Here is a 121,896-nt window from a genome sequence, read left to right on the forward strand (position 1 = left end):
CAAAATTTCTTCTACACATTAGGATTAAAAATAATTAAATGTAAGACATAAATAATTATGTGAACAAACACAAAAATTAGATGAATTTTATTGATCTCGTTGTTGAAAATAATGATGAAAGAAGACGGCAACGATACATAACATAAAACCTTTGTATAAAGAAGCAACCAATTGGATGACAAAAATGAAAGAGAGGGTCAAGGAATTTAATTAGATTTTCCTATCTAAAATATTAGTTATCACAACAACAACGATAAGATTTTCTCTATCCCTCGTTCTTTCTCTTTATATTTTAGAGAAAAGAAATGAAGGGTTAAGAGTTGAGATTTAAAAAAATATTATTAATGATAATCACGATCAATAAAACAAACATTTTACTTATGTTTCTTTATTTCTCTATATTTTCTAATGAGAAAAAAATGGTTAAAATATTTTTTTCAAGAAAAGAATAATTATGGTATTAAAATATTTTGTATAAAATAAATTGATTTTTTTTAAAATGATAGATATACTCATTAATGGTTTTTATTTTTCCTTTTTATAAAAGATTAAAAATAACAATTATTATAAAATTTTATATTATTATTAAATTTTTACTCTTTAAAATATAAAAATCTTAGCCGTTATTACTATTACTCCATCAATTTACAACAAATACTACTCTCTAAGAAACAATACTCTAAGACACGTTCAGAGGTACAAGAAATGTCCTTTGCGTACAGTTGTTGCTAGAATCTCCGTGTCACCAATTGGTTTATTTATTTTGATGGTTTATTTAGTTATTCGTCCAGCCCATACCATAATCTAATTTTTCCAATCATACTGTGTTTTATATAAATTGTCTATAATAATCATTTGATATATGCATGTGTCCTAAATTCTAAATAATACAATACCTAAGTGAACAAAATTATATATAAGTATAAGGTTATTCCATTCCACTAATTGAAGAAAATTTAGAAATATAAATTATTTTGTAGAAAACAAATACAAGCTAAGAATATTTATATTATTGAAATAAAAATAGAGGAAGAATGAAAACAATCATGATTAGAATAGAATGGAATGGAAATTTAAAAACAGAAATATGAAATTAAAAAATTAAACAACAACACATAAACATTCAGAGTTAAAAATGGAAATTTCTTCCTTGATATATTCTTCACTAATTTCCTAATTTTCTCGACCCATCTCCCAATTTTCCCTTTATTTTTTTTTTCCATCCAAAGACAATTTTTCTATCATATCGACAAACATTGTATTTTTCACTTTACAGTTGAAATTCCAATTAAAAATAAACTTATCTCAAAATTGTAATTAATAAAAACAATAAAACATATTAATGACCATAAAACTTGATCTCTTTAACAATATATCAAACACTGCAGACAAAGATGGAACAAACATATGTGACAAAAGAAACTCACAACTTGAATAATAATGTGATATTGTCGCAAAATTTCTTCTACACATTAAGAATTAAAAATAATGTGATAATGTCGCAAAATTTCTTCTACACATTAAGATTAAAAATAATTAAATGTAAGACATAAATAATTATGTGAAAAACCACAAAAATTAGATGAATTTTATCGATCTCATTGTTGAAAATAATGATGAAAGAAGACCGCAACGATACATAACATAAAACCTTTGTATCAGGAAGCAACCAATTGGATGACAAAAATGAAAGAGAGGGTCAAGGAATTTAGATTTTCCACTCTTAAATGTTAATTATCCAAATAATTTATACTTGATCCGACTATTTTCCACGTCCCAACTTTAATTTCATGGTCAATTACGAATGCCTAGTTTGTCGCTGATTTTATCTGCAAAACAGACGAATAAAAAATCAAGTTAATACACGCACAAAAAGAAAAAGATCAATAAGTTGGGAGAAATAAACAACTAAATTTTCCTTAAATTTTGACATGAGTTCTCATTCTAAATTTTCAATTGCCTCATATCCCTTCAAATTCTAGCATCAAAACTATATTAAAGTATGGAACACGTACCGACCTTACCTTACTAAAACTCACTAATTTCCATAATAAAAGTGAAGTTTGCCTCGCAACTAAAATTGACCGCACACAAAAAATTATTTATCGTCTTGGTTTAAAAAAAAAAACATATCTCCAAAGATTGAAGACAATACCAACAACTTCCTTTTTCATGCAATCTTTATCACATGTAGAATGACACGATGTCTTGGCACTGTCTTTTCCGATGCATGCTTTCTCGCAGGCTTCTACACATGATTTGAATTTAGGCATTACGCTGGATATTTCGCTCTACAACATCTTAGATCTAATCTAAATCTCAGTGTCCCTGTCAGTAGTCATGTCTGCCTTAGAGAATTGCAGTGATCCCACCACAACAATAATGCACATAAAGAAAACAACCGTACTGGTTTTTTGCCATTTTTTAGTTTTAGCTTTTAGTAAGCCTATTTTTTTTCCTTATTGCTTGATCGTATGAGGAAAGCGAGAGAACACCATTTTATAGCAATTTCAGTTTTTAAATTTCGATCATTGAGCGAAAAGTACGGGTTTCTCTCTCTATACATATTTGTAACAAGTGTTGAGTATTTGTTTGTCCTCTAAATACAAGTTTGGGAAGAATGGGCCATGATTGCAAATAAAATGGGTGTGTTGACTAAAAATGATGTCTCGAAGGAGAATATGTAGAAAATGAAAACATATACAGCTTAGCGTGTGTAACTCAAAGGGAAAGTTGTCAATATTAATTTTATGATTTCAAGAACAAATAAGTGATGAAAACATTCCTTTTATGAACTCCTATATATTTAAAAGAAGTCCCTGTGCCTTTTCCATAATGTGGTTAATAAGTGATGGAAAATTGAAATTAAAAAATTAAACAAAAACACATAAATATTAGAGTTAAGGATGGAAATTTCTCCCTTCGTATATCCTTTACCAATTTCCTAATTTTCTCGACCCATCTCCCAATTTTCTCTTTATTTTTTTTCCATCCAAAGACAATTATTCTATCATCTCGACGAACATTGTTTTTTTCACTTCATAGTACACTACAAGAAATATCAGTTACGATAGAATCAAAAAAACGTTATTGTTGATTTTCGATAGCGTTTTCGAAATGCTGTCGTAGCCGATGTTATTAAAAGTCCATGACTTTTCATAGCGTTTTTTTATCGCTATGCAAAACGCTATAATATGTCCCCAGCGATAGCACAAATATGATGTTATAAATGTTTTTTATAACGTAAGAATCGAAACATCTTGATAGCATTTTTTATTACGTTGAAAAATCGCTATAAAATGTTTCAATAGTGTTTTTAATAACATCGAAAAAATGCTAGCTATAAACAATTTTTTGTAGTATTTTATGAATGTTGTCGTTGCAAAAATCATTGACTTTTAATAGCGGTTTTTGTAGAGCTACTAATAACAATATTAAAGGTAGGTATGTATTAAAACCATTTGGCCTCATTAACATTTCATAATCACATTATTAAAAGAAGAATTACCATAGAACTATACATATAATATCTCATTGAACAATAAATGTTATCTTCGAATTACCATAGAACTATACATATAATATCTCATTGAATAATATATGTTATCTTCTCTGCATTACAATTTTGTTTATAAAGGAAAAAAAATCCTTTGAGAACAAACCTAAACAAAAAACTACCCTGTTTTAGAAAACTCAATACATCACAACAAAATCGATAAACTGAAGAAGAGAAGAACCGCAGTGAATAAATTCGATCAGGGCGGCTTTCGGTAAGTTTGGTCGATCATTAGATTCGTAAAGCTTCAAAAATCCACCACAATTGCCAAGATTACGCAAGAACTCATCAAAAGTCACACAACTTCCTGTCTAGTTATTAATTCCCTCTAACGATCTTAATCTTTATATGTTTCAGAAATCTCAACTTATGTTTATCTTCCCCTTCTCTTCTTCCTTTCCCTATTGAATGTTAAAAAATCACAAGAAAATGTAAAAAAAAAAAAAGTCAATATCTTTTTTATTCTCTAAACAACCAAGTAAGCTAAAAAAAAAAATAAAAAGAAAAAATGCAAATGTTGCATACACATTGATTCATTACTAACATACTCCAAAAACTCAGAAAAATATACTAAAAGAGAAACATATTTTCTAACTCATCAGGATCTTATATTTGAAGTGTTGGTTCATAAAAACTATTTGTGTTTGAAACATACCTGTTGCACCCAGTGGATGTACAATGGTGATTGCTCCTCCATTGACATTAATCTTTTCTGGATGTAGCCCCAACTTATTACAGCAATACACAAATTGGGATGCAAATGCCTTGTAGGTTAAAGGTTGTGCATTAGAGTAAGCCAACATGTACTGAATAGGTTCGAACTTTAAGCCTTACTAGTGATGAAAACATAAGGTTACTTCTTTTATCTCAAAAAGATAAATATCATTCGATTCATGTCCAGCAGCCTTGATAGCAGCTAGAATTGCAACATTCAGGCCAACAACCATGATAGTAGGATCCATACCTACAGCAGAAAAGGTCCTGCAAAACCAACAGCAGCAAATGCTGAGAAAAGAAAGTACTTTATGCTCAAGAAATCCCGAATTCAAATGATGGTCATTGTTATCACCCTCAAATAGTCCAATGATCTTTATTTTTTAGAAGCCCGGAACCAGTACCCAAAAGAAAGCATTTATTTTGCCAAACTATGCTTAATCTTCCTCAATGTTTCATGAAGGAGTGCGTTTCAAGAGAAATTATGGATAATGGAAAGCATGTTGCACTACTATAATATTTCAACCAAAAACTTCAATATTCAAGGAATCCATCTGCAACAAAATGAGATATGCAATGCATTATGATATGATATGTATGGTGTCAAGAAAGTTTTGCACTTGTCCAAAAAAGAAAGAAACTCACAACTTGAATAATAATGTGATATTGTCGCAAAATTTCTTCTACACATTAGGATTAAAAATAATGTGATATTGTAGCAAAATTTCTTCTACACATTAGGATTAAAAATAATTAAATGTAAGACATAAATAATTATGTGAACAAACACAAAAATTAGATGAATTTTATTGATCTCGTTGTTGAAAATAATGATGAAAGAAGACCGGTCCGATACATAACATAAAACCTTTATATAAAGAAGCAACCAATTGGATGACAAAAATGAAAGAGAGGGTCAAGGAATTTAGATTTTCCTCTCTGAAATGTTAATTATCCAGATAATTTATACTTGATCCGACCATTTTCCACGTCCTAACTTTAATTTCATGGTCAATTACGAATGCCTAGTTTGTCGCTGATTTTATATGCAAAACAAACAAATAAAAAATCAAGTTAATACACACACAAAAAGAAAAAGATCAATAAGTTGGGAGAATTAAACAACTAAATTTTCCTTAAATTTTGACATGAGTTCTCTGTAACGACCCAACTTTTCCGGACTAAGCTGAGGTCACTACCAAATACCAACACTCGACCATTCAACATAAAATTTTAAAACGGACCAGATACGATTCATTAAAACAGTATAAACCTTACAAAAGACAGTTTCGGGCCCTATTTTAAATAATTCAAGAAAAACCACAAAATAAAATGCCAAGTCACCAGTCCAAAATCACAGTCAAATTATTCTGACAAAATACATAGCGGAAGCGAAAAGAAAACCGGACGCGTCCATATGGCCTTCACGCATCCTTCCTGCCTCTCGTCGGTCTGCCCCTCGCTGTACCCCTACCTGAAAAGTTAAAGAAGAGAAAGGGTGAGTATAAACATACCCAGTAAGGGACCCACTACTGGGCCCGTTAGGGGACAACAGTTAACTTCCTATTCGGGGGTACCCTACATGTCAGTCTAGTGCTCCCGAAGGATGCACATATCAATCTAGTGCTCCCGAAGGATGCACATATCAGTCTAGTGCCCCCGAAGGATGCACATATCAGTCTAGTGCTCCCGAAGGACGCACATATCAGTCTAGTGCTCCCGAAGGACGCACATATCAGTCTAGTGCTCCCGAAGAATGCACATATCAGTCTTGTGCTCCCGAAGGATGCACATATCAGTCTAGTGCTCCCGAAGGATGCACATATCCGTAAGGCACACTACCCCATAGATGAAGCTAACCGTTACCCCTCAGTCCAAACTAAACTGTCTACATCAATCACATCCCAACGGCATTCATATCACAGTCCCGCCATAGGCTTTATCGGTCAGATAGTATAAGTTTAAACATCTACACCCTCAGTTGTTATATGCATTTCCGATTCACACACCAATAGGGAAGACCCTAGGTCCAATCGACTAACCAACCAAAACCGGACTCACGGTCCATCCCCGTCCAAATTCCATGAACCATATCCAAACCGGTGTTTACTACATACTGAACCATAACTTCAAGGTCCATCAACATAAAATCTCAATCCACAATTATCAGTCACAGTATATTCACATCAGACAGCATATAATATCAGTATTTAACAGCCAACACGCATACAGTTATTCAGTACAGTCACTAACGTGTAATTCCCTGTGAATTACTACGTTTTCAGCCTGGACTCGGGGTCCAGTAGTAGGAAAACCCTTACCTGAAACTCGGTTATGCTCCTCGATCGAAATCCACGCTCGACAGATCTACCCAAGGAAAGGAAGCTATCTCCAATCAGGTCTGCCGCGGAACCCGAGAACTTAAGCGTCAACTCTGTACTACCTTCAAGGGAGAAAAGTAAGGCCACATCTTAATCCAACATTCAAACTCGAATCGGACGAGGTAACTTTAGGGAATTCATCAAAACAACCCTTACCGAAGACTCACCGTGAACCGAAGTGGAGGAAGGAAGGCTTAGGTGGCTCGGCTCACTCGGCTCAGCTCGGCTCGGCTCGGCTCGGCTCGGCTCGTCTCGGCTCGGCTCGGCTCGGCTCGGCTCGGCTCGGCTCGGCTCGGCTTGGTTCGGCTCGCGGCTCGGCTCACTCGGCTCGCGGCTCGACTTGGTTCGGCTGGCGGCTCGGCTTACTCGGCTCACGGCTCGGCTTGGTTCGGCTCGCGGCTCGGCTCACTCGGCTCGCGGCTCGGCTTGGTTCGGCTGGCGGCTCGGCTCACTCGGCTCGCGGCTCGGCTTGGTTCGGCTCGCGGCTCGGCTCGCGGCTCGGCTCACTCGGCTCGCGGCTCGGCTTGGTTCGGCTCGCGGCTCGGCTCGCGGCTCGGCTCGCGGCTCGCTCGGCTTAGGGCTCGGCTCGGACAAGGATGGCGGCTCGGGTACGGCTCGGACTGGAAACGGGTTCGGGTCGGGTCAGCTTGGAACCGGGTCGGGTTGGACGAAAACGGCAGCCACGGTTTTATTTCTCTCTTCCGGCGACGGCGGCGTTCGATGGGGGCGTGCCGCGGCTGGGTAGAGTCCGTCGACCGGTTCCGTTTTTACCCGACAGCGGACGACGGCTTGACGGCAGAAGTTGGGACGATCTGAAGCCGAGGGGAGATCCGAAAATAGGGGCCGCGGCGGTCGGACAATGAAGCTGGAGAGTTGACGGTGTAGACGGAGGCGAACGACCACCACGGAGACGGAGATGGAGATGTGCGCGAACGGAAGGGAAAAGAGAAAAGGAAAACGACGGCGGCGGCGATGTCGAAAGAAGAAGAAGGAGGAGGAGGAGCGGCGGCGCGGGGGAGAGAAACGAAAATGGATTGAGGGGTAGCCGCGCGTTTTTAGGGTTTGGTTTTCTTTTTAAAAAAAAAAGTTTATTATATATATATATATAATTCTTAATAATTATATAACATTAATAATTTAAATTATATAATAATATATATATTAAATATAAATAATAATAATAATAATAAAGTAATAATAATAATATATTAATAATATTAATATTAAATAAATAACAATTTATTATATTTCTATAATATTAATTAATAATAATAATTATAATATTAATATTATAACAAATAAAATAAATATTAATAATAATAATATAATTAATGTTATATTATTATTATATCACTTGCACTTTACATAAAACGAGAAAAATTTTACCTTAAATTTTCGGAGCGTTACATTCTTCCCTCCTTAGGAAACTTTCGTCCTCGAAAGTTTTATTTCTCGAACAGTTCGGGATAACGGGATCTCATGTCGTCTTCACGCTCCCATGTAGCCTCTTCTACCCGGTGATTTCGCCATAAGACTTTAACTAGGGGAATTTGTTTATTTCTCAACGTCTTCACCTCTCTAGCAAGCACCTCAACAGGTTGTTCAACATAGCTCAAGTTTTCATCAATCTCTAGTGGCTCGTAATCCACTACATGGGATGGATCTGGCACGTACTTCCTCAACATAGAAACGTGAAACACATCATGGACTGTCGAGAGTGATGGAGGCAACGCCAAGCGATAAGCTACAGGGCCAATCCGCTCCAGAATCTCAAACGGCCCAACAAAACGGGGACTCAGCTTTCCCCTCCTTTCAAAACGCACGACACCTCTCATAGGTGCTACCTTTAAGAACACCTTATCCCCTATCTCAAACTCAAGGTCCTTCCGCCTCACATCTGCAAAACTCTTCTGCCTACTCTGAGCGGTATGCATGCGTGATCTAATCTTCTGTATCGCTTCGTTAGTAGACTGAACTAACTCAGGACCCATCAACCTCTGCTCACCTACCTCATCCCAGCAAACCGGGGATCTACAACATTTGCCGTACAGGGCCTCAAACGGTGCCATGCCAATAGTAGCCTGATAGCTGTTATTATAAGCAAATTCCATCAAATGTAAGTGGGAGTCCCAGCTACCTGGAAATTCCAATGCACACGCTCGCAACATATCCTCTAAAACCTGGTTCAGACGCTCAGTCTGACCGTCAGTCTGTGGATGGAAAGCCGTACTAAAGTCCAATCTCGTGCCCATAGCAGTCTGCAAACCCTTCCAAAATTTGGAAGTGAAACGGGCATCTCTGTCAGAAACAATCGACACTGGCACTCCGTGCAATCTCACTATCTCAGACATGTACAACTGTGCCCACTTACTAGCAGTATAGGTGGATTTACCTGGAACAAAGTGCGCTGATTTAGTAAGTCTGTCCACCACAACCCAGATCACTGTAAATCCCCTCAGAGTTCTCGGTAGCCCTGTAATGAAATCCATGGACACGTTTTCCCACTTCCATTCCGGTATGCTCAAGGGTTGTAATAAACCCGCTGGTTTCTGCCTTGGTGCCTTAACCTGCTGACACACCAAGCATTTACTGACAAATTCTGCTACTTCCCTCTTCATGTTACGCCACCAATAAACCCGCTTTAGGTCCTGATACATCTTCGTACTACCTGGGTGCATAGAAAATGGGGAACTGTGAGCCTCAGCTAATAATTCTGTCTTAACCGCACTATCTGACGGGACACAGAGGCGCCTCTCAAACAACAGTCCACCATCAGAGGATAACGAGAACTCAGCCGTTTGCCCTGCCTCTGCTAGGCCACGTTTCTCAACCAGATAAGGATCGTTACTCTGAGCATCAATGATCTTCTGCCTCAAAGTCGGCTGTACCGTCAACTGGGCTAACTGCATAGTAACTGCACCCACTGACACTGCAATCTCAGCCCGCTCAAGATCCCGATGCAATGGGGCCTGTCGGGTAATAAGTGCTGCCGAATGTGATACCTTTCTACTAAGAGCATCAGCTACCACATTTGCCTTGCCTGGATGATACAGTATCTCACAATCGTAATCCTTCACTAACTCAAGCCATCTCCGCTGTCTCATATTCAATTCTTTCTGAGTAAAGAAGTACTTCAGGCTCTTATGATCTGTGAATATCTGTATCTTTTCACCGTATAAATAATGCCTCCATATTTTCAAAGCAAAAACCACTGCTGCCAACTCTAGATCATGTGTAGGGTAGTTCTGCTCATGACTCTTCAACTGACGAGACGCATAAGCGACCACCTTACCCTGCTGCATCAAAACACAACCCAGACCCTTCTTGGAAGCATCACTATAAATCACGAAACTGCCAGAACCATCAGGTACAGTAAGAACCGGCGCGGTAACTAGCTTCTGTTTAAGGGTCTGGAAACTGTCCTCACACGCCTTGCTCCAAACAAAAGGAGCTCCCTTTCTGGTCAACTGAGTAAGAGGAGTAGCTATACGGGAAAAGTTCTCCACAAACCGTCGATAATAGCCTGCTAAACCCAGAAAGTTACGAACCTCACTGACTGTGGAAGGTCGGGTCCAACCGGTGACTGCCTCTATCTTAGCTGGATCCACAGAGACTCCATCCTTAGAAACCACGTGGCCCAGAAAGGACACCTGCTTCAGCCAAAACTCGCATTTCGAGAACTTTGCATACAACTTATTATCCCGAAGTGTTTGCAAAACCATACGTAAATGCTCCTCATGTTCGGCCTCCGTCTTGGAGTATATCAAAATATCGTCGATAAACACGATCACAAAAGTATCTAGGAACTCCCTAAACACTCTGTTCATCAAGTCCATAAACACTGCCGGAGCATTCGTCAAACCAAAAGACATCACAATAAACTCGTAGTGTCCATATCTGGAACGAAATGCTGTCTTCGGTACATCCTCATCCTTAATTCTCAGCTGATGGTATCCCGACCGAAGATCAATCTTAGAGAACACTGTGGCTCCCTGTAACTGGTCAAATAGATCGTCAATCCTGAGCAAGGGATATCTGTTCTTTACGGTTACCTTATTCAACTCCCTATAGTCAATGCATAGACGCATCGATCCATCTTTCTTCTTAACAAATAAAACTGGCGCACCCCAAGGTGACACGCTCGGTCGAATGAATCCCTTATCAAGCAATTCCTGTAACTGTACCTTCAGTTCTTTCAATTCTGCGGGGGCCATTCTGTAAGGGGCTCTGGATATAGGAACCGTGCCCGGCTCCAACTCTATGGCAAACTCAACCTCCCTGTGCGGAGGCAACCCTGGAAGTTCCTCAGGAAAGACATCCGGATAGTCCCTCACTACTGGTTCTGATGACAGGGATACATCGGCCTCTCTAGTATCCACCACGCTCGCTAAGATACCCCAAGTACCCTGACTGAGCAGTTTACTGGCCCTGATGGCTGAGATTACCTGAGGCAACGACTTTGACCCTCCTCCCTTAAATTTAAAACTGGCCATCGAGGGAGGGTTAAACGTTACCTCCTTACGTGAACAATCTATACTGGCGTGGTTAACGGCCAACCAGTCCATACCCAGGATTACATCAAAGTCTAGCATATCCAGAACTATCAGCGTTACTTCAATCACATGACCTGTTATCTCAATCTGACATGCCTTCACCTTTTCCTTCGACAACATACATTCCCCGGAAGGAGTAGATACTGACAGAACATGGTGTAAGGGCTCTACCTCTAAGCGGGCATGCGACACAAACGCGGAAGAGATAAAAGAATGCGACGAACCCGAATCAAACAAAACTAAGGCGTAATGCCCCAACACTGGGAGCGTACCTGTTACTACTGTGCCTGCCTTCTCAGCCTCGGTCCTGTTGGTAGCAAAGACTCTACCCTGATGTGGAGCACCTGCTCCCTGATTCTGCGCGATCCCCGTGACTCTCAACGGGCATCTATCAGCTGTATGACCCTCTTGCCTGCACTTAAAGCAGGTCCTGGTCCCGAATAAGCAACGGCCCAGATGGTGCTTCCCACAAGTGGTACACAACGGCTTTCCTCTGGCCGCCTCTCCTGTCTCAAAAGGTTTCTGCTGGAAGCTGCGAAACTCACCACCGGGTCTGAAATTCCGCTGTGGCACTGGAACAGGCTGCTGCTCAGCCTTCCTCTTCTGTCCAGACGTCGAACCTCTACCAGCGGTCTTAGACGAGTTGGCCCTCTCCTGTAAACTGAGATCCACTGCCAGGCGCAGTGCATCGGCATGAGTAGCAGGTCTGAAAGCTCGGACCAAACCCTGAATGTCCAGTCTGAGGCCTCTAACAAACTTGTCAGCTCTGGCCGCCTCGGTCGCTATCATCTCGGGAGCGAAGCGGGATAACATGTCAAACTCCGCATCGTACTGCTCCACGGTCATGTCACCCTGCTCTAAGTTCAGAAACTCCTGCCGCTTGGCATCTCTCAAACTGGCGGAGAAGAATTTCGCATAGAAACTCTCCTTGAACTGCTGCCACGTGATCTGACCCACATCACCACCTAGCATCCTCTCTGTAGTCTCCCACCATGCAGTACCTCTGTCGGTCAACATAAAAACAGCACACTGAACCTTCTGATCCTCAGGGCATTTAATGTAACGGAATATGGTTTCCAAGGACGATAACCACATCTGAGCCCTGGTGGGGTCCTCTAAAGACCCATCGAACGTCGTGGGATTATACTTCCTGAAATCCCTCAGATGCTTAGCCTCTGCCGACAACTGATCCGGCACAAACTGGGGCGCAACTGGTACTGGGGCCGGAGCTGGAGCAGGAACTCGTGCTGGAGCTGGCGCTGGAGCTGGCGCCGGAGTTGGCGAGGCAGGCTTCTGCTGCTCCCGCATCTGCATAATCATATCTCTAAACCTCTGCTCCATGGCGGCTAGGTCCGCATGAGTAACTGGCGCAGCCGGGTCAGGGGCTTGGGCTACAGGCTGCACCTCAGGCTGAACGCGTCCTGCTCCCCTTCCTCGGCCTCCTCGGCCACCCCTACGTGCACCTCTCCTTGGTGGCATTTTCCTAACAACCACCAAACGATTCCTTTAGTCATAAATGGTAATTGAATTTGCAGTTTAACTTAGGTAAGGTAATGCATGTAGAGTTATACATATACTTTCATGAGAGCGTACCTGACGAGCGGCAAGGATCGTTTCAGCCATAAGGACACAAAACACAGACTCACATTATAAGTCAGTCTACAGAACCTAAAACTTAGGCTCTGATACCAACTGTAACGACCCAACTTTTCCGGACTAAGCTGAGGTCACTACCAAATACCAACACTCGACCATTCAACATAAAATTTTAAAACGGACCAGATACGATTCATTAAAACAGTATAAACCTTACAAAAGACAGTTTCGGGCCCTATTTTAAATAATTCAAGAAAAACCACAAAATAAAATGCCAAGTCACCAGTCCAAAATCACAGTCAAATTATTCTGACAAAATACATAGCGGAAGCGAAAAGAAAACCGGACGCGTCCATATGGCCTTCACGCATCCTTCCTGCCTCTCGTCGGTCTGCCCCTCGCTGTACCCCTACCTGAAAAGTTAAAGAAGAGAAAGGGTGAGTATAAACATACCCAGTAAGGGACCCACTACTGGGCCCGTTAGGGGACAACAGTTAACTTCCTATTCGGGGGTACCCTACATGTCAGTCTAGTGCTCCCGAAGGATGCACATATCAGTCTAGTGCTCCCGAAGGATGCACATATCAGTCTAGTGCCCCCGAAGGATGCACATATCAGTCTAGTGCTCCCGAAGGACGCACATATCAGTCTAGTGCTCCCGAAGGACGCACATATCAGTCTAGTGCTCCCGAAGGATGCACATATCAGTCTTGTGCTCCCGAAGGATGCACATATCAGTCTAGTGCTCCCGAAGGATGCACATATCCGTAAGGCACACTACCCCATAGATGAAGCTAACCGTTACCCCTCAGTCCAAACTAAACTGTCTACATCAATCACATCCCAACGGCATTCATATCACAGTCCCGCCATAGGCTTTATCGGTCAGATAGTATAAGTTTAAACATCTACACCCTCAGTTGTTATATGCATTTCCGATTCACACACCAATAGGGAAGACCCTAGGTCCAATCGACTAACCAACCAAAACCGGACTCACGGTCCATCCCCGTCCAAATTCCATGAACCATATCCAAACCGGTGTTTACTACATACTGAACCATAACTTCAAGGTCCATCAACATAAAATCTCAATCCACAATTATCAGTCACAGTATATTCACATCAGACAGCATATAATATCAGTATTTAACAGCCAACACGCATACAGTTATTCAGTACAGTCACTAACGTGTAATTCCCTGTGAATTACTACGTTTTCAGCCTGGACTCGGGGTCCAGTAGTAGGAAAACCCTTACCTGAAACTCGGTTATGCTCCTCGATCGAAATCCACGCTCGACAGATCTACCCAAGGAAAGGAAGCTATCTCCAATCAGGTCTGCCGCGGAACCCGAGAACTTAAGCGTCAACTCTGTACTACCTTCAAGGGAGAAAAGTAAGGCCACATCTTAATCCAACATTCAAACTCGAATCGGACGAGGTAACTTTAGGGAATTCATCAAAACAACCCTTACCGAAGACTCACCGTGAACCGAAGTGGAGGAAGGAAGGCTTAGGTGGCTCGGCTCACTCGGCTCAGCTCGGCTCGGCTCGGCTCGGCTCGGCTCGGCTCGGCTCGGCTTGGTTCGGCTCGCGGCTCGGCTCACTCGGCTCGCGGCTCGACTTGGTTCGGCTGGCGGCTCGGCTTACTCGGCTCACGGCTCGGCTTGGTTCGGCTCGCGGCTCGGCTCACTCGGCTCGCGGCTCGGCTTGGTTCGGCTGGCGGCTCGGCTCACTCGGCTCGCGGCTCGGCTTGGTTCGGCTCGCGGCTCGGCTCGCGGCTCGGCTCACTCGGCTCGCGGCTCGGCTTGGTTCGGCTCGCGGCTCGGCTCGCGGCTCGCTCGGCTTAGGGCTCGGCTCGGACAAGGATGGCGGCTCGGGTACGGCTCGGACTGGAAACGGGTTCGGGTCGGGTCAGCTTGGAACCGGGTCGGGTTGGACGAAAACGGCAGCCACGGTTTTATTTCTCTCTTCCGGCGACGGCGGCGTTCGATGGGGGCGTGCCGCGGCTGGGTAGAGTCCGTCGACCGGTTCCGTTTTTACCCGACAGCGGACGACGGCTTGACGGCAGAAGTTGGGACGATCTGAAGCCGAGGGGAGATCCGAAAATAGGGGCCGCGGCGGTCGGACAATGAAGCTGGAGAGTTGACGGTGTAGACGGAGGCGAACGACCACCACGGAGACGGAGATGGAGATGTGCGCGAACGGAAGGGAAAAGAGAAAAGGAAAACGACGGCGGCGGCGATGTCGGAAGAAGAAGAAGGAGGAGGAGGAGCGGCGGCGCGGGGGAGAGAAACGAAAATGGATTGAGGGGTAGCCGCGCGTTTTTAGGGTTTGGTTTTCTTTTAAAAAAAAGTTTATTATATATATATATATAATTCTTAATAATTATATAACATTAATAATTTAAATTATATAATAATGTATATTTTAAATATAAATAATAATAATAATAATAAAGTAATAATAATAATATATTAATAATATTAATATTAAATAAATAACAATTTATTATATTTCTATAATATTAATTAATAATAATAATTATAATATTAATATTATAACAAATAAAATAAATATTAATAATAATAATATAATTAATGTTATATTATTATTATATCACTTGCACTTTACATAAAACGAGAAAAATTTTACCTTAAATTTTCGGAGCGTTACATTCTCATTCTAAATTTTCAATTATCTCATATCCCTTCAAATTCTAGCAGCAAAACTATATTAAAGTATGGAACACGTACCGACCTTAGCTAAAAATGAGATCATCAACTCACCATCATAATGAATTTTTTGCTTTCCAAATAACTAGTAAGACACAATTTTCCTTCCAATAAATGGGGTTCTTGAGCTAACCTAGACGCTTAATGACACATAGCAAATGTCCGAACAGAATTGAGAAAGTTGGTGCGCTCGCTCAGCCAGCCAAGATGGAAATCCGACTAAGTAGACTCATCAACACGACAATCCAGTTAGAAAGTGTCAAAACTATGGAGTTCAATTTGTCAACCCTAGATTATTGAACAAAATTTCTTCTCCAAAATACAAACAAGAACAAAATCAGTACAACGAATCATTATAAAATTAAAGTTCTAGATGTTAATTAAGGGAATCAAATTAATATCAAAAGCTGGAGAAGTCAACATCTAATTGTAACATTAAAAAAAAAACAACGAATTAAAACAACAAAGGAAAACGCAAACGAAATCATACAACAATTAATAAAGGAAAAGAAACAGGGGGGAAATGAAGAGAGAGTGAAGTGGGATTCATCGCCGATGGAGTAGATCTCCTTACTGGCCTTCTGGTTGAACCAATAATAATCAACTTTGTTTATAATCTGATCCATTTGGAGCTTTCAACTTAACGAAAAAAGCAGTAGAAAGCTTAGAGAGAGATGAAGTTGTATCGTCTTCCTCTCCACGCGTTCTTCTGTACAAATTTTCTAAAATAAAAAATTGAAATAGGGAAATCGAATTAGGAAGGATCTGCGAGAAAAGGGAGATTGGGGAAATTTGAAACCAATGAAAAAAAGGGATTTGGGGTTGAGAAAGGTAACGCGAAAAACCTAAAAATAAGGAGGGGCTTTTTCGCGCTACCGATATTTCATCTTCCGCCTTTTTTTTCCTTTTATTTTTATAGCCTAAATATTAAAAAGTTATGGTTAGATGCTATTAAAAGTCACATTTGTTGTAGTGGTATGAAATTCCAACTAAAAATAAACTTATCTCAAAATTGTAATTAATAAAAAAAAAAACATATTAATGACCATAAAACTTGATCTCTTTAATAATATGGACCAAACATATGTGACAAAAGAAACTCACAACTTGAATAATAATGTGATATTGTCGCAAAATTTCTTCTACACATTAGGATTAAAAATAATGTGATATTGTAGCAAAATTTCTTCTACACACTAGGATTAAAAATAATTAAATGTAAGACATAAATAATTATGTGAACAAACACAAAAATTAGATGAATTTTATTGATCTCGTTGTTGAAAATAATGATGAAAGAAGACCGGTCCGATACATAACATAAAACCTTTATATAAAGAAGCAACCAATTGGATGACAAAAATGAAAGAGACGAGGGTCAAGGAATTTAGATTTTCCTCTCTGAAATGTTAATTATCCAGATAATTTATACTTGATCCGACCATTTTCCACGTCCTAACTTTAATTTCATGGTCAATTACGAATGCCTAGTTTGTCGCTGATTTTATCTGCAAAACAGACAAATAAAAAATCAAGTTAATACACACATAAAAAGAAAAAGATCAATAAGTTGGGAGAATTAAACAACTAAATTTTCCTTAAATTTTGACATGAGTTCTCATTCTAAATTTTCAATTATCTCATATCCCTTCAAATTCTAGCAGCAAAACTATATTAAAGTATGGAACACGTACCGACCTTACCTTACAAAACTCACTAATTTCCATAATAAAAGTGAAGTTTGCCTCGCAACTAAAATTGACCGCACACAAAAAAAATTATTTATCGTCTTGGTTAAAAAAAAACATTTCTCCAAAGATTCAAGACAATACCAACAACTTCCTTTTTCATGCAATCTTTATCACATGTAGAATGACACGATGTGTTGGCACTGTCTTTTGCAATGCATGCTTTCGCGCAGGTTTCTACACATGATTTGAATTGAGGCATTACGTTGGATATTTCGCTCTGCAACAACTTAGATCTCATCTCAATCTCAGTGTCCCTTTCAGCTGTCATGTCTGCCCTAGAGAATTGCAGTGATCCCACCACAACAACAATGCACATAAAGAAAACAACCGTACTAGTTTTTTCCATTTTTTAGTTTTAGCTTTTAGTAAGCCTATTTTTTTCCTTATGGGTTGATCGTATGAGGAAAGCGAGAGAACACCATTTTATAGCAATTTTAGTTGTTAAATTTAGATCATTGAGCGAAAACTAGGGTTTTCTCTCTCTATACATATTTGTAACAAGTGGTGAATATTTGTTTGTCCTCTAAATACAAGTTTGGGAAGAATGGGTCTTGATTGCAAATAAAATGGTTGTGTTGACTAAAAATGATGTCTCAAAGGAGAATATGTAGAAAACAAAATTAAAACATATAACTCAAAGTTCTTGATATTAATTTTATGATTTCAAGAACAAATAAGTGATGAAAACATTCCTTTTGCCTTTTCCATAATGTGGTTAATAAGTGATGGAAAATTAATTTACTTATAAATATTTACTTTTCACCTTCTTAACATCATTTTCATATTTTGAATTATTTTTTATTTACTAATTTAATTTGATATGCATTTACTCTTGGATGTCTCAAATTGATTCCTTCCTTTTATTAGATTTTATTTAGGGAAAATGATCATTTTGATCTCAAGTTCTGAAAAATATGTATGTTTGGTTACTGAATTTTGAAAGTGTACTTTTTTAGTCTCTAGGTTTATAAGAATGAGTTTATTTGAGTGAGATAATGATTATGGTTGCAACCAAGTGATGGCAAAGAATAATAATGCAATATCCTAGTAGGAAGAAAATGAGAGAGAAGCCAAAGTATGAGAGTTATAGGGTATTTATTCATAATTATAAATTGCAAGGGGAGAGGGGGCTTTCGTTAAAAAGGAGAGAGAGAAACCCCGATTTCGGGTATGTATCTTTAAATTTGAAACCTAATTAAACAACATACGTCAAATAATAAATCTTAATACCAAGAATTAGCATAAAACAAAAGCAAGAAAGAGATGATTATAATATTTGATTAACTATTTTTGGTATAGATCATCTCTCAATGAATTACTTTTAAAACAAAAATATGAAAATCAATCTAAAATACAGGCAGACCTCTGGTCGTCCTATGTCTTGCAATAACCCATCTTCTTGTATTCCCCTCTTAGCTTTTGATCCTAATATATTATTGAAGAGATGTCTTCGATAATGATACATTTTTTTTAATTATTATTTCATAAAGTTATTAATTCTTGAAGGCAGTGACTTCGGAGGGGAGAAAAAGAAAGCCAATTATTTTTGTTAGAGATCATAGGGGGAAAATTATTGTTGTTTTATTTATTTATTTATTTTATAAAACCTCCAGCCCCATCCTAATCTAATTTTTTTCCAATCATATTGTGTTTTATTTAAATTGTCTATAATAACCATTTGATATATATATATATATATATATATATATATATATATATATATATATATATATATATATAGAATATTTAGCAGTATAATATTTATGCTGTATAAAAGAAAAAAAAAAGAAAAGAAAAAAAGAGAAAAGAAAGAAAGAAGAGAATGTTAAGAGAGAGTACATGAGTCAATTATATTAAAAGTAGCATAGCTTAAACCCCCTAATTAATTATCGAGGGCATTAATATGATATAACTTTGACAGAAAATAAAATTCAATGAAGCATCTCAGTCATCTTCATCACAAACACTCAGGAAATTCAACATATAACAACATGAAAACCCACACATTATTTTATTTAAATAGATTAACTTGGTTTCCAAAGCTTAGTTGATCTTGCAATTCTCATCAATAATCCCAATTTCTTTTGCTGTGAAGCCCATCAGATTCAGATATTCTGGCCAACACTCATGTTCTGTATTCTTAATTGCATGGCAGCAGTTCAAACTTATTTTCCATTTATGCCGATTTCGAAATATAGCTCGAATATCATCGATACATTTACCCAGTTGAGGCAGAGATCTCAAACAATCGAAGGCACCATCCAACTTAATTCGTGCTGCAGGGCTCACTTCCGCATCACCTCGGCTTGCTTCTACCGTGGATGAGAAAACCATTGCTAAAAGAAAAAGAACACAGAATTTTGTAAGAAGAGTCATGGTGGGAAAGAAATTCGAGAAGGAAACAATTAAAGCTTATGTCTATGTATTGTGTCATTGGGGGTTTATATAGGGGAGTATTTGGTTTAGATTCTATATATATTTACCAAACAAAAGAGAGGGAAGAGTAGTAATTTTGCAAAGATTGAAAGAAAGAAATGGACGTGGACATGGACGAAATAACATCCCTCGTGAGTATTCTTCCACTAACTTCCCATATGCGTGATGGGGAGAGATATGTTAGGCAAGAAATTGAAAAAAAAAAAATAAGAGAAATTCATCTTCAGCAGTTCACATCATCCCCTTCCACCAAACAGAAAAACTAAAGAAGAAAAAGAACAGAGAACCCCTGTGTTTATTTATTTTATTTTATTTACCTTTTACAGGACCAAGAATAGAGGAAGGGCATGGCCTTGCCGCTGAGAATAGCGAGCCGATCCAAAACATCTGAGACCCAAAACGACATGCCGTTGGAAATAGTAGAAGAAGCGTACCTTTGAGACGAGGAGGGTGGTTGGGGAAGGGAAGGATTTCGAGGAAATGGGGTTGTTCCAGACGGCCGTTTCTGGAGATGGAGAGTCACGGCGATGGTGGTCTCTGTCTTTCTCTTCCATGGTTATGGCTGAGAGCGGCAGTTGTTCAGTAGAAGAAGAATAAGAAGAAGAACAGTCATTTACGGGGAAGAGTTGAGATTTTTGGGGAATTGAAAGAATCTTAGAAATTTGACTTTTTAGAAAAGGGTAAAGGAGGAAAAATGACTTTTAATTAATGATTTTGGATTAACGTGATAGGAATAAGATTTTACATGCTTATATTATTATATCTTTACAAAACAAAGTAATTTGTGCAAATTTTTTTTTTGTTCATCCAATTTTTTGAATTGTAAGTTTTTCTCAAACAATTAGTGGAGTTTATAGGACTCGAGAAGATAACTTAGTAAAGAAAACAACGACGACAACCACAACAACAACGATAAGATTTTCTCTATCCCTCGTTCTTTCTCTCTCTATTTTAGAGAAAAGAAAAGAAGGGTTAAGAGTTAGAGATTTAAAAAATAATAATGATGATAATCACGATCAATAGCACAAACATTTTACTTATGTTTCTTTATTTCTCTCTATTTTCTAATGAGAAGAAAATGGTTCAAATGTTTTTTTTAAGAAAAGAATAATTAAATAAAAGGAAAGTGGCAAAAGAAAATAGTAAGTTTTTCCTTACACATTTTTGTTTTAAAAAAATGAGAATAAGAAACTTTATAAAAAAAGGAACAAAAAATAAGAATTCAAATTCCGAAAGAAATTATTTGTTATATGCGGTGCCAATCCTTGGGAGTAGGTTGTTGAGGATAAAGAAAAAAAAAGACACGTTCAGAGGTACAAGAAATGTCCTTTGCGTATAGTTGTTGCTAGAATCTCCGTGTCAACAATTGGTTTATTTATTTTGATGGTTTATTTAGTTATTCGTCCAGCCCCATACCCTAATCTAATTTTTCCAATCATACTGTGTTTTATATAAATTGTCTATAATAATCATTTGATATATGCATGTGTCCTAAATTCTAAATAATACAATACCTAAGTGAACAAAATTATATATAAGTATAAGGTTATTCCATTCCACTAATCGAAGAAAATTTATAAATATAATATTATTTTGTAGAAAACAAATACAAGCTAAGAATATTTATATTATTGAAATAAAAATGAGGAAGAATGAAAACAATCATGATTAGAATAGAATGGAAATTTAAAAACAAAAATATGAAATTAAAAAATTAAACAAAAACACATAAATATTCAGAGTTAAAAATGGAAATTTCTCCCTTGATATATTCTTCACCAATTTCCTAATTTTCTCGACCCATCTCCCAGTTTTCTCTTTATTTTTTTCCATCCAAACACAATTTTTCTATCATCTCGACAAACATTGTTTTTTTCACTTTACAGTATCAAATTCCAATTAAAAATAAACTTATCTCAAAATTGTAATTAATAAAAACAATAAAACATATTAATGACCATAAAACTTGATCTCTTTAATGATATATCAAACACTGCAGACAAAGATGGAACAAACATATGTGACAAAATAAACTCACAACTTGAATAATAATGTGATATTGTCGCAAAATTTCTTCTACACATTAGGATTAAAAATAATTAAATGTAAGACATAAATAAATATGTGAACAAACACAAAGTTAGATGACTTTTATTGATCCGTTGTTGAAAATAATGATGAAAAAGACCACAACGATACATAACATAAAACCTTTGTATAAAGAAGCAACCAATTGGATGACAAAAACGAAAGACAGGGTCAAGGAATTTAATTGGATTTTCCTATCTGAAATATTAATTATCCAAATAATTTATACTTGATCTGACCATTTTCCACGTCCCAACTTTAATTTCATGGTCAATTACGAATGCCTAGTTTGTCGCTGATTTTATCTGCAAAACAGACGAATAAAAAATCGAAGTTAACACACAAATAAAAAGAAAACGATCAATAAGTTGGGAGAAATAAACAACTAAATTTTCGTTAAATTTTGACATGAGTTTTCATTCTAAAATTTCAATTGTGTCATATCCCTTCAAATTCTAGCGTCAAAACTATATTAAAGTATGGAACACCTACCGACCTTACCTTACTAAAACTCACTAATTTCCATAACAAAAGTGAAGTTTGCCTCGCAACTAAAATTGACCGCACACAAAAAAACTATTTATCGTCTTGATTAAAAAAAAAACATATCTTCAAAGATTCAAGACGATACCAACAACTTCCTTTTTCATGCAATCTTTATCACATGTAGAATGACACGATGTGTTGGCACCGTCTTTTGCGATGCATGCTTTCTCACAGGTTTCCACACATGATTTGAATTGAGGCATTACGCTGGATATTTCGCTCTGCAACAACTTAGATCTCATCTCAATCTCAGTGTCCCTGTCAGCAGTCATGTCTGCCCTAGAGAATTGCAGTGATCCCACCACAACAACAATGCACATAAAGAAAACTACCGTACTGGTTTTTGCCATTTTTTAGTTTTAGCTTTTAGTAAGCCTATTTTTTTCCTTATGGGTTGATCGTATGAGCTGGAAAGCGAGAGAACACCATTTTATAGCAAATTTAGTTGTTAAATTTAGATCATTGAGCGAAAACTAGGGTTTTCTCTCTCTATACATATTTGTAACAAGTGGTGAATATTTGTTTGTCCTTTAAACACAAGTTTGGGAAGAATGGGCCTTGATTGCAAATAAAATGGTTGGGTTGACTAAAAATTATGTCTCAAAGGAGAATATGTAGAAAATGAAAACATATACAGCTTAGCGTGTGTAACTCAAAGTTCTCGATGTTAATTTTATGATTTCAAGAATAAATAAGTGATGAAAACATTCCTTTTATGAACGCCTATATAGTTAAAAGAAGTCCTTGTGCCTTTTCCATAATGTGATTAATAAGTGATGGAAAATTAATTTACTTATAAATATTTACTTTTCACCTTCTTAACATCATTTTCATTTTTTGAATTTTATTTTTATTATTTACTAATTTAATTTGATGTTCATTTACTCTTGGATGCCTCAAATTGATTCCTTCCTTTTATTAGATTTTGTTTAAGGAAAATGATCATTTTGATCTCAAGTTCTGAAAAATATGTGTGTTTGGTTACTGAATTTTGAAAGTGTACTTTTTTAGTCTCTAGGTTTATAAGAATGAGTTTATTTGATCCCGAGTTTTCAAAATGTACCTTTTCGATCCCATGTTTTTTAAAATATGTTTAAAAGGTCCCTCAAATAACTATATAATTTTATTTTAATTAATTATATAACATTTTCAATTAAATAAATTATTTCTAAAAATCATATCATCTCTAAAACTATTTTTTTCTAATTTTATATATCATATAATTTTTTTTTTAAAAAAAAGTACTTCTTTGACCTTTTAAACTTATTTTTAAGATCAGATGGAAAAGATATACATTTTGAAAATCTAGGGACCAAATTGGTCTATTTTTATAAACTTAAGAATAAAAAATGTACATTTTTTAAACTTTTGGACTAAAAGCATAAATTTATCAAAATAAAATGGTTGTGTTGACTAAAAATGATATATCAAAGGAGAATATATAGAAAATGAAAACATCAATAGCTTAGCGTGTGTAACTCACAACTATGAAGTTCTCGATATTAATTTTATGATTTGAAGAAGAAATAAGTGATGGAAACATTCCTTTTATGAACTCATATATATTTAAAAGAAGTCCCCGAGTCTTTTCCATAATGTGGTTAATTAGCCTTACCAAACAATAAAATTATACTAAGTATTTTGAAATAGTCTTATGCTGTAAAAAAGTAAAGTAAAGAAAAGAATGAATGAATGAAGGTGTGAATAGAGAGCGCATGAGTCAATTCTAGAATTTAAACGGCCATGACAAATATAATCATAAACATAGCTCAAAACCATCTTAGTATTGAGGGCATTAATATAATTTAAATTTGACCGAAATAAAATACAATCAAGTTACTGTTTTGTTTTAGGTAATTAACCAGAATTCATTATGAAGGATGTTAATGACAAACGCGGGGTTGAGTGAGATAATGATTATGGTTGCAACCAAGTGATGGCAAAGAATAATAATGCAGTAGCCAGTAGGAAGAAAATGAGAGAGAAGCCAAAGTATGAGAGTTATAGGGTATTTACTCATAATTATAAATTGCAAGGGAGAGGGGGATTTCGTTAAAAAGGAGAGCGAGAAACCCCGATTTCGAGTATGTATCTTTAAATTTGAAACCTAACTAAACAACATGCTTCAAATAATAATATATCAAACACTGCAGACAAAGATTGAACAAACATATGTGACAAAATAAACTCACAACTTGAATAATAATGTGACATTGTCGCAAAATTTCTTCTACACATTAGGATTAAAAATAATTAAATGTAAGACATAAATAATTATGTGAACAAACACAAAAATTAGATGAATTTTATTGATCTCGTTGTTGAAAATAATGATGAAAGAAGACGGCAACGATACATAACATAAAACCTTTGTATAAAGAAGCAACCAATTGGATGACAAAAATGAAAGAGAGGGTCAAGGAATTTAATTAGATTTTCCTATCTAAAATATTAGTTATCACAACAACAACGATAAGATTTTCTCTATCCCTCGTTCTTTCTCTTTATATTTTAGAGAAAAGAAATGAAGGGTTAAGAGTTGAGATTTAAAAAAATATTATTAATGATAATCACGATCAATAAAACAAACATTTTACTTATGTTTCTTTATTTCTCTATATTTTCTAATGAGAAAAAAATGGTTAAAATATTTTTTTCAAGAAAAGAATAATTATGGTATTAAAATATTTTGTATAAAATAAATTGATTTTTTTTAAAATGATAGATATACTCATTAATGGTTTTTATTTTTCCTTTTTATAAAAGATTAAAAATAACAATTATTATAAAATTTTATATTATTATTAAATTTTTACTCTTTAAAATATAAAAATCTTAGCCGTTATTACTATTACTCCATCAATTTACAACAAATACTACTCTCTAAGAAACAATACTCTAAGACACGTTCAGAGGTACAAGAAATGTCCTTTGCGTACAGTTGTTGCTAGAATCTCCGTGTCACCAATTGGTTTATTTATTTTGATGGTTTATTTAGTTATTCGTCCAGCCCATACCATAATCTAATTTTTCCAATCATACTGTGTTTTATATAAATTGTCTATAATAATCATTTGATATATGCATGTGTCCTAAATTCTAAATAATACAATACCTAAGTGAACAAAATTATATATAAGTATAAGGTTATTCCATTCCACTAATTGAAGAAAATTTAGAAATATAAATTATTTTGTAGAAAACAAATACAAGCTAAGAATATTTATATTATTGAAATAAAAATAGAGGAAGAATGAAAACAATCATGATTAGAATAGAATGGAATGGAAATTTAAAAACAGAAATATGAAATTAAAAAATTAAACAACAACACATAAACATTCAGAGTTAAAAATGGAAATTTCTTCCTTGATATATTCTTCACTAATTTCCTAATTTTCTCGACCCATCTCCCAATTTTCCCTTTATTTTTTTTTTTTCCATCCAAAGACAATTTTTCTATCATATCGACAAACATTGTATTTTTCACTTTACAGTTGAAATTCCAATTAAAAATAAACTTATCTCAAAATTGTAATTAATAAAAACAATAAAACATATTAATGACCATAAAACTTGATCTCTTTAACAATATATCAAACACTGCAGACAAAGATGGAACAAACATATGTGACAAAAGAAACTCACAACTTGAATAATAATGTGATATTGTCGCAAAATTTCTTCTACACATTAAGAATTAAAAATAATGTGATAATGTCGCAAAATTTCTTCTACACATTAAGATTAAAAATAATTAAATGTAAGACATAAATAATTATGTGAAAAACCACAAAAATTAGATGAATTTTATCGATCTCATTGTTGAAAATAATGATGAAAGAAGACCGCAACGATACATAACATAAAACCTTTGTATCAGGAAGCAACCAATTGGATGACAAAAATGAAAGAGAGGGTCAAGGAATTTAGATTTTCCACTCTTAAATGTTAATTATCCAAATAATTTATACTTGATCCGACTATTTTCCACGTCCCAACTTTAATTTCATGGTCAATTACGAATGCCTAGTTTGTCGCTGATTTTATCTGCAAAACAGACGAATAAAAAATCAAGTTAATACACGCACAAAAAGAAAAAGATCAATAAGTTGGGAGAAATAAACAACTAAATTTTCCTTAAATTTTGACATGAGTTCTCATTCTAAATTTTCAATTGCCTCATATCCCTTCAAATTCTAGCATCAAAACTATATTAAAGTATGGAACACGTACCGACCTTACCTTACTAAAACTCACTAATTTCCATAATAAAAGTGAAGTTTGCCTCGCAACTAAAATTGACCGCACACAAAAAAATTATTTATCGTCTTGGTTAAAAAAAAAAACATTTCTCCAAAGATTCAAGACAATACCAACAACTTCCTTTTTCATGCAATCTTTATCACATGTGTAGAATGACACGATGTCTTGGCACTGTCTTTTCCGATGCATGCTTTCTCGCAGGCTTCTACACATGATTTGAATTTAGGCATTACGCTGGATATTTCGCTCTGCAACATCTTAGATCTAATCTAAATCTCAGTGTCCCTGTCAGCAGTCATGTCTGCCTTAGAGAATTGCAGTGATCCCACCACAACAATAATGCACATAAAGAAAACAACCGTACTGGTTTTTTGCCATTTTTTAGTTTTAGCTTTTAGTAAGCCTATTTTTTTTCCTTATTGCTTGATCGTATGAGGAAAGCGAGAGAACACCATTTTATAGCAATTTCAGTTTTTAAATTTCGATCATTGAGCGAAAAGTACGGGTTTCTCTCTCTATACATATTTGTAACAATTGTTGAGTATTTGTTTGTCCTCTAAATACAAGTTTGGGAAGAATGGGCCATGATTGCAAATAAAATGGGTGTGTTGACTAAAAATGATGTCTCGAAGGAGAATATGTAGAAAATGAAAACATATACAGCTTAGCGTGTGTAACTCAAAGGGAAAGTTGTCAATATTAATTTTATGATTTCAAGAACAAATAAGTGATGAAAACATTCCTTTTATGAACTCCTATATATTTAAAAGAAGTCCCTGTGCCTTTTCCATAATGTGGTTAATAAGTGATGGAAAATTGAAATTAAAAAATTAAACAAAAACACATAAATATTAGAGTTAAGGATGGAAATTTCTCCCTTCATATATCCTTCACCAATTTCCTAATTTTCTCGACCCATCTCCCAATTTTCTCTTTATTTTTTTTCCATCCAAAGACAATTATTCTATCATCTCGACGAACATTGTTTTTTTCACTTCATAGTACACTACAAGAAATATCAGTTACGATAGAATCAAAAAAACGTTATTGTTGATTTTCGATAGCGTTTTCGAAATGCTGTCGTAGCCGATGTTATTAAAAGTCCATGACTTTTCATAGCGTTTTTTTATCGCTATGCAAAACGCTATAATATGTCCCCAGCGATAGCACAAATACGATGTTATAAATGTTTTTTATAACGTAAGAATCGAAACATCTTGATAGCATTTTTTATTACGTTGAAAAATCGCTATAAAATGTTTCAATAGTGTTTTTAATAACATCGAAAAAATGCTAGCTATAAACAATTTTTTGTAGTATTTTATGAATGTTGTCGTTGCAAAAATCATTGACTTTTAATAGCGGTTTTTGTAGAGCTACTAATAACAATATTAAAGGTAGGTATGTATTAAAACCATTTGGCCTCATTAACATTTCATAATCACATTATTAAAAGAAGAATTACCATAGAACTATACATATAATATCTCATTGAACAATAAATGTTATCTTCGAATTACCATAGAACTATACATATAATATCTCATTGAATAATATATGTTATCTTCTCTGCATTACAATTTTGTTTATAAAGGAAAAAAAATCCTTTGAGAACAAACCTAAACAAAAAACTACCCTGTTTTAGAAAACTCAATACATCACAACAAAATCGATAAACTGAAGAAGAGAAGAACCGCACTGAATAAATTCGATCAGGGCGGCTTTCGGTAAGTTTGGTCGATCATTAGATTCGTAAAGCTTCAAAAATCCACCACAATTGCCAAGATTACGCAAGAACTCATCAAAAGTCACACAACTTCCTGTCTAGTTATTAATTCCCTCTAACGATCTTAATCTTTATATGTTTCAGAAAACTCAACTTATGTTTATCTTCCCCTTCTCTTCTTCCTTTCCCTATTGAATGTTAAAAAATCGCAAGAAAATGCAAAAAAAAAAAAAAAGTCAATATCTTTTTTATTCTCTAAACAACCAAGTAAGCTAAAAAAAAAATAAAGAGAAAAAATGCAAATGTTGCATACACATTGATTCATTACTAACATACTCCAAAAACTCAGAAAAATATACTAAAAGAGAAACATATTTTCTAACTCATCAGGATCTTATATTTGAAGTGTTGGTTCATAAAAACTATTTGTGTTTGAAACATACCTGTTGCACCCAGTGGATGTACAATGGTGATTGCTCCTCCATTGACATTAATCTTTTCTGGATGTAGCCCCAACTTATTACAGCAATACACAAATTGGGATGCAAATGCCTTGTAGGTTAAAGGTTGTGCATTAGAGTAAGCCAACATGTACTGAATAGGTTCGAACTTTAAGCCTTACTAGTGATGAAAACATAAGGTTACTTCTTTTATCTCAAAAAGATAAATATCATTCGATTCATGTCCAGCAGCCTTGATAGCAGCTAGAATTGCAACATTCAGGCCAACAACCATGATAGTAGGATCCATACCTACAGCAGAAAAGGTCCTGCAAAACCAACAGCAGCAAATGCTGAGAAAAGAAAGTACTTTATGCTCAAGAAATCCCGAATTCAAATGATGGTCATTGTTATCACCCTCAAATAGTCCAATGATCTTTATTTTTTAGAAGCCCGGAACCAGTACCCAAAAGAAAGCATTTATTTTGCCAAACTATGCTTAATCTTCCTCAATGTTTCATGAAGGAGTGCGTTTCAAGAGAAATTATGGATAATGGAAAGCATGTTGCACTACTATAATATTTCAACCAAAAACTTCAATATTCAAGGAATCCATCTGCAACAAAATGAGATATGCAATGCATTATGATATGATATGTATGGTGTCAAGAAAGTTTTGCACTTGTCCAAAAAAGAAAGAAACTCACAACTTGAATAATAATGTGATATTGTCGCAAAATTTCTTCTACACATTAGGATTAAAAATAATGTGATATTGTAGCAAAATTTCTTCTACACATTAGGATTAAAAATAATTAAATGTAAGACATAAATAATTATGTGAACAAACACAAAAATTAGATGAATTTTATTGATCTCGTTGTTGAAAATAATGATGAAAGAAGACCGGTCCGATACATAACATAAAACCTTTATATAAAGAAGCAACCAATTGGATGACAAAAATGAAAGAGAGGGTCAAGGAATTTAGATTTTCCTCTCTGAAATGTTAATTATCCAGATAATTTATACTTGATCCGACCATTTTCCACGTCCTAACTTTAATTTCATGGTCAATTACGAATGCCTAGTTTGTCGCTGATTTTATATGCAAAACAAACAAATAAAAAATCAAGTTAATACACACACAAAAAGAAAAAGATCAATAAGTTGGGAGAATTAAACAACTAAATTTTCCTTAAATTTTGACATGAGTTCTCATTCTAAAATTTCAATTATCTCATATCCCTTCAAATTCTAGCAGCAAAACTATATTAAAGTATGGAACACGTACCGACCTTAGCTAAAAATGAGATCATCAACTCACCATCATAATGAATTTTTTGCTTTCCAAATAACTAGTAAGACACAATTTTCCTTCCAATAAATGGGGTTCTTGAGCTAACCTAGACGCTTAATGACACATAGCAAATGTCCGAACAGAATTGAGAAAGTTGGTGCGCTCGCTCAGCCAGCCAAGATGGAAATCCGACTAAGTAGACTCATCAACACGACAATCCAGTTAGAAAGTGTCAAAACTATGGAGTTCAATTTGTCAACCCTAGATTATTGAACAAAATTTCTTCTCCAAAATACAAACAAGAACAAAATCAGTACAACGAATCATTATAAAATTAAAGTTCTAGATGTTAATTAAGGGAATCAAATTAATATCAAAAGCTGGAGAAGTCAACATCTTATTGTAACATTAAAAAAAAAAACAACGAATTAAAACAACAAAGGAAAACGCAAACGAAATCATACAACAATTAATAAAGGAAAAGAAACAGGGGGGAAATGAAGAGAGAGTGAAGTGGGATTCATCGCCGATGGAGTAGATCTCCTTACTGGCCTTCTGGTTGAACCAATAATAACCAACTTTGTTTATAATCTGATCCATTTGGAGCTTTCAACTTAACGAAAAAAGCAGTAGAAAGCTTAGAGAGAGATGAAGTTGTATCGTCTTCCTCTCCACGCGTTCTTCTGTACAAATTTTCTAAAATAAAAAATTGAAATAGGGAAATCGAATTAGGAAGGATCTGCGAGAAAAGGGAGATTGGGGAAATTTGAAAGCAATGAAAAAAAGGGATTTGGGGTTGAGAAAGGTAACGCGAAAAACCTAAAAATAAGGAGGGGCTTTTTCGCGCTACCGATATTTCATCTTCCGCCTTTTTTTTCCTTTTATTTTTATAGCCTAAATATTAAAAAGTTATGGTTAGATGCTATTAAAAGTCACATTTGTTGTAGTGGTATGAAATTCCAATTAAAAATAAACTTATCTCAAAATTGTAATTAATAAAACAAAAAAAACATATTAATGACCATAAAACTTGATCTCTTTAATAATATGGAACAAACATATGTGACAAAAGAAACTCACAACTTGAATAATAATGTGATATTGTCGCAAAATTTCTTCTACACATTAGGATTAAAAATAATGTGATATTGTAGCAAAATTTCTTCTACACACTAGGATTAAAAATAATTAAATGCAAGACATAAATAATTATGTGAACAAACACAAAAATTAGATGAATTTTATTGATCTCGTTGTTGAAAATAATGATGAAAGAAGACCGGTCCGATACATAACATAAAACCTTTATATAAAGAAGCAACCAATTGGATGACAAAAATGAAAGAGACGAGGGTCAAGGAATTTAGATTTTCCTCTCTGAAATGTTAATTATCCAGATAATTTATACTTGATCCGACCATTTTCCACGTCCTAACTTTAATTTCATGGTCAATTACGAATGCCTAGTTTGTCGCTGATTTTATCTGCAAAACAGACGAATAAAAAATCAAGTTAATACACACACAAAAAGAAAAAGATCAATAAGTTGGGAGAATTAAACAACTAAATTTTCCTTAAATTTTGACAGGAGTTCTCATTCTAAATTTTCAATTATCTCATATCCCTTCAAATTCGAGCAGCAAAACTATATTAAAGTATGGAACACGTACCGACCTTACCTTACAAAACTCACTAATTTCCATAATAAAAGTGAAGTTTGCCTCGCAACTAAAATTGACCGCACACAAAAAAAATTATTTATCGTCTTGGTTAAAAAAAAAACATTTCTCCAAAGATTCAAGACAATACCAACAACTTCCTTTTTCATGCAATCTTTATCACATGTAGAATGACACGATGTGTTGGCACTGTCTTTTGCAATGCATGCTTTCGCGCAGGTTTCTACACATGATTTGAATTGAGGCATTACGTTGGATATTTCGCTCTGCAACAACTTAGATCTCATCTCAATCTCAGTGTCCCTTTCAGCTGTCATGTCTGCCCTAGAGAATTGCAGTGATCCCACCACAACAACAATGCACATAAAGAAAACAACCGTACTAGTTTTTGCCATTTTTTAGTTTTAGCTTTTAGTAAGCCTATTTTTTTCCTTATGGGTTGATCGTATGAGGAAAGCGAGAGAACACCATTTTATAGCAATTTTAGTTGTTAAATTTAGATCATTGAGCGAAAACTAGGGTTTTCTCTCTCTATACATATTTGTAACAAGTGGTGAATATTTGTTTGTCCTCTAAATACAAGTTTGGGAAGAATGGGTCTTGATTGCAAATAAAATGGTTGTGTTGACTAAAAATGATGTCTCAAAGGAGAATATGTAGAAAACAAAATTAAAACATATAACTCAAAGTTCTTGATATTAATTTTATGATTTCAAGAACAAATAAGTGATGAAAACATTCCTTTTGCCTTTTCCATAATGTGGTTAATAAGTGATGGAAAATTAATTTACTTATAAATATTTACTTTTCACCTTCTTAACATCATTTTCATATTTTGAATTATTTTTTATTTACTAATTTAATTTGATATGCATTTACTCTTGGATGTCTCAAATTGATTCCTTCCTTTTATTAGATTTTATTTAGGGAAAATGATCATTTTGATCTCAAGTTCTGAAAAATATGTATGTTTGGTTACTGAATTTTGAAAGTGTACTTTTTTAGTCTCTAGGTTTATAAGAATGAGTTTATTTGAGTGAGATAATGATTATGGTTGCAACCAAGTGATGGCAAAGAATAATAATGCAATATCCTAGTAGGAAGAAAATGAGAGAGAAGCCAAAGTATGAGAGTTATAGGGTATTTATTCATAATTATAAATTGCAAGGGGAGAGGGGGCTTTCGTTAAAAAGGAGAGAGAGAAACCCCGATTTCGGGTATGTATCTTTAAATTTGAAACCTAATTAAACAACATACGTCAAATAATAAATCTTAATACCAAGAATTAGCATAAAACAAAAGCAAGAAAGAGATGATTATAATATTTGATTAACTATTTTTGGTATAGATCATCTCTCAATGAATTACTTTTAAAACAAAAATATGAAAATCAATCTAAAATACAGGCAGACCTCTGGTCGTCCTATGTCTTGCAATAACCCATCTTCTTGTATTCCCCTCTTAGCTTTTGATCCTAATATATTATTGAAGAGATGTCTTCGATAATGATACATTTTTTTTAATTATTATTTCATAAAGTTATTAATTCTTGAAGGCAGTGACTTCGGAGGGGAGAAAAAGAAAGCCAATTATTTTTGTTAGAGATCATAGGGGGAAAATTATTGTTGTTTTATTTATTTATTTATTTTATAAAACCTCCAGCCCCATCCTAATCTAATTTTTTTCCAATCATATTGTGTTTTATTTAAATTGTCTATAATAACCATTTGATATATATATATATATATATATATATATATATATATATATATATATATATATATATATATATATATATATATATATATAGAATATTTAGCAGTATAATATTTATGCTGTATAAAAGAAAAGAAAAAGAAAAGAAAAAAAGAGAAAAGAAAGAAAGAAGAGAATGTTAAGAGAGAGTACATGAGTCAATTATATTAAAAGTAGCATAGCTTAAACCCCCTAATTAATTATCGAGGGCATTAATATGATATAACTTTGACAGAAAATAAAATTCAATGAAGCATCTCAGTCATCTTCATCACAAACACTCAGGAAATTCAACATATAACAACATGAAAACCCACACATTATTTTATTTAAATAGATTAACTTGGTTTCCAAAGCTTAGTTGATCTTGCAATTCTCATCAATAATCCCAATTTCTTTTGCTGTGAAGCCCATCAGATTCAGATATTCTGGCCAACACTCATGTTCTGTATTCTTAATTGCATGGCAGCAGTTCAAACTTATTTTCCATTTATGCCGATTTCGAAATATAGCTCGAATATCATCGATACATTTACCCAGTTGAGGCAGAGATCTCAAACAATCGAAGGCACCATCCAACTTAATTCGTGCTGCAGGGCTCACTTCCGCATCACCTCGGCTTGCTTCTACCGTGGATGAGAAAACCATTGCTAAAAGAAAAAGAACACAGAATTTTGTAAGAAGAGTCATGGTGGGAAAGAAATTCGAGAAGGAAACAATTAAAGCTTATGTCTATGTATTGTGTCATTGGGGGTTTATATAGGGGAGTATTTGGTTTAGATTCTATATATATTTACCAAACAAAAGAGAGGGAAGAGTAGTAATTTTGCAAAGATTGAAAGAAAGAAATGGACGTGGACATGGACGAAATAACATCCCTCGTGAGTATTCTTCCACTAACTTCCCATATGCGTGATGGGGAGAGATATGTTAGGCAAGAAATTGAAAAAAAAAAAATAAGAGAAATTCATCTTCAGCAGTTCACATCATCCCCTTCCACCAAACAGAAAAACTAAAGAAGAAAAAGAACAGAGAACCCCTGTGTTTATTTATTTTATTTTATTTACCTTTTACAGGACCAAGAATAGAGGAAGGGCATGGCCTTGCCGCTGAGAATAGCGAGCCGATCCAAAACATCTGAGACCCAAAACGACATGCCGTTGGAAATAGTAGAAGAAGCGTACCTTTGAGACGAGGAGGGTGGTTGGGGAAGGGAAGGATTTCGAGGAAATGGGGTTGTTCCAGACGGCCGTTTCTGGAGATGGAGAGTCACGGCGACGGTGGTCTCTGTCTTTCTCTTCCATGGTTATGGCTGAGAGCGGCAGTTGTTCAGTAGAAGAAGAATAAGAAGAAGAACAGTCATTTACGGGGAAGAGTTGAGATTTTTGGGGAATTGAAAGAATCTTAGAAATTTGACTTTTTAGAAAAGGGTAAAGGAGGAAAAATGACTTTTAATTAATGATTTTGGATTAACGTGATAGGAATAAGATTTTACATGCTTATATTATTATATCTTTACAAAACAAAGTAATTTGTGCAAATTTTTTTTTTGTTCATCCAATTTTTTGAATTGTAAGTTTTTCTCAAACAATTAGTGGAGTTTATAGGACTCGAGAAGATAACTTAGTAAAGAAAACAACGACGACAACCACAACAACAACGATAAGATTTTCTCTATCCCTCGTTCTTTCTCTCTCTATTTTAGAGAAAAGAAAAGAAGGGTTAAGAGTTAGAGATTTAAAAAATAATAATGATGATAATCACGATCAATAGCACAAACATTTTACTTATGTTTCTTTATTTCTCTCTATTTTCTAATGAGAAGAAAATGGTTCAAATGTTTTTTTTAAGAAAAGAATAATTAAATAAAAGGAAAGTGGCAAAAGAAAATAGTAAGTTTTTCCTTACACATTTTTGTTTTAAAAAAATGAGAATAAGAAACTTTATAAAAAAAGGAACAAAAAATAAGAATTCAAATTCCGAAAGAAATTATTTGTTATATGCGGTGCCAATCCTTGGGAGTAGGTTGTTGAGGATAAAGAAAAAAAAAGACACGTTCAGAGGTACAAGAAATGTCCTTTGCGTATAGTTGTTGCTAGAATCTCCGTGTCAACAATTGGTTTATTTATTTTGATGGTTTATTTAGTTATTCGTCCAGCCCCATACCCTAATCTAATTTTTCCAATCATACTGTGTTTTATATAAATTGTCTATAATAATCATTTGATATATGCATGTGTCCTAAATTCTAAATAATACAATACCTAAGTGAACAAAATTATATATAAGTATAAGGTTATTCCATTCCACTAATCGAAGAAAATTTATAAATATAATATTATTTTGTAGAAAACAAATACAAGCTAAGAATATTTATATTATTGAAATAAAAATGAGGAAGAATGAAAACAATCATGATTAGAATAGAATGGAAATTTAAAAACAAAAATATGAAATTAAAAAATTAAACAAAAACACATAAATATTCAGAGTTAAAAATGGAAATTTCTCCCTTGATATATTCTTCACCAATTTCCTAATTTTCTCGACCCATCTCCCAGTTTTCTCTTTATTTTTTTCCATCCAAACACAATTTTTCTATCATCTCGACAAACATTGTTTTTTTCACTTTACAGTATCAAATTCCAATTAAAAATAAACTTATCTCAAAATTGTAATTAATAAAAACAATAAAACATATTAATGACCATAAAACTTGATCTCTTTAATGATATATCAAACACTGCAGACAAAGATGGAACAAACATATGTGACAAAATAAACTCACAACTTGAATAATAATGTGATATTGTCGCAAAATTTCTTCTACACATTAGGATTAAAAATAATTAAATGTAAGACATAAATAAATATGTGAACAAACACAAAGTTAGATGACTTTTATTGATCCGTTGTTGAAAATAATGATGAAAAAGACCACAACGATACATAACATAAAACCTTTGTATAAAGAAGCAACCAATTGGATGACAAAAACGAAAGACAGGGTCAAGGAATTTAATTGGATTTTCCTATCTGAAATATTAATTATCCAAATAATTTATACTTGATCTGACCATTTTCCACGTCCCAACTTTAATTTCATGGTCAATTACGAATGCCTAGTTTGTCGCTGATTTTATCTGCAAAACAGACGAATAAAAAATCGAAGTTAACACACAAATAAAAAGAAAACGATCAATAAGTTGGGAGAAATAAACAACTAAATTTTCGTTAAATTTTGACATGAGTTTTCATTCTAAAATTTCAATTGTGTCATATCCCTTCAAATTCTAGCGTCAAAACTATATTAAAGTATGGAACACCTACCGACCTTACCTTACTAAAACTCACTAATTTCCATAACAAAAGTGAAGTTTGCCTCGCAACTAAAATTGACCGCACACAAAAAAACTATTTATCGTCTTGATTAAAAAAAAAACATATCTTCAAAGATTCAAGACGATACCAACAACTTCCTTTTTCATGCAATCTTTATCACATGTAGAATGACACGATGTGTTGGCACCGTCTTTTGCGATGCATGCTTTCTCACAGGTTTCCACACATGATTTGAATTGAGGCATTACGCTGGATATTTCGCTCTGCAACAACTTAGATCTCATCTCAATCTCAGTGTCCCTGTCAGCAGTCATGTCTGCCCTAGAGAATTGCAGTGATCCCACCACAACAACAATGCATATAAAGAAAACTACCGTACTGGTTTTTGCCATTTTTTAGTTTTAGCTTTTAGTAAGCCTATTTTTTTCCTTATGGGTTGATCGTATGAGCTGGAAAGCGAGAGAACACCATTTTATAGCAAATTTAGTTGTTAAATTTAGATCATTGAGCGAAAACTAGGGTTTTCTCTCTCTATACATATTTGTAACAAGTGGTGAATATTTGTTTGTCCTTTAAACACAAGTTTGGGAAGAATGGGCCTTGATTGCAAATAAAATGGTTGGGTTGACTAAAAATTATGTCTCAAAGGAGAATATGTAGAAAATGAAAACATATACAGCTTAGCGTGTGTAACTCAAAGTTCTCGATGTTAATTTTATGATTTCAAGAATAAATAAGTGATGAAAACATTCCTTTTATGAACGCCTATATAGTTAAAAGAAGTCCTTGTGCCTTTTCCATAATGTGATTAATAAGTGATGGAAAATTAATTTACTTATAAATATTTACTTTTCACCTTCTTAACATCATTTTCATTTTTTGAATTTTATTTTTATTATTTACTAATTTAATTTGATGTTCATTTACTCTTGGATGCCTCAAATTGATTCCTTCCTTTTATTAGATTTTGTTTAAGGAAAATGATCATTTTGATCTCAAGTTCTGAAAAATATGTGTGTTTGGTTACTGAATTTTGAAAGTGTACTTTTTTAGTCTCTAGGTTTATAAGAATGAGTTTATTTGATCCCGAGTTTTCAAAATGTACCTTTTCGATCCCATGTTTTTTAAAATATGTTTAAAAGGTCCCTCAAATAACTATATAATTTTATTTTAATTAATTATATAACATTTTCAATTAAATAAATTATTTCTAAAAATCATATCATCTCTAAAACTATTTTTTTCTAATTTTATATATCATATAATTTTTTTTTTTAAAAAAAGTACTTCTTTGACCTTTTAAACTTATTTTTAAGATCAGATGGAAAAGATATACATTTTGAAAATCTAGGGACCAAATTGGTCTATTTTTATAAACTTAAGAATAAAAAATGTACATTTTTTAAACTTTTGGACTAAAAGCATAAATTTATCAAAATAAAATGGTTGTGTTGACTAAAAATGATATATCAAAGGAGAATATATAGAAAATGAAAACATCAATAGCTTAGCGTGTGTAACTCACAACTATGAAGTTCTCGATATTAATTTTATGATTTGAAGAAGAAATAAGTGATGGAAACATTCCTTTTATGAACTCATATATATTTAAAAGAAGTCCCCGAGTCTTTTCCATAATGTGGTTAATTAGCCTTACCAAACAATAAAATTATACTAAGTATTTTGAAATAGTCTTATGCTGTAAAAAAGTAAAGTAAAGAAAAGAATGAATGAATGAAGGTGTGAATAGAGAGCGCATGAGTCAATTCTAGAATTTAAACGGCCATGACAAATATAATCATAAACATAGCTCAAAACCATCTTAGTATTGAGGGCATTAATATAATTTAAATTTGACCGAAATAAAATACAATCAAGTTACTGTTTTGTTTTAGGTAATTAACCAGAATTCATTATGAAGGATGTTAATGACAAACGCGGGGTTGAGTGAGATAATGATTATGGTTGCAACCAAGTGATGGCAAAGAATAATAATGCAGTAGCCAGTAGGAAGAAAATGAGAGAGAAGCCAAAGTATGAGAGTTATAGGGTATTTACTCATAATTATAAATTGCAAGGGAGAGGGGGATTTCGTTAAAAAGGAGAGCGAGAAACCCCGATTTCGAGTATGTATCTTTAAATTTGAAACCTAACTAAACAACATGCTTCAAATAATAATATATCAAACACTGCAGACAAAGATTGAACAAACATATGTGACAAAATAAACTCACAACTTGAATAATAATGTGACATTGTCGCAAAATTTCTTCTACACATTAGGATTAAAAATAATTAAATGTAAGACATAAATAATTATGTGAACAAACACAAAAATTAGATGAATTTTATTGATCTTGTTGTTGAAAATAATGATGAAAGAAGACGGCAACGATACATAACATAAAACCTTTGTATAAAGAAGCAACCAATTGGATGACAAAAATGAAAGAGAGGGTCAAGGAATTTAATTAGATTTTCCTATCTAAAATATTAGTTATCACAACAACAACGATAAGATTTTCTCTATCCCTCGTTCTTTCTCTTTATATTTTAGAGAAAAGAAATGAAGGGTTAAGAGTTGAGATTTAAAAAAATATTATTAATGATAATCACGATCAATAAAACAAACATTTTACTTATGTTTCTTTATTTCTCTATATTTTCTAATGAGAAAAAAATGGTTAAAATATTTTTTTCAAGAAAAGAATAATTATGGTATTAAAATATTTTGTATAAAATAAATTGATTTTTTTTAAAATGATAGATATACTCATTAATGGTTTTTATTTTTCCTTTTTATAAAAGATTAAAAATAACAATTATTATAAAATTTTATATTATTATTAAATTTTTACTCTTTAAAATATAAAAATCTTAGCCGTTATTACTATTACTCCATCAATTTACAACAAATACTACTCTCTAAGAAACAATACTCTAAGACACGTTCAGAGGTACAAGAAATGTCCTTTGCGTACAGTTGTTGCTAGAATCTCCGTGTCACCAATTGGTTTATTTATTTTGATGGTTTATTTAGTTATTCGTCCAGCCCATACCATAATCTAATTTTTCCAATCATACTGTGTTTTATATAAATTGTCTATAATAATCATTTGATATATGCATGTGTCCTAAATTCTAAATAATACAATACCTAAGTGAACAAAATTATATATAAGTATAAGGTTATTCCATTCCACTAATTGAAGAAAATTTAGAAATATAAATTATTTTGTAGAAAACAAATACAAGCTAAGAATATTTATATTATTGAAATAAAAATAGAGGAAGAATGAAAACAATCATGATTAGAATAGAATGGAATGGAAATTTAAAAACAGAAATATGAAATTAAAAAATTAAACAACAACACATAAACATTCAGAGTTAAAAATGGAAATTTCTTCCTTGATATATTCTTCACTAATTTCCTAATTTTCTCGACCCATCTCCCAATTTTCCCTTTATTTTTTTTTTTCCATCCAAAGACAATTTTTCTATCATATCGACAAACATTGTATTTTTCACTTTACAGTTGAAATTCCAATTAAAAATAAACTTATCTCAAAATTGTAATTAATAAAAACAATAAAACATATTAATGACCATAAAACTTGATCTCTTTAACAATATATCAAACACTGCAGACAAAGATGGAACAAACATATGTGACAAAAGAAACTCACAACTTGAATAATAATGTGATATTGTCGCAAAATTTCTTCTACACATTAAGAATTAAAAATAATGTGATAATGTCGCAAAATTTCTTCTACACATTAAGATTAAAAATAATTAAATGTAAGACATAAATAATTATGTGAAAAACCACAAAAATTAGATGAATTTTATCGATCTCATTGTTGAAAATAATGATGAAAGAAGACCGCAACGATACATAACATAAAACCTTTGTATCAGGAAGCAACCAATTGGATGACAAAAATGAAAGAGAGGGTCAAGGAATTTAGATTTTCCACTCTTAAATGTTAATTATCCAAATAATTTATACTTGATCCGACTATTTTCCACGTCCCAACTTTAAATTCATGGTCAATTACGAATGCCTAGTTTGTCGCTGATTTTATCTGCAAAACAGACGAATAAAAAATCAAGTTAATACACGCACAAAAAGAAAAAGATCAATAAGTTGGGAGAAATAAACAACTAAATTTTCCTTAAATTTTGACATGAGTTCTCATTCTAAATTTTCAATTGCCTCATATCCCTTCAAATTCTAGCATCAAAACTATCTTAAAGTATGGAACACGTACCGACCTTACCTTACTAAAACTCACTAATTTCCATAATAAAAGTGAAGTTTGCCTCGCAACTAAAATTGACCGCACACAAAAAATTATTTATCGTCTTGGTTTAAAAAAAAAAAACATATCTCCAAAGATTGAAGACAATACCAACAACTTCCTTTTTCATGCAATCTTTATCACATGTAGAATGACACGATGTCTTGGCACTGTCTTTTCCGATGCATGCTTTCTCGCAGGCTTCTACACATGATTTGAATTTAGGCATTACGCTGGATATTTCGCTCTGCAACATCTTAGATCTAATCTAAATCTCAGTGTCCCTGTCAGCAGTCATGTCTGCCTTAGAGAATTGCAGTGATCCCACCACAACAATAATGCACATAAAGAAAACAACTGTACTGGTTTTTTGCCATTTTTTAGTTTTAGCTTTTAGTAAGCCTATTTTTTTTCCTTATTGCTTGATCGTATGAGGAAAGCGAGAGAACACCATTTTATAGCAATTTCAGTTTTTAAATTTCGATCATTGAGCGAAAAGTACGGGTTTCTCTCTCTATACATATTTGTAACAAGTGTTGAGTATTTGTTTGTCCACTAAATACAAGTTTGGGAAGAATGGGCCATGATTGTAAATAAAATGGGTGTGTTGACTAAAAATGATGTCTCGAAGGAGAATATGTAGAAAATGAAAACATATACAGCTTAGCGTGTGTAACTCAAAGGGAAAGTTGTCAATATTAATTTTATGATTTCAAGAACAAATAAGTGATGAAAACATTCCTTTTATGAACTCCTATATATTTAAAAGAAGTCCCTGTGCCTTTTCCATAATGTGGTTAATAAGTGATGGAAAATTGAAATTAAAAAATTAAACAAAAACACATAAATATTAGAGTTAAGGATGGAAATTTCTCCCTTCATATATCCTTCACCAATTTCCTAATTTTCTCGACCCATCTCCCAATTTTCTCTTTATTTTTTTTCCATCCAAAGACAATTATTCTATCATCTCGACGAACATTGTTTTTTTCACTTCATAGTACACTACAAGAAATATCAGTTACGATAGAATCAAAAAAACGTTATTGTTGATTTTCGATAGCGTTTTCGAAATGCTGTCGTAGCCGATGTTATTAAAAGTCCATGACTTTTCATAGCGTTTTTTTATCGCTATGCAAAACGCTATAATATGTCCCCAGCGATAGCACAAATATGATGTTATAAATGTTTTTTATAACGTAAGAATCGAAACATCTTGATAGCATTTTTTATTACGTTGAAAAATCGCTATAAAATGTTTCAATAGTGTTTTTAATAACATCGAAAAAATGCTAGCTATAAACAATTTTTTGTAGTATTTTATGAATGTTGTCGTTGCAAAAATCATTGACTTTTAATAGCGGTTTTTGTAGAGCTACTAATAACAATATTAAAGGTAGGTATGTATTAAAACCATTTGGCCTCATTAACATTTCATAATCACATTATTAAAAGAAGAATTACCATAGAACTATACATATAATATCTCATTGAACAATAAATGTTATCTTCGAATTACCATAGAACTATACATATAATATCTCATTGAATAATATATGTTATCTTCTCTGCATTACAATTTTGTTTATAAAGGAAAAAAAATCCTTTGAGAACAAACCTAAACAAAAAACTACCCTGTTTTAGAAAACTCAATACATCACAACAAAATCGATAAACTGAAGAAGAGAAGAACCGCAGTGAATAAATTCGATCAGGGCGGCTTTCGGTAAGTTTGGTCGATCATTAGATTCGTAAAGCTTCAAAAATCCACCACAATTGCCAAGATTACGCAAGAACTCATCAAAAGTCACACAACTTCCTGTCTAGTTATTAATTCCCTCTAACGATCTTAATCTTTATATGTTTCAGAAATCTCAACTTATGTTTATCTTCCCCTTCTCTTCTTCCTTTCCCTATTGAATGTTAAAAAATCACAAGAAAATGTAAAAAAAAAAAAAGTCAATATCTTTTTTATTCTCTAAACAACCAAGTAAGCTAAAAAAAAATAAAAAGAAAAAATGCAAATGTTGCATACACATTGATTCATTACTAACATACTCCAAAAACTCAGAAAAATATACTAAAAGAGAAACATATTTTCTAACTCATCAGGATCTTATATTTGAAGTGTTGGTTCATAAAAACTATTTGTGTTTGAAACATACCTGTTGCACCCAGTGGATGTACAATGGTGATTGCTCCTCCATTGACATTAATCTTTTCTGGATGTAGCCCCAACTTATTACAGCAATACACAAATTGGGATGCAAATGCCTTGTAGGTTAAAGGTTGTGCATTAGAGTAAGCCAACATGTACTGAATAGGTTCGAACTTTAAGCCTTACTAGTGATGAAAACATAAGGTTACTTCTTTTATCTCAAAAAGATAAATATCATTCGATTCATGTCCAGCAGCCTTGATAGCAGCTAGAATTGCAACATTCAGGCCAACAACCATGATAGTAGGATCCATACCTACAGCAGAAAAGGTCCTGCAAAACCAACAGCAGCAAATGCTGAGAAAAGAAAGTACTTTATGCTCAAGAAATCCCGAATTCAAATGATGGTCATTGTTATCACCCTCAAATAGTCCAATGATCTTTATTTTTTAGAAGCCCGGAACCAGTACCCAAAAGAAAGCATTTATTTTGCCAAACTATGCTTAATCTTCCTCAATGTTTCATGAAGGAGTGCGTTTCAAGAGAAATTATGGATAATGGAAAGCATGTTGCACTACTATAATATTTCAACCAAAAACTTCAATATTCAAGGAATCCATCTGCAACAAAATGAGATATGCAATGCATTATGATATGATATGTATGGTGTCAAGAAAGTTTTGCACTTGTCCAAAAAAGAAAGAAACTCACAACTTGAATAATAATGTGATATTGTCGCAAAATTTCTTCTACACATTAGGATTAAAAATAATGTGATATTGTAGCAAAATTTCTTCTACACATTAGGATTAAAAATAATTAAATGTAAGACATAAATAATTATGTGAACAAACACAAAAATTAGATGAATTTTATTGATCTCGTTGTTGAAAATAATGATGAAAGAAGACCGGTCCGATACATAACATAAAACCTTTATATAAAGAAGCAACCAATTGGATGACAAAAATGAAAGAGAGGGTCAAGGAATTTAGATTTTCCTCTCTGAAATGTTAATTATCCAGATAATTTATACTTGATCCGACCATTTTCCACGTCCTAACTTTAATTTCATGGTCAATTACGAATGCCTAGTTTGTCGCTGATTTTATATGCAAAACAAACAAATAAAAAATCAAGTTAATACACACACAAAAAGAAAAAGATCAATAAGTTGGGAGAATTAAACAACTAAATTTTCCTTAAATTTTGACATGAGTTCTCTGTAACGACCCAACTTTTCCGGACTAAGCTGAGGTCACTACCAAATACCAACACTCGACCATTCAACATAAAATTTTAAAACGGACCAGATACGATTCATTAAAACAGTATAAACCTTACAAAAGACAGTTTCGGGCCCTATTTTAAATAATTCAAGAAAAACCACAAAATAAAATGCCAAGTCACCAGTCCAAAATCACAGTCAAATTATTCTGACAAAATACATAGCGGAAGCGAAAAGAAAACCGGACGCGTCCATATGGCCTTCACGCATCCTTCCTGCCTCTCGTCGGTCTGCCCCTCGCTGTACCCCTACCTGAAAAGTTAAAGAAGAGAAAGGGTGAGTATAAACATACCCAGTAAGGGACCCACTACTGGGCCCGTTAGGGGACAACAGTTAACTTCCTATTCGGGGGTACCCTACATGTCAGTCTAGTGCTCCCGAAGGATGCACATATCAATCTAGTGCTCCCGAAGGGTGCACATATCAGTCTAGTGCCCCCGAAGGATGCACATATCAGTCTAGTGCTCCCGAAGGACGCACATATCAGTCTAGTGCTCCCGAAGGACGCACATATCAGTCTAGTGCTCCCGAAGGATGCACATATCAGTCTTGTGCTCCCGAAGGATGCACATATCAGTCTAGTGCTCCCGAAGGATGCACATATCCGTAAGGCACACTACCCCATAGATGAAGCTAACCGTTACCCCTCAGTCCAAACTAAACTGTCTACATCAATCACATCCCAACGGCATTCATATCACAGTCCCGCCATAGGCTTTATCGGTCAGATAGTATAAGTTTAAACATCTACACCCTCAGTTGTTATATGCATTTCCGATTCACACACCAATAGGGAAGACCCTAGGTCCAATCGACTAACCAACCAAAACCGGACTCACGGTCCATCCCCGTCCAAATTCCATGAACCATATCCAAACCGGTGTTTACTACATACTGAACCATAACTTCAAGGTCCATCAACATAAAATCTCAATCCACAATTATCAGTCACAGTATATTCACATCAGACAGCATATAATATCAGTATTTAACAGCCAACACGCATACAGTTATTCAGTACAGTCACTAACGTGTAATTCCCTGTGAATTACTACGTTTTCAGCCTGGACTCGGGGTCCAGTAGTAGGAAAACCCTTACCTGAAACTCGGTTATGCTCCTCGATCGAAATCCACGCTCGACAGATCTACCCAAGGAAAGGAAGCTATCTCCAATCAGGTCTGCCGCGGAACCCGAGAACTTAAGCGTCAACTCTGTACTACCTTCAAGGGAGAAAAGTAAGGCCACATCTTAATCCAACATTCAAACTCGAATCGGACGAGGTAACTTTAGGGAATTCATCAAAACAACCCTTACCGAAGACTCACCGTGAACCGAAGTGGAGGAAGGAAGGCTTAGGTGGCTCGGCTCACTCGGCTCAGCTCGGCTCGGCTCGGCTCGGCTCGGCTCGTCTCGGCTCGGCTCGGCTCGGCTCGGCTCGGCTCGGCTCGGCTCGGCTCGGCTTGGTTCGGCTCGCGGCTCGGCTCACTCGGCTCGCGGCTCGACTTGGTTCGGCTGGCGGCTCGGCTTACTCGGCTCACGGCTCGGCTTGGTTCGGCTCGCGGCTCGGCTCACTCGGCTCGCGGCTCGGCTTGGTTCGGCTGGCGGCTCGGCTCACTCGGCTCGCGGCTCGGCTTGGTTCGGCTCGCGGCTCGGCTCGCGGCTCGGCTCACTCGGCTCGCGGCTCGGCTTGGTTCGGCTCGCGGCTCGGCTCGCGGCTCGCTCGGCTTAGGGCTCGGCTCGGACAAGGATGGCGGCTCGGGTACGGCTCGGACTGGAAACGGGTTCGGGTCGGGTCAGCTTGGAACCGGGTCGGGTTGGACGAAAACGGCAGCCACGGTTTTATTTCTCTCTTCCGGCGACGGCGGCGTTCGATGGGGGCGTGCCGCGGCTGGGTAGAGTCCGTCGACCGGTTCCGTTTTTACCCGACAGCGGACGACGGCTTGACGGCAGAAGTTGGGACGATCTGAAGCCGAGGGGAGATCCGAAAATAGGGGCCGCGGCGGTCGGACAATGAAGCTGGAGAGTTGACGGTGTAGACGGAGGCGAACGACCACCACGGAGACGGAGATGGAGATGTGCGCGAACGGAAGGGAAAAGAGAAAAGGAAAACGACGGCGGCGGCGATGTCGAAAGAAGAAGAAGGAGGAGGAGGAGCGGCGGCGCGGGGGAGAGAAACGAAAATGGATTGAGGGGTAGCCGCGCGTTTTTAGGGTTTGGTTTTCTTTTAAAAAAAAAAAGTTTATTATATATATATATATAATTCTTAATAATTATATAACATTAATAATTTAAATTATATAATAATATATATATTAAATATAAATAATAATAATAATAATAAAGTAATAATAATAATATATTAATAATATTAATATTAAATAAATAACAATTTATTATATTTCTATAATATTAATTAATAATAATAATTATAATATTAATATTATAACAAATAAAATAAATATTAATAATAATAATATAATTAATGTTATATTATTATTATATCACTTGCACTTTACATAAAACGAGAAAAATTTTACCTTAAATTTTCGGAGCGTTACATTCTTCCCTCCTTAGGAAACTTTCGTCCTCGAAAGTTTTATTTCTCGAACAGTTCGGGATAACGGGATCTCATGTCGTCTTCACGCTCCCATGTAGCCTCTTCTACCCGGTGATTTCGCCATAAGACTTTAACTAGGGGAATTTGTTTATTTCTCAACGTCTTCACCTCTCTAGCAAGCACCTCAACAGGTTGTTCAACATAGCTCAAGTTTTCATCAATCTCTAGTGGCTCGTAATCCACTACATGGGATGGATCTGGCACGTACTTCCTCAACATAGAAACGTGAAACACATCATGGACTGTCGAGAGTGATGGAGGCAACGCCAAGCGATAAGCTACAGGGCCAATCCGCTCCAGAATCTCAAACGGCCCAACAAAACGGGGACTCAGCTTTCCCCTCCTTTCAAAACGCACGACACCTCTCATAGGTGCTACCTTTAAGAACACCTTATCCCCTATCTCAAACTCAAGGTCCTTCCGCCTCACATCTGCAAAACTCTTCTGCCTACTCTGAGCGGTATGCATGCGTGATCTAATCTTCTGTATCGCTTCGTTAGTAGACTGAACTAACTCAGGACCCATCAACCTCTGCTCACCTACCTCATCCCAGCAAACCGGGGATCTACAACATTTGCCGTACAGGGCCTCAAACGGTGCCATGCCAATAGTAGCCTGATAGCTGTTATTATAAGCAAATTCCATCAAATGTAAGTGGGAGTCCCAGCTACCTGGAAATTCCAATGCACACGCTCGCAACATATCCTCTAAAACCTGGTTCAGACGCTCAGTCTGACCGTCAGTCTGTGGATGGAAAGCCGTACTAAAGTCCAATCTCGTGCCCATAGCAGTCTGCAAACCCTTCCAAAATTTGGAAGTGAAACGGGCATCTCTGTCAGAAACAATCGACACTGGCACTCCGTGCAATCTCACTATCTCAGACATGTACAACTGTGCCCACTTACTAGCAGTATAGGTGGATTTACCTGGAACAAAGTGCGCTGATTTAGTAAGTCTGTCCACCACAACCCAGATCACTGTAAATCCCCTCAGAGTTCTCGGTAGCCCTGTAATGAAATCCATGGACACGTTTTCCCACTTCCATTCCGGTATGCTCAAGGGTTGTAATAAACCCGCTGGTTTCTGCCTTGGTGCCTTAACCTGCTGACACACCAAGCATTTACTGACAAATTCTGCTACTTCCCTCTTCATGTTACGCCACCAATAAACCCGCTTTAGGTCCTGATACATCTTCGTACTACCTGGGTGCATAGAAAATGGGGAACTGTGAGCCTCAGCTAATAATTCTGTCTTAACCGCACTATCTGACGGGACACAGAGGCGCCTCTCAAACAACAGTCCACCATCAGAGGATAACGAGAACTCAGCCGTTTGCCCTGCCTCTGCTAGGCCACGTTTCTCAACCAGATAAGGATCGTTACTCTGAGCATCAATGATCTTCTGCCTCAAAGTCGGCTGTACCGTCAACTGGGCTAACTGCATAGTAACTGCACCCACTGACACTGCAATCTCAGCCCGCTCAAGATCCCGATGCAATGGGGCCTGTCGGGTAATAAGTGCTGCCGAATGTGATACCTTTCTACTAAGAGCATCAGCTACCACATTCGCCTTGCCTGGATGATACAGTATCTCACAATCGTAATCCTTCACTAACTCAAGCCATCTCCGCTGTCTCATATTCAATTCTTTCTGAGTAAAGAAGTACTTCAGGCTCTTATGATCTGTGAATATCTGTATCTTTTCACCGTATAAATAATGCCTCCATATTTTCAAAGCAAAAACCACTGCTGCCAACTCTAGATCATGTGTAGGGTAGTTCTGCTCATGACTCTTCAACTGACGAGACGCATAAGCGACCACCTTACCCTGCTGCATCAAAACACAACCCAGACCCTTCTTGGAAGCATCACTATAAATCACGAAACTGCCAGAACCATCAGGTACAGTAAGAACCGGCGCGGTAACTAGCTTCTGTTTAAGGGTCTGGAAACTGTCCTCACACGCCTTGCTCCAAACAAAAGGAGCTCCCTTTCTGGTCAACTGAGTAAGAGGAGTAGCTATACGGGAAAAGTTCTCCACAAACCGTCGATAATAGCCTGCTAAACCCAGAAAGCTACGAACCTCACTGACTGTGGAAGGTCGGGTCCAACCGGTGACTGCCTCTATCTTAGCTGGATCCACAGAGACTCCATCCTTAGAAACCACGTGGCCCAGAAAGGACACCTGCTTCAGCCAAAACTCGCATTTCGAGAACTTTGCATACAACTTATTATCCCGAAGTGTTTGCAAAACCATACGTAAATGCTCCTCATGTTCGGCCTCCGTCTTGGAGTATATCAAAATATCGTCGATAAACACGATCACAAAAGTATCTAGGAACTCCCTAAACACTCTGTTCATCAAGTCCATAAACACTGCCGGAGCATTCGTCAAACCAAAAGACATCACAATAAACTCGTAGTGTCCATATCTGGAACGAAATGCTGTCTTCGGTACATCCTCATCCTTAATTCTCAGCTGATGGTATCCCGACCGAAGATCAATCTTAGAGAACACTGTGGCTCCCTGTAACTGGTCAAATAGATCGTCAATCCTGAGCAAGGGATATCTGTTCTTTACGGTTACCTTATTCAACTCCCTATAGTCAATGCATAGACGCATCGATCCATCTTTCTTCTTAACAAATAAAACTGGCGCACCCCAAGGTGACACGCTCGGTCGAATGAATCCCTTATCAAGCAATTCCTGTAACTGTACCTTCAGTGCTTTCAATTCTGCGGGGGCCATTCTGTAAGGGGCTCTGGATATAGGAACCGTGCCCGGCTCCAACTCTATGGCAAACTCAACCTCCCTGTGCGGAGGCAACCCTGGAAGTTCCTCAGGAAAGACATCCGGATAGTCCCTCACTACTGGTTCTGATGACAGGGATACATCGGCCTCTCTAGTATCCACCACGCTCGCTAAGATACCCCAAGTACCCTGACTGAGCAGTTTACTGGCCCTGATGGCTGAGATTACCTGAGGCAACGACTTTGACCCTCCTCCCTTAAATTTAAAACTGGCCATCGAGGGAGGGTTAAACGTTACCTCCTTACGTGAACAATCTATACTGGCGTGGTTAACGGCCAACCAGTCCATACCCAGGATTACATCAAAGTCTAGCATATCCAGAACTATCAGCGTTACTTCAATCACATGACCTGTTATCTCAATCTGACATGCCTTCACCTTTTCCTTCGACAACATACATTCCCCGGAAGGAGTAGATACTGACAGAACATGGTGTAAGGGCTCTACCTCTAAGCGGGCATGCGACACAAACGCGGAAGAGATAAAAGAATGCGACGAACCCGAATCAAACAAAACTAAGGCGTAATGCCCCAACACTGGGAGCGTACCTGTTACTACTGTGCCTGCCTTCTCAGCCTCGGTCCTGTTGGTAGCAAAGACTCTACCCTGATGTGGAGCACCTGCTCCCTGATTCTGCGCGATCCCCGTGACTCTCAACGGGCATCTATCAGCTGTATGACCCTCTTGCCTGCACTTAAAGCAGGTCCTGGTCCCGAATAAGCAACGGCCCAGATGGTGCTTCCCACAAGTGGTACACAACGGCTTTCCTCTGGCCGCCTCTCCTGTCTCAAAAGGTTTCTGCTGGAAGCTGCGAAACTCACCACCGGGTCTGAAATTCCGCTGTGGCACTGGAACAGGCTGCTGCTCAGCCTTCCTCTTCTGTCCAGACGTCGAACCTCTACCAGCGGTCTTAGACGAGTTGGCCCTCTCCTGTAAACTGAGATCCACTGCCAGGCGCAGTGCATCGGCATGAGTAGCAGGTCTGAAAGCTCGGACCAAACCCTGAATGTCCAGTCTGAGGCCTCTAACAAACTTGTCAGCTCTGGCCGCCTCGGTCGCTATCATCTCGGGAGCGAAGCGGGATAACATGTCAAACTCCGCATCGTACTGCTCCACGGTCATGTCACCCTGCTCTAAGTTCAGAAACTCCTGCCGCTTGGCATCTCTCAAACTGGCGGAGAAGAATTTCGCATAGAAACTCTCCTTGAACTGCTGCCACGTGATCTGACCCACATCACCACCTAGCATCCTCTCTGTAGTCTCCCACCATGCAGTACCTCTGTCGGTCAACATAAAAACAGCACACTGAACCTTCTGATCCTCAGGGCATTTAATGTAACGGAATATGGTTTCCAAGGACGATAACCACATCTGAGCCCTGGTGGGGTCCTCTAAAGACCCATCGAACGTCGTGGGATTATACTTCCTGAAATCCCTCAGATGCTTAGCCTCTGCCGACAACTGATCCGGCACAAACTGGGGCGCAACTGGTACTGGGGCCGGAGCTGGAGCAGGAACTCGTGCTGGAGCTGGCGCTGGAGCTGGCGCCGGAGTTGGCGAGGCAGGCTTCTGCTGCTCCCGCATCTGCATAATCATATCTCTAAACCTCTGCTCCATGGCGGCTAGGTCCGCATGAGTAACTGGCGCAGCCGGGTCAGGGGCTTGGGCTACAGGCTGCACCTCAGGCTGAACGCGTCCTGCTCCCCTTCCTCGGCCTCCTCGGCCACCCCTACGTGCACCTCTCCTTGGTGGCATTTTCCTAACAACCACCAAACGATTCCTTTAGTCATAAATGGTAATTGAATTTGCAGTTTAACTTAGGTAAGGTAATGCATGTAGAGTTATACATATACTTTCATGAGAGCGTACCTGACGAGCGGCAAGGATCGTTTCAGCCATAAGGACACAAAACACAGACTCACATTATAAGTCAGTCTACAGAACCTAAAACTTAGGCTCTGATACCAACTGTAACGACCCAACTTTTCCGGACTAAGCTGAGGTCACTACCAAATACCAACACTCGACCATTCAACATAAAATTTTAAAACGGACCAGATACGATTCATTAAAACAGTATAAACCTTACAAAAGACAGTTTCGGGCCCTATTTTAAATAATTCAAGAAAAACCACAAAATAAAATGCCAAGTCACCAGTCCAAAATCACAGTCAAATTATTCTGACAAAATACATAGCGGAAGCGAAAAGAAAACCGGACGCGTCCATATGGCCTTCACGCATCCTTCCTGCCTCTCGTCGGTCTGCCCCTCGCTGTACCCCTACCTGAAAAGTTAAAGAAGAGAAAGGGTGAGTATAAACATACCCAGTAAGGGACCCACTACTGGGCCCGTTAGGGGACAACAGTTAACTTCCTATTCGGGGGTACCCTACATGTCAGTCTAGTGCTCCCGAAGGATGCACATATCAGTCTAGTGCTCCCGAAGGATGCACATATCAGTCTAGTGCCCCCGAAGGATGCACATATCAGTCTAGTGCTCCCGAAGGACGCACATATCAGTCTAGTGCTCCCGAAGGACGCACATATCAGTCTAGTGCTCCCGAAGGATGCACATATCAGTCTTGTGCTCCCGAAGGATGCACATATCAGTCTAGTGCTCCCGAAGGATGCACATATCCGTAAGGCACACTACCCCATAGATGAAGCTAACCGTTACCCCTCAGTCCAAACTAAACTGTCTACATCAATCACATCCCAACGGCATTCATATCACAGTCCCGCCATAGGCTTTATCGGTCAGATAGTATAAGTTTAAACATCTACACCCTCAGTTGTTATATGCATTTCCGATTCACACACCAATAGGGAAGACCCTAGGTCCAATCGACTAACCAACCAAAACCGGACTCACGGTCCATCCCCGTCCAAATTCCATGAACCATATCCAAACCGGTGTTTACTACATACTGAACCATAACTTCAAGGTCCATCAACATAAAATCTCAATCCACAATTATCAGTCACAGTATATTCACATCAGACAGCATATAATATCAGTATTTAACAGCCAACACGCATACAGTTATTCAGTACAGTCACTAACGTGTAATTCCCTGTGAATTACTACGTTTTCAGCCTGGACTCGGGGTCCAGTAGTAGGAAAACCCTTACCTGAAACTCGGTTATGCTCCTCGATCGAAATCCACGCTCGACAGATCTACCCAAGGAAAGGAAGCTATCTCCAATCAGGTCTGCCGCGGAACCCGAGAACTTAAGCGTCAACTCTGTACTACCTTCAAGGGAGAAAAGTAAGGCCACATCTTAATCCAACATTCAAACTCGAATCGGACGAGGTAACTTTAGGGAATTCATCAAAACAACCCTTACCGAAGACTCACCGTGAACCGAAGTGGAGGAAGGAAGGCTTAGGTGGCTCGGCTCACTCGGCTCAGCTCGGCTCGGCTCGGCTCGGCTCGGCTCGGCTCGGCTCGGCTTGGTTCGGCTCGCGGCTCGGCTCACTCGGCTCGCGGCTCGACTTGGTTCGGCTGGCGGCTCGGCTCACTCGGCTCGCGGCTCGGCTTGGTTCGGCTCGCGGCTCGGCTCGCGGCTCGGCTCACTCGGCTCGCGGCTCGGCTTGGTTCGGCTCGCGGCTCGGCTCGCGGCTCGCTCGGCTTAGGGCTCGGCTCGGACAAGGATGGCGGCTCGGGTACGGCTCGGACTGGAAACGGGTTCGGGTCGGGTCAGCTTGGAACCGGGTCGGGTTGGACGAAAACGGCAGCCACGGTTTTATTTCTCTCTTCCGGCGACGGCGGCGTTCGATGGGGGCGTGCCGCGGCTGGGTAGAGTCCGTCGACCGGTTCCGTTTTTACCCGACAGCGGACGACGGCTTGACGGCAGAAGTTGGGACGATCTGAAGTCGAGGGGAGATCCGAAAATAGGGGCCGCGGCGGTCGGACAATGAAGCTGGAGAGTTGACGGTGTAGACGGAGGCGAACGACCACCACGGAGACGGAGATGGAGATGTGCGCGAACGGAAGGGAAAAGAGAAAAGGAAAACGACGGCGGCGGCGATGTCGGAAGAAGAAGAAGGAGGAGGAGGAGCGGCGGCGCGGGGGAGAGAAACGAAAATGGATTGAGGGGTAGCCGCGCGTTTTTAGGGTTTGGTTTTCTTTTAAAAAAAAGTTTATTATATATATATATATATATAATTCTTAATAATTATATAACATTAATAATTTAAATTATATAATAATATATATATTAAATATAAATAATAATAATAATAATAAAGTAATAATAATAATATATTAATAATATTAATATTAAATAAATAACAATTTATTATATTTCTATAATATTAATTAATAATAATAATTATAATATTAATATTATAACAAATAAAATAAATATTAATAATAATAATATAATTAATGTTATATTATTATTATATCACTTGCACTTTACATAAAACGAGAAAAATTTTACCTTAAATTTTCGGAGCGTTACATTCTCATTCTAAATTTTCAATTATCTCATATCCCTTCAAATTCTAGCAGCAAAACTATATTAAAGTATGGAACACGTACCGACCTTAGCTAAAAATGAGATCATCAACTCACCATCATAATGAATTTTTTGCTTTCCAAATAACTAGTAAGACACAATTTTCCTTCCAATAAATGGGGTTCTTGAGCTAACCTAGACGCTTAATGACACATAGCAAATGTCCGAACAGAATTGAGAAAGTTGGTGCGCTCGCTCAGCCAGCCAAGATGGAAATCCGACTAAGTAGACTCATCAACACGACAATCCAGTTAGAAAGTGTCAAAACTATGGAGTTCAATTTGTCAACCCTAGATTATTGAACAAAATTTCTTCTCCAAAATACAAACAAGAACAAAATCAGTACAACGAATCATTATAAAATTAAAGTTCTAGATGTTAATTAAGGGAATCAAATTAATATCAAAAGCTGGAGAAGTCAACATCTAATTGTAACATTAAAAAAAAACAACGAATTAAAACAACAAAGGAAAACGCAAACGAAATCATACAACAATTAATAAAGGAAAAGAAACAGGGGGGAAATGAAGAGAGAGTGAAGTGGGATTCATCGCCGATGGAGTAGATCTCCTTACTGGCCTTCTGGTTGAACCAATAATAATCAACTTTGTTTATAATCTGATCCATTTGGAGCTTTCAACTTAACGAAAAAAGCAGTAGAAAGCTTAGAGAGAGATGAAGTTGTATCGTCTTCCTCTCCACGCGTTCTTCTGTACAAATTTTCTAAAATAAAAAATTGAAATAGGGAAATCGAATTAGGAAGGATCTGCGAGAAAAGGGAGATTGGGGAAATTTGAAACCAATGAAAAAAAGGGATTTGGGGTTGAGAAAGGTAACGCGAAAAACCTAAAAATAAGGAGGGGCTTTTTCGCGCTACCGATATTTCATCTTCCGCCTTTTTTTTCCTTTTATTTTTATAGCCTAAATATTAAAAAGTTATGGTTAGATGCTATTAAAAGTCACATTTGTTGTAGTGGTATGAAATTCCAACTAAAAATAAACTTATCTCAAAATTGTAATTAATAAAAAAAAAAACATATTAATGACCATAAAACTTGATCTCTTTAATAATATGGACCAAACATATGTGACAAAAGAAACTCACAACTTGAATAATAATGTGATATTGTCGCAAAATTTCTTCTACACATTAGGATTAAAAATAATGTGATATTGTAGCAAAATTTCTTCTACACACTAGGATTAAAAATAATTAAATGTAAGACATAAATAATTATGTGAACAAACACAAAAATTAGATGAATTTTATTGATCTCGTTGTTGAAAATAATGATGAAAGAAGACCGGTCCGATACATAACATAAAACCTTTATATAAAGAAGCAACCAATTGGATGACAAAAATGAAAGAGACGAGGGTCAAGGAATTTAGATTTTCCTCTCTGAAATGTTAATTATCCAGATAATTTATACTTGATCCGACCATTTTCCACGTCCTAACTTTAATTTCATGGTCAATTACGAATGCCTAGTTTGTCGCTGATTTTATCTGCAAAACAGACAAATAAAAAATCAAGTTAATACACACATAAAAAGAAAAAGATCAATAAGTTGGGAGAATTAAACAACTAAATTTTCCTTAAATTTTGACATGAGTTCTCATTCTAAATTTTCAATTATCTCATATCCCTTCAAATTCTAGCAGCAAAACTATATTAAAGTATGGAACACGTACCGACCTTACCTTACAAAACTCACTAATTTCCATAATAAAAGTGAAGTTTGCCTCGCAACTAAAATTGACCGCACACAAAAAAAATTATTTATCGTCTTGGTTAAAAAAAAACATTTCTCCAAAGATTCAAGACAATACCAACAACTTCCTTTTTCATGCAATCTTTATCACATGTAGAATGACACGATGTGTTGGCACTGTCTTTTGCAATGCATGCTTTCGCGCAGGTTTCTACACATGATTTGAATTGAGGCATTACGTTGGATATTTCGCTCTGCAACAACTTAGATCTCATCTCAATCTCAGTGTCCCTTTCAGCTGTCATGTCTGCCCTAGAGAATTGCAGTGATCCCACCACAACAACAATGCACATAAAGAAAACAACCGTACTAGTTTTTGCCATTTTTTAGTTTTAGCTTTTAGTAAGCCTATTTTTTTCCTTATGGGTTGATCGTATGAGGAAAGCGAGAGAACACCATTTTATAGCAATTTTAGTTGTTAAATTTAGATCATTGAGCGAAAACTAGGGTTTTCTCTCTCTATACATATTTGTAACAAGTGGTGAATATTTGTTTGTCCTCTAAATACAAGTTTGGGAAGAATGGGTCTTGATTGCAAATAAAATGGTTGTGTTGACTAAAAATGATGTCTCAAAGGAGAATATGTAGAAAACAAAATTAAAACATATAACTCAAAGTTCTTGATATTAATTTTATGATTTCAAGAACAAATAAGTGATGAAAACATTCCTTTTGCCTTTTCCATAATGTGGTTAATAAGTGATGGAAAATTAATTTACTTATAAATATTTACTTTTCACCTTCTTAACATCATTTTCATATTTTGAATTATTTTTTATTTACTAATTTAATTTGATATGCATTTACTCTTGGATGTCTCAAATTGATTCCTTCCTTTTATTAGATTTTATTTAGGGAAAATGATCATTTTGATCTCAAGTTCTGAAAAATATGTATGTTTGGTTACTGAATTTTGAAAGTGTACTTTTTTAGTCTCTAGGTTTATAAGAATGAGTTTATTTGAGTGAGATAATGATTATGGTTGCAACCAAGTGATGGCAAAGAATAATAATGCAATATCCTAGTAGGAAGAAAATGAGAGAGAAGCCAAAGTATGAGAGTTATAGGGTATTTATTCATAATTATAAATTGCAAGGGGAGAGGGGGCTTTCGTTAAAAAGGAGAGAGAGAAACCCCGATTTCGGGTATGTATCTTTAAATTTGAAACCTAATTAAACAACATACGTCAAATAATAAATCTTAATACCAAGAATTAGCATAAAACAAAAGCAAGAAAGAGATGATTATAATATTTGATTAACTATTTTTGGTATAGATCATCTCTCAATGAATTACTTTTAAAACAAAAATATGAAAATCAATCTAAAATACAGGCAGACCTCTGGTCGTCCTATGTCTTGCAATAACCCATCTTCTTGTATTCCCCTCTTAGCTTTTGATCCTAATATATTATTGAAGAGATGTCTTCGATAATGATACATTTTTTTTAATTATTATTTCATAAAGTTATTAATTCTTGAAGGCAGTGACTTCGGAGGGGAGAAAAAGAAAGCCAATTATTTTTGTTAGAGATCATAGGGGGAAAATTATTGTTGTTTTATTTATTTATTTATTTTATAAAACCTCCAGCCCCATCCTAATCTAATTTTTTTCCAATCATATTGTGTTTTATTTAAATTGTCTATAATAACCATTTGATATATATATATATATATATATATATATATATATATATATATATATATATATATATATATATAGAATATTTAGCAGTATAATATTTATGCTGTATAAAAGAAAAAAAAAAGAAAAGAAAAAAAGAGAAAAGAAAGAAAGAAGAGAATGTTAAGAGAGAGTACATGAGTCAATTATATTAAAAGTAGCATAGCTTAAACCCCCTAATTAATTATCGAGGGCATTAATATGATATAACTTTGACAGAAAATAAAATTCAATGAAGCATCTCAGTCATCTTCATCACAAACACTCAGGAAATTCAACATATAACAACATGAAAACCCACACATTATTTTATTTAAATAGATTAACTTGGTTTCCAAAGCTTAGTTGATCTTGCAATTCTCATCAATAATCCCAATTTCTTTTGCTGTGAAGCCCATCAGATTCAGATATTCTGGCCAACACTCATGTTCTGTATTCTTAATTGCATGGCAGCAGTTCAAACTTATTTTCCATTTATGCCGATTTCGAAATATAGCTCGAATATCATCGATACATTTACCCAGTTGAGGCAGAGATCTCAAACAATCGAAGGCACCATCCAACTTAATTCGTGCTGCAGGGCTCACTTCCGCATCACCTCGGCTTGCTTCTACCGTGGATGAGAAAACCATTGCTAAAAGAAAAAGAACACAGAATTTTGTAAGAAGAGTCATGGTGGGAAAGAAATTCGAGAAGGAAACAATTAAAGCTTATGTCTATGTATTGTGTCATTGGGGGTTTATATAGGGGAGTATTTGGTTTAGATTCTATATATATTTACCAAACAAAAGAGAGGGAAGAGTAGTAATTTTGCAAAGATTGAAAGAAAGAAATGGACGTGGACATGGACGAAATAACATCCCTCGTGAGTATTCTTCCACTAACTTCCCATATGCGTGATGGGGAGAGATATGTTAGGCAAGAAATTGAAAAAAAAAAAATAAGAGAAATTCATCTTCAGCAGTTCACATCATCCCCTTCCACCAAACAGAAAAACTAAAGAAGAAAAAGAACAGAGAACCCCTGTGTTTATTTATTTTATTTTATTTACCTTTTACAGGACCAAGAATAGAGGAAGGGCATGGCCTTGCCGCTGAGAATAGCGAGCCGATCCAAAACATCTGAGACCCAAAACGACATGCCGTTGGAAATAGTAGAAGAAGCGTACCTTTGAGACGAGGAGGGTGGTTGGGGAAGGGAAGGATTTCGAGGAAATGGGGTTGTTCCAGACGGCCGTTTCTGGAGATGGAGAGTCACGGCGATGGTGGTCTCTGTCTTTCTCTTCCATGGTTATGGCTGAGAGCGGCAGTTGTTCAGTAGAAGAAGAATAAGAAGAAGAACAGTCATTTACGGGGAAGAGTTGAGATTTTTGGGGAATTGAAAGAATCTTAGAAATTTGACTTTTTAGAAAAGGGTAAAGGAGGAAAAATGACTTTTAATTAATGATTTTGGATTAACGTGATAGGAATAAGATTTTACATGCTTATATTATTATATCTTTACAAAACAAAGTAATTTGTGCAAATTTTTTTTTTGTTCATCCAATTTTTTGAATTGTAAGTTTTTCTCAAACAATTAGTGGAGTTTATAGGACTCGAGAAGATAACTTAGTAAAGAAAACAACGACGACAACCACAACAACAACGATAAGATTTTCTCTATCCCTCGTTCTTTCTCTCTCTATTTTAGAGAAAAGAAAAGAAGGGTTAAGAGTTAGAGATTTAAAAAATAATAATGATGATAATCACGATCAATAGCACAAACATTTTACTTATGTTTCTTTATTTCTCTCTATTTTCTAATGAGAAGAAAATGGTTCAAATGTTTTTTTTAAGAAAAGAATAATTAAATAAAAGGAAAGTGGCAAAAGAAAATAGTAAGTTTTTCCTTACACATTTTTGTTTTAAAAAAATGAGAATAAGAAACTTTATAAAAAAAGGAACAAAAAATAAGAATTCAAATTCCGAAAGAAATTATTTGTTATATGCGGTGCCAATCCTTGGGAGTAGGTTGTTGAGGATAAAGAAAAAAAAAGACACGTTCAGAGGTACAAGAAATGTCCTTTGCGTATAGTTGTTGCTAGAATCTCCGTGTCAACAATTGGTTTATTTATTTTGATGGTTTATTTAGTTATTCGTCCAGCCCCATACCCTAATCTAATTTTTCCAATCATACTGTGTTTTATATAAATTGTCTATAATAATCATTTGATATATGCATGTGTCCTAAATTCTAAATAATACAATACCTAAGTGAACAAAATTATATATAAGTATAAGGTTATTCCATTCCACTAATCGAAGAAAATTTATAAATATAATATTATTTTGTAGAAAACAAATACAAGCTAAGAATATTTATATTATTGAAATAAAAATGAGGAAGAATGAAAACAATCATGATTAGAATAGAATGGAAATTTAAAAACAAAAATATGAAATTAAAAAATTAAACAAAAACACATAAATATTCAGAGTTAAAAATGGAAATTTCTCCCTTGATATATTCTTCACCAATTTCCTAATTTTCTCGACCCATCTCCCAGTTTTCTCTTTATTTTTTTCCATCCAAACACAATTTTTCTATCATCTCGACAAACATTGTTTTTTTCACTTTACAGTATCAAATTCCAATTAAAAATAAACTTATCTCAAAATTGTAATTAATAAAAACAATAAAACATATTAATGACCATAAAACTTGATCTCTTTAATGATATATCAAACACTGCAGACAAAGATGGAACAAACATATGTGACAAAATAAACTCACAACTTGAATAATAATGTGATATTGTCGCAAAATTTCTTCTACACATTAGGATTAAAAATAATTAAATGTAAGACATAAATAAATATGTGAACAAACACAAAGTTAGATGACTTTTATTGATCCGTTGTTGAAAATAATGATGAAAAAGACCACAACGATACATAACATAAAACCTTTGTATAAAGAAGCAACCAATTGGATGACAAAAACGAAAGACAGGGTCAAGGAATTTAATTGGATTTTCCTATCTGAAATATTAATTATCCAAATAATTTATACTTGATCTGACCATTTTCCACGTCCCAACTTTAATTTCATGGTCAATTACGAATGCCTAGTTTGTCGCTGATTTTATCTGCAAAACAGACGAATAAAAAATCGAAGTTAACACACAAATAAAAAGAAAACGATCAATAAGTTGGGAGAAATAAACAACTAAATTTTCGTTAAATTTTGACATGAGTTTTCATTCTAAAATTTCAATTGTGTCATATCCCTTCAAATTCTAGCGTCAAAACTATATTAAAGTATGGAACACCTACCGACCTTACCTTACTAAAACTCACTAATTTCCATAACAAAAGTGAAGTTTGCCTCGCAACTAAAATTGACCGCACACAAAAAAACTATTTATCGTCTTGATTAAAAAAAAAACATATCTTCAAAGATTCAAGACGATACCAACAACTTCCTTTTTCATGCAATCTTTATCACATGTAGAATGACACGATGTGTTGGCACCGTCTTTTGCGATGCATGCTTTCTCACAGGTTTCCACACATGATTTGAATTGAGGCATTACGCTGGATATTTCGCTCTGCAACAACTTAGATCTCATCTCAATCTCAGTGTCCCTGTCAGCAGTCATGTCTGCCCTAGAGAATTGCAGTGATCCCACCACAACAACAATGCATATAAAGAAAACTACCGTACTGGTTTTTGCCATTTTTTAGTTTTAGCTTTTAGTAAGCCTATTTTTTTCCTTATGGGTTGATCGTATGAGCTGGAAAGCGAGAGAACACCATTTTATAGCAAATTTAGTTGTTAAATTTAGATCATTGAGCGAAAACTAGGGTTTTCTCTCTCTATACATATTTGTAACAAGTGGTGAATATTTGTTTGTCCTTTAAACACAAGTTTGGGAAGAATGGGCCTTGATTGCAAATAAAATGGTTGGGTTGACTAAAAATTATGTCTCAAAGGAGAATATGTAGAAAATGAAAACATATACAGCTTAGCGTGTGTAACTCAAAGTTCTCGATGTTAATTTTATGATTTCAAGAATAAATAAGTGATGAAAACATTCCTTTTATGAACGCCTATATAGTTAAAAGAAGTCCTTGTGCCTTTTCCATAATGTGATTAATAAGTGATGGAAAATTAATTTACTTATAAATATTTACTTTTCACCTTCTTAACATCATTTTCATTTTTTGAATTTTATTTTTATTATTTACTAATTTAATTTGATGTTCATTTACTCTTGGATGCCTCAAATTGATTCCTTCCTTTTATTAGATTTTGTTTAAGGAAAATGATCATTTTGATCTCAAGTTCTGAAAAATATGTGTGTTTGGTTACTGAATTTTGAAAGTGTACTTTTTTAGTCTCTAGGTTTATAAGAATGAGTTTATTTGATCCCGAGTTTTCAAAATGTACCTTTTCGATCCCATGTTTTTTAAAATATGTTTAAAAGGTCCCTCAAATAACTATATAATTTTATTTTAATTAATTATATAACATTTTCAATTAAATAAATTATTTCTAAAAATCATATCATCTCTAAAACTATTTTTTTCTAATTTTATATATCATATAATTTTTTTTTAAAAAAAAAGTACTTCTTTGACCTTTTAAACTTATTTTTAAGATCAGATGGAAAAGATATACATTTTGAAAATCTAGGGACCAAATTGGTCTATTTTTATAAACTTAAGAATAAAAAATGTACATTTTTAAAACTTTTGGACTAAAAGCATAAATTTATCAAAATAAAATGGTTGTGTTGACTAAAAATGATATATCAAAGGAGAATATATAGAAAATGAAAACATCAATAGCTTAGCGTGTGTAACTCACAACTATGAAGTTCTCGATATTAATTTTATGATTTGAAGAAGAAATAAGTGATGGAAACATTCCTTTTATGAACTCATATATATTTAAAAGAAGTCCCCGAGTCTTTTCCATAATGTGGTTAATTAGCCTTACCAAACAATAAAATTATACTAAGTATTTTGAAATAGTCTTATGCTGTAAAAAAGTAAAGTAAAGAAAAGAATGAATGAATGAAGGTGTGAATAGAGAGCGCATGAGTCAATTCTAGAATTTAAACGGCCATGACAAATATAATCATAAACATAGCTCAAAACCATCTTAGTATTGAGGGCATTAATATAATTTAAATTTGACCGAAATAAAATACAATCAAGTTACTGTTTTGTTTTAGGTAATTAACCAGAATTCATTATGAAGGATGTTAATGACAAACGCGGGGTTGAGTGAGATAATGATTATGGTTGCAACCAAGTGATGGCAAAGAATAATAATGCAGTAGCCAGTAGGAAGAAAATGAGAGAGAAGCCAAAGTATGAGAGTTATAGGGTATTTACTCATAATTATAAATTGCAAGGGAGAGGGGGATTTCGTTAAAAAGGAGAGCGAGAAACCCCGATTTCGAGTATGTATCTTTAAATTTGAAACCTAACTAAACAACATGCTTCAAATAATAATATATCAAACACTGCAGACAAAGATTGAACAAACATATGTGACAAAATAAACTCACAACTTGAATAATAATGTGACATTGTCGCAAAATTTCTTCTACACATTAGGATTAAAAATAATTAAATGTAAGACATAAATAATTATGTGAACAAACACAAAAATTAGATGAATTTTATTGATCTTGTTGTTGAAAATAATGATGAAAGAAGACGGCAACGATACATAACATAAAACCTTTGTATAAAGAAGCAACCAATTGGATGACAAAAATGAAAGAGAGGGTCAAGGAATTTAATTAGATTTTCCTATCTAAAATATTAGTTATCACAACAACAACGATAAGATTTTCTCTATCCCTCGTTCTTTCTCTTTATATTTTAGAGAAAAGAAATGAAGGGTTAAGAGTTGAGATTTAAAAAAATATTATTAATGATAATCACGATCAATAAAACAAACATTTTACTTATGTTTCTTTATTTCTCTATATTTTCTAATGAGAAAAAAATGGTTAAAATATTTTTTTCAAGAAAAGAATAATTATGGTATTAAAATATTTTGTATAAAATAAATTGATTTTTTTTAAAATGATAGATATACTCATTAATGGTTTTTATTTTTCCTTTTTATAAAAGATTAAAAATAACAATTATTATAAAATTTTATATTATTATTAAATTTTTACTCTTTAAAATATAAAAATCTTAGCCGTTATTACTATTACTCCATCAATTTACAACAAATACTACTCTCTAAGAAACAATACTCTAAGACACGTTCAGAGGTACAAGAAATGTCCTTTGCGTACAGTTGTTGCTAGAATCTCCGTGTCACCAATTGGTTTATTTATTTTGATGGTTTATTTAGTTATTCGTCCAGCCCATACCATAATCTAATTTTTCCAATCATACTGTGTTTTATATAAATTGTCTATAATAATCATTTGATATATGCATGTGTCCTAAATTCTAAATAATACAATACCTAAGTGAACAAAATTATATATAAGTATAAGGTTATTCCATTCCACTAATTGAAGAAAATTTAGAAATATAAATTATTTTGTAGAAAACAAATACAAGCTAAGAATATTTATATTATTGAAATAAAAATAGAGGAAGAATGAAAACAATCATGATTAGAATAGAATGGAATGGAAATTTAAAAACAGAAATATGAAATTAAAAAATTAAACAACAACACATAAACATTCAGAGTTAAAAATGGAAATTTCTTCCTTGATATATTCTTCACTAATTTCCTAATTTTCTCGACCCATCTCCCAATTTTCCCTTTATTTTTTTTTTTCCATCCAAAGACAATTTTTCTATCATATCGACAAACATTGTATTTTTCACTTTACAGTTGAAATTCCAATTAAAAATAAACTTATCTCAAAATTGTAATTAATAAAAACAATAAAACATATTAATGACCATAAAACTTGATCTCTTTAACAATATATCAAACACTGCAGACAAAGATGGAACAAACATATGTGACAAAAGAAACTCACAACTTGAATAATAATGTGATATTGTCGCAAAATTTCTTCTACACATTAAGAATTAAAAATAATGTGATAATGTCGCAAAATTTCTTCTACACATTAAGATTAAAAATAATTAAATGTAAGACATAAATAATTATGTGAAAAACCACAAAAATTAGATGAATTTTATCGATCTCATTGTTGAAAATAATGATGAAAGAAGACCGCAACGATACATAACATAAAACCTTTGTATCAGGAAGCAACCAATTGGATGACAAAAATGAAAGAGAGGGTCAAGGAATTTAGATTTTCCACTCTTAAATGTTAATTATCCAAATAATTTATACTTGATCCGACTATTTTCCACGTCCCAACTTTAAATTCATGGTCAATTACGAATGCCTAGTTTGTCGCTGATTTTATCTGCAAAACAGACGAATAAAAAATCAAGTTAATACACGCACAAAAAGAAAAAGATCAATAAGTTGGGAGAAATAAACAACTAAATTTTCCTTAAATTTTGACATGAGTTCTCATTCTAAATTTTCAATTGCCTCATATCCCTTCAAATTCTAGCATCAAAACTATCTTAAAGTATGGAACACGTACCGACCTTACCTTACTAAAACTCACTAATTTCCATAATAAAAGTGAAGTTTGCCTCGCAACTAAAATTGACCGCACACAAAAAATTATTTATCGTCTTGGTTTAAAAAAAAAAAACATATCTCCAAAGATTGAAGACAATACCAACAACTTCCTTTTTCATGCAATCTTTATCACATGTAGAATGACACGATGTCTTGGCACTGTCTTTTCCGATGCATGCTTTCTCGCAGGCTTCTACACATGATTTGAATTTAGGCATTACGCTGGATATTTCGCTCTGCAACATCTTAGATCTAATCTAAATCTCAGTGTCCCTGTCAGCAGTCATGTCTGCCTTAGAGAATTGCAGTGATCCCACCACAACAATAATGCACATAAAGAAAACAACCGTACTGGTTTTTTGCCATTTTTTAGTTTTAGCTTTTAGTAAGCCTATTTTTTTTCCTTATTGCTTGATCGTATGAGGAAAGCGAGAGAACACCATTTTATAGCAATTTCAGTTTTTAAATTTCGATCATTGAGCGAAAAGTACGGGTTTCTCTCTTTATACATATTTGTAACAAGTGTTGAGTATTTGTTTGTCCTCTAAATACAAGTTTGGGAAGAATGGGCCATGATTGCAAATAAAATGGGTGTGTTGACTAAAAATGATGTCTCGAAGGAGAATATGTAGAAAATGAAAACATATACAGCTTAGCGTGTGTAACTCAAAGGGAAAGTTGTCAATATTAATTTTATGATTTCAAGAACAAATAAGTGATGAAAACATTCCTTTTATGAACTCCTATATATTTAAAAGAAGTCCCTGTGCCTTTTCCATAATGTGGTTAATAAGTGATGGAAAATTGAAATTAAAAAATTAAACAAAAACACATAAATATTAGAGTTAAGGATGGAAATTTCTCCCTTCATATATCCTTCACCAATTTCCTAATTTTCTCGACCCATCTCCCAATTTTCTCTTTATTTTTTTTCCATCCAAAGACAATTATTCTATCATCTCGACGAACATTGTTTTTTTCACTTCATAGTACACTACAAGAAATATCAGTTACGATAGAATCAAAAAAACGTTATTGTTGATTTTCGATAGCGTTTTCGAAATGCTGTCGTAGCCGATGTTATTAAAAGTCCATGACTTTTCATAGCGTTTTTTTATCGCTATGCAAAACGCTATAATATGTCCCCAGCGATAGCACAAATATGATGTTATAAATGTTTTTTATAACGTAAGAATCGAAACATCTTGATAGCATTTTTTATTACGTTGAAAAATCGCTATAAAATGTTTCAATAGTGTTTTTAATAACATCGAAAAAATGCTAGCTATAAACAATTTTTTGTAGTATTTTATGAATGTTGTCGTTGCAAAAATCATTGACTTTTAATAGCGGTTTTTGTAGAGCTACTAATAACAATATTAAAGGTAGGTATGTATTAAAACCATTTGGCCTCATTAACATTTCATAATCACATTATTAAAAGAAGAATTACCATAGAACTGTACATATAATATCTCATTGAACAATAAATGTTATCTTCGAATTACCATAGAACTATACATATAATATCTCATTGAATAATATATGTTATCTTCTCTGCATTACAATTTTGTTTATAAAGGAAAAAAAATCCTTTGAGAACAAACCTAAACAAAAAACTACCCTGTTTTAGAAAACTCAATACATCACAACAAAATCGATAAACTGAAGAAGAGAAGAACCGCACTGAATAAATTCGATCAGGGCGGCTTTCGGTAAGTTTGGTCGATCATTAGATTCGTAAAGCTTCAAAAATCCACCACAATTGCCAAGATTACGCAAGAACTCATCAAAAGTCACACAACTTCCTGTCTAGTTATTAATTCCCTCTAACGATCTTAATCTTTATATGTTTCAGAAATCTCAACTTATGTTTATCTTCCCCTTCTCTTCTTCCTTTCCCTATTGAATGTTAAAAAATCACAAGAAAATGTAAAAAAAAAAAAAAAAAAAAGTCAATATCTTTTTTATTCTCTAAACAACCAAGTAAGCTAAAAAAAAAATAAAAAGAAAAAATGCAAATGTTGCATACACATTGATTCATTACTAACATACTCCAAAAACTCAGAAAAATATACTAAAAGAGAAACATATTTTCTAACTCATCAGGATCTTATATTTGAAGTGTTGGTTCATAAAAACTATTTGTGTTTGAAACATACCTGTTGCACCCAGTGGATGTACAATGGTGATTGCTCCTCCATTGACATTAATCTTTTCTGGATGTAGCCCCAACTTATTACAGCAATACACAAATTGGGATGCAAATGCCTTGTAGGTTAAAGGTTGTGCATTAGAGTAAGCCAACATGTACTGAATAGGTTCGAACTTTAAGCCTTACTAGTGATGAAAACATAAGGTTACTTCTTTTATCTCAAAAAGATAAATATCATTCGATTCATGTCCAGCAGCCTTGATAGCAGCTAGAATTGCAACATTCAGGCCAACAACCATGATAGTAGGATCCATACCTACAGCAGAAAAGGTCCTGCAAAACCAACAGCAGCAAATGCTGAGAAAAGAAAGTACTTTATGCTCAAGAAATCCCGAATTCAAATGATGGTCATTGTTATCACCCTCAAATAGTCCAATGATCTTTATTTTTTAGAAGCCCGGAACCAGTACCCAAAAGAAAGCATTTATTTTGCCAAACTATGCTTAATCTTCCTCAATGTTTCATGAAGGAGTGCGTTTCAAGAGAAATTATGGATAATGGAAAGCATGTTGCACTACTATAATATTTCAACCAAAAACTTCAATATTCAAGGAATCCATCTGCAACAAAATGAGATATGCAATGCATTATGATATGATATGTATGGTGTCAAGAAAGTTTTGCACTTGTCCAAAAAAGAAAGAAACTCACAACTTGAATAATAATGTGATATTGTCGCAAAATTTCTTCTACACATTAGGATTAAAAATAATGTGATATTGTAGCAAAATTTCTTCTACACATTAGGATTAAAAATAATTAAATGTAAGACATAAATAATTATGTGAACAAACACAAAAATTAGATGAATTTTATTGATCTCGTTGTTGAAAATAATGATGAAAGAAGACCGGTCCGATACATAACATAAAACCTTTATATAAAGAAGCAACCAATTGGATGACAAAAATGAAAGAGACGAGGGTCAAGGAATTTAGATTTTCCTCTCTGAAATGTTAATTATCCAGATAATTTATACTTGATCCGACCATTTTCCACGTCCTAACTTTAATTTCATGGTCAATTACGAATGCCTAGTTTGTCGCTGATTTTATCTGCAAAACAGACAAATAAAAAATCAAGTTAATACACACACAAAAAGAAAAAGATCAATAAGTTGGGAGAATTAAACAACTAAATTTTCCTTAAATTTTGACATGAGTTCTCATTCTAAATTTTCAATTATCTCATATCCCTTCAAATTCTAGCAGCAAAACTATATTAAAGTATGGAACACGTACCGACCTTAGCTAAAAATGAGATCATCAACTCACCATCATAATGAATTTTTTGCTTTCCAAATAACTAGTAAGACACAATTTTCCTTCCAATAAATGGGGTTCTTGAGCTAACCTAGACGCTTAATGACACATAGCAAATGTCCGAACAGAATTGAGAAAGTTGGTGCGCTCGCTCAGCCAGCCAAGATGGAAATCCGACTAAGTAGACTCATCAACACGACAATCCAGTTAGAAAGTGTCAAAACTATGGAGTTCAATTTGTCAACCCTAGATTATTGAACAAAATTTCTTCTCCAAAATACAAACAAGAACAAAATCAGTACAACGAATCATTATAAAATTAAAGTTCTAGATGTTAATTAAGGGAATCAAATTAATATCAAAAGCTGGAGAAGTCAACATCTAATTGTAACATTAAAAAAAACAACAAATTAAAACAACAAAGGAAAACGCAAACGAAATCATACAACAATTAATAAAGGAAAAGAAACAGGGGGGAAATGAAGAGAGAGTGAAGTGGGATTCATCGCCGATGGAGTAGATCTCCTTACTGGCCTTCTGGTTGAACCAATAATAATCAACTTTGTTTATAATCTGATCCATTTGGAGCTTTCAACTTAACGAAAAAAGCAGTAGAAAGCTTAGAGAGAGATGAAGTTGTATCGTCTTCCTCTCCACGCGTTCTTCTGTACAAATTTTCTAAAATAAAAAATTGAAATAGGGAAATCGAATTAGGAAGGATCTGCAAGAAAAGGGAGATTGGGGAAATTTGAAACCAATGAAAAAAAGGGATTTGGGGTTGAGAAAGGTAACGCGAAAAACCTAAAAATAAGGAGGGGCTTTTTCGCGCTACCGATATTTCATCTTCCGCCTTTTTTTTCCTTTTATTTTTATAGCCTAAATATTAAAAAGTTATGGTTAGATGCTATTAAAAGTCACATTTGTTGTAGTGGTATGAAATTCCAACTAAAAATAAACTTATCTCAAAATTGTAATTAATAAAAAAAAAAACATATTAATGACCATAAAACATGATCTCTTTAATAATATGGACCAAACATATGTGACAAAAGAAACTCACAAATTGAATAATAATGTGATATTGTCGCAAAATTTCTTCTACACATTAGGATTAAAAATAATGTGATATTGTAGCAAAATTTCTTCTACACACTAGGATTAAAAATAATTAAATGTAAGACATAAATAATTATGTGAACAAACACAAAAATTAGATGAATTTTATTGATCTCGTTGTTGAAAATAATGATGAAAGAAGACCGGTCCGATACATAACATAAAACCTTTATATAAAGAAGCAACCAATTGGATGACAAAAATGAAAGAGACGAGGGTCAAGGAATTTAGATTTTCCTCTTTGAAATGTTAATTATCCAGATAATTTATACTTGATCCGACCATTTTCCACGTCCTAACTTTAATTTCATGGTCAATTACGAATGCCTAGTTTGTCGCTGATTTTATCTGCAAAACAGACAAATAAAAAATCAAGTTAATACACACACAAAAAGAAAAAGATCAATAAGTTGGGAGAATTAAACAACTAAATTTTCCTTAAATTTTGACATGAGTTCTCATTCTAAATTTTCAATTATCTCATATCCCTTCAAATTCTAGCAGCAAAACTATATTAAAGTATGGAACACGTACCGACCTTAGCTAAAAATGAGATCATCAACTCACCATCATAATGAATTTTTTGCTTTCCAAATAACTAGTAAGACACAATTTTCCTTCCAATAAATGGGGTTCTTGAGCTAACCTAGACGCTTAATGACACATAGCAAATGTCCGAACAGAATTGAGAAAGTTGGTGCGCTCGCTCAGCCAGCCAAGATGGAAATCCGACTAAGTAGACTCATCAACACGACAATCCAGTTAGAAAGTGTCAAAACTATGGAGTTCAATTTGTCAACCCTAGATTATTGAACAAAATTTCTTCTCCAAAATACAAACAAGAACAAAATCAGTACAACGAATCATTATAAAATTAAAGTTCTAGATGTTAATTAAGGGAATCAAATTAATATCAAAAGCTGGAGAAGTCAACATCTAATTGTAACATTAAAAAAAACAACGAATTAAAACAACAAAGGAAAACGCAAACGAAATCATACAACAATTAATAAAGGAAAAGAAACAGGGGGGAAATGAAGAGAGAGTGAAGTGGGATTCATCGCCGATGGAGTAGATCTCCTTACTGGCCTTCTGGTTGAACCAATAATAACCAACTTTGTTTATAATCTGATCCATTTGGAGCTTTCAACTTAACGAAAAAAGCAGTAGAAAGCTTAGAGAGAGATGAAGTTGTATCGTCTTCCTCTCCACGCGTTCTTCTGTACAAATTTTCTAAAATAAAAAATTGAAATAGGGAAATCGAATTAGGAAGGATCTGCGAGAAAAGGGAGATTGGGGAAATTTGAAAGCAATGAAAAAAAGGGATTTGGGGTTGAGAAAGGTAACGCGAAAAACCTAAAAATAAGGAGGGGCTTTTTCGCGCTACCGATATTTCATCTTCCGCCTTTTTTTTCCTTTTATTTTTATAGCCTAAATATTAAAAAGTTATGGTTAGATGCTATTAAAAGTCACATTTGTTGTAGTGGTATGAAATTCCAATTAAAAATAAACTTATCTCAAAATTGTAATTAATAAAACAAAAAAAACATATTAATGACCATAAAACTTGATCTCTTTAATAATATGGAACAAACATATGTGACAAAAGAAACTCACAACTTGAATAATAATGTGATATTGTCGCAAAATTTCTTCTACACATTAGGATTAAAAATAATGTGATATTGTAGCAAAATTTCTTCTACACACTAGGATTAAAAATAATTAAATGTAAGACATAAATAATTATGTGAACAAACACAAAAATTAGATGAATTTTATTGATCTCGTTGTTGAAAATAATGATGAAAGAAGACCGGTCCGATACATAACATAAAACCTTTATATAAAGAAGCAACCAATTGGATGACAAAAATGAAAGAGACGAGGGTCAAGGAATTTAGATTTTCCTCTCTGAAATGTTAATTATCCAGATAATTTATACTTGATCCGACCATTTTCCACGTCCTAACTTTAATTTCATGGTCAATTACGAATGCCTAGTTTGTCGCTGATTTTATCTGCAAAACAGACGAATAAAAAATCAAGTTAATACACACACAAAAAGAAAAAGATCAATAAGTTGGGAGAAATAAACAACTAAATTTTCGTTAAATTTTGACATGAGTTTTCGTTCTAAAATTTCAATTGTCATATCCCTTCAAATTCTAGCGTCAAAACTATATTAAAGTATGGAACACGTACCGACCTTACCTTACTAAAACTCACTAATTTCCATAACAAAAGTGAAGTTTGCCTCGCAACTAAAATTGACCGCACACAAAAAAACTATTTATCGTCTTGATTAAAAAAAAAAAAACATATCTTCAAAGATTCAAGACGATACCAACAACTTCCTTTTTCATGCAATCTTTATCACATGTAGAATGACACGATGTGTTGGCACCGTCTTTTGCGATGCATGCTTTCTCACAGGTTTCCACACATGATTTGAATTGAGGCATTACGCTGGATATTTCGCTCTGCAACAACTTAGATCTCATCTCAATCTCAGTGTCCCTGTCAGCAGTCATGTCTGCCCTAGAGAATTGCAGTGATCCCACCACAACAACAATGCACATAAAGAAAACTACCGTACTGGTTTTTGCCATTTTTTAGTTTTAGCTTTTAGTAAGCCTATTTTTTTCCTTATGGGTTGATCGTATGAGCTGGAAAGCGAGAGAACACCATTTTATAGCAATTTTAGTTGTTAAATTTAGATCATTGAGCGAAAACTAGGGTTTTCTCTCTATATACGTATTTGTAACAAGTGGTGAATATTTGTTTGTCCTTTAAACACAAGTTTGGGAAGAATGGGCCTTGATTGCAAATAAAATGGTTGGGTTGACTAAAAATTATGTCTCAAAGGAGAATATGTAGAAAATGAAAACATATACAGCTTAGCGTGTGTAACTCAAAGTTCTCGATGTTAATTTTATGATTTCAAGAATAAATAAGTGATGAAAACATTATTTTTATGAACGCCTATATAGTTAAAAGAAGTCCTTGTGCCTTTTCCATAATGTGGTTAATAAGTGATGGAAAATTAATTTACTTATAAATATTTACTTTTCACCTTCTTAACATCATTTTCATTTTTTGAATTTTATTTTTATTATTTACTAATTTAATTTGATGTTCATTTACTCTTGGATGCCTCAAATTGATTCCTTCCTTTTATTAGATTTTGTTTAAGGAAAATGATCATTTTGATCTCAAGTTCTGAAAAATATGTGTGTTTGGTTACTGAATTTTGAAAGTGTACTTTTTTAGTCTCTAGGTTTATAAGAATGAGTTTATTTGATCCCGAGTTTTCAAAATGTACCTTTTCGATCCCATGTTTTTTAAAATATGTTTAAAAGGTCCCTCAAATAACTATATAATTTTATTTTAATTAATTATATAACATTTTCAATTAAATAAATTATTTCTAAAAATCATATCATCTCTAAAACTATTTTTTTCTAATTTTATATATCATATAATTTTTTTTAAAAAAAAAAGTACTTCTTTGACCTTTTAAACTTATTTTTAAGATCAGATGGAAAAGATATACATTTTGAAAATCTAGGGACCAAATTGGTCTATTTTTATAAACTTAAGAATAAAAAATGTACATTTTTAAAACTTTTGGACTAAAAGCATAAATTTATCAAAATAAAATGGTTGTGTTGACTAAAAATGATATATCAAAGGAGAATATATAGAAAATGAAAACATCAATAGCTTAGCGTGTGTAACTCACACACTAGAAGAAATATGGCCTTTAATGTCAGTTGGAAAAAATGAATATGGAGGTTTAATGTCGGTTTTAAAAACACGGATGTTTAATGTCGGTTTAAAACCGACATTAATCCTTCCTCTTTGATGTCGGTTTAAAACCGACATTAAAGCTAACCTTTATTTTTTTTTATTTTTATAAATTAATATTTTCCTTTTAGTTTAGGGTTTGCGTTGCTTTTGTTTTAGCAGCCGCCTTCGTCGCCCTTCCCTCTATATCTCTCATCTCGCATCTTCTCTTCCTTAATAATCAATCTTTAGTCTCCTCTTCTTCCATCTTTACGATCTTCTCCGCTGCGTCAATCGGCCGCTCGTCTTCTTCTTCCACCTTTTCTTCCATCTTTCATCTTCTCTTCTTTCATCTCCATTTTTCTTTCGATTTTTATTTATGTATGGAGAGATGAACATCTGAATCATCCTAATTCTCATAATAATGGCTTTGCGCCACAACGAAAGAAAAAGGGGTACAGCGATCCCATTCCTTCTTCTTTCTCTTTCCATTTCCTTTTGGGGCCAACCATTTCTGCAATTATTGGGTTGTTCAGCGGCGTAAACCTCATTTTTCAGCCAGTTCCACCTTCCTCTGCTGTTTTTTGGTCGATCACTCTCGTACCCTTCAATTTTTTCCATCTGGGTATGCTGATTTCTTTGCTTTCTGTTGTTTTATGTTGCTCTACTGTTGATTCTTCAATTGGGTGTTCAAAATTTCCCTTGGCTTTTGTTCGATTTAGTAGTTCTTGTATATTTTCTTTCTATACATTGTTTATCACTGTGCTGCATTCTGGTTATGTTTTTGCCTGTTCAATGATTTTGAAACCATGGTGAATTTTTCTGTTGTTTTTCCTTCTTGATTCTTAACTGAAGTGGTTTAGATGGGAAAAATGCTGGCTTCTAGTTTTAAACAGAGATGATTTAATACTCGTTCCATTAATAGATTATTTGTTGTTTTCTTTTGGTTTTCTTGTATTTTACTTTTCTGTTTATAGATTCTTATCGCAGCACAGATGCCAAACTCAATAAAGAGGAAAAGAGAAAGGAAAAAAATTTGGTGCTTCTGTTGGGTTTTGTTTTCTTGCTGCTTGTACTTGTGCCAATTAATGATATAGCTTTTATTTTCTCACTCTTAAACGCACTTTTTCTGTTGTGCAAGCAAACAATGATTCCATCCAATTGTAACTGTCATGTTGTTGTAAATTTTAATGCATACATGAGTTCTCAATTTAAAGAACCTTGAAGATTCTTCCTCATAGCTTTCGTTGATATTTTAGGTTCTTTTAGCAGTGATGTTGGAATGTATTCGTTAAGCTATGGCGGGGACTATATAACCCATGGTAGCAATACACGCCATGGTTTTTCATTCTCTTTTGGTTGTGTTGTGAATGTTTTCATTTTTTTTCAAATTGATAATGAAGTTCCTTGTTTTCGATAGGACATGTTAGTCTATAAATATCGATAGGACATGTTCCTTGTTTTCAACTTAAAATTGATAGGCCTAATTCTTCTATTTGATCTTTAGCCTATATTATGGACTTATTAGCTACAAACTGTTCTTTATGTTTGCAGTGTGATTTGTTGGACATGCCTGCTGTAGGGCAACTGGAGAAGGATGCCAAATATTCATTGGTTTATCAGCTTCTGAAGATTTTTTTGACCCAGAGATTGGATGCTTACATGGAATTTGAAGCTGCAAATTCTTCTTTATTGAAAAGCTATGGTAAAATTCTCCACTTTAGTAATAACTTTAATAATTTCTAATTAGAGCTAAATTCTCCACTTTAGTAATAACTTTAATAATTTCTATTGAAAAGCTGCAAATTCCTGGATCTGGTGTAGGTCTCGTCCATGAAGATTGCATTGCAAAGATGAGGTTATTATCATTGGTAGATCTTGGCTCAAATGAATCTGCCCGTATTCCATATGCTCTCATCAAGGGTGTTACTTGTGTGTTACTTGTGCTTCAGATCAATGATGATGAGGTCGAACTGTGGGTCGTGAAGGCCATTACGTCCAAATTGATTGACTGCAAAATGGACCAGATGAACGAAGTTGTGATTGTGAGGTTTGTGCTATTCTCTATCTAGACCGCCACATTACACTTCTTTGGTTAGGCATAGCTTATTCTATACTAATATAATAACTCTTTTGATGTTCATGTTCCTTTACTTTTGTGTTTATTTTATTTGTGATTAAAAACCATTAAAAAGTCTATCAAGCTCGCATCAAAGAAATTGTTGCCTCTGCAGTTCGTGGATTCAATGTTGCCTCTGCAGTTCGCATCAAAGAAATTTACTTTTGTGGAAGGGGTTCTTTAGCAGGTTTCCCATCCTATCCCCCCAATTGAAGATAACTTGATCATTAACAGGTTTCTTTATTTTCTATCTTAATTTTTTATGGTTGTTCGCATAGGGAGTCTTGGACATCACCACCACAGAGGTCGCAGACTACTTAATTGGAGGTGTCATGACTTGAAGTGGATATTTTTATGGTTCTCTTCCCTTGAACAATATTTTATATCTCTATGTTTCTCTCATCTCACAGGGTTCTCCTTTTTGCAAACTTGTTCGTGAAGTGCTTGTAGAGTTGGAGTTACCACATTTAGTACGTTGGTAAAGTCTCTTATACCGTTCATTTTTCAAGGCACACTATTATTAATTACATACACTCACTTATTAATATCGTCTAGGATCTTTGGATATAAATCTTTGTCAATATGGCAATGGCCTTTTAGGTGGTGTAAGCGGTAGAAGGAAAAAAGATTACTGAGTGTGAATATTGAGTATTAGTAAGAAAATATAGGCCTATACGAAAATGTTGCCATTTATATCTTATAGATGTACATTATCACTTCTTATTTTTTCTTAGTTCACTCTTAAGGCAATCGGACCACATATTCTCAACAGTTTGAGGAATTGTATTAAGTTTTTTTGGGATTTTTGAAGTTTGAGGAATTTTCTTAGTTTTTTTGAGGAATTTTCTTAGTTTTTTTGAAGTTTAGCATTTGAATTCGCAGGCTTTAAGGAATTGTATTAAGTTTTCTACGAGATTCTGGATTTTCATTTCCACTCTGTTTGGGATTTTTGGATGCTGTCGATTGGGTTTGCGGGATTGTTAGCTACTGGCTTTGCAGATTTGGAGGAATATATATTGGATGGGAGAAGAAGCATTTTCGAGACCTTTAAAATGTCGTGATCTTTGAATTTATATAATTCTGTTTGGTTGCAGTTAATTTTACAAGCGTGTTTTCATTGTTGGTGGAATCAGACTTGAATAATATGGGATTTATGTGCTTTAAGATATGAATGGGATTTATTGTTGCTTTAAGATATGAATGGGATTTATGTGCAAGTGCTAATAGCATTTTCATTGTTGGTGGAATCAGACTTGAATAATATGGTTTCCTACGTAATGTGACTTGTAGTTTCAAGTTTGTAGTTAATTTCACTTGTTGGATTCAATGTTGGTTTATAAAAAATGGACAATAATCCAACAATTAAATAAATATAAATTTCTAAAAATGGACAAAAACAAGCCTTTGATGTCGGTTTTAAACTGACATTATTGGCCTCTTTTATGTCGGTTTTAAAACGACATCATAGCCCAATCGACATTAAAGGGCTTCAATAACACTATCAAAGATGTCGGTTTAAAACCGACATTAAAGCCAAACCGACATTAAAGGGCTTCAATAACACTATCAAAGATGTCGGTTGAAAACCGACATTAAAGGCCTTTAATGTCGTTTTTAAACCGACATTAAAGAGGCCTTTAATGTCGTTTTTAAACCGACATTAAAGTCCAACCGACATTAAAGGCCTTTAATAACGCTCGCAAAGATGTCGGTTGTCAAGTGACATTAAAGCCCTTTAATGTCGGTTTTAAACCGACATTAAAGGTCAAATTTCTTGTAGTGACAACTATGAAGTTCTCGATATTAATTTTATGATTTGAAGAAGAAATAAGTGATGGAAACATTCCTTTTATGAACTCATATATATTTAAAAGAAGTCCCCGAGTCTTTTCCATAATGTGGTTAATTAGCCTTACCAAACAATAAAATTATACTAAGTATTTTGAAATAGTCTTATGCTGTAAAAAAGTAAAGTAAAGAAAAGAATGAATGAATGAAGGTGTGAATAGAGAGCGCATGAGTCAATTCTAGAATTTAAACGGCCATGACAAATATAATCATAAACATAGCTCAAAACCATCTTAGTATTGAGGGCATTAATATAATTTAAATTTGACCGAAATAAAATACAATCAAGTTACTGTTTTGTTTTAGGTAATTAACCAGAATTCATTATGAAGGATGTTAATGACAAACGCGGGGTTGAGTGAGATAATGATTATGGTTGCAACCAAGTGATGGCAAAGAATAATAATGCAGTAGCCAGTAGGAAGAAAATGAGAGAGAAGCCAAAGTATGAGAGTTATAGGGTATTTACTCATAATTATAAATTGCAAGGGAGAGGGGGATTTCGTTAAAAAGGAGAGCGAGAAACCCCGATTTCGAGTATGTATCTTTAAATTTGAAACCTAACTAAACAACATGCTTCAAATAATAATATATCAAACACTGCAGACAAAGATTGAACAAACATATGTGACAAAATAAACTCACAACTTGAATAATAATGTGACATTGTCGCAAAATTTCTTCTACACATTAGGATTAAAAATAATTAAATGTAAGACATAAATAATTATGTGAACAAACACAAAAATTAGACGAATTTTATTGATCTCGTTGTTGAAAATAATGATGAAAGAAGACGGCAACGATACATAACATAAAACCTTTGTATAAAGAAGCAACCAATTGGATGACAAAAATGAAAGAGAGGGTCAAGGAATTTAATTAGATTTTCCTATCTAAAATATTAGTTATCACAACAACAACGATAAGATTTTCTCTATCCCTCGTTCTTTCTCTTTATATTTTAAGGAAAAGAAATGAACGGTTAAGAGTTGAGATTTAAAAAAATATTATTAATGATAATCACGATCAATAAAACAAACATTTTACTTATGTTTCTTTATTTCTCTATATTTTCTAATGAGAAAAAAATGGTTAAAATATTTTTTTCAAGAAAAGAATAATTATGGTATTAAAATATTTTGTATAAAATAAATTGATTTTTTTTAAAATGATAGATATACTCATTAATGGTTTTTATTTTTCCTTTTTATAAAAGATTAAAAATAACAATTATTATAAAATTTTATATTATTATTAAATTTTTACTCTTTAAAATATAAAAATCTTAGCCGTTATTACTATTACTCCATCAATTTACAACAAATACTACTCTCTAAGAAACAATACTCTAAGACACGTTCAGAGGTACAAGAAATGTCCTTTGCGTACAGTTGTTGCTAGAATCTCCGTGTCACCAATTGGTTTATTTATTTTGATGGTTTATTTAGTTATTCGTCCAGCCCATACCATAATCTAATTTTTCCAATCATACTGTGTTTTATATAAATTGTCTATAATAATCATTTGATATATGCATGTGTCCTAAATTCTAAATAATACAATACCTAAGTGAACAAAATTATATATAAGTATAAGGTTATTCCATTCCACTAATTGAAGAAAATTTAGAAATATAAATTATTTTGTAGAAAACAAATACAAGCTAAGAATATTTATATTATTGAAATAAAAATAGAGGAAGAATGAAAACAATCATGATTAGAATAGAATGGAATGGAAATTTAAAAACAGAAATATGAAATTAAAAAATTAAACAACAACACATAAACATTCAGAGTTAAAAATGGAAATTTCTTCCTTGATATATTCTTCACTAATTTCCTAATTTTCTCGACCCATCTCCCAATTTTCCCTTTATTTTTTTTTTTCCATCCAAAGACAATTTTTCTATCATATCGACAAACATTGTATTTTTCACTTTACAGTTGAAATTCCAATTAAAAATAAACTTATCTCAAAATTGTAATTAATAAAAACAATAAAACATATTAATGACCATAAAACTTGATCTCTTTAACAATATATCAAACACTGCAGACAAAGATGGAACAAACATATGTGACAAAAGAAACTCACAACTTGAATAATAATGTGATATTGTCGCAAAATTTCTTCTACACATTAAGAATTAAAAATAATGTGATAATGTCGCAAAATTTCTTCTACACATTAAGATTAAAAATAATTAAATGTAAGACATAAATAATTATGTGAAAAACCACAAAAATTAGATGAATTTTATCGATCTCATTGTTGAAAATAATGATGAAAGAAGACCGCAACGATACATAACATAAAACCTTTGTATCAGGAAGCAACCAATTGGATGACAAAAATGAAAGAGAGGGTCAAGGAATTTAGATTTTCCACTCTTAAATGTTAATTATCCAAATAATTTATACTTGATCCGACTATTTTCCACGTCCCAACTTTAAATTCATGGTCAATTACGAATGCCTAGTTTGTCGCTGATTTTATCTGCAAAACAGACGAATAAAAAATCAAGTTAATACACGCACAAAAAGAAAAAGATCAATAAGTTGGGAGAAATAAACAACTAAATTTTCCTTAAATTTTGACATGAGTTCTCATTCTAAATTTTCAATTGCCTCATATCCCTTCAAATTCTAGCATCAAAACTATCTTAAAGTATGGAACACGTACCGACCTTACCTTACTAAAACTCACTAATTTCCATAATAAAAGTGAAGTTTGCCTCGCAACTAAAATTGACCGCACACAAAAAATTATTTATCGTCTTGGTTTAAAAAAAAAAAACATATCTCCAAAGATTGAAGACAATACCAACAACTTCCTTTTTCATGCAATCTTTATCACATGTAGAATGACACGATGTCTTGGCACTGTCTTTTCCGATGCATGCTTTCTCGCAGGCTTCTACACATGATTTGAATTTAGGCATTACGCTGGATATTTCGCTCTGCAACATCTTAGATCTAATCTAAATCTCAGTGTCCCTGTCAGCAGTCATGTCTGCCTTAGAGAATTGCAGTGATCCCACCACAACAATAATGCACATAAAGAAAACAACCGTACTGGTTTTTTGCCATTTTTTAGTTTTAGCTTTTAGTAAGCCTATTTTTTTTCCTTATTGCTTGATCGTATGAGGAAAGCGAGAGAACACCATTTTATAGCAATTTCAGTTTTTAAATTTCGATCATTGAGCGAAAAGTACGGGTTTCTCTCTTTATACATATTTGTAACAAGTGTTGAGTATTTGTTTGTCCTCTAAATACAAGTTTGGGAAGAATGGGCCATGATTGCAAATAAAATGGGTGTGTTGACTAAAAATGATGTCTCGAAGGAGAATATGTAGAAAATGAAAACATATACAGCTTAGCGTGTGTAACTCAAAGGGAAAGTTGTCAATATTAATTTTATGATTTCAAGAACAAATAAGTGATGAAAACATTCCTTTTATGAACTCCTATATATTTAAAAGAAGTCCCTGTGCCTTTTCCATAATGTGGTTAATAAGTGATGGAAAATTGAAATTAAAAAATTAAACAAAAACACATAAATATTAGAGTTAAGGATGGAAATTTCTCCCTTCATATATCCTTCACCAATTTCCTAATTTTCTCGACCCATCTCCCAATTTTCTCTTTATTTTTTTTCCATCCAAAGACAATTATTCTATCATCTCGACGAACATTGTTTTTTTCACTTCATAGTACACTACAAGAAATATCAGTTACGATAGAATCAAAAAAACGTTATTGTTGATTTTCGATAGCGTTTTCGAAATGCTGTCGTAGCCGATGTTATTAAAAGTCCATGACTTTTCATAGCGTTTTTTTATCGCTATGCAAAACGCTATAATATGTCCCCAGCGATAGCACAAATATGATGTTATAAATGTTTTTTATAACGTAAGAATCGAAACATCTTGATAGCATTTTTTATTACGTTGAAAAATCGCTATAAAATGTTTCAATAGTGTTTTTAATAACATCGAAAAAATGCTAGCTATAAACAATTTTTTGTAGTATTTTATGAATGTTGTCGTTGCAAAAATCATTGACTTTTAATAGCGGTTTTTGTAGAGCTACTAATAACAATATTAAAGGTAGGTATGTATTAAAACCATTTGGCCTCATTAACATTTCATAATCACATTATTAAAAGAAGAATTACCATAGAACTGTACATATAATATCTCATTGAACAATAAATGTTATCTTCGAATTACCATAGAACTATACATATAATATCTCATTGAATAATATATGTTATCTTCTCTGCATTACAATTTTGTTTATAAAGGAAAAAAAATCCTTTGAGAACAAACCTAAACAAAAAACTACCCTGTTTTAGAAAACTCAATACATCACAACAAAATCGATAAACTGAAGAAGAGAAGAACCGCACTGAATAAATTCGATCAGGGCGGCTTTCGGTAAGTTTGGTCGATCATTAGATTCGTAAAGCTTCAAAAATCCACCACAATTGCCAAGATTACGCAAGAACTCATCAAAAGTCACACAACTTCCTGTCTAGTTATTAATTCCCTCTAACGATCTTAATCTTTATATGTTTCAGAAATCTCAACTTATGTTTATCTTCCCCTTCTCTTCTTCCTTTCCCTATTGAATGTTAAAAAATCACAAGAAAATGTAAAAAAAAAAAAAAAAAAAAAGTCAATATCTTTTTTATTCTCTAAACAACCAAGTAAGCTAAAAAAAAAATAAAAAGAAAAAATGCAAATGTTGCATACACATTGATTCATTACTAACATACTCCAAAAACTCAGAAAAATATACTAAAAGAGAAACATATTTTCTAACTCATCAGGATCTTATATTTGAAGTGTTGGTTCATAAAAACTATTTGTGTTTGAAACATACCTGTTGCACCCAGTGGATGTACAATGGTGATTGCTCCTCCATTGACATTAATCTTTTCTGGATGTAGCCCCAACTTATTACAGCAATACACAAATTGGGATGCAAATGCCTTGTAGGTTAAAGGTTGTGCATTAGAGTAAGCCAACATGTACTGAATAGGTTCGAACTTTAAGCCTTACTAGTGATGAAAACATAAGGTTACTTCTTTTATCTCAAAAAGATAAATATCATTCGATTCATGTCCAGCAGCCTTGATAGCAGCTAGAATTGCAACATTCAGGCCAACAACCATGATAGTAGGATCCATACCTACAGCAGAAAAGGTCCTGCAAAACCAACAGCAGCAAATGCTGAGAAAAGAAAGTACTTTATGCTCAAGAAATCCCGAATTCAAATGATGGTCATTGTTATCACCCTCAAATAGTCCAATGATCTTTATTTTTTAGAAGCCCGGAACCAGTACCCAAAAGAAAGCATTTATTTTGCCAAACTATGCTTAATCTTCCTCAATGTTTCATGAAGGAGTGCGTTTCAAGAGAAATTATGGATAATGGAAAGCATGTTGCACTACTATAATATTTCAACCAAAAACTTCAATATTCAAGGAATCCATCTGCAACAAAATGAGATATGCAATGCATTATGATATGATATGTATGGTGTCAAGAAAGTTTTGCACTTGTCCAAAAAAGAAAGAAACTCACAACTTGAATAATAATGTGATATTGTCGCAAAATTTCTTCTACACATTAGGATTAAAAATAATGTGATATTGTAGCAAAATTTCTTCTACACATTAGGATTAAAAATAATTAAATGTAAGACATAAATAATTATGTGAACAAACACAAAAATTAGATGAATTTTATTGATCTCGTTGTTGAAAATAATGATGAAAGAAGACCGGTCCGATACATAACATAAAACCTTTATATAAAGAAGCAACCAATTGGATGACAAAAATGAAAGAGACGAGGGTCAAGGAATTTAGATTTTCCTCTCTGAAATGTTAATTATCCAGATAATTTATACTTGATCCGACCATTTTCCACGTCCTAACTTTAATTTCATGGTCAATTACGAATGCCTAGTTTGTCGCTGATTTTATCTGCAAAACAGACAAATAAAAAATCAAGTTAATACACACACAAAAAGAAAAAGATCAATAAGTTGGGAGAATTAAACAACTAAATTTTCCTTAAATTTTGACATGAGTTCTCATTCTAAATTTTCAATTATCTCATATCCCTTCAAATTCTAGCAGCAAAACTATATTAAAGTATGGAACACGTACCGACCTTAGCTAAAAATGAGATCATCAACTCACCATCATAATGAATTTTTTGCTTTCCAAATAACTAGTAAGACACAATTTTCCTTCCAATAAATGGGGTTCTTGAGCTAACCTAGACGCTTAATGACACATAGCAAATGTCCGAACAGAATTGAGAAAGTTGGTGCGCTCGCTCAGCCAGCCAAGATGGAAATCCGACTAAGTAGACTCATCAACACGACAATCCAGTTAGAAAGTGTCAAAACTATGGAGTTCAATTTGTCAACCCTAGATTATTGAACAAAATTTCTTCTCCAAAATACAAACAAGAACAAAATCAGTACAACGAATCATTATAAAATTAAAGTTCTAGATGTTAATTAAGGGAATCAAATTAATATCAAAAGCTGGAGAAGTCAACATCTAATTGTAACATTAAAAAAAACAACAAATTAAAACAACAAAGGAAAACGCAAACGAAATCATACAACAATTAATAAAGGAAAAGAAACAGGGGGGAAATGAAGAGAGAGTGAAGTGGGATTCATCGCCGATGGAGTAGATCTCCTTACTGGCCTTCTGGTTGAACCAATAATAATCAACTTTGTTTATAATCTGATCCATTTGGAGCTTTCAACTTAACGAAAAAAGCAGTAGAAAGCTTAGAGAGAGATGAAGTTGTATCGTCTTCCTCTCCACGCGTTCTTCTGTACAAATTTTCTAAAATAAAAAATTGAAATAGGGAAATCGAATTAGGAAGGATCTGCAAGAAAAGGGAGATTGGGGAAATTTGAAACCAATGAAAAAAAGGGATTTGGGGTTGAGAAAGGTAACGCGAAAAACCTAAAAATAAGGAGGGGCTTTTTCGCGCTACCGATATTTCATCTTCCGCCTTTTTTTTCCTTTTATTTTTATAGCCTAAATATTAAAAAGTTATGGTTAGATGCTATTAAAAGTCACATTTGTTGTAGTGGTATGAAATTCCAACTAAAAATAAACTTATCTCAAAATTGTAATTAATAAAAAAAAAAACATATTAATGACCATAAAACATGATCTCTTTAATAATATGGACCAAACATATGTGACAAAAGAAACTCACAAATTGAATAATAATGTGATATTGTCGCAAAATTTCTTCTACACATTAGGATTAAAAATAATGTGATATTGTAGCAAAATTTCTTCTACACACTAGGATTAAAAATAATTAAATGTAAGACATAAATAATTATGTGAACAAACACAAAAATTAGATGAATTTTATTGATCTCGTTGTTGAAAATAATGATGAAAGAAGACCGGTCCGATACATAACATAAAACCTTTATATAAAGAAGCAACCAATTGGATGACAAAAATGAAAGAGACGAGGGTCAAGGAATTTAGATTTTCCTCTTTGAAATGTTAATTATCCAGATAATTTATACTTGATCCGACCATTTTCCACGTCCTAACTTTAATTTCATGGTCAATTACGAATGCCTAGTTTGTCGCTGATTTTATCTGCAAAACAGACAAATAAAAAATCAAGTTAATACACACACAAAAAGAAAAAGATCAATAAGTTGGGAGAATTAAACAACTAAATTTTCCTTAAATTTTGACATGAGTTCTCATTCTAAATTTTCAATTATCTCATATCCCTTCAAATTCTAGCAGCAAAACTATATTAAAGTATGGAACACGTACCGACCTTAGCTAAAAATGAGATCATCAACTCACCATCATAATGAATTTTTTGCTTTCCAAATAACTAGTAAGACACAATTTTCCTTCCAATAAATGGGGTTCTTGAGCTAACCTAGACGCTTAATGACACATAGCAAATGTCCGAACAGAATTGAGAAAGTTGGTGCGCTCGCTCAGCCAGCCAAGATGGAAATCCGACTAAGTAGACTCATCAACACGACAATCCAGTTAGAAAGTGTCAAAACTATGGAGTTCAATTTGTCAACCCTAGATTATTGAACAAAATTTCTTCTCCAAAATACAAACAAGAACAAAATCAGTACAACGAATCATTATAAAATTAAAGTTCTAGATGTTAATTAAGGGAATCAAATTAATATCAAAAGCTGGAGAAGTCAACATCTAATTGTAACATTAAAAAAAACAACGAATTAAAACAACAAAGGAAAACGCAAACGAAATCATACAACAATTAATAAAGGAAAAGAAACAGGGGGGAAATGAAGAGAGAGTGAAGTGGGATTCATCGCCGATGGAGTAGATCTCCTTACTGGCCTTCTGGTTGAACCAATAATAACCAACTTTGTTTATAATCTGATCCATTTGGAGCTTTCAACTTAACGAAAAAAGCAGTAGAAAGCTTAGAGAGAGATGAAGTTGTATCGTCTTCCTCTCCACGCGTTCTTCTGTACAAATTTTCTAAAATAAAAAATTGAAATAGGGAAATCGAATTAGGAAGGATCTGCGAGAAAAGGGAGATTGGGGAAATTTGAAAGCAATGAAAAAAAGGGATTTGGGGTTGAGAAAGGTAACGCGAAAAACCTAAAAATAAGGAGGGGCTTTTTCGCGCTACCGATATTTCATCTTCCGCCTTTTTTTTCCTTTTATTTTTATAGCCTAAATATTAAAAAGTTATGGTTAGATGCTATTAAAAGTCACATTTGTTGTAGTGGTATGAAATTCCAATTAAAAATAAACTTATCTCAAAATTGTAATTAATAAAACAAAAAAAACATATTAATGACCATAAAACTTGATCTCTTTAATAATATGGAACAAACATATGTGACAAAAGAAACTCACAACTTGAATAATAATGTGATATTGTCGCAAAATTTCTTCTACACATTAGGATTAAAAATAATGTGATATTGTAGCAAAATTTCTTCTACACACTAGGATTAAAAATAATTAAATGTAAGACATAAATAATTATGTGAACAAACACAAAAATTAGATGAATTTTATTGATCTCGTTGTTGAAAATAATGATGAAAGAAGACCGGTCCGATACATAACATAAAACCTTTATATAAAGAAGCAACCAATTGGATGACAAAAATGAAAGAGACGAGGGTCAAGGAATTTAGATTTTCCTCTCTGAAATGTTAATTATCCAGATAATTTATACTTGATCCGACCATTTTCCACGTCCTAACTTTAATTTCATGGTCAATTACGAATGCCTAGTTTGTCGCTGATTTTATCTGCAAAACAGACGAATAAAAAATCAAGTTAATACACACACAAAAAGAAAAAGATCAATAAGTTGGGAGAATTAAACAACTAAATTTTCCTTAAATTTTGACAGGAGTTCTCATTCTAAATTTTCAATTATCTCATATCCCTTCAAATTCTAGCAGCAAAACTATATTAAAGTATGGAACACGTACCGACCTTACCTTACAAAACTCACTAATTTCCATAATAAAAGTGAAGTTTGCCTCGCAACTAAAATTGACCGCACACAAAAAAAATTATTTATCGTCTTGGTTAAAAAAAAAACATTTCTCCAAAGATTCAAGACAATACCAACAACTTCCTTTTTCATGCAATCTTTATCACATGTAGAATGACACGATGTGTTGGCACTGTCTTTTGCAATGCATGCTTTCGCGCAGTTTTCTACACATGATTTGAATTGAGGCATTACGTTGGATATTTCGCTCTGCAACAACTTAGATCTCATCTCAATCTCAGTGTCCCTTTCAGCTGTCATGTCTGCCCTAGAGAATTGCAGTGATCCCACCACAACAACAATGCACATAAAGAAAACAACCGTACTAGTTTTTGCCATTTTTTAGTTTTAGCTTTTAGTAAGCCTATTTTTTTCCTTATGGGTTGATCGTATGAGGAAAGCGAGAGAACACCATTTTATAGCAATTTTAGTTGTTAAATTTAGATCATTGAGCGAAAACTAGGGTTTTCTCTCTCTATACATATTTGTAACAAGTGGTGAATATTTGTTTGTCCTTTAAACACAAGTTTGGGAAGAATGGGCCTTGATTGCAAATAAAATGGTTGGGTTGACTAAAAATTATGTCTCAAAGGAGAATATGTAGAAAATGAAAACATATACAGCTTAGCGTGTGTAACTCAAAGTTCTCGATGTTAATTTTATGATTTCAAGAATAAATAAGTGATGAAAACATTATTTTTATGAACGCCTATATAGTTAAAAGAAGTCCTTGTGCCTTTTCCATAATGTGGTTAATAAGTGATGGAAAATTAATTTACTTATAAATATTTACTTTTCACCTTCTTAACATCATTTTCATTTTTTGAATTTTATTTTTATTATTTACTAATTTAATTTGATGTTCATTTACTCTTGGATGCCTCAAATTGATTCCTTCCTTTTATTAGATTTTGTTTAAGGAAAATGATCATTTTGATCTCAAGTTCTGAAAAATATGTGTGTTTGGTTACTGAATTTTGAAAGTGTACTTTTTTAGTCTCTAGGTTTATAAGAATGAGTTTATTTGATCCCGAGTTTTCAAAATGTACCTTTTCGATCCCATGTTTTTTAAAATATGTTTAAAAGGTCCCTCAAATAACTATATAATTTTATTTTAATTAATTATATAACATTTTCAATTAAATAAATTATTTCTAAAAATCATATCATCTCTAAAACTATTTTTTTCTAATTTTATATATCATATAATTTTTTTTAAAAAAAAAAGTACTTCTTTGACCTTTTAAACTTATTTTTAAGATCAGATGGAAAAGATATACATTTTGAAAATCTAGGGACCAAATTGGTCTATTTTTATAAACTTAAGAATAAAAAATGTACATTTTTAAAACTTTTGGACTAAAAGCATAAATTTATCAAAATAAAATGGTTGTGTTGACTAAAAATGATATATCAAAGGAGAATATATAGAAAATGAAAACATCAATAGCTTAGCGTGTGTAACTCACAACTATGAAGTTCTCGATATTAATTTTATGATTTGAAGAAGAAATAAGTGATGGAAACATTCCTTTTATGAACTCATATATATTTAAAAGAAGTCCCCGAGTCTTTTCCATAATGTGGTTAATTAGCCTTACCAAACAATAAAATTATACTAAGTATTTTGAAATAGTCTTATGCTGTAAAAAAGTAAAGTAAAGAAAAGAATGAATGAATGAAGGTGTGAATAGAGAGCGCATGAGTCAATTCTAGAATTTAAACGGCCATGACAAATATAATCATAAACATAGCTCAAAACCATCTTAGTATTGAGGGCATTAATATAATTTAAATTTGACCGAAATAAAATACAATCAAGTTACTGTTTTGTTTTAGGTAATTAACCAGAATTCATTATGAAGGATGTTAATGACAAACGCGGGGTTGAGTGAGATAATGATTATGGTTGCAACCAAGTGATGGCAAAGAATAATAATGCAGTAGCCAGTAGGAAGAAAATGAGAGAGAAGCCAAAGTATGAGAGTTATAGGGTATTTACTCATAATTATAAATTGCAAGGGAGAGGGGGATTTCGTTAAAAAGGAGAGCGAGAAACCCCGATTTCGAGTATGTATCTTTAAATTTGAAACCTAACTAAACAACATGCTTCAAATAATAATATATCAAACACTGCAGACAAAGATTGAACAAACATATGTGACAAAATAAACTCACAACTTGAATAATAATGTGACATTGTCGCAAAATTTCTTCTACACATTAGGATTAAAAATAATTAAATGTAAGACATAAATAATTATGTGAACAAACACAAAAATTAGACGAATTTTATTGATCTCGTTGTTGAAAATAATGATGAAAGAAGACGGCAACGATACATAACATAAAACCTTTGTATAAAGAAGCAACCAATTGGATGACAAAAATGAAAGAGAGGGTCAAGGAATTTAATTAGATTTTCCTATCTAAAATATTAGTTATCACAACAACAACGATAAGATTTTCTCTATCCCTCGTTCTTTCTCTTTATATTTTAAGGAAAAGAAATGAACGGTTAAGAGTTGAGATTTAAAAAAATATTATTAATGATAATCACGATCAATAAAACAAACATTTTACTTATGTTTCTTTATTTCTCTATATTTTCTAATGAGAAAAAAATGGTTAAAATATTTTTTTCAAGAAAAGAATAATTATGGTATTAAAATATTTTGTATAAAATAAATTGATTTTTTTTAAAATGATAGATATACTCATTAATGGTTTTTATTTTTCCTTTTTATAAAAGATTAAAAATAACAATTATTATAAAATTTTATATTATTATTAAATTTTTACTCTTTAAAATATAAAAATCTTAGCCGTTATTACTATTACTCCATCAATTTACAACAAATACTACTCTCTAAGAAACAATACTCTAAGACACGTTCAGAGGTACAAGAAATGTCCTTTGCGTATAGTTGTTGCTAGAATCTCCGTGTCAACAATTGGTTTATTTATTTTGATGGTTTATTTAGTTATTCGTCCAGCCCCATACCCTAATCTAATTTTTCCAATCATACTGTGTTTTATATAAATTGTCTATAATAATCATTTGATATATGCATGTGTCCTAAATTCTAAATAATACAATACCTAAGTGAACAAAATTATATATAAGTATAAGGTTATTCCATTCCACTAATCGAAGAAAATTTATAAATATAATATTATTTTGTAGAAAACAAATACAAGCTAAGAATATTTATATTATTGAAATAAAAATAGAGGAAGAATGAAAACAATCATGATTAGAATAGAATGGAATGGAAATTTAAAAACAAAAATATGAAATTAAAAAATTAAACAACAACACATAAATATTCAGAGTTAAAAATGGAAATTTCTTCCTTGATATATTCTTCACTAATTTCCTAATTTTCTCGACCCATCTCCCAATTTTCGCTTTATTTTTTTTCCATCCAAAGACAATTTTTCTATCATATCGACAAACATTGTATTTTTCACTTTACAGTTGAAATTCCAATTAAAAATAAACTTATCTCAAAATTATAATTAATAAAAACAATAAAACATATTAATGACCATAAAACTTGATCTCTTTAATAATATACAAACACTGCAGACAAAGATGGAACAAACATATGTGACAAAAGAAACTCACAACTTGAATAATAATGTGATATTGTCGCAAAATTTCTTCTACACATTAAGAATTAAAAATAATGTGATAATGTCGCAAAATTTCTTCTACACATTAAGATTAAAAATAATTAAATGTAAGACATAAATAATTATGTGAAAAACCACAAAAATTAGATGAATTTTATCGATCTCATTGTTGAAAATAATGATGAAAGAAGACCGCAACGATACATAACATAAAACCTTTGTATCAGGAAGCAACCAATTGGATGACAAAAATGAAAGAGAGGGTCAAGGAATTTAGATTTTCCACTCTTAAATGTTAATTATCCAAATAATTTATACTTGATCCGACTATTTTCCACGTCCCAACTTTAATTTCATGGTCAATTACGAATGCCTAGTTTGTCGCTGATTTTATCTGCAAAACAGACGAATAAAAAATCAAGTTAATACACGCACAAAAAGAAAAAGATCAATAAGTTGGGAGAAATAAACAACTAAATTTTCCTTAAATTTTGACATGAGTTCTCATTCTAAATTTTCAATTGCCTCATATCCCTTCAAATTCTAGCATCAAAACTATATTAAAGTATGGAACACGTACCGACCTTACCTTACTAAAACTCACTAATTTCCATAATAAAAGTGAAGTTTGCCTCGCAACTAAAATTGACCGCACACAAAAAAATTATTTATCGTCTTGGTTAAAAAAAAAACATTTCTCCAAAGATTCAAGACAATACCAACAACTTCCTTTTTCATGCAATCTTTATCACATGTAGAATGACACGATGTCTTGGCACTGTCTTTTCCGATGCATGCTTTCTCGCAGGCTTCTACACATGATTTGAATTTAGGCATTACGCTGGATATTTCGCTCTGCAACATCTTAGATCTAATCTAAATCTCAGTGTCCCTGTCAGCAGTCATGTCTGCCTTAGAGAATTGCAGTGATCCCACCACAACAATAATGCACATAAAGAAAACAACCGTACTGGTTTTTTGCCATTTTTTAGTTTTAGCTTTTAGTAAGCCTATTTTTTTTCCTTATTGCTTGATCGTATGAGGAAAGCGAGAGAACACCATTTTATAGCAATTTCAGTTTTTAAATTTCGATCATTGAGCGAAAAGTACGGGTTTCTCTCTCTATACATATTTGTAACAATTGTTGAGTATTTGTTTGTCCTCTAAATACAAGTTTGGGAAGAATGGGCCATGATTGCAAATAAAATGGGTGTGTTGACTAAAAATGATGTCTCGAAGGAGAATATGTAGAAAATGAAAACATATACAGCTTAGCGTGTGTAACTCAAAGGGAAAGTTGTCAATATTAATTTTATGATTTCAAGAACAAATAAGTGATGAAAACATTCCTTTTATGAACTCCTATATATTTAAAAGAAGTCCCTGTGCCTTTTCCATAATGTGGTTAATAAGTGATGGAAAATTGAAATTAAAAAATTAAACAAAAACACATAAATATTAGAGTTAAGGATGGAAATTTCTCCCTTCATATATCCTTCACCAATTTCCTAATTTTCTCGACCCATCTCCCAATTTTCTCTTTATTTTTTTTCCATCCAAAGACAATTATTCTATCATCTCGACGAACATTGTTTTTTTCACTTCATAGTACACTACAAGAAATATCAGTTACGATAGAATCAAAAAAACGTTATTGTTGATTTTCGATAGCGTTTTCGAAATGCTGTCGTAGCCGATGTTATTAAAAGTCCATGACTTTTCATAGCGTTTTTTTATCGCTATGCAAAACGCTATAATATGTCCCCAGCGATAGCACAAATACGATGTTATAAATGTTTTTTATAACGTAAGAATCGAAACATCTTGATAGCATTTTTTATTACGTTGAAAAATCGCTATAAAATGTTTCAATAGTGTTTTTAATAACATCGAAAAAATGCTAGCTATAAACAATTTTTTGTAGTATTTTATGAATGTTGTCGTTGCAAAAATCATTGACTTTTAATAGCGGTTTTTGTAGAGCTACTAATAACAATATTAAAGGTAGGTATGTATTAAAACCATTTGGCCTCATTAACATTTCATAATCACATTATTAAAAGAAGAATTACCATAGAACTATACATATAATATCTCATTGAACAATAAATGTTATCTTCGAATTACCATAGAACTATACATATAATATCTCATTGAATAATATATGTTATCTTCTCTGCATTACAATTTTGTTTATAAAGGAAAAAAAAATCCTTTGAGAACAAACCTAAACAAAAAACTACCCTGTTTTAGAAAACTCAATACATCACAACAAAATCGATAAACTGAAGAAGAGAAGAACCGCACTGAATAAATTCGATCAGGGCGGCTTTCGGTAAGTTTGGTCGATCATTAGATTCGTAAAGCTTCAAAAATCCACCACAATTGCCAAGATTACGCAAGAACTCATCAAAAGTCACACAACTTCCTGTCTAGTTATTAATTCCCTCTAACGATCTTAATCTTTATATGTTTCAGAAAACTCAACTTATGTTTATCTTCCCCTTCTCTTCTTCCTTTCCCTATTGAATGTTAAAAAATCGCAAGAAAATGCAAAAAAAAAAAAAAAAAGTCAATATCTTTTTTATTCTCTAAACAACCAAGTAAGCTAAAAAAAAAATAAAGAGAAAAATGCAAATGTTGCATACACATTGATTCATTACTAACATACTCCAAAAACTCAGAAAAATATACTAAAAGAGAAACATATTTTCTAACTCATCAGGATCTTATATTTGAAGTGTTGGTTCATAAAAACTATTTGTGTTTGAAACATACCTGTTGCACCCAGTGGATGTACAATGGTGATTGCTCCTCCATTGACATTAATCTTTTCTGGATGTAGCCCCAACTTATTACAGCAATACACAAATTGGGATGCAAATGCCTTGTAGGTTAAAGGTTGTGCATTAGAGTAAGCCAACATGTACTGAATAGGTTCGAACTTTAAGCCTTACTAGTGATGAAAACATAAGGTTACTTCTTTTATCTCAAAAAGATAAATATCATTCGATTCATGTCCAGCAGCCTTGATAGCAGCTAGAATTGCAACATTCAGGCCAACAACCATGATAGTAGGATCCATACCTACAGCAGAAAAGGTCCTGCAAAACCAACAGCAGCAAATGCTGAGAAAAGAAAGTACTTTATGCTCAAGAAATCCCGAATTCAAATGATGGTCATTGTTATCACCCTCAAATAGTCCAATGATCTTTATTTTTTAGAAGCCCGGAACCAGTACCCAAAAGAAAGCATTTATTTTGCCAAACTATGCTTAATCTTCCTCAATGTTTCATGAAGGAGTGCGTTTCAAGAGAAATTATGGATAATGGAAAGCATGTTGCACTACTATAATATTTCAACCAAAAACTTTAATATTCAAGGAATCCATCTGCAACAAAATGAGATATGCAATGCATTATGATATGATATGTATGGTGTCAAGAAAGTTTTGCACTTGTCCAAAAAAGAAAGAAACTCACAACTTGAATAATAATGTGATATTGTCGCAAAATTTCTTCTACACATTAGGATTAAAAATAATGTGATATTGTAGCAAAATTTCTTCTACACATTAGGATTAAAAATAATTAAATGTAAGACATAAATAATTATGTGAACAAACACAAAAATTAGATGAATTTTATTGATCTCGTTGTTGAAAATAATGATGAAAGAAGACCGGTCCGATACATAACATAAAACCTTTATATAAAGAAGCAACCAATTGGATGACAAAAATGAAAGAGAGGGTCAAGGAATTTAGATTTTCCTCTCTGAAATGTTAATTATCCAGATAATTTATACTTGATCCGACCATTTTCCACGTCCTAACTTTAATTTCATGGTCAATTACGAATGCCTAGTTTGTCGCTGATTTTATATGCAAAACAAACAAATAAAAAATCAAGTTAATACACACACAAAAAGAAAAAGATCAATAAGTTGGGAGAATTAAACAACTAAATTTTCCTTAAATTTTGACATGAGTTCTCATTCTAAAATTTCAATTATCTCATATCCCTTCAAATTCTAGCAGCAAAACTATATTAAAGTATGGAACACGTACCGACCTTAGCTAAAAATGAGATCATCAACTCACCATCATAATGAATTTTTTGCTTTCCAAATAACTAGTAAGACACAATTTTCCTTCCAATAAATGGGGTTCTTGAGCTAACCTAGACGCTTAATGACACATAGCAAATGTCCGAACAGAATTGAGAAAGTTGGTGCGCTCGCTCAGCCAGCCAAGATGGAAATCCGACTAAGTAGACTCATCAACACGACAATCCAGTTAGAAAGTGTCAAAACTATGGAGTTCAATTTGTCAACCCTAGATTATTGAACAAAATTTCTTCTCCAAAATACAAACAAGAACAAAATCAGTACAACGAATCATTATAAAATTAAAGTTCTAGATGTTAATTAAGGGAATCAAATTAATATCAAAAGCTGGAGAAGTCAACATCTAATTGTAACATTAAAAAAAAACAACGAATTAAAACAACAAAGGAAAACGCAAACGAAATCATACAACAATTAATAAAGGAAAAGAAACAGGGGGGAAATGAAGAGAGAGTGAAGTGGGATTCATCGCCGATGGAGTAGATCTCCTTACTGGCCTTCTGGTTGAACCAATAATAACCAACTTTGTTTATAATCTGATCCATTTGGAGCTTTCAACTTAACGAAAAAAGCAGTAGAAAGCTTAGAGAGAGATGAAGTTGTATCGTCTTCCTCTCCACGCGTTCTTCTGTACAAATTTTCTAAAATAAAAAATTGAAATAGGGAAATCGAATTAGGAAGGATCTGCGAGAAAAGGGAGATTGGGGAAATTTGAAAGCAATGAAAAAAAGGGATTTGGGGTTGAGAAAGGTAACGCGAAAAACCTAAAAATAAGGAGGGGCTTTTTCGCGCTACCGATATTTCATCTTCCGCCTTTTTTTTCCTTTTATTTTTATAGCCTAAATATTAAAAAGTTATGGTTAGATGCTATTAAAAGTCACATTTGTTGTAGTGGTATGAAATTCCAATTAAAAATAAACTTATCTCAAAATTGTAATTAATAAAACAAAAAAAAAACATATTAATGACCATAAAACTTGATCTCTTTAATAATATGGAACAAACATATGTGACAAAAGAAACTCACAACTTGAATAATAATGTGATATTGTCGCAAAATTTCTTCTACACATTAGGATTAAAAATAATGTGATATTGTAGCAAAATTTCTTCTACACACTAGGATTAAAAATAATTAAATGTAAGACATAAATAATTATGTGAACAAACACAAAAATTAGATGAATTTTATTGATCTCGTTGTTGAAAATAATGATGAAAGAAGACCGGTCCGATACATAACATAAAACCTTTATATAAAGAAGCAACCAATTGGATGACAAAAATGAAAGAGACGAGGGTCAAGGAATTTAGATTTTCCTCTCTGAAATGTTAATTATCCAGATAATTTATACTTGATCCGACCATTTTCCACGTCCTAACTTTAATTTCATGGTCAATTACGAATGCCTAGTTTGTCGCTGATTTTATCTGCAAAACAGACGAATAAAAAATCAAGTTAATACACACACAAAAAGAAAAAGATCAATAAGTTGGGAGAATTAAACAACTAAATTTTCCTTAAATTTTGACAGGAGTTCTCATTCTAAATTTTCAATTATCTCATATCCCTTCAAATTCGAGCAGCAAAACTATATTAAAGTATGGAACACGTACCGACCTTACCTTACAAAACTCACTAATTTCCATAATAAAAGTGAAGTTTGCCTCGCAACTAAAATTGACCGCACACAAAAAAAATTATTTATCGTCTTGGTTAAAAAAAAAACATTTCTCCAAAGATTCAAGACAATACCAACAACTTCCTTTTTCATGCAATCTTTATCACATGTAGAATGACACGATGTGTTGGCACTGTCTTTTGCAATGCATGCTTTCGCGCAGGTTTCTACACATGATTTGAATTGAGGCATTACGTTGGATATTTCGCTCTGCAACAACTTAGATCTCATCTCAATCTCAGTGTCCCTTTCAGCTGTCATGTCTGCCCTAGAGAATTGCAGTGATCCCACCACAACAACAATGCACATAAAGAAAACAACCGTACTAGTTTTTGCCATTTTTTAGTTTTAGCTTTTAGTAAGCCTATTTTTTTCCTTATGGGTTGATCGTATGAGGAAAGCGAGAGAACACCATTTTATAGCAATTTTAGTTGTTAAATTTAGATCATTGAGCGAAAACTAGGGTTTTCTCTCTCTATACATATTTGTAACAAGTGGTGAATATTTGTTTGTCCTCTAAATACAAGTTTGGGAAGAATGGGTCTTGATTGCAAATAAAATGGTTGTGTTGACTAAAAATGATGTCTCAAAGGAGAATATGTAGAAAACAAAATTAAAACATATAACTCAAAGTTCTTGATATTAATTTTATGATTTCAAGAACAAATAAGTGATGAAAACATTCCTTTTGCCTTTTCCATAATGTGGTTAATAAGTGATGGAAAATTAATTTACTTATAAATATTTACTTTTCACCTTCTTAACATCATTTTCATATTTTGAATTATTTTTTATTTACTAATTTAATTTGATATGCATTTACTCTTGGATGTCTCAAATTGATTCCTTCCTTTTATTAGATTTTATTTAGGGAAAATGATCATTTTGATCTCAAGTTCTGAAAAATATGTATGTTTGGTTACTGAATTTTGAAAGTGTACTTTTTTAGTCTCTAGGTTTATAAGAATGAGTTTATTTGAGTGAGATAATGATTATGGTTGCAACCAAGTGATGGCAAAGAATAATAATGCAATATCCTAGTAGGAAGAAAATGAGAGAGAAGCCAAAGTATGAGAGTTATAGGGTATTTATTCATAATTATAAATTGCAAGGGGAGAGGGGGCTTTCGTTAAAAAGGAGAGAGAGAAACCCCGATTTCGGGTATGTATCTTTAAATTTGAAACCTAATTAAACAACATACGTCAAATAATAAATCTTAATACCAAGAATTAGCATAAAACAAAAGCAAGAAAGAGATGATTATAATATTTGATTAACTATTTTTGGTATAGATCATCTCTCAATGAATTACTTTTAAAACAAAAATATGAAAATCAATCTAAAATACAGGCAGACCTCTGGTCGTCCTATGTCTTGCAATAACCCATCTTCTTGTATTCCCCTCTTAGCTTTTGATCCTAATATATTATTGAAGAGATGTCTTCGATAATGATACATTTTTTTTAATTATTATTTCATAAAGTTATTAATTCTTGAAGGCAGTGACTTCGGAGGGGAGAAAAAGAAAGCCAATTATTTTTGTTAGAGATCATAGGGGGAAAATTATTGTTGTTTTATTTATTTATTTATTTTATAAAACCTCCAGCCCCATCCTAATCTAATTTTTTTCCAATCATATTGTGTTTTATTTAAATTGTCTATAATAACCATTTGATATATATATATATATATATATATATATATATATATATATATATATATATATATATATATAGAATATTTAGCAGTATAATATTTATGCTGTATAAAAGAAAAAAAAAAGAAAAGAAAAAAAGAGAAAAGAAAGAAAGAAGAGAATGTTAAGAGAGAGTACATGAGTCAATTATATTAAAAGTAGCATAGCTTAAACCCCCTAATTAATTATCGAGGGCATTAATATGATATAACTTTGACAGAAAATAAAATTCAATGAAGCATCTCAGTCATCTTCATCACAAACACTCAGGAAATTCAACATATAACAACATGAAAACCCACACATTATTTTATTTAAATAGATTAACTTGGTTTCCAAAGCTTAGTTGATCTTGCAATTCTCATCAATAATCCCAATTTCTTTTGCTGTGAAGCCCATCAGATTCAGATATTCTGGCCAACACTCATGTTCTGTATTCTTAATTGCATGGCAGCAGTTCAAACTTATTTTCCATTTATGCCGATTTCGAAATATAGCTCGAATATCATCGATACATTTACCCAGTTGAGGCAGAGATCTCAAACAATCGAAGGCACCATCCAACTTAATTCGTGCTGCAGGGCTCACTTCCGCATCACCTCGGCTTGCTTCTACCGTGGATGAGAAAACCATTGCTAAAAGAAAAAGAACACAGAATTTTGTAAGAAGAGTCATGGTGGGAAAGAAATTCGAGAAGGAAACAATTAAAGCTTATGTCTATGTATTGTGTCATTGGGGGTTTATATAGGGGAGTATTTGGTTTAGATTCTATATATATTTACCAAACAAAAGAGAGGGAAGAGTAGTAATTTTGCAAAGATTGAAAGAAAGAAATGGACGTGGACATGGACGAAATAACATCCCTCGTGAGTATTCTTCCACTAACTTCCCATATGCGTGATGGGGAGAGATATGTTAGGCAAGAAATTGAAAAAAAAAAAATAAGAGAAATTCATCTTCAGCAGTTCACATCATCCCCTTCCACCAAACAGAAAAACTAAAGAAGAAAAAGAACAGAGAACCCCTGTGTTTATTTATTTTATTTTATTTTTTTTACCTTTTACAGGACCAAGAATAGAGGAAGGGCATGGCCTTGCCGCTGAGAATAGCGAGCCGATCCAAAACATCTGAGACCCAAAACGACATGCCGTTGGAAATAGTAGAAGAAGCGTACCTTTGAGACGAGGAGGGTGGTTGGGGAAGGGAAGGATTTCGAGGAAATGGGGTTGTTCCAGACGGCCGTTTCTGGAGATGGAGAGTCACGGCGACGGTGGTCTCTGTCTTTCTCTTCCATGGTTATGGCTGAGAGCGGCAGTTGTTCAGTAGAAGAAGAATAAGAAGAAGAACAGTCATTTACGGGGAAGAGTTGAGATTTTTGGGGAATTGAAAGAATCTTAGAAATTTGACTTTTTAGAAAAGGGTAAAGGAGGAAAAATGACTTTTAATTAATGATTTTGGATTAACGTGATAGGAATAAGATTTTACATGCTTATATTATTATATCTTTACAAAACAAAGTAATTTGTGCAAATTTTTTTTTTGTTCATCCAATTTTTTGAATTGTAAGTTTTTCTCAAACAATTAGTGGAGTTTATAGGACTCGAGAAGATAACTTAGTAAAGAAAACAACGACGACAACCACAACGACAACGATAAGATTTTCTCTATCCCTCGTTCTTTCTCTCTCTATTTTAGAGAAAAGAAAAGAAGGGTTAAGAGTTAGAGATTTAAAAAATAATAATGATGATAATCACGATCAATAGCACAAACATTTTACTTATGGTTAAAATGTTTTTTTTAAGAAAAGAATAATTAAATAAAAGGAAAGTGGCAAATGAAAATAGTAAGTTTTTCCTTACACATTTTTGTTTTAAAAAAATGAGAATAAGAAACTTTATAAAAAAAGGAACAAAAAATAAGAATTCAAATTCCGAAAGAAATTATTTGTTATATGCGGTGTCAATCCTTGGGAGTAGGTTGTTGAGGATAAAGAAAAAAAAAGACACGTTCAGAGGTACAAGAAATGTCCTTTGCGTATAGTTGTTGCTAGAATCTCCGTGTCAACAATTGGTTTATTTATTTTGATGGTTTATTTAGTTATTCGTCTAGCCCCATACCCTAATCTAATTTTTCCAATCATACTGTGTTTTATATAAATTGTCTATAATAATCATTTGATATATGCATGTGTCCTAAATTCTAAATAATACAATACCTAAGTGAACAAAATTATATATAAGTATAAGGTTATTCCATTCCACTAATGGAAGAAAATTTAGAAATATAATATTATTTTGTAGAAAACAAATACAAGCTAAGAATATTTATATTATTGAAATAAAAATAGAGGAAGAATGAAAACAATCATGATTAGAATAGAATGGAAATTTAAAAACAAAAATATGAAATTAAAAAATTAAACAAAAACACATAAATATTCAGAGTTAAAAATGGAAATTTCTCCCTTGATATATTCTTCACCAATTTCCTAATTTTCTCGACCCATCTCCCAGTTTTCTCTTTATTTTTTTCCATCCAAACACAATTTTTCTATCATCTCGACAAACATTGTTTTTTTCACTTTACAGTATCAAATTCCAATTAAAAATAAACTTATCTCAAAATTGTAATTAATAAAAACAATAAAACATATTAATAACCATAAAACTTGATCTCTTTAATGATATATCAAACACTGCAGACAAAGATGGAACAAACATATGTGACAAAATAAACTCACAACTTGAATAATAATGTGATATTGTCGCAAAATTTCTTCTACACATTAGGATTAAAAATAATTAAATGTAAGACATAAATAAATATGTGAACAAACACAAAGTTAGATGACTTTTATTGATCCGTTGTTGAAAATAATGATGAAAAAGACCACAACGATACATAACATAAAACCTTTGTATAAAGAAGCAACCAATTGGATGACAAAAACGAAAGACAGGGTCAAGGAATTTAATTGGATTTTCCTATCTGAAATATTAATTATCCAAATAATTTATACTTGATCTGACCATTTTCCACGTCCCAACTTTAATTTCATGGTCAATTACGAATGCCTAGTTTGTCGCTGATTTTATCTGCAAAACAGACGAATAAAAAATCGAAGTTAACACACAAATAAAAAGAAAACGATCAATAAGTTGGGAGAAATAAACAACTAAATTTTCGTTAAATTTTGACATGAGTTTTCGTTCTAAAATTTCAATTGTCATATCCCTTCAAATTCTAGCGTCAAAACTATATTAAAGTATGGAACACGTACCGACCTTACCTTACTAAAACTCACTAATTTCCATAACAAAAGTGAAGTTTGCCTCGCAACTAAAATTGACCGCACACAAAAAAACTATTTATCGTCTTGATTAAAAAAAAAAAAACATATCTTCAAAGATTCAAGACGATACCAACAACTTCCTTTTTCATGCAATCTTTATCACATGTAGAATGACACGATGTGTTGGCACCGTCTTTTGCGATGCATGCTTTCTCACAGGTTTCCACACATGATTTGAATTGAGGCATTACGCTGGATATTTCGCTCTGCAACAACTTAGATCTCATCTCAATCTCAGTGTCCCTGTCAGCAGTCATGTCTGCCCTAGAGAATTGCAGTGATCCCACCACAACAACAATGCACATAAAGAAAACTACCGTACTGGTTTTTGCCATTTTTTAGTTTTAGCTTTTAGTAAGCCTATTTTTTTCCTTATGGGTTGATCGTATGAGCTGGAAAGCGAGAGAACACCATTTTATAGCAATTTTAGTTGTTAAATTTAGATCATTGAGCGAAAACTAGGGTTTTCTCTCTATATACGTATTTGTAACAAGTGGTGAATATTTGTTTGTCCTTTAAACACAAGTTTGGGAAGAATGGGCCTTGATTGCAAATAAAATGGTTGGGTTGACTAAAAATTATGTCTCAAAGGAGAATATGTAGAAAATGAAAACATATACAGCTTAGCGTGTGTAACTCAAAGTTCTCGATGTTAATTTTATGATTTCAAGAATAAATAAGTGATGAAAACATTATTTTTATGAACGCCTATATAGTTAAAAGAAGTCCTTGTGCCTTTTCCATAATGTGGTTAATAAGTGATGGAAAATTAATTTACTTATAAATATTTACTTTTCACCTTCTTAACATCATTTTCATTTTTTGAATTTTATTTTTATTATTTACTAATTTAATTTGATGTTCATTTACTCTTGGATGCCTCAAATTGATTCCTTCCTTTTATTAGATTTTGTTTAAGGAAAATGATCATTTTGATCTCAAGTTCTGAAAAATATGTGTGTTTGGTTACTGAATTTTGAAAGTGTACTTTTTTAGTCTCTAGGTTTATAAGAATGAGTTTATTTGATCCCGAGTTTTCAAAATGTACCTTTTCGATCCCATGTTTTTTAAAATATGTTTAAAAGGTCCCTCAAATAACTATATAATTTTATTTTAATTAATTATATAACATTTTCAATTAAATAAATTATTTCTAAAAATCATATCATCTCTAAAACTATTTTTTTCTAATTTTATATATCATATAATTATTTTTTTTAAAAAAAAAGTACTTCTTTGACCTTTTAAACTTATTTTTAAGATCAGATGGAAAAGATATACATTTTGAAAATCTAGGGACCAAATTGGTCTATTTTTATAAACTTAAGAATAAAAAATGTACATTTTTTAAACTTTTGGACTAAAAGCATAAATTTATCAAAATAAAATGGTTGTGTTGACTAAAAATGATATATCAAAGGAGAATATATAGAAAATGAAAACATCAATAGCTTAGCGTGTGTAACTCACAACTATGAAGTTCTCGATATTAATTTTATGATTTGAAGAAGAAATAAGTGATGGAAACATTCCTTTTATGAACTCATATATATTTAAAAGAAGTCCCCGAGTCTTTTCCATAATGTGGTTAATTAGCCTTACCAAACAATAAAATTATACTAAGTATTTTGAAATAGTCTTATGCTGTAAAAAAGTAAAGTAAAGAAAAGAATGAATGAATGAAGGTGTGAATAGAGAGCGCATGAGTCAATTCTAGAATTTAAACGGCCATGACAAATATAATCATAAACATAGCTCAAAACCATCTTAGTATTGAGGGCATTAATATAATTTAAATTTGACCGAAATAAAATACAATCAAGTTACTGTTTTGTTTTAGGTAATTAACCAGAATTCATTATGAAGGATGTTAATGACAAACGCGGGGTTGAGTGAGATAATGATTATGGTTGCAACCAAGTGATGGCAAAGAATAATAATGCAGTAGCCAGTAGGAAGAAAATGAGAGAGAAGCCAAAGTATGAGAGTTATAGGGTATTTACTCATAATTATAAATTGCAAGGGAGAGGGGGATTTCGTTAAATAGGAGAGCAAGAAACCCCGATTTCGAGTATGTATCTTTAAATTTGAAACCTAACTAAACAACATGCTTCAAATAATAATATATCAAACACTGCAGACAAAGATTGAACAAACATATGTGACAAAATAAACTCACAACTTGAATAATAATGTGACATTGTCGCAAAATTTCTTCTACACATTAGGATTAAAAATAATTAAATGTAAGACATAAATAATTATGTGAACAAACACAAAAATTAGATGAATTTTATTGATCTCGTTGTTGAAAATAATGATGAAAGAAGACGGCAACGATACATAACATAAAACCTTTGTATAAAGAAGCAACCAATTGGATGACAAAAATGAAAGAGAGGGTCAAGGAATTTAATTAGATTTTCCTATCTAAAATATTAGTTATCACAACAACAACGATAAGATTTTCTCTATCCCTCGTTCTTTCTCTTTATATTTTAGAGAAAAGAAATGAAGGGTTAAGAGTTGAGATTTAAAAAAATATTATTAATGATAATCACGATCAATAAAACAAACATTTTACTTATGTTTCTTTATTTCTCTATATTTTCTAATGAGAAAAAAATGGTTAAAATATTTTTTTCAAGAAAAGAATAATTATGGTATTAAAATATTTTGTATAAAATAAATTGATTTTTTTTAAAATGATAGATATACTCATTAATGGTTTTTATTTTTCCTTTTTATAAAAGATTAAAAATAACAATTATTATAAAATTTTATATTATTATTAAATTTTTACTCTTTAAAATATAAAAATCTTAGCCGTTATTACTATTACTCCATCAATTTACAACAAATACTACTCTCTAAGAAACAATACTCTAAGACACGTTCAGAGGTACAAGAAATGTCCTTTGCGTACAGTTGTTGCTAGAATCTCCGTGTCACCAATTGGTTTATTTATTTTGATGGTTTATTTAGTTATTCGTCCAGCCCATACCATAATCTAATTTTTCCAATCATACTGTGTTTTATATAAATTGTCTATAATAATCATTTGATATATGCATGTGTCCTAAATTCTAAATAATACAATACCTAAGTGAACAAAATTATATATAAGTATAAGGTTATTCCATTCCACTAATTGAAGAAAATTTAGAAATATAAATTATTTTGTAGAAAACAAATACAAGCTAAGAATATTTATATTATTGAAATAAAAATAGAGGAAGAATGAAAACAATCATGATTAGAATAGAATGGAATGGAAATTTAAAAACAGAAATATGAAATTAAAAAATTAAACAACAACACATAAACATTCAGAGTTAAAAATGGAAATTTCTTCCTTGATATATTCTTCACTAATTTCCTAATTTTCTCGACCCATCTCCCAATTTTCCCTTTATTTTTTTTTCCATCCAAAGACAATTTTTCTATCATATCGACAAACATTGTATTTTTCACTTTACAGTTGAAATTCCAATTAAAAATAAACTTATCTCAAAATTGTAATTAATAAAAACAATAAAACATATTAATGACCATAAAACTTGATCTCTTTAACAATATATCAAACACTGCAGACAAAGATGGAACAAACATATGTGACAAAAGAAACTCACAACTTGAATAATAATGTGATATTGTCGCAAAATTTCTTCTACACATTAAGAATTAAAAATAATGTGATAATGTCGCAAAATTTCTTCTACACATTAAGATTAAAAATAATTAAATGTAAGACATAAATAATTATGTGAAAAACCACAAAAATTAGATGAATTTTATCGATCTCATTGTTGAAAATAATGATGAAAGAAGACCGCAACGATACATAACATAAAACCTTTGTATCAGGAAGCAACCAATTGGATGACAAAAATGAAAGAGAGGGTCAAGGAATTTAGATTTTCCACTCTTAAATGTTAATTATCCAAATAATTTATACTTGATCCGACTATTTTCCACGTCCCAACTTTAATTTCATGGTCAATTACGAATGCCTAGTTTGTCGCTGATTTTATCTGCAAAACAGACGAATAAAAAATCAAGTTAATACACGCACAAAAAGAAAAAGATCAATAAGTTGGGAGAAATAAACAACTAAATTTTCCTTAAATTTTGACATGAGTTCTCATTCTAAATTTTCAATTGCCTCATATCCCTTCAAATTCTAGCATCAAAACTATATTAAAGTATGGAACACGTACCGACCTTACCTTACTAAAACTCACTAATTTCCATAATAAAAGTGAAGTTTGCCTCGCAACTAAAATTGACCGCACACAAAAAATTATTTATCGTCTTGGTTTAAAAAAAAAAACATATCTCCAAAGATTGAAGACAATACCAACAACTTCCTTTTTCATGCAATCTTTATCACATGTAGAATGACACGATGTCTTGGCACTGTCTTTTCCGATGCATGCTTTCTCGCAGGCTTCTACACATGATTTGAATTTAGGCATTACGCTGGATATTTCGCTCTACAACATCTTAGATCTAATCTAAATCTCAGTGTCCCTGTCAGCAGTCATGTCTGCCTTAGAGAATTGCAGTGATCCCACCACAACAATAATGCACATAAAGAAAACAACCGTACTGGTTTTTTGCCATTTTTTAGTTTTAGCTTTTAGTAAGCCTATTTTTTTTCCTTATTGCTTGATCGTATGAGGAAAGCGAGAGAACACCATTTTATAGCAATTTCAGTTTTTAAATTTCGATCATTGAGCGAAAAGTACGGGTTTCTCTCTTTATACATATTTGTAACAAGTGTTGAGTATTTGTTTGTCCTCTAAATACAAGTTTGGGAAGAATGGGCCATGATTGCAAATAAAATGGGTGTGTTGACTAAAAATGATGTCTCGAAGGAGAATATGTAGAAAATGAAAACATATACAGCTTAGCGTGTGTAACTCAAAGGGAAAGTTGTCAATATTAATTTTATGATTTCAAGAACAAATAAGTGATGAAAACATTCCTTTTATGAACTCCTATATATTTAAAAGAAGTCCCTGTGCCTTTTCCATAATGTGGTTAATAAGTGATGGAAAATTGAAATTAAAAAATTAAACAAAAACACATAAATATTAGAGTTAAGGATGGAAATTTCTCCCTTCGTATATCCTTTACCAATTTCCTAATTTTCTCGACCCATCTCCCAATTTTCTCTTTATTTTTTTCCATCCAAAGACAATTATTCTATCATCTCGACGAACATTGTTTTTTTCACTTCATAGTACACTACAAGAAATATCAGTTACGATAGAATCAAAAAAACGTTATTGTTGATTTTCGATAGCGTTTTCGAAATGCTGTCGTAGCCGATGTTATTAAAAGTCCATGACTTTTCATAGCGTTTTTTTATCGCTATGCAAAACGCTATAATATGTCCCCAGCGATAGCACAAATACGATGTTATAAATGTTGTTTATAACGTAAGAATCGAAACATCTTGATAGCATTTTTTATTACGTTGAAAAATCGCTATAAAATGTTTCAATAGTGTTTTTAATAACATCGAAAAAATGCTAGCTATAAACAATTTTTTGTAGTATTTTATGAATGTTGTCGTTGCAAAAATCATTGACTTTTAATAGCGGTTTTTGTAGAGCTACTAATAACAATATTAAAGGTAGGTATGTATTAAAACCATTTGGCCTCATTAACATTTCATAATCACATTATTAAAAGAAGAATTACCATAGAACTATACATATAATATATCATTGAACAATAAATGTTATCTTCGAATTACCATAGAACTATACATATAATATCTCATTGAATAATATATGTTATCTTCTCTGCATTACAATTTTGTTTATAAAGGAAAAAAAATCCTTTGAGAACAAACCTAAACAAAAAACTACCCTGTTTTAGAAAACTCAATACATCACAACAAAATCGATAAACTGAAGAAGAGAAGAACCGCAGTGAATAAATTCGATCAGGGCGGCTTTCGGTAAGTTTGGTCGATCATTAGATTCGTAAAGCTTCAAAAATCCACCACAATTGCCAAGATTACGCAAGAACTCATCAAAAGTCACACAACTTCCTGTCTAGTTATTAATTCCCTCTAACGATCTTAATCTTTATATGTTTCAGAAATCTCAACTTATGTTTATCTTCCCCTTCTCTTCTTCCTTTCCCTATTGAATGTTAAAAAATCACAAGAAAATGTAAAAAAAAAAAAAGTCAATATCTTTTTTATTCTCTAAACAACCAAGTAAGCTAAAAAAAAAAATAAAAAGAAAAAATGCAAATGTTGCATACACATTGATTCATTACTAACATACTCCAAAAACTCAGAAAAATATACTAAAAGAGAAACATATTTTCTAACTCATCAGGATCTTATATTTGAAGTGTTGGTTCATAAAAACTATTTGTGTTTGAAACATACCTGTTGCACCCAGTGGATGTACAATGGTGATTGCTCCTCCATTGACATTAATCTTTTCTGGATGTAGCCCCAACTTATTACAGCAATACACAAATTGGGATGCAAATGCCTTGTAGGTTAAAGGTTGTGCATTAGAGTAAGCCAACATGTACTGAATAGGTTCGAACTTTAAGCCTTACTAGTGATGAAAACATAAGGTTACTTCTTTTATCTCAAAAAGATAAATATCATTCGATTCATGTCCAGCAGCCTTGATAGCAGCTAGAATTGCAACATTCAGGCCAACAACCATGATAGTAGGATCCATACCTACAGCAGAAAAGGTCCTGCAAAACCAACAGCAGCAAATGCTGAGAAAAGAAAGTACTTTATGCTCAAGAAATCCCGAATTCAAATGATGGTCATTGTTATCACCCTCAAATAGTCCAATGATCTTTATTTTTTAGAAGCCCGGAACCAGTACCCAAAAGAAAGCATTTATTTTGCCAAACTATGCTTAATCTTCCTCAATGTTTCATGAAGGAGTGCGTTTCAAGAGAAATTATGGATAATGGAAAGCATGTTGCACTACTATAATATTTCAACCAAAAACTTCAATATTCAAGGAATCCATCTGCAACAAAATGAGATATGCAATGCATTATGATATGATATGTATGGTGTCAAGAAAGTTTTGCACTTGTCCAAAAAAGAAAGAAACTCACAACTTGAATAATAATGTGATATTGTCGCAAAATTTCTTCTACACATTAGGATTAAAAATAATGTGATATTGTAGCAAAATTTCTTCTACACATTAGGATTAAAAATAATTAAATGTAAGACATAAATAATTATGTGAACAAACACAAAAATTAGATGATAATCACGATCAATAGCACAAACATTTTACTTATGGTTAAAATGTTTTTTTTAAGAAAAGAATAATTAAATAAAAGGAAAGTGGCAAAAGAAAATAGTAAGTTTTTCCTTACACATTTTTGTTTTAAAAAAATGAGAATAAGAAACTTTATAAAAAAAGGAACAAAAAGTAAGAATTCAAATTCCGAAAGAAATTATTTGTTATATGCGGTGCCAATCCTTGGGAGTAGGTTGTTGAGGATAAAGAAAAAAAAAGACACGTTCAGAGGTACAAGAAATGTCCTTTGCGTATAGTTGTTGCTAGAATCTCCGTGTCAACAATTGGTTTATTTATTTTGATGGTTTATTTAGTTATTCGTCTAGCCCCATACCCTAATCTAATTTTTCCAATCATACTGTGTTTTATATAAATTGTCTATAATAATCATTTGATATATGCATGTGTCCTAAATTCTAAATAATACAATACCTAAGTGAACAAAATTATATATAAGTATAAGGTTATTCCATTCCACTAATGGAAGAAAATTTAGAAATATAATATTATTTTGTAGAAAACAAATACAAGCTAAGAATATTTATATTATTGAAATAAAAATAGAGGAAGAATGAAAACAATCATGATTAGAATAGAATGGAAATTTAAAAACAAAAATATGAAATTAAAAAATTAAACAAAAACACATAAATATTCAGAGTTAAAAATGGAAATTTCTCCCTTGATATATTCTTCACCAATTTCCTAATTTTCTCGACCCATCTCCCAGTTTTCTCTTTATTTTTTTCCATCCAAACACAATTTTTCTATCATCTCGACAAACATTGTTTTTTTCACTTTACAGTATCAAATTCCAATTAAAAATAAACTTATCTCAAAATTGTAATTAATAAAAACAATAAAACATATTAATCACCATAAAACTTGATCTCTTTAATGATATATCAAACACTGCAGACAAAGATGGAACAAACATATGTGACAAAATAAACTCACAACTTGAATAATAATGTGATATTGTCGCAAAATTTCTTCTACACATTAGGATTAAAAATAATTAAATGTAAGACATAAATAAATATGTGAACAAACACAAAGTTAGATGACTTTTATTGATCCGTTGTTGAAAATAATGATGAAAAAGACCACAACGATACATAACATAAAACCTTTGTATAAAGAAGCAACCAATTGGATGACAAAAACGAAAGACAGGGTCAAGGAATTTAATTGGATTTTCCTATCTGAAATATTAATTATCCAAATAATTTATACTTGATCTGACCATTTTCCACGTCCCAACTTTAATTTCATGGTCAATTACGAATGCCTAGTTTGTCGCTGATTTTATCTGCAAAACAGACGAATAAAAAATCGAAGTTAACACACAAATAAAAAGAAAACGATCAATAAGTTGGGAGAAATAAACAACTAAATTTTCGTTAAATTTTGACATGAGTTTTCGTTCTAAAATTTCAATTGTCATATCCCTTCAAATTCTAGCGTCAAAACTATATTAAAGTATGGAACACGTACCGACCTTACCTTACTAAAACTCACTAATTTCCATAACAAAAGTGAAGTTTGCCTCGCAACTAAAATTGACCGCACACAAAAAAACTATTTATCGTCTTGATTAAAAAAAAAACATATCTTCAAAGATTCAAGACGATACCAACAACTTCCTTTTTCATGCAATCTTTATCACATGTAGAATGACACGATGTGTTGGCACCGTCTTTTGCGATGCATGCTTTCTCACAGGTTTCCACACATGATTTGAATTGAGGCATTACGCTGGATATTTCGCTCTGCAACAACTTAGATCTCATCTCAATCTCAGTGTCCCTGTCAGCAGTCATGTCTGCCCTAGAGAATTGCAGTGATCCCACCACAACAACAATGCACATAAAGAAAACTACCGTACTGGTTTTTGCCATTTTTTAGTTTTAGCTTTTAGTAAGCCTATTTTTTTCCTTATGGGTTGATCGTATGAGCTGGAAAGCGAGAGAACACCATTTTATAGCAAATTTAGTTGTTAAATTTAGATCATTGAGCGAAAACTAGGGTTTTCTCTCTCTATACGTATTTGTAACAAGTGGTGAATATTTGTTTGTCCTTTAAACACAAGTTTGGGAAGAATGGGCCTTGATTGCAAATAAAATGGTTGGGTTGACTAAAAATTATGTCTCAAAGGAGAATATGTAGAAAATGAAAACATATACAGCTTAGCGTGTGTAACTCAAAGTTCTCGATGTTAATTTTATGATTTCAAGAATAAATAAGTGATGAAAACATTCCTTTTATGAACGCCTATATAGTTAAAAGAAGTCCTTGTGCCTTTTCCATAATGTGGTTAATAAGTGATGGAAAATTAATTTACTTATAAATATTTACTTTTCACCTTCTTAACATCATTTTCATTTTTTGAATTTTATTTTTATTATTTACTAATTTAATTTGATGTTCATTTACTCTTGGATGCCTCAAATTGATTCCTTCCTTTTATTAGATTTTGTTTAAGGAAAATGATCATTTTGATCTCAAGTTCTGAAAAATATGTGTGTTTGGTTACTGAATTTTGAAAGTGTACTTTTTTAGTCTCTAGGTTTATAAGAATGAGTTTATTTGATCCCGAGTTTTCAAAATGTACCTTTTCGATCCCATGTTTTTTAAAATATGTTTAAAAGGTCCCTCAAATAACTATATAATTTTATTTTAATTAATTATATAACATTTTCAATTAAATAAATTATTTCTAAAAATCATATCATCTCTAAAACTATTTTTTTCTAATTTTATATATCATATAATTTTTTTTTAAAAAAAAAGTACTTCTTTGACCTTTTAAACTTATTTTTAAGATCAGATGGAAAAGATATACATTTTGAAAATCTAGGGACCAAATTGGTCTATTTTTATAAACTTAAGAATAAAAAATGTACATTTTTAAAACTTTTGGACTAAAAGCATAAATTTATCAAAATAAAATGGTTGTGTTGACTAAAAATGATATATCAAAGGAGAATATATAGAAAATGAAAACATCAATAGCTTAGCGTGTGTAACTCACAACTATGAAGTTCTCGATATTAATTTTATGATTTGAAGAAGAAATAAGTGATGGAAACATTCCTTTTATGAACTCATATATATTTAAAAGAAGTCCCCGAGTCTTTTCCATAATGTGGTTAATTAGCCTTACCAAACAATAAAATTATACTAAGTATTTTGAAATAGTCTTATGCTGTAAAAAAGTAAAGTAAAGAAAAGAATGAATGAATGAAGGTGTGAATAGAGAGCGCATGAGTCAATTCTAGAATTTAAACGGCCATGACAAATATAATCATAAACATAGCTCAAAACCATCTTAGTATTGAGGGCATTAATATAATTTAAATTTGACCGAAATAAAATACAATCAAGTTACTGTTTTGTTTTAGGTAATTAACCAGAATTCATTATGAAGGATGTTAATGACAAACGCGGGGTTGAGTGAGATAATGATTATGGTTGCAACCAAGTGATGGCAAAGAATAATAATGCAGTAGCCAGTAGGAAGAAAATGAGAGAGAAGCCAAAGTATGAGAGTTATAGGGTATTTACTCATAATTATAAATTGCAAGGGAGAGGGGGATTTCGTTAAAAAGGAGAGCGAGAAACCCCGATTTCGAGTATGTATCTTTAAATTTGAAACCTAACTAAACAACATGCTTCAAATAATAATATATCAAACACTGCAGACAAAGATTGAACAAACATATGTGACAAAATAAACTCACAACTTAAATAATAATGTGACATTGTCGCAAAATTTCTTCTACACATTAGGATTAAAAATAATTAAATGTAAGACATAAATAATTATGTGAACAAACACAAAAATTAGATGAATTTTATTGATCTCGTTGTTGAAAATAATGATGAAAGAAGACCGCAACGATACATAACATAAAACCTTTGTATAAAGAAGCAACCAATTGGATGACAAAAATGAAAGAGAGGGTCAAGGAATTTAATTAGATTTTCCTATCTAAAATATTAGTTATCACAACAACAACGATAAGATTTTCTCTATCCCTCGTTCTTTCTCTTTATATTTTAGAGAAAAGAAATGAAGGGTTAAGAGTTGAGATTTAAAAAAATATTATTAATGATAATCACGATCAATAAAACAAACATTTTACTTATGTTTCTTTATTTCTCTATATTTTCTAATGAGAAAAAAATGGTTAAAATATTTTTTTCAAGAAAAGAATAATTATGGTATTAAAATATTTTGTATAAAATAAATTGATTTTTTTTTAAAATGATAGATATACTCATTAATGGTTTTTATTTTTCCTTTTTATAAAAGATTAAAAATAACAATTATTATAAAATTTTATATTATTATTAAATTTTTACTCTTTAAAATATAAAAATCTTAGCCGTTATTACTATTACTCCATCAATTTACAACAAATACTACTCTCTAAGAAACAATACTCTAAGACACGTTCAGAGGTACAAGAAATGTCCTTTGCGTATAGTTGTTGCTAGAATCTCCGTTTCACCAATTGGTTTATTTATTTTGATGGTTTATTTAGTTATTCGTCCAGCCCATACCCTAATCTAATTTTTCCAATCATACTGTGTTTTATATAAATTGTCTATAATAATCATTTGATATATGCATGTGTCCTAAATTCTAAATAATACAATACCTAAGTGAACAAAATTATATATAAGTATAAGGTTATTCCATTCCACTAATTGAAGAAAATTTAGAAATATAATATTATTTTGTAGAAAACAAATACAAGCTAAGAATATTATTGAAATAAAAATAGAGGAAGAATGAAAACAAATCATGATTAGAATAGAATGGAATGGAAATTTAAAAACAGAAATATGAAATTAAAAAATTAAACAACTACACATAAATATTCAGAGTTAAAAATAGAAATTTCTCCCTTGATATATTCTTCACGAATTTCCTAATTTTCTCAACCCATCTCGCAATTTTCTCTTTATTTTTTTTCCATCCAAAGACAATTTTTCTATCATATCGACAAACATTGTATTTTTCACTTTACAGTATGAAATTCCAATTAAAAATAAACTTATCTCAAAATTGTAATTAATAAAAACAATAAAACATATTAATGACCATAAAACTTGATCTCTTTAATAATATATCAAACACTGCAGACAAAGATTGAACAAACATATGTGACAAAAGAAACTCACATCTTGAATAATAATGTGATATTGTCGCAAAATTTCTTCTACACATTAGGATTAAAAATAATTAAATGTAAGACATAAATAATTATGTGAACAAACACAAAAATTAGATGAATTTTATTAATCTCGTTGTTGAAAATAATGATGAAAGAAGACCGCAACGATACATAACATAAAACCTTTGTATAAAGAAGCAACCAATTGGATGACAAAAATGAAAGAGAGGGTCAAGGAATTTAATTAGATTTTCCTATCTGAAATGTTAATTATCAAAATAATTTATACTTGATCTGACCATTTTCCACGTCCCAACTTTAATTTCATGGTCAATTACGAATGCCTAGTTTGTCGCTGATTTTATCTGCAAAACAGACGAATAAAAAATCGAAGTTAACACACAAATTAAAAGAAAACGATCAATAAGTTGGGAGAAATAAACAGCTAAATTTTCCTTAAATTTTGACATGAGTTTTCATTCTAAAATTTCAATTGTGTCATATCCCTTCTAATTCTAGCGTCAAAACTATATTAAAGTATGGAACACGTACCGACCTTACAAAACTCACTAATTTCCATAATAAAAGTGAAGTTTGCATCGCAACTAAAATTGACCGCACACAAAAAAACTATTTATCGTCTTGATTAAAAAACAAACATATCTCCAAAGATTCAAGACAATACCAACAACTTCCTTTTTCATGCAATCCTTATCACATGTAGAATGACACGATGTGTTGGCACTGTCTATTGCGATGCATGCTTTCTCACAGGTTTCCACACATGATTTGAATTGAGGCATTAAGATGGATATTTCGCTCTGCAACATCTTAGATCTGATCTCAATCTCAGTGTCCCTGTCAGCAGTCATGTCTGCCTTAGAGAATTGCAGTGATCCCACCACAACAATAATGCACATAAAGAAAACAACCGTACTGGTTTTTGCCATTTTTTAGTTTTAGCTTTTAGTAAGCTTATTTTTTTACTTATGGCTTGATCGTATGAGAAAAGCGAGAGAACACCATTTTATAGCAATTGCAGTTTTTAAATTTCGATCATTGAGCGAAAAGTACGGGTTTCTCTCTCTATACATATTTGTAACAAGTGTTGAGTATTTGTTTGTCCTCTAAATACAAGTTTGGGAAGAATGGGCCATGATTGCAAATAAAATGGGTGTGTTGACTAAAAATGATGTCTCGAAGGAGAATACGTAGAAAATGAAAACATAAGTAAAACAATCATGATTAGAATAGGATGGAATGAAAATTTAAAAACAGAAATATGAAATTAAAAAATTAAACAAAAACACATAAATATTCAGAGTTAAAAATGGAAATTTCTCCCTTGATATATTCTTCACCAATTTCCTAAAATTCTCGACCCATCTCCCAATTTTCTCTTTATTTTTTTTGCATCCAAAGAAAATTTTTCTATCATCTCGACAAACATTGTTTTTTTCACTTTATAGTATTAAATTCCAATTAAAAATAAACTTATCTCAAAATTGTGATTAATAAAAACAATAAAACATATTAATGACCATAAAACTTGATCTCTTTAATAATATATCAAACACTGCAAACAAACATGGAACAAACATATGTGACAAAAGAAACTCACAACTTGAATAATAATGTAATATTGTCGCAAAATTTATTCTACACATTAGGATTAAAAATAATGTGATATTGCAGTAATCCCACCACAACAACAATGCACATAAAGAAAACAACCGTACTGGTTTTTGCCATTTTTTAGTTTTAGCTTTTAGTAAGCCTATTTTTTTCCTTATGGGTTGATCGTATGAGGAAAGCGAGAGAACACCATTTTATAGCAATTTCAGTTTTTAAATTTAGATCATTGAGCGAAAACTAGGGTTTTCTCTCTCTCTATACATATTTGTAACAAGTGGTGAATATTTGTTTGTCCTCTAAACACAAGTTTGGGAAGAATGGGCCTTGATTGCAAATAAAATGGTTGGGTTGACTAAAAATTATGTCTCAAAGGAGAATATGTAGAAAATGAAAACATATACAGCTTAGCGTGTGTAACTCAAAGTTCTCGATGTTAATTTTATGATTTCAAGAATAAATAAGTGATGAAAACATTCCTTTTATGAACTCCTATATATTTAAAAGAAGTCCCTGTGGTTAATAAGTGATGGAAAATTGAAATTAGAAAATTAAACAAAAATACATAAATATTAGAGTTAAGGATGGAAATTTCTCCCTTCATATATCCTTCACCAATTTCCTAATTTTCTCGACCCATCTCCCAATTTTCTCTTTATTTTTTTTCCATCCAAAGACAATTTTTCCATCCAAAGAATGTTCGTCGAGATGATAGAAAAATTGTCTTTGGATGGAAAAAAATAAAGAGAAAATTGGGAGATGGGTCGAGAAAATTAGGAAAGTTGTATTTTCCTTAATTAACATATAAAAATTCAACGTTCCATGGTCATATAAGTTGTGTTTTCACGCTACAACAAGTAATAAAAAGTAGTACTCTAAGATACCTTTAAATAAATAGTTTCTAGAAATCATATCATCTCTAGAACTGGTTTTTCTAATTTTATATATCATATAATTATTTTTTAAAAATAAACAAAAAAAAATACTTCTTTGACCTTTCAAACTTCTTTTTAAAATCATATGAAAAACATATACATTTTAAAAATTTAGAGACCAAATTGGTCTATTTTTATAAACTTAAGAATTAAAAAGGTACTTTTTTTTAAACTTGTGGACTAAAAACACGTATTTATCAAAACTTAAAAACTAAAAAGATTTTTTTTTTCATTTTATTTATTTTCTTCCATATATAATTGAAAACGATCATCTCTGTTGAGATCTCAAATATATATGTCCAATATAGTAAAAAAATGTAAATATACATTCACACCTATATATTTTGCTTGTCATGTAATATGATATATTATGCAAATTGCTTTATATTCATGAACGTATCGAATATACCCTGGTTTATTTATATGATATTCAAATACATAGTGTGATGTACATAAAATATACTTTGTTTTCTCTTTCAAACTTATTCTTGTTTTCATTTACAAGCGAAACCATCTTTAGATTTTTAGATAAACTTTTCTTACTTGCCTAGGTGTTGAAAATAAAATAATTTGAACTATGATCTTCACACTGAATTCGTCTGATACACTATTATTTTTACCAAAAAATAGACTGGTCGAAAAAATATTTGCAAAAAGCATAGAGATCTTTTGTCCTATTCGGATTCACTCTTCTCTAAAGAGTAGAGAATACACACTTATATTGATGTGGCGAGCATTGGCTCAGTTGCTCTGTGAAACAAATTTTTATTCGTTATTTTTTTGTGTTCCCTCTTTCCTTCATGGACAAAAACGCTTCTTCTTTGTTTTTTTTTTTTTTTTTGTCCGGTCATTCGTTCGGTTTAATTTGTTTGTTTCATCTATTTGACTTTCATCTTATTTGAAGATTTTTGCTAGTTTCTTTTTGGGTTTTTGCCATTTTTATCTGATCTTTTTCTTCTTCTTCTTCTTTTTTTTTTTTTTTTTTGTGTGTGTGTGTGTGTGTGTGTGTGTGTTTGTAGCTTCAATAGCTCGAACACTTCCTCCTCCTTTTCCTTTTTCGCGTATAACTAAGTTTGCCAAAAAAATGTCTCGTCCTTTCATGGTGGGTTTTATTCCATTTCATTTTTCTTCTGTTCGTTTTGAGCACATGATCAATTTAACCCAGAAAAAGAAGAAGAAGAAGAAGATGAAACACAGACGGCCAAAACAAAACAAAAAGAAAAACGAAAGCAAATATGAACGTAACCCTTCCATTACCGAAGGAAGAGGGAACACAAAAAGAATAAAAAGATGCTTCACCTTTCAACCGCAAGGTGTCTGCCACATCAACATATTTAGCCTTTGAAGAAGACTGAATTTCAATGTTCTAAAGACTTAATCACATCCATATACAAAAAGTTATATATAGACAATTAGATACACCTAATTATAATGAGTAGAGAAAGTCTTTAGATTATATATAACGTCAAGTAGAGTAAATTAGAAAGAAAAAAAAAGAAAAAAAAAAGTAGAAATAGTATGATAGAGACGAAGTTGACCCCAGCAGCAACAAATTTACAAAAACATTCAATCAAATTGGTCAATTTTTATTTAACGCGCAAAGAGTTTCCACGTACGAGTGAAGACACCCCCACGTGTTGAAACGAATGCCAATGCCATTGTCGTTGGGTTTTTAATTTTATGAAACGCGCCGACGTCGTCGTTTTCGTACGTTTCCCTAATTCTTTTTAACCTTTATAAATTCTCTTCTCCCACGTGCGCACCTCCTTAAATCCCGCATTTTCTTTTTCTTTTTCAATATTCAATCCATCTTCCCCACGTCTCTCCTTTTTCTTTTTCCATTTATTTTCCTTCCAATATTAATTACTCATTCAAACAAACCCTATTATATCTATTTTTTATTATTATTATTTTTTATATTTGACTTATTTTTTTATTTGAAGAAGAAAAAAGAAAAAAAAAAAAAAAAAAGCATTTGTGGTGTTTGTTTGATTATCCAAACTTGGGAACTTTCATCTTCAGATATGCTTCCATTCACCCACACTTCGTTCGTCATACGTTCATGCTCTCCCTCCCTCGCTTTACTAACCTATTTTTTCTTTCTCTCAAAAACATGATTACCCTATACCATAATTATATCGATTTAAAATTTATATATCTTTTATTATAAAACATCTTAAATTTTATTTACACTCGTATCTCACTTGTGCTTTGAAAACATTTATGTGTGAATTCTAATAATCAATTTCGGTATTTGACATTAAAAAGAAAAAAGTTTATATATTTGTAAGAATTGATGTATTGGTTGTTTTTAAAGATATAATTTAATATAGTCTAAATTGAATTTTTAAGTATAGTTTGTAGGTTAGAGAGTCGAGACGTACGATCAAACTTATGAGCTTGAGGTTAGTGTTGATGTCGACAACTTTTATAAACGTGATTTGGTTCACTAATGATAATTTAGAAGTTTAATTGAAACAATTATAGGTGTCTTTTATATTTTTGGAATAAATTTTTAAGGAAGATAAAATAACTCAATATACGGATTACTAGTAATTTAGGTTAAGAAATTGATACCACCTCAAATTTTAGAAATATTATGTATTAGTAGGTCAACATTTGAATTGTTGTATATGATGGATGAATTTTGTAATATTTTATGTGAATAAAGTTAAATAAGTAGCAATGTTTCGCTCTTAATTCTATTTGTTTATGGATTTTTTATACATACATATACCAAATTTTCAAGGAAGATAGGTAGTAAATAAATTATGATATTGCAAATTAAAAAATAAATTATATTCATTTCTAAATATTAAACATATTTGTTTTTGTAAAATAAACAAAAAAAAAATTTGTATGAATATAGCAAAATATCAATATTGTATCTTAGTCTTTCACATTTAAATTGTGATATTCTGCTAGTTATACTTTTAAATATCTTATTCGATCGTTCATTGTCAACAAGAGCTTAAACTCAACCTCTACATACTAAAAAAATCAAGAGGTTCTAAATGCAAATTAGCCACTCCAATAAAAAAAATATCCATTGTCACATGACAAATCTTTTTTTTAAAAAAAAAATAATGATTATATAATTAAGGTAGCTTCAAGCATGAAAAAAAATGCATGTGTTAATACAACTAAGGCAAATTTCCATTATCAATTAAATCTCATTGTACGAGGTTCAATCTTCCACCGACTTATTATAAACATACAAAACACAAAAAAGAATTGGCTTAAAATGCACCAACTACAACTCATTTGATATTTTAGTGGTTGAACAACATATACCAAAATAAACTTAACTCAACTATTTTAGGGTCAAAACATTGAAATACCAATAAATGACAACATTTAATAAGTAAAAAATATATTTTTTTTTCTTTTAATAAAAACGAGACCGACATTAAAAATTTAAAATCATATATATATATATATATATATATATGTATATATATATATATATGTATATATATATATATATTTTTTATTCCAAAAAGGAAAAAAGGAAAAAAGAAAAAGGAATTAACCAATTCACACGGACGACACTCTGTCTTTGTTTTCTCTTTGTTTTTATATCCCAACTCACAATGAAAACAGAGACAAAAAGTAACAAAAAAGCAAAAGAAAGAAGAAAACAGAGAGGAAAACACAATCAATCAACTTTGTTTTGAAGAACCATGGGGAAATCGGAATCGGCGAAAGAATGTAAGAGACACCCAAATTACAATCTCTTACCCGGAATTTGCCCTTCTTGTCTACGAGAAAAGCTTCAACAATTTCATCAATCTCCCAATTATTCCGATTCTCAATCAACTTTCTCTTCCCCTTCTTCTTCTTCCTCCGATTTTTTCTTCTCCGCCGATTCCTCTCGCCGCCACCGTCGCCACCACCACCGTCGTAACGCCTCCGAGTTCGTCACTGGGTCGATGGCGGTTGATTTGTTAGCGGACAAGCTGAAGAAGAGCGGTTCCATTAGGATCTCAGCCGATGGGGGCACCGGCGCTGGCGTTAAAGGAAAGAAGAAACTTGGGTTTTGGTCAAGGTTGTTGCTCCGCCCAAAAGCTCTTTATTTTAGTTGATTATTCATCGTGTATGAGATTTTATTTAGTAAATGAATTAGAATTTTTCTCTTTGTTCTTTAATTGATTCATAATTTCTTTGAATTTATATATATTCTTTTTAATTTTTGATAGAGGAAGAAGAAGAGTTTGTTCTTGTAATGAATTAAAGAAAAAGAAAAAGAAAAAGAAAAAGATGAATCCCAATGGAGGAGAGGGTTTGGTTAGTTGAACAAAGGGTACGAAGGAGTCAACATATTATTAATGCAAATTCACCTAATTTTGCAACTTATTGCTTTTTGGTTTATGAAAGATCAAGGGTCAATAACATATTGATACATTATGGAGACTTGTAAAATAAAATAAAGGCAAACTTGAAAATTGGAAAACGAGGGGACATCTTGATCTACATAATTTGAAATTCTTATATGTATCTTTTCCATTAAAATATATATTTTTTTTTTCTATTTATCAAATGTATGATTTAGATTCGCAAGTGACTTCTTGCTGACCAATTATGTTCATGGATTAAAAAAATGCTCTAGTATATATGGAAAGCATGAGGTTGGCTCTCCTAACATCATTCTGAGCCTCATGACCTCTTGGGTTACTCCATGGCACACGTGTGTATTTTGGTGTTGCCATGCTAGAT

General features: G+C 32.8%; 8 protein-coding genes across 29 annotated transcripts; 2 read left to right on the top strand and 6 right to left on the bottom strand.

The window, feature by feature from the left end:
• Positions 1-13,148: 13,148 nt before the first annotated feature.
• On the bottom strand, positions 13,149-37,302 carry LOC127150184 (uncharacterized). 6 transcript variants are annotated; one of them, XM_051087240.1, is made up of 2 exons: positions 31,899-32,228; positions 13,149-13,213 (listed from the first exon to the last, which is right to left on the bottom strand). In XM_051087240.1, exons 1-2 carry the CDS (start codon positions 32,161-32,163, stop codon positions 13,164-13,166), a joined length of 315 nt encoding a protein of 104 aa, XP_050943197.1. In that variant the 5' UTR covers positions 32,164-32,228; the 3' UTR covers positions 13,149-13,163. The 6 variants fall into 6 exon arrangements, 5 of the variants coding, with proteins under 5 accessions (XP_050943197.1, XP_050943201.1, XP_050943198.1 ...); XM_051087244.1 differs by lacking the exon at positions 13,149-13,213 and adding an exon at positions 26,135-26,407 and having other exon boundaries at positions 31,899-32,227; XM_051087241.1 differs by lacking the exons at positions 13,149-13,213; positions 31,899-32,228 and adding exons at positions 26,342-26,407; positions 36,993-37,295.
• On the bottom strand, positions 19,113-20,292 carry LOC127150182 (egg cell-secreted protein 1.2-like). Its single transcript, XM_051087235.1, has 2 exons — positions 20,041-20,292; positions 19,113-19,623 (listed from the first exon to the last, which is right to left on the bottom strand). Exons 1-2 carry the CDS (start codon positions 20,108-20,110, stop codon positions 19,331-19,333), a joined length of 363 nt encoding a protein of 120 aa, XP_050943192.1. The 5' UTR covers positions 20,111-20,292; the 3' UTR covers positions 19,113-19,330.
• Positions 33,661-34,960, bottom strand: LOC127150176 (egg cell-secreted protein 1.2-like). 2 transcript variants are annotated; one of them, XR_007822218.1, is made up of 2 exons: positions 34,708-34,960; positions 33,661-34,173 (listed from the first exon to the last, which is right to left on the bottom strand). XR_007822218.1 is itself a non-coding variant. In XM_051087228.1 (2 exons), exons 1-2 carry the CDS (start codon positions 34,658-34,660, stop codon positions 33,881-33,883), a joined length of 363 nt encoding a protein of 120 aa, XP_050943185.1. In that variant the 5' UTR covers positions 34,661-34,929; the 3' UTR covers positions 33,661-33,880. The 2 variants fall into 2 exon arrangements, 1 of the variants encoding a protein (XP_050943185.1); XM_051087228.1 differs by having other exon boundaries at positions 34,591-34,929.
• A 14,965-nt stretch (positions 37,303-52,267) lies between the features above and the next one.
• On the bottom strand, positions 52,268-97,537 carry LOC127150183 (uncharacterized). 4 transcript variants are annotated; one of them, XM_051087237.1, is made up of 2 exons: positions 97,141-97,470; positions 52,268-52,332 (listed from the first exon to the last, which is right to left on the bottom strand). In XM_051087237.1, the coding sequence occupies exons 1-2, from the start codon at positions 97,403-97,405 to the stop codon at positions 52,283-52,285; spliced, it is 315 nt and encodes a 104-aa protein (XP_050943194.1). In that variant the 5' UTR covers positions 97,406-97,470; the 3' UTR covers positions 52,268-52,282. The 4 variants fall into 4 exon arrangements, 3 of the variants coding, with proteins under 3 accessions (XP_050943194.1, XP_050943196.1, XP_050943195.1); XM_051087239.1 differs by lacking the exon at positions 52,268-52,332 and adding an exon at positions 83,748-84,022 and having other exon boundaries at positions 97,141-97,469; XR_007822222.1 differs by lacking the exon at positions 52,268-52,332 and adding an exon at positions 96,541-96,815 and having other exon boundaries at positions 97,011-97,537.
• On the bottom strand, positions 58,151-59,333 carry LOC127150181 (egg cell-secreted protein 1.2-like). Its single transcript, XM_051087234.1, has 2 exons — positions 59,081-59,333; positions 58,151-58,663 (listed from the first exon to the last, which is right to left on the bottom strand). The coding sequence occupies exons 1-2, from the start codon at positions 59,148-59,150 to the stop codon at positions 58,371-58,373; spliced, it is 363 nt and encodes a 120-aa protein (XP_050943191.1). The 5' UTR covers positions 59,151-59,333; the 3' UTR covers positions 58,151-58,370.
• On the top strand, positions 74,038-77,371 carry LOC127150175 (uncharacterized). Of its 12 annotated transcripts, XR_007822212.1 has the most exons (7): positions 74,039-74,680; positions 75,610-75,760; positions 75,880-75,913; positions 76,008-76,105; positions 76,453-76,501; positions 76,585-76,652; positions 77,057-77,371. XR_007822212.1 is itself a non-coding variant. In XM_051087222.1 (6 exons), the coding sequence occupies exons 1-4, from the start codon at positions 75,375-75,377 to the stop codon at positions 76,493-76,495; spliced, it is 423 nt and encodes a 140-aa protein (XP_050943179.1). In that variant the 5' UTR covers positions 75,311-75,374; the 3' UTR covers positions 76,496-76,501; positions 76,585-76,652; positions 77,057-77,371. The 12 variants fall into 12 exon arrangements, 4 of the variants coding, with proteins under 4 accessions (XP_050943179.1, XP_050943180.1, XP_050943183.1 ...); XR_007822215.1 differs by lacking the exon at positions 76,453-76,501 and having other exon boundaries at positions 74,038-74,680; XR_007822210.1 differs by having other exon boundaries at positions 75,880-76,105.
• Positions 97,538-98,884: 1,347 nt separating the features above from the next.
• Positions 98,885-100,189, bottom strand: LOC127150178 (egg cell-secreted protein 1.2-like). Of its 2 annotated transcripts, none has more exons than XR_007822220.1 (2): positions 99,937-100,189; positions 98,885-99,397 (listed from the first exon to the last, which is right to left on the bottom strand). XR_007822220.1 is itself a non-coding variant. In XM_051087231.1 (2 exons), the coding sequence occupies exons 1-2, from the start codon at positions 99,887-99,889 to the stop codon at positions 99,105-99,107; spliced, it is 363 nt and encodes a 120-aa protein (XP_050943188.1). In that variant the 5' UTR covers positions 99,890-100,145; the 3' UTR covers positions 98,885-99,104. The 2 variants fall into 2 exon arrangements, 1 of the variants encoding a protein (XP_050943188.1); XM_051087231.1 differs by having other exon boundaries at positions 99,820-100,145.
• A 20,494-nt stretch (positions 100,190-120,683) lies between these two features.
• On the top strand, positions 120,684-121,328 carry LOC103494420 (uncharacterized). The gene has a single exon (XM_008455580.3). The coding sequence runs from the start codon at positions 120,864-120,866 to the stop codon at positions 121,263-121,265; it is 402 nt and encodes a 133-aa protein (XP_008453802.2). The 5' UTR covers positions 120,684-120,863; the 3' UTR covers positions 121,266-121,328.
• The last annotated feature ends 568 nt before the right edge of the window (positions 121,329-121,896 follow it).

This window comes from Cucumis melo, chromosome 7 (genome assembly GCF_025177605.1).
Source record: "Cucumis melo cultivar AY chromosome 7, USDA_Cmelo_AY_1.0, whole genome shotgun sequence".
Classification (NCBI taxonomy): domain Eukaryota; kingdom Viridiplantae; phylum Streptophyta; class Magnoliopsida; order Cucurbitales; family Cucurbitaceae; genus Cucumis; species Cucumis melo.

Excerpts from the sequence above, each read along its gene's own strand:
- LOC127150182 (XM_051087235.1), bottom strand. The coding sequence starts at position 20,110 with ATGTTTTGGATCGGCTCGCTATTCTCAGCGGCAAGGCCATGCCCTTCC. Across the intron at positions 19,624-20,040 it reads TATTCTTGGTCCTGTAAAAG|CAATGGTTTTCTCATCCACG; the intron begins GTAAATAAAATA and ends TTTTTCTTTTAG.
- LOC127150176 (XM_051087228.1), bottom strand. The coding sequence starts at position 34,660 with ATGTTTTGGATCGGCTCGCTATTCTCAGCGGCAAGGCCATGCCCTTCC. Across the intron at positions 34,174-34,590 it reads TATTCTTGGTCCTGTAAAAG|CAATGGTTTTCTCATCCACG; the intron begins GTAAATAAAATA and ends TTTTTCTTTTAG.
- LOC127150178 (XM_051087231.1), bottom strand. The coding sequence starts at position 99,889 with ATGTTTTGGATCGGCTCGCTATTCTCAGCGGCAAGGCCATGCCCTTCC. Across the intron at positions 99,398-99,819 it reads TATTCTTGGTCCTGTAAAAG|CAATGGTTTTCTCATCCACG; the intron begins GTAAAAAAAATA and ends TTTTTCTTTTAG.
- LOC127150181 (XM_051087234.1), bottom strand. The coding sequence starts at position 59,150 with ATGTTTTGGATCGGCTCGCTATTCTCAGCGGCAAGGCCATGCCCTTCC. Across the intron at positions 58,664-59,080 it reads TATTCTTGGTCCTGTAAAAG|CAATGGTTTTCTCATCCACG; the intron begins GTAAATAAAATA and ends TTTTTCTTTTAG.
- LOC103494420 (XM_008455580.3), top strand. The coding sequence starts at position 120,864 with ATGGGGAAATCGGAATCGGCGAAAGAATGTAAGAGACACCCAAATTAC.
- LOC127150183 (XM_051087237.1), bottom strand. The coding sequence starts at position 97,405 with ATGGCAAAAACTAGTACGGTTGTTTTCTTTATGTGCATTGTTGTTGTG. Across the intron at positions 52,333-97,140 it reads CATGAAAAAGGAAGTTGTTG|GTAGGGGTACAGCGAGGGGC; the intron begins GTATTGTCTTGA and ends TTAACTTTTCAG.
- LOC127150184 (XM_051087240.1), bottom strand. The coding sequence starts at position 32,163 with ATGGCAAAAACTAGTACGGTTGTTTTCTTTATGTGCATTGTTGTTGTG. Across the intron at positions 13,214-31,898 it reads CATGAAAAAGGAAGTTGTTG|GTAGGGGTACAGCGAGGGGC; the intron begins GTATTGTCTTGA and ends TTAACTTTTCAG.
- LOC127150175 (XM_051087222.1), top strand. Across the intron at positions 75,761-75,879 it reads TTCTTTATTGAAAAGCTATG|GTCTCGTCCATGAAGATTGC; the intron begins GTAAAATTCTCC and ends GATCTGGTGTAG. Across the intron at positions 76,106-76,452 it reads AACGAAGTTGTGATTGTGAG|GGAGTCTTGGACATCACCAC; the intron begins GTTTGTGCTATT and ends TTGTTCGCATAG.